Source organism: Eretmochelys imbricata, chromosome 12, assembly GCF_965152235.1.
Source record: "Eretmochelys imbricata isolate rEreImb1 chromosome 12, rEreImb1.hap1, whole genome shotgun sequence".
Classification (NCBI taxonomy): domain Eukaryota; kingdom Metazoa; phylum Chordata; order Testudines; family Cheloniidae; genus Eretmochelys; species Eretmochelys imbricata.
In genome coordinates this window covers 42267995-42412173 of record NC_135583.1, presented here as the reverse complement: position 1 = coordinate 42412173, position 144179 = coordinate 42267995, and positions in this window count along the sequence as shown.

Here is a 144179-nt window from a genome sequence, read left to right as displayed (position 1 = left end):
TATGGAGAAACTGAGGCTCAGAGCAATTAAGTGACTTGTCCAAGGCCACAGAGAAAAAGCCAGAAAAAAAGACGGGGATTGAACACTGGCCTCCTTGTCTCCCTGGGTTCCAACTATGAGGCTGTGCACATGCAGTCAGCAGAGAAAGTCATCTTGTGAATTCCCCTTCTCAACTTCAAACATTGGTACTAAGAATGGTACAAGAATGGCTTTCAGATTCCCAGTACTTATTCCTCTGCAAGGAATTGTGCTGCATAGCCCCAGAGCAGAAGCAAGTTACTCTATCCACTGCGGTTATAACAGAGTTAAAGCTGAGGTTTCTAATTGCTCTCTTGAGGCCTTATTACATGTTGATTAGATCCTTTTGGGAACACATCAAACCTACAACAATAATAAACACTCACTTTGCTGGAAAGTTTGTTACAACCCAAGATGCCCTGCAGGCCTTATGCCGCTATGCACTGGGTTGGCTACATGAAAACTGGAAATGGCAGTGTGTTTATTTTAGGCTTGTTGCCCCCTTTTTGTAGGGAGATTTCAGATTTGCATGTGCAGGATCTGTGGAATATTTAACAAGCTGATTAAGGACGGCTAAAGATTCATTTTTGCCAAAGACGTTTACTCTTCTTTGTTTGTTTTTTTTCCACTTCCCAAAAGTAAAAGTAAAGGCTGTACAGTGGGCTCTGAGGAAGTGTTTTTATTGTTGAGGGTGTGTGAAAGCATGAGAGTGAACTGCACACACGTCTGTTGTGTGCTGTGCTTTCTGTGGAGCCCTCAGAAGACTCTCCAAGAGTTTGATGCACAAACAGCTCTTTCATGTCTGCAATAGCCTGGTTTTCTCTCAAATGCATCACCGGGGCCAAAAAATACTTGTGTAGCACAAAGAACAGCTTCATTTTGGGTGGGCCAGTTGCTAGGGTCAATACCTGTGTCGATCTCATCATGCAGCTCAGGAAAGTTGAAGTATGAATGTTTGCAATTGCTTGACACCCAGCAATGTGGAAGCATTACAGCCTAGCAATGCTTTCATACAAGGACAAGTGAAAGGTTGTCACTGGAACTTTGCTCAGGATTCCCTGAAGAGAGGAAAGAAGCAGATGAAGCTGGTTTTGAATTCCCAATCAACCTTCCATATTCAGAAATGTGTACGCACACACTAGTTAATATCAGGTGTCAGTGTAGCAGCCGTGTTAGTCTGTATTCGCAAAAAGAAAACGAGTACTTGTGGCACCTTAGAGACTAACATCAAATAAATTTGTTAGTCTCTAAGTTGCCACAAGTACTCCTTTTCTTTTTACTAGTTAATATGTTGCTTATTTCAGCTGTAATACGTCTAACCTAGCTAGCTATTAGGTATTTATAATGTGCCAGTCACTATGGTATCTAGACTGTCATCTAAACACTATAATAAAACAAGCGCAGTTACAGCGAGATCTATCAGTGTGTTGTTAAAAGGTCTGGTGGAGGGGGAAAAAAACACACTTGTCAGTCACCATAAGAATGTTGCTCCCTGGAAATGATAAATCGGGCGTACATGGTATATATCTACCCATAACACATCCACATATTATTAAGGTTTACAAAGAGATGGTACGCTATAAACTCTGCACTAGGCATGATTCCTGAAAAACTGAAGATCTGCATCAGCTCCTGAAAACTTTAGAAAGTCCACATGTCAGGAAAGTGAGGAGGAGGAGGAGCAGGAATCAAGATGTGGAGAATACACCCTGAAAGCTCAGAGAAGAGCAGAGTCTCATATTCCCTCCCTCTCTCCTACATGCCTCTTAGTCAGCAGATGGTGAGGGAATTTCTTAGCAGTTCTCCAAAGTTTTCCACTTAGCTATCGCTTTTTGGGCCTGATCTGTTTTTTCCAGCTAATCACTTTTGCTCCCAGGCAGATCTCAAAGCTCTAGGTATGAAGGATGGTCCAGTAGTTAGAGATATAACTTGGGAGACTGGTGTTCAAGTTCCTGTGGGACATTAGACAAGTCAGTTAGTCTTGCTGTACCTCAGTTCCCCATCGGTACAATGGGATATTAGCACTGTCTTGCCTCATAGAGATATTGCAGGGATAAAAATATTAAAAATTTTGAGGTGCTTAGATACTACAGTGATGAGGGCCATATAAGTACCTTGGAGAGATGGTCCTTTCAGCTGGCTACTCACCAGTTTCTGCTAGTCCAGTGCACCAGATTGTCAGCCCTTAGTACCTCTTCCTCCACTAGACTCCATCTTTCTGTCTGCTAGGATTCCTCTACCAAAAGCTTTCACTTACCTCAATACAGATACTTTATAGTTTAATAGCAGGTATGTGAAAAAGACCATTACCACTATATTGCTGTTTAAGCCTTAAAGTGATGCCTCCTATCCATGCTCTCTGATGTCTATCTGCTCAATATCACCTTCCATCCCATGCTGTCTGAGAAACAAAACAGATGTTACTTGTCCATCTGGTCAGAAGGTGCAGTGCTGAAGGATGTGTGCTGTATGCCTTTGTAAATTAAACTGGCTAACTTACATACAATGAGTTGGCAGTCTCAGCATAGTTTCCAAGGTATATTTGTTCACATCACTACAATCTCCATAAAAATTCAAATTTTGCACTTGACAGGAATAGCAGGCCAGAGTTAAGGTGTTTTGACAGAGCAGTGTCAGGGATGTTGTAGTGCAAGAGTTTGGAGCATTTGTAGAGGTGTTTGTATGGGACGGTGGACTGGTATAACAGGAACTGCTACAAGTCAGGAGAAGATTTGGCAGAGATGCTTTGTGGCAGCTAAGAGGATGCCTGGCCATACTATCCCTACTGCTTCAGTTTCATAAGTTCCAAATTCATTTAATTCAAAGTAAAATGTTTTGAAGTGTAATTTTCAGTCTGTGGCTTTTGTAATGATTTGGATGGTATCTTTTCTATAGACATTTCAGACAGGAGAGGGAAGGAAACAAAGGTGTCTTAAAAAGAAAAGGAGGACTTGTGGCACCTTATAGACTAACAAATTTATTTGAGCATAAGCTTTCGTGAGCTACAGCTCACTTCATCGGATGCATTCAGTGAAAAATACAGTGGGGAGATTTATATACATAGAGAACATGAAACAATGGCTGTTACACACACACTGTAATGAGAGTGATCAGGTAAGGTGAGCTATTACCAGCAGGAGAGCGGGTGGTGGGGGGAACCTTTTGTAGTGATAATCAAGGTGGGCCATTTCCAGCAGTTGACAAGAACGTCGGAGGAACAGTGGGGGGGTGAGGGAGGGGATAAACATGGGGAAATAGTTTTACTTTGTGTAATGACCCATTCACTCCCAGTCTCTATTCAAGCCTAAATTAATTGTATCCAGTTTGCAAATTAATTCCAATTCAGCAGTCTCTCGTTGGAGTCCGTTTTTGAAGTTTTTTTGTTGAAGAATTGCAACTTTTAGGTCTGTAATCGAGTGACCAGAGAGATTGAAGTGTTCTCCAACTGGTTTTTGAATGTTATAATTCTTGACATCTGATTTGCGTCCATTTATTCTTTTATGTAGAGACTGTCCAGTTTGACCAATGTACATGGCAGAGGGGCATTGCTGACACATGATGGCATATATCACATTGGTAGATGTGCAGGTGAACGAGCCTCTGATAGTGTGGCTGATGTGATTAGGCCCTATGATGGTGTCCCCTGAATAGATATGTGGACACAGTTGGCAATGGGCTTTGTTGCAAGGGCTTTGCTCTAAGTCAGGCATAAAAATATTGGCATAGTGTGGGGCCATGAGAGTACCCATAGCAGTGCCGCTGATTTGAAGGTATACATTGTCCCCAAATGTGAAATAGTTATGGGTGAGGACAAAGTCACAAAGTTCAGCCACCAGGTTTGCCGTGACATTATCGGGGATACTGTTCCTGATGGCTTGTAGTCCATCTTTGTGTGGAATGTTGGTGTAGAGGGCTTCTACATCCATAGTGGCCAGGATGGTGTTTTCAGGAAGATCACTGATGGATTGTAGTTTCCTCAGGAAGTCAGTGGTGTCTCGAAGGTAGCTGGGAGAGCTGGTAGCGTAGGGCCTGAGGAGGGAGTCTACATAGCCAGACAATCCTGCTGTCAGGGTGCCAATGCCTGAGATGATGGGGCATCCAGGATTTCCAGGTTTATGGATCTTGGGTAGCAGATAGAATACCCCAGGTCGGGGTTCCAGGGGTATGTGTGTGCGGATTTGTTCTTGTGCTTTTTCAGGGAGTTTCTTGAGCAAATGGTGTAGTTTCTTTTGGTAACCCTCAGTGGGATCAGAGGGTAATGGCTTGCAGAAAGTGGTGCCTTTGGAGAGCTGCCTAGCAGCCTCTTGTTCATATTCCAACCTATTCAAAGAATTTCAAAGAACCCCTATTGAGGTTACAGGGACAAACCATCCCGATGTGTCGAAAGAATAGTAAATATGGTAGGCGACCAGCTTGGCTTAACAGTGAAATCCTTGTGGATCTTAAACATAAAAAAGAAGCTTACAAGAAGTGGAAGATTGGACATCCGAGAGTGCTAAAGGAGTTGGCGGCTGTGATTGCAGAGCCATTGGCCATTATCTTTGAAAACTCATGGTGATCGGGGGAGGTCCCGGACGACTGGAAAAAGGCTAATGTAGTGCCCATCTTTAAAAAAGGGAAGAAGGAGGATCCTGGGAAGTACAGGCCAGTCAGCCTCACTTCAGTCCCCGGAAAAATCATGGAGCAGGTCCTCAAGGAATCAATCCTGAAGCACTTAGAGGAGAGGAAAGTGATCAGGAACAGTCAGCATGGATTCACCAAGGGAAGGTCATGCCTGACTAATCTAATCACCTTCTATGATGAGATTACTGGTTCTGTGGATGAAGGGAAAGCAGTGGATGTATTGTTTCTTGGATGTATTGTTTCTTGACTTTAGCAAAGCTTTTGACACGGTCTCCCACAGTATTCTTGTAAGCAAGTTAAAGAAGTATGGGCTGGATGAATGCACTATAAGGTGGGTAGAAAGTTGGCTAGGTTGTTGGGCTCAATGGGTAGTGATCAATGGTTCCATGTCTAGTTGGCAGCCGGTAACAAGTGGAGTGCCCCAAGGGTCGATCCTGGGGCCGGTTTTGTTCAATATCTTCATAAATGATCTGGATGATGGTGTGGATTGCACTCTCCGCAAATTTGCGGATGATACTAAACTAGGAGGAGTGATAGATACGGTGGCAGGTAGGGATAGGATACAGAGGGACCTAGAGAAATTGGAGGATTGGGCCAAAAGAAATCTGATGAGGTTCAACAAGGATAAGTGCAGGGTCCTGCACTTAGGATGGAAGAATCCAATGCACCGCTACAGACTAGAGACCGAATGGCTAGGCAGCAGTTCTGCAGAAAAGGACCTAGGGGTGACAGTGGACGAGAAGCTGGATATGAGTCAACAGTGTGCCCTTGTTGCCAAGAAGGCCAATGGCATTTTGGGATGTATAAGTAGGGGCATAGCCATCAGATCGAGGGACGTGATCGTTCCCCTCTATTCGACATTGGTGAGGCCTCATCTGGAGTACTGTGTCCAGTTTTGGGCCCCACACTACAAGAAGGATGTGGAAAAATTGGAGAGAGTCCAGCGAAGGGCAACAAAAATGATTAGGGGTCTGGAACACATGACTTATGAGGAGAGGCTGAGGGAACTGGGATTGTTTAGTCTGCAGAAGAGAAGAATGAGGGGGGATTTGATAGCTGCTTTCAACTACCTGAGAGGTGGTTCCAAAGAGGATGGTTCTAGACTATTCTCAGTGGTAGAAGATGACAGGACAAGGAGTAATGGTCTCAAGTTGCAGTGGGGGAGGTTTAGGTTGGATATTAGAAAAAACTTTTTCACTAGTAGGGTGGTGAAACACTGGAATGCGTTACCTAGGGAGGTGGTAGAATCTCCTTCCTTAGAAATTTTTAAGGTCAGGCTTGACAAAGCCCTGGCTGGGATGATTTAATTGGGGATTGGTCCTGCTTTGAGCAGGGGGTTGGATTAGATGACCTCCTGAGATCCCTTCCAACCCTGATATTCTATGATTCTATGATTCTATTCATGATGACGACAGCACCTCCTTTGTTAGCCTTTTTGATTATGATGTCAGAGATGTTTCTGAGGCTGTGGATGGCCTTGTGTTCTGCACGGCTGAGGTTATGGGGCAAGTGATGCTGCTTTTCCACAATTTCAGCCCGTGCATGTCGGTGGAAGCACTCTATGTAGAAGTCCAGTCTGTTGTTTCGACCTTCAGGAGGAGTCCAGCCAGAATCCTTCTTTTTGTAGTCTTGGTAGGAAGGTTGGTATGTTGTTCAGAAGTGTGTTGGAAATATATTCCTTGAGTCGGAAATGTCAAAAATAGGATTCTAGGTCACCAGAGAACTGTACCATGTTTGTGGGGATGGAGGGGCAGAAGGAGAGGCCCCGAGATAGGACAGATTCTTCTGCTGGGTTAAGAGTATAATTGGACAGATTAACAATATTGATGGGTGGGAGACAGGCCAGTCCTTGCTTACAGACAGCCCCCCAACCTGAAGCAAATACTCACCAGCAACCACACACCACACAACAGAACCACTAACCCAGGAAGCTATCCTTGCAACAAAGCCCATTGCCAACTGTGTCCACATATCTATTCAGGGGACACCATCATAGGGCCTAATCACATCAGCCAGACTATCAGAGGCTCATTCACCAGCACATCTACCAATGTGATATATGCCATCATGTGCCAGCAATGCCCTTCTGCCATGTACATTGGTCAAACTGGACAGTCTCTACGTAAAAGAATAAATGGACGCAAATCAGATGTCAAGAATTATAACGTTCAAAAACCAGTTGGAGAACACTTCAATCTCTCTGGTCACTCGATTACAGACCTAAAAGTTGCAATTCTTCAACAAAAAAACTTCAAAAACGGACTCCAACGAGAGACTGCTGAATTGGAATTAATTTGCAAACTGGATACAATTAACTTAGGCTTGAATGGAGACTGGGAGTGGATGGGTCATTACACAAAGTGAAACTATTTCCCCATGTTTATCGCCCTCCATCCCTCACTGTTCCTCAGACGTTCTTGTCAACTGCTGGAAATGGCCCACCTTGATTATCACTACAAAAGGTTCCCCCACACACCCGCTCTCCTGCTGGTAATAGCTCACCTTACCTGATCACTCTCATTACAGTGTGTATGGTAACACCCATTGTTTAATGTTTTCTGTGTATATAAATCTCCCCACTGTATTTTCCACTGAATGCATCCGATGAAGTGAGCTGTAGCTCACGAAATCTTATGCTCAAATAAATTGGTTAGTCTCTAAGGTGCCACAGGTACTCCTTTTCTTTTTGTGGATACAGACAAACACGGCTGCTACTCTGAAAGGTGTCTTAGAATCTCAAGCAGAAGAGGAGTTGTTCTTGAATCTCTGATATCTACGAGTCTCTCAGAAATAGGGCACAGGGCCTCCTTGAAATCTCTCCATAATGAATTAGCCTGAAGTAAAAGTAGGTGTTTATCTCAAGTCATTGCCTCAAATAGCTGGCTACCTGTTGGAAGAAGGGTCTGATCGATGCAAACTAAAGCAGCCGTGCGTGAGCTGTTACACAGCGGTTAGTATTGATCAGAGCTAAAGGCTGCCGATAGGAATGTGGAGTGAACTGACAGGCGGAGAAGAGGGAAGGAGGAAACAGCCTTTGCTGGTGGCAGCCGTACAGAGGAAAGCCGATAAAAAGTCAATTCCACTTAACTGAATGGCTGCTAACTAAATATTTTTGGGGCCAGAGCCTTCCCAGATAGCAGCTGGAGTGTCTCTGTTCCGGAACTGAGACATCAAGTGAGCGCCAAGCATCGACAGGTGAGATAACAAAGACACTTGTGATGGCTGGTGGAGCAGGAAAGCCCTTCAGAGTCTGTGCACAGTCCCTGTTCATTCTGCTGAGCTATGTGGAGCACCTCCCATGATTAGGGACAGCTGCTGGCTGCAGGAAAATGGAAGGAGTAAGCAGGAGTCTGAAAACAAGAAGGTATGTAGGATACACATCTTCAGTACTGTGATAGCTACTTCATACAGAGAAAGAAATTATCCCAGTCTCTGCTACTGCCATCTCAGGTCACAAACCACATAGAAACATTTGCTGGCTATGAGGAAGCTGCATGGATTCTCTAGTTCCAGCCTCTGCCAACAGGGAGGCACTTTAGTTAATAGTATAAGAATACTGACCATCAGAAAGTGATCGCTGGCTAGAAATAATTGCAACAAGCTGAATAGGTGCAGCATGAGCTAGTTTCAGTGGAAACACCATTTCAGATGCACACATTATTTTCCATTTGTTGTCTGAAACTTGGGTAATAACACTGTGTGCTATTAAACTGCTCCCAGGTTCCAGGCCACAGGTGACTGTATTTCTGCAAAGGGTAAAGGGATTCATACTGTACATATAATCAGTTTATAAAGAATGTAAGACACTTGGGAAGCCTTCTGGAGGAAAGGTGTTTAAAATGTAAGTTAAATTATTATAATCTAACTGCAGCATTGGCTGGTGTGAGGAGAAAACTGATACATTCTCCTTGTTCTGTTTACTTCATTCCTGAGCAAATCAGGTCAGGTCAGTTACTGGTTGTCTTCCTCTCTGAATTGCTAGGATTAGTTCTGCTTTATGGTCTGTTATGTTGTGTGGCCACATATTGTAGAACACAAAGAAATAAAAGCAGTAGAGACATTTTCCTGGATCCAATATTCAGTATCTATACTCATAGGTGCTGGCTTTCTCTGGGCCCGGGGGGTGCTCAACCCTCCGCCCTGCCCTCTTCCGACTGTTTCCCCAAATCCCACCAATGTCCCGCATCCAGCCCTGGTACACCCATGGAGTCAGTGCCTATGCCTATACTGTATTTCAGACCAACTTTTAGTGGACTGGATCAGTGTTTAAGGCACATAATATAAAATGATTCCGCAAGAGCTTGATTATAAGAGTCAGAGTCACAGTTTTAGTTCAGGTTCTACCTTTTAAAAGTTTTATTATTCTACAAAGTAATAAATCAGGAGTGTAGGAAAGGATGGATATAGGAAAGTGTCTGTCCATCCATCTATTCATACAGACAATTGGTCAGACTTACTGTCAACAGAATACAGACTATGGGCCCCTAGTGGTAGAAATTCTACATGGGGGGTTGGGGGGGTGGCTCATAGCAGTGCAAGCTACTTGCAACCCCTAGTTCAAAGATGAGAGAGGATGCCTGAAGCTACCTAGTGCATCCCTGAGAGTGGGAATCATAGAATCATAGAAATGTAGAGCTAGAATGGACTTTGACAGGTCATCTAATCCAGCCCCCTGAACTGAGGGAGGACCAAGTAAATCTAGACCATCCTTGACAGCTGTTTGTCCAGCCTGTTCTTAAAAAGCTTCAATGATGCGGATTCTACAACCTCCCTTGGAAACCTACTCTATTGGTTAACTACCCATATAGTTAGACAGTTTTTCCTAATATGCAACTTAAATCTCCCTTTCTGTAGAATAAAGTCGTCACTTCTTGTCCTACCTTTAGTGGACATGAAAAACAATTGATCACTGTCCTCTTTATAACAGCCCTTAACATATTTGGAGACTGTTATTAGGTTCCTCTCTCAGTCTTCTTTTCTCAAGAGTAAACCTGCCCACTTTTTTTAACCTTTCCTCACAGGTCAGGTTTTCTAAACCTTTTTTCATTTTTGTTGCTCTACTCTAGACTCTCTCGAATTTATCCAAATCTTTCCTAAAGTGTGAATTGGACACTACTACAGCTGAGGCTTCATCAGTGCCAAGTACAGTGGGACATGATATGTTGGGAAGAGTCAACACAGCTTTTGTAAAGGGAAATCATGGCTCACCAATCTATTAAAATTCTTTGAGGGGGATCAACAAGCATATGGACAAGGGTGATCCAGTCGATATAGCATACTTAGACTTTCAGAAAGCCTTTGGCAAGGTCCCTCACCAACAGCTCTTAAGAACAGTAAGCAGTCATGTGATAAGAGGGAAGGTCCTCTCATGGATCAGTAACTGGATAAAAGATAGGAAACAAAGGGTAGGAATAAACGGTCAGTTTTCACAGTGGAGCGAGGTAAATAGCCAGGTCCCCAAGGATCTATACTTGGATCTATGTTCTTTCAACATATTCATAAGTGATCTGGAAAAAGGGGTGAACAGTAAGGTGGCAAAGTCTGAAGATGATACAAAACTACTCAAGATAATTAAGTACAAAGCTGACTGCAAAGAGTTACAAAGGAATCGCACTAAGCTGTGTGACTGGGGAAGAAAATGGCAGATGAAATTCAATGTTGATAAGTGCAAAATAATGCACATTGGAAAAAGTTATTCCAACTATACATACATAAAAGTGGGGGATCTAACTTAACCGTTACCACTCAGGTAAGAGCTCTTGGAGTTCTCTGTGGATAGTTCTCTGAAAACATCTGCTCAATTTGCAGCAGCAGTCAAAAAAGCTTAGAGAATGTTAGGAATCATTAGGAAAGGGATAGATAAAAAGAAAGAAAATATCATATTGCCACTATATAAATACATGGCACAACCACATTTTAAATACTGTGTGCAGTTCTGGTCACCCCATCTCAAAAAAACATATATTAGAATTGGAAAAGGTACAGAGAAGGGCAACAAGAATGATTAGCTGTATGGAACTCCTTCCATATGAGGAGATACTAAAAAGATTAGGATTGTTTAGCTTTGGAAAGAGACAACTCAGGGGAGATGTAATAGTGGTCTATAAAATCATGAAAGTGAATGGGGAAATGTTATTTACCCCTTCATATAACACAAGAACCAGGGGTCACCCAATGAAATTAATAGGCATCAGGTTTAAAATAAATAAAAGGAAATACTTCTTCACACAACACAGAGTCAACCTGTGAAACTCATTGCCAGGAGATGTGATGGCCAAAAGTCTAACTGGATTCAAAAAAGAATTAGATAAGTTCCTGAAGGATAGGTCAATCCATGGTTAACAGTGGAGATGTTCACGGACACAACTCCATGCTATGGGTGTCCCTAAAACTCCAACTGCCAGAAGCTGCTACTGGATGACAGGAGATGGATCCCTTGATAATTGCCATGTTCTGTTCATTCTCGCTGAAGCATCTTGCACTGGCCATTACCAGAAGACAGGACCATGGGTCTAACCCACTATCCCCATTTTTATGTTCTTATGATCCTATGTTCTTATAAAAATTATCTTCTGTGCCTTACATATGACACATCTGTTAATATGCCCCAGAATGATATTGGCCTTTTTTGCAAATGCATCACACTGTTTACTCATTCAATTTGTGATCCATTATAACCCTCGATCCTTTTCAGCAGTATTACCACCTAGGTACTTATTCTTCATTTTGTAATTGTGTATTTGATTTTTCCTCCCTAAGTGGAATACTTTGTACTTGTCTTCATTGAATTCCATCTTGTTGATTTCAGGGTAATTCTTTAATTTGTCAAGGTCATTTTGAATTCTAATCCTGTCCTCCAAAGTGCTTGCAACCCCTTCCAGATTGGTGTCACCTGCAAATTTTATAGGCATACTCTCTACTTCCTTATCCAAATAATTAATAAACATATTGACTAGTACTGGACCCAGGACCGACCCCTGTGCAAACCCACTAGATCAGTCACCCAGTTTGACAGCGAAACATTGATAACTATTCTTGGAGTACAGTCTTTTAACCAGTTGTACATCTACCTTATAGTAATTTCATTTAGACCACATTTCCCTAGTTTGCTTATGAGAATGTCATGTGGGATCATGTAAAAAATCTTACTACAGCAAAGATATATCGTATCTACTGCTTCCCCCCAACCAGCTTCCAGGTTTTGAAATTTTGGCCCTGTATGCTATGTTAGCTTCTTGACTGATCAAATTGCAAAGTGGAATAAGTTTTATAAAGCTGCCTCATAAAGAGACTTAGAACAGAAGTGACTCTTTATTTTTGACAGATTTTCTTTTGCTTATTAAAATTTAGTTTTAGTTTTTTCTGTTATGGTGCCCAGCAGCCTCAGTGCATGGGCATTTCTAAATTACTTTTTATTATCATTACCTGTTATTAAAACTAAGAGGCTCTTAAAGGGACAAAACTCACAAACCATAGAACTAATCCTTCAAACACTTATCGATGGGACCATTCACACTCATATATGTTTGCATGTTCAGGCCCCATGTATTGATAGTATAACTGTCCTCATTCCCATTACTAATTACAATTTATGTTATTAAGATTGGCAGAATAATTTATTTATACCACTTAATACTGTTTGTTTACTTAGTGCATTTCATTCATCTTGTACAATGAAAATAGATTAGCCATTTTCCCTTTTTTTCCTAGTCAATTTCACTTTCTGAGTCTCATGCATCAGCAAAATGCTGTAATGCATGGGTTGCAAACATGTCTTCCTTGACAAAAAAAGTCATGAAAATATTCCTATTAATAGAAGCTTTTATAATTGATTTAAACAAAACTTGGCCAACTTGCTCAACAGCAGTGAGCAGATCTAATTAACAAAGCAGTTCTCCTTTCCCCCTACCTCTCTCTAGAGAATATTCTGCAGTCCAAAACTGGGCTGAGACCCACTTATTAAGGCTCAGCCTTTTCCTGTCCTGTGTTCCTACTAGTCCGCTTCCGACAACATATTCTTCTGTTTCAATGCTCTGTCTTTTCAGACAGTACAGAAGAAAACAATTACATTTATTAGACCCACAGTACAGAAAAAGGGAGTGATTGCTAAGAAGTATTGAATGAAAAATGCATGGGAATGGGAACAGAAAAGAACAGCAACTGTGTTCTATGAAAAGATAAATACAAAAAGTGCTAGCTCTCCCCTATAAGAGACCATGTTCCTCCATCTGTCATCTGGGCCCATCCACTCCCAACTGTTCTTAAATTAAACGAATGCATCTACTGGGAGATTTTCTCATGAAAGCTAATGAGAATTCATCCAAAGACGAATTAAAACATCGCAATGTAATCTCACAAGTCATCTCACTAACAGGTTGCTTGGCTCCCCAGCACTCCCATTCACCCAGAGAAGAAAAGAACCATACGATCCCAGATGGAGAAAAACAACTAAAGAGCAAATCTACCCTCCCTTCACCCGTTCAGTGGCTGAAGCTGATACAGAAGCAGGTTACTCTGCATCGTTCAGTTTGCTACAATTTTGGTAGCAGAGTACCAGAGGCTGAAGGGCTAAATAAGAAAGGAAACAGTTGCACAGGTCTTGTTTCATTATTCTAATCTTTATAGGAGTTGCAAATTTAAAGTTTTGAAAGGGACTGTCAAGGTCAAAATCATATATTAAAAAACAAATTTCCTTCCTTGTGTAATTAAATATCTTCTCAGGTTATTAAGTCTATAATAGTTTTCAAAATCTAATTTCCTTTTCATCATTAATGATTTTTATTTACTTTTTGCATGTTAACTAGGTTGGATAATAGATTTCTCATTTTTAATTTTTGTTTCTAGTTCATTTCATTTTTGTCTTCTTATGCAGTAGTGTAATTCTGCAGTGTTTGGGCTGCAAATGTTTAGATTTTAATGTTTGTATTTCAGGGACAAATGTCACAAAAATTGTAATGACAACATTTCTATTAAGATGAGGATTTATAGAAAATATTTTTTTAAAGCAAACCTTAAGTTATGGTCATAATCACCTCACAGGGTTTCTTTAACAACAGATCTTAATTTCCTCTATGTTTCACAGTCCTGCTGTTTGACTACTCAGCAGATTGTTTAGAACAAAATGAAAAGTTTTCTTAGAAAACTGACATCATAGATCACAGTTCAGGGGTAGAAGGGAGCATGCCAGAGGATGGAAGAGGCATTGTTCTGGTATTCCTGATCCCCACTTATTCCCTGGCTGTCACAAGACCCAGAGGGGCCATAGCAGCTGTGTTTCAATTTATGGCAGCACTCAGGGATGCCCTAATTTGTATCTAAAGAAAAGGAGTCACAAGCTGCCTTTCTTCAGGCCTTGTACCAGACTCTGGACCAGCATGTGGATGAATCAGCACCTAGATACTCATTGAACTCAGATCCACATTGTGTATGCTGACTGTACTGCTCATTTCCTTCCTGTTTCCCTAGTCTCAACGTCTAACCACAATGCTCACTTTAAGTTACGGGTTTGCCTGAATTTCCTTATCTTTTTGCTGCTGAGTAGAAATAACATGTCATACTGCAACCACCTCTCAATACCTCCTGTTCCTTTCTTGATCTCCCCTTTTCATTACATGTTTCTCCACACCAGAACCTCACTAGAGTTTTCTGAGCTTCCTTTTTGCCTGTGTCCTTCTGTCCCGCAGTCACTCAGAAACCAACTTGCAAGTCCATGCACCAGTATAAGAACCTAGAGAAATACACACATAGGCCTTAAGGTCAGACGGGATCATTATGATCCTCTAGTCTGACCTCCTGCACATCGCAGACCTCAGAATGTCATCCACCCTCTCCTGTAATAGGCCCATAACCTCTGGCCGAGTTACTGAAGTCCTCAAACTTTGATTTAAAGACTTAAAGTTATAGAGAAATCACCATTTAGTCTAGTTCAAAGCAGCAAGTGATAAGGTCCTTCCTGGGTCTTCTGATCTCACCTCCATGCTTTGTGTGCTTCTACCAATTTCTTTTACTAAACACTCTCAGTCTTATGCTTAAACTAATGTGAGTGACAGACATCCAATGCTGACCACTTCATTATCTGATGACCTTGTGTCTCTGGCCTTGTGCCTCTCTATCTCTCCTGGGCAGCGTGCCCTATGTCATAAATCCTTGTTAAAGGTCAGGACCGCCAAGCCATCAGGCCTGGCCACATTGTTTTTACTGTAGCACCAGAGAAATCGCGCCTGTCGGAGCTCATTAAACCCCTATTTATGGGCCACTCCCTGTAGTGAAGATAAGCTGCTACCTTTGAAACACAGTCTTCATCAGTTCAGATCAGTACATCTTGAGGATTATATTCCATCAATCAATCTCCCATAATCTGCCCCCACCCTGATTGGCATGGTTGCTGCCATCCCTGCATGAAGAGGGAAATCCTCTTAAACAACTACTCTCTACAGGAGTTAGACTGTGAAATAGATACATTAGTTCTCTAACATAAGTTAGATGATCAAACCTATCACAGGGTAGGTGATCACACTGATAACAGGAAGATGAGTGATCAATTAATATATTGCACTACGAAATTGTCAATATAACAGCTATCCATAACAATGCTTCAGTACTTTATATATTCAAAGTGATGTACAAATATTCATTAACCCTCTCAACACCCATTTGCGGTGATATTAGCATCTCTGAAGTAGGGAAATGATGTATTTCCTGAGGGTTAGACAGCAAATCAATGGCAGAGGTGGGATTAGAACTCAGGAAGGATGGCCTGATTCGCCAGCCTTGTAATCATTCCTTCAATCTGTGCTGCCTCTCATTAGCTGCCTATCTCAAGCATACATTACAAAGGGGGAGAGATTTTTTTGGCTGTGGTTTTAAGAAATGGCAAATGTAATGCTGAAACTGTGCTGAAGGATTTCCAAAAGTATTTTTGACACAGGAAAAGAAATGGAGGCAGCATATGAACCTCTAGGGGTGTTGCCATTTCACTCACACAGAGTATTTCTATTGGTTGGCTGTTTTGCCATACATGCCCCAAGGTTGTAGTTTATAGGGTCACATCTCATCTTATCATACTGGGCTTGTAACAACCTAGCAGTGTTTGCCTGAAACATCCTACCTTGTTGGCAGGTTTTGATTCTGTTAACTCAGAGAGGGAGATGTTGCTGTCACCCCCAACAAGATAAGTGGGATTGGTTTTCTGGGGAAAGAGGATGTAGGATGTAGACTCAGCAGTCCTGAGGAAGGAATCTTAGGAGCAGCCAATTCAGGGAGGAGAGTCTGAGTGGATTTTTACATTGTCTTATTGTTGTTTTCTTTATGAATAGTTGCTAAATCCTAGGAAAGGGGTGAGTTTAACTTTGTATAGTGTGTGGACTATTTTTGTAATGCAGGTTGGGAAAGGCAGCTTCTTACATGCAGAATCAGTAATGGTATTTATTATTTTTTAAAAGGTTTCAGAGTAACAGCCGTGTTAGTCTGTATTCGCAAAAAGAAAAGGAGTACTTGTGGCACCTTAGAGACTAACCAATTTATTTGAGGATAAGCTTTTGTGAGTTACAGCTCACTTCATCGGATGCATACTGTGGAAAATACAGAAGATGTTTTTATACATACAAACCATGAAAAATGGGTGTTTATCTCTACAAAAGGTTTTCTCTCCCCCCACCCCACTCTCCTGCTGGTAATAGCTTATGTAAAGTGATCACTCTCCTTACAATGTGTATGATAATCAAGGTGGGCCATTTCCAGCACAAATCCAGGTTTTCTCCCACCACCCCACCCCAAAACACACAAACCCACTCTCCTGTTGGTAATAGCTTATCTAAAGTGATCACTCTCCTTACAACGGGTATGATAATCAAGGTGGGCCATTTCCAGCACAAATCCAGGGTTTAACAAGAACGTCTGAGGAACGGGGGGCGCGGGGGGGGGGGGTAGGAAAAAACAAGGGGAAATAGGTTGCCTTGCATAATGACTTAACACATCTACCTGCACATCTACCAATGTGATATATGCCATCATGTGCCAGCAATGCCCCTCTGCCATGTACATTGGTCAAACTGGACAGTCTCTATGTAAAAGAATAAATGGACACAAATCAGATGTCAAGAATTTTAACATTCATAAACCAGTCGGAGAACACTTCAATCTCTCTGGTCACGCTATTACAGACATGAAAGTTGCGATATTACAACAGAAAAACTTCAAAACCAGATTCCAGCGAGAGACTGATGAATTGGAATTCATTTGCAAATTGGATAGAATTAACTTAGGCTTGAATAGAGACTGGGAGTGGCTAAGTCATTATGCAAGGCAACCTATTTCCCCTTGTTTTTTCCTACCCCCTGGCCTCCCTGTTCCTCAGACGTTCTTCTTAAACCCTGGATTTGTGCTGGAAATGGCCCACCTTGATTATCATACACATTGTAAGGAGAGTGATCACTTTAGATAAGCTATTACCAGCAGGAGAGTGGGTTTGTGTGGGGGGGTGGGGAGAAAACCTGGATTTGTGCTGGAAATGGCCCACCTTGATTATCATACACATTGTAAGGAGGGTGATCACTTTACATAAGCTATTACCAGCAGGAGAGTGGGGTGGGGGGAGAGAAAATCTTTTGTAGTGATAAACACCCATTTTTTCATGGTTTGTGTGTATAAAAACATCTTCTGTATTTTCCACAGTATGCATCCGATGAAGTGAAGTGTAGCTCACGAAAGCTTATGCTCAAATAAATTGGTTAGTCTCTAAGGTGCCACAAGTACTCCTATTATTTTTTAAGTCCTTCTGCAAAAGAGGCATAAGAGAAGGAAAACTAAAGAAATCCTGAAATAGACGACATAACAGCAGACAAAAGAGCTGTAGGCCTAAGATACAGCCCACCTAAAAGAGCAGATAGATTCACTGCAATTTATGAAGAAACTTGCAAGTCCATGCAACATCCACAAAGGACCAGCATAGACAGTTCCTGGAGCAGATGTTCCAGGGGCTCAATAACTCAGGGACACTGCCCAGATTTCAAGAGAATACCAGCTCTTCTCAGTCCAAGAGAGGGTCTCTTTTTTCATTCTCATACATGTATACAAGGGACTGGGAGGATCACAATATATGAGAGGTATAATAGTAAAATGGTCCTAACTAAAGGGAATATGTAAGTCTCCATTCCAGGGTCTCAGTCAGATTCTGTATACTGGGAGAACAACTTTAGTACATGCATTCAAAAGGCAGAAGATCTGTTTTCTGGTTAGGTTACTAGTTCTTATATTCTACCATAGCCAATTGGGCCAGCTAAGCCCACTTGGGTTGTAAAATGTGACCCTTACATTTTGCAAGGCTTCTCGTGCACCATTATCCTAAAAGCTTCTCTAACTTGTTCTTGACTAGTAGCGGTGCAGGTATCTCAGCTACCTCCCTCTCTCATAGGTTTATCTAGTTATTTTATTCATGCTTTATAGACATTTTCTGAAAAATGGTTTATCACTAGGAAAGAGACCTTTGAATCAGGATGAAGCAGCCTTTTAAAATACATTTTAGTACAGTTTTTGCCAACTTGATGATAAAGCCTTGTTAATCAGACATTATATAATCTTTCAACTTTTGCTAAAATGCTTATGGCTTTGAGAATTACCTGAGAAAATAATCAATAAATTAATCCTGATGCTGATGGCCAGCATGTTCCGTTTCAAAGTTATAACTCTTCTATCTGTCCATCTAACCAACTAGTGAAAACATTTTAAACAGTTTACTACAGACTTTTGCTGAATAGCTGCAGTGAATTTGCTGCCTATCTGCAGCACTGAAACTATCCATCAAGTCTAAAGGAGAGAGAGTGTTTGAAAGGCAAACATGATCTGTGATCAATATCTTTACAAATCCAAAGGAAACCCCAGCTCCCGAAGGGTTAATCCAGAGAAGCAAAGCCATCAGAATGGTTAGTGAGCTAATGTTTTTATTGATGGGGGAAAGCCTTTAAATCCTCAGTAGAAAAACTGTAGCGAGATTACAATGGGTAAAGACCAGAAAAAACAAAAGTCGAGAGGATCTGGTTTGGAAGAAACGTTCTGTTAAAAGTTTTCTCTGCTATTTTAATTCCAGAAAATTTCAAGTCCCATTATACCCAAAGCACCCTGTATCCTGAGATAAATTGCAACTCAGTCTAACAAGCCCAGTACTGTATAACACATAGCTCAATCTAGCAGTCCTGGTATAAAACTCATTCAAATTTAACAACACTGGACTCGCACATATAAGTTACTGCTTCTAGTATAAAAGTATATCTCATACTAACACTCTTATCAAATGCACATTTCACTTTGTTTACTCTTTGTTTTTTATCTTATAAACTGGATTTTGCAATTTCCTTTCTAAATATCTGGTAACAGCTATCCTCAATTCTGTGCTAAGTGCCCAGAATCCAGCACTGGCTCCTGTTCAGACATTTTGCTATGTATAATTGATTCACTGCTGAATGTTAAGTTCAGCTCCAGTCTGCTTCTGAACTTCATGATTTAAAACTTACTATTAGGAGTGTATCAGTGTATCACAGATTATCAGCACAGTTCAGCACAATTGGTCTTGGCAGACCTCTGTTTTGGTAGCTGTGAGGGCTGTTCTAAGCAACTTCACCAGTCCACCTTAAACTATCAGCGTCCACCCTGCTAGTGGGCTGTCTGCGGTCAATGTCAAGGTCAGGGGTCAGGGTGTAGCTGCCTGCTAATAGAGTGTAACCTAACATTGTTGTCAAATTGCTGGAGTAAAATGACAATGCCCAGCTCCTGCTGATGATCTTACCCTGGGGGAGGGGGATATTGGCTTTATTGGAAAACTGCCAGTCTCAGAGGTGATGGAAGTGGCTGATAGCAGCTAAAGACTGTTTGATTGTTGCTGGAGAACCAGTTCAGTGGTCGGTAACCATCTGAAAGGCAGTTCATTGACTGACCCTGTGGAGCTGCTTATTGATGGCCGGGTTTTCCTCATTTGATGAATCTCTCACAAGCTTTATATGCAGCTGGGATATTGTTCAGTGGTAAAAGCTGTTAGCTACCACAACAACCCACTGGTTCCTGGACAGCTCTGGAATATCCTTCCCTGGTTCATCCAACAATTACCAGTGACTGATTCACCAGCTTCCAGAGTGGAATTCAGCTCCTTATTATTGATGGATGGCTCTGATGAGCTATTGAGAAGACTACAGAGCAGACTGAAGTGAGACCATCTGCAAGAGAATTTCATATTGTGGACTGTACACAAGAATTATTTATACTTTCCTCAATGACATGATCTGAAATTTCTTTTAAAACATGACAAAGTGTGAGAACAGAGGTGAGAGGTATTAATAGACTTTGGAGAACAATCAGTAATCCTAGCTGTTTGCTAGGGTTTTCGTTACATCCTATGCCATATTGTGCATCCCATTTGGATATTTTTGTGCCTTGCAGCATAAGAAGGAAGACTTTGTGGTTTCCTGGCCTGCTCATGGCAAATACCCATGCTAACAGAGCCCAACGGTTCTCTCATAAATGTATATGGATGGTATATGCACCCTGACATTCTGAAAGCTACAGTATATGGAGAGTACTGTAGGTTAATGGGTTATGTCAAATATGGAGAGTACCTGGGAGTCCATAAATATATTGTGGGCCAAGCAGTCTTGTCATTCTTCAAAGAAAGATTTGAGAGTTCACAGCTACTGTGGAATAACACTTTAGATTAATTTTGTACCGGGCTTCAGGAATAGCCTGATAAGTTTATGGAGGAGATGGTATGATGGGATAACATGATTTTGGTAATTAAATATTCTTGGTAAATAGCCTGCGATGGGATGTTAGATGGGGTGGGATCTGAGTTACCCAGGAAAGAATTTTCTGTAGTATCTGGCTGGTGAATCTGGCTCATGTGCTCAGGGTTCAGCTGATCGTGATATTTGGGGTTGGGAAGGAATTCTCCTCCAGGGCAGATTGGAAGAGGCCCTGCAGGTTTTTCGCCTTCCTCTGTAGCATGGGGCATGGGTCACTTGCTGGAGGATTCTCTGCTCCTTGAAGTCTTTAAACCACAATTTGAGGACTTCAATAGCACAGATATAGGTGTGAGGTTTTTCGCAGGAGTGGGTGGGTGAAATTCTGTGGCCTGCATTGTGCAGGAGGTCAGACTAGATGATCATAATGGTCCCTTCTGACCTTAGTATCTATGAATCGAGAATTGTGGTGTTACTTCATTATATTATGCACTGAGAAGTCTTTTTACTGAAAATTCCAGACTCAGGTAATCTGGGCCTGTGTATGGCACAACATGGCACAGTTTGAAGAGCAAGATTTCTAAGACCATAATGTCAGAGTTTGTACCATTTGCGTGACGAATGATGATGAATTGATTTATGACACACAGTAGCTCAAGACCCTGATTCCTCAAACTGTTAAATCAGTCAAAACATTTGATTGACCGGAATACAAAATATAACATGCCATTTTAGGTCTTTCCTGTTGAATTTTTTCTTTTCTTAATTTGCATATCCAAGGTCTCATTTGATGCCTGGCTGTCAGAGATGGTGACAGTTGTGGGTTTTTTTCTAGCTTTATCAAAGGGGATTATTTTTAACCCAAATTATTTTGCATTGTAAATGTTTAAATCCACATTAAATCCAGATTAATGCATGAAATAGCCCGACAGGGTATTTACTGAAAAAAATATAAATCAAATTATTATGGCCAATTCCCATCCAAAGTGTTTTAAATAATGCAAAAGTCTGAGATTTTGGCTAAAAGATAAGATTTAAAAAGGTCACTCTTCTTCTAAACCTCTCTCCCAAACAACCAAACTTTATATACAAACTAGAACCATTAGCACTTTTTTCACAACATGACTGGAATTAATAATACAGATAAATCCTAAATAAATCAGGATTAGTGTTAACTACGTATTGAGACTTATACGCTACAGGAAAATGAAAAGAGGGTGGAAAAAAGCTTTGACTTTAAATATTGCCTGTGAATGAACAGGGCATGGAGGGGGGGGAGGCGAGCACAAAGTGGGGGGGAGAAAGAGCATTATAGAGAACTGAGGACCAGCTGAGTTAGGTAATCAAAGACCTGCACTGCAAATCACTGCAGCTCTGAGGATGTGTTCAAAAGATCTTGTCTGACCACAGGCTGTGCAAGGTCACAAGTGAAATGCAAGTTTCAGAGTAACAGCCGTGTTAGTCCGTATTCGCAAAAAGAAAAGGAGTACATGTGGCACCTTAGAGACTAACCAATTTATTTGAGCATAAGCTTTCGTGAGCTACAGCTCACTTCAAGTGAAACGCAGTTGCAGAGGAGTGGGAGGAGTGTCTTGGATTTTTGGACAGCTTTACTATTTGGATTTGTTTTGAGGAGGTCAGCTGGATTGCAAGATTTTAGCATCTTAGCAAGACGATTCAACTTCTCCTTATGGTTAAAGGGCCATGCCCCACTCTGAAAAGAAAATATAAATAAAACTACAGACCCAATCTCCATAAATAAGAAATCTACTATGATACACTAACACTATAATTACAAAACATGCAAAGACACTTTTTGGTACCCTTGTGCGTTGCAGTTTCATCTGGTTTACAGCGCAGAATAAATTTCAGTGAGGAATTTGGACTGTTTGTTGGTGTAGCATAATGCCACTGACATTTCCCCTCATTCACTCCAGAATTTGTAATATATTCCCCCATTGTGCTCCATACAACATAATTAAAGATGTCAAGTGAAAGCAGGACAGGGTTTAATTGGTATCTTTGTTTATAAAGACACAGTATATTTCTGCCAGCTTCTTACTGTTTGGGTCTCCTAACGTTTTTCTTTTCTTCCTCTGCTCTCAGATATGTACTCAGAGCCCATTTCAGTGTGAATGGAGATCCCACATTAGTTCTCTTATTCTTCCTTGTGCTAAATGAATTCAAAGACTGATGTGATGTCCTATCTATTTGATGCTAATAAAGACTTACTTAATCAACATTTTCCACATAGCACACACGCAGGGAAATATTGGAGTGCATTTTTGTGCTCATTTGTAATTAACCTGGAGTATACTCCTCTTTTCCACATTTCTGCTTTCTTATTTTGTACTGTGCAAAGAGTAATGTTTGTTCTTTTCTACCCTTAAATCCTCAGGTGTGAGACTGGCCTGAAATTTCTGAGAATTGTGGAGTTTTGAGAGATCTCATCTCCCATCTGTTTCCTGTTCCCTTTTCGACACTTCCTCTGCTCTCACACCACTACTCTGAGTCTTATAAAGACAGTGGGCTAGATTCTCCACTGTTTTACACCATATGAAGTTATTTACACCTCTACAAAGTGGGTGTAAATCACTAATATCAGAAGTGTAACATATTACAAATTATTTGCACGGACTTTGCACAGGTGTAAATGACTACTCAAGGGGCAAAGGAGAAAAGAATAAGGCTCCACGTGTAGTCTGGCTTAACAACTTTCATTTATTGTTAAGTATGCCATTCTACAGCAACTTAGAAGTATAAGGTTAGTGTGACATTTCTTGACTTTATACTCACAGAATAATTTCTTTGCATATTTTAATACAAACACACTGTTTACAATTCTGCCTCAATGCAGACATCAAATGTCTGTGCAGCTACTGTTGAGTGTGAGAGATTGTGGTTGTACCAGTTTCTGAGTAAGTATAAATGTACCAGTATCTAAGTAGCAAAACTGTGCTAGAGTAGAAAAGATTAAAAAGAAACAACAACAACAAAAACCAACCACCATGCTATAGATAACCACACTAACAAGTTTGTAAAAACTCCCTCCAAAATGAAACCAATTCACTAACCTTAAGCACCAGGTCATTTTTTTAGACTTTGCATGATGAAGAGGGAAAAAAAGGAAACTCTTATGTTTGATGAAATATTCGTAAATAAGAAATGAGGTTGGGTATTATGTCATTCTTTAGTGTTTAAAAGCCTGAAAACATGATATGTTATGCAGTGGAAAATGATCCAAATAGTTAGCAGTCCTGTTGCTGGTGTTATTTAGTCAGATTTTAAAAAATAACAGAGGTTAAGAAAATGAATAATTATCGGTCTCCTCAAGAAAAAATGGAGCAATGGAGCTGAAGGGATTCTGGGCTAGGCTACTGATCGCTACTGACTGCTATACTTACCTACATGCCTCCAGCTTCCATCCAGGACACATCACACAACCCACTCTCTACGGCCAAGCTCTAAGATACAACCACATTTGCTCCAATCCTACAGACAGAGACAAACACCTACAAGATCTTTATCAAACATTCTTAAAACTACAATACCCACCTTGGGAAGTGAGGAAACAGATTGATAGAGCGAGACAGGTACCCAGAAGTCACCTGCTACAGGACAGGCCCCACAAGGAAAATAACAGAACACCACTGGCCATCACGTACAGCCCCCAGCTAAAACCTCTCCAGCACATCATCAATGATCTACAACCTATCCTGGAAAACGATCCCTCACTCTCACAGACCTTGGGAGACAGGCCAGTCCTCGCTTACAGACAGCCCCCTAAGCAAATACTCACTAGCAACTACACACCACACCACAGAAACACTAACCCAGGAACCAATCCCTGTAGCAAACCCTGTTGCCTACTCTGTCCCCATATCTACTCTAGCAACACCATCAGAGGACCCAAACACATCAGCCACACCATCAGGGGCTCATTCAGCTGCACATCTGCTAATGTAATAGATGCCATCATGTTCCAGCAATGCCCCTCTGCCGAGTACATTGGCCAAACCAGACAGTCTCTACATAAAAGAATAAATGGACACAAATCAGACATCAGGAATGGTAACATACAAAAGCCAGTAGGAGAGCACTTCAATCTCCCTGGACAGTCAACAACAGATTTAAAAGTAGCCATCCTTCAACAAAAAAACTTCAAAAACAGACTTCAAAGAGAAACTGAAGAGCTACAATTCATTTGCAAACTTAACACCATTAATTTGGGCTTGAAGAGGGACTGGGAGTGGCTGGCTCACTACAAAAGCAATTTTCCCTCTCTTGGTATTGACACCTCCTCATCAGTTATTGGGAGTGGACCACATCCACCCAGACTGAATTGGCCTTGTCAACACTGGTTCTCCACTTGTGAGGTAACTCCCTTCTCTTCATGTGCCAGTATATTTATGCCTGTATCTGTAATTTTCACTCCATGCATCTGAAGAAGTGGGTTTTTTTTCTCACGAAAGCTTATGCCCAAATAAATCTGTTAGTCTTTAAGGTGCCACCGGACTCCTCGTTGTTTTTGTGGATACAGACTAACATGGCTACCCCCTGATACTGGGCTAGGCTACTGATGCAACCCAATGAATCCCTTAGTAATGGTCAGCATAGCTGTCTAATTGGTGTTGAGAAAGTTTAAAACAAGGTAAGGCAAATGAATTTAAAAAAACATATTTTTGAAAGGAAAATAAAAAATGAGTCTAGCTATAGAAAGATAAAAATATGTCAATTAAGAAAGGACCAAAGATTTGTAAGAAATCCTGTGGTATTTTTTGTTAAGCTAATTTATACAAAAAGTTAGCACACTTTTTATGAAAAGTAAACAGAAAGCTGCATTTATTTATCCACAAAACCTACGTCCCCAAGTCAAGACACTAAAAGTGATTAAAAGTTCACCACCAATACAAATGGTAACTTCAGATTTGTTCACCTGGAACAACTCTAGAACTCAAAATTCTGTGCTCTTTAGCAACGGAAGAAATCTGACTTACATAAGATTTCAGGCAATGGGAAGAATTTTTACAAGACAAGTAATGACAACTAAACAATTTAGGACATGTAGAAGACTTGTATAAAATGCAAAAATAGATATGTCAAGAAAATAGCTTTTTTATATTATCTTGGATGTTTTCATGTATGAACTATTGGGACAAACCAAATCATTTATACATCTACAATCCCTCATCCAGGCAAACACCCTCTATAGATTAATATCCCTGTATTTTGACATCTTCATCCAGGAACGTAAATCTTTCAGACCAAGGCAGAATGGCCAGCTAATTTATCAGTTCCTAAAAAGATTTCTAATAAATTTCAGGATAAGTCCTCTAAAGGAACTTTGGATGTATTTCAGAAACATGTTTGTCAGCTATCTAGAAATATTTCTGGTAGTTGCAATTCCAGATGTTCAAAATTCATGAGTCAGTCCCTCCCCAAACCATGAGATTGGCTTAAAAACAATGAGGAATCAATTCTGAAGCACTTAGAGGAGAGGAAAGTGATCAGGAACAGTCAGCATGGATTCACCAAGGGCAAGTCATGCCTGACTAACCTAATTGCCTAATTGAGATAACTGGCTCTGTGGATGAGGGCAAAGCAGTGGACATGTTATTCCTTGACTTTAGCAAAGCTTTTGATATGGTCTCCCACAGTATTCTTGCCAGCAAGCTAAAGAAGTATGGGCTGGATGAATGGACTATAAGGTGGATAGAAAGCTGACTAGATCATCGGCTAGTGATCAATGGATCCATGTCTAGTTGGCACAGGTATCAAGCGGTGTGCCCCAAGGGTTGGCCCTGGGGCTGGTTTTGTTCAATATCTTCATTAATGATCTGGAGGATGGCATGGATTCACCCTCAGCAAGTTTGCAGATGACACTAAACTGGGAGGAGTGGTAGATATGCTGGAGGGTAGGGATAGGATACAGAGGGACCAAGACAAATTAGAGGATTGGGCCAAAAGAAATCTGATGAGGTTCAACAAGGACAAGTGCAGTGTCCTGCACTTAGGACGGAAGAATCCCATGCACTGCTACAGACTAGGGACCGAATGGCTAGGTAGCAGTTCTGCAGAAAAGGACCTAGGGGTGACAGTGGACGAGAAGCTGGATATGAGTCAACAGTGTGCCCTTGTTTCCAGAAAGGCTAATGGAATTTTGGGCTGTATAAGTAAGTAGGAGCATTGCCAGGAGATTGAGGGACGTGATCATTCTCCTCTATTCGGCACTGGTGAGGCCTCATCTGGAGTACTGTGTCCAGTTTTGGGCCCCACACTACAAGAAGGATTTGGAAAAATTGGAAAGAGTCCAGCGGAGGGCAACAAAAATGATTAGGGGGCTGGAGCACATGACTTATGAGGAGAGGCTGAAGGAACTGGGATTATTTAGTCTGCAGAAGAGAAGAATGAGGGGGGATTTGATAGCTGCTTTCAACTACCTGACGGGCTTCCAAAGAGGATGGATCTAGACTGTTCTCAGTGGAAGCTGGTGACAGAACAAGGAGTAATGGTCTCAAGTTGCAGTGGGGGAGGTTTAGGTTGGATATTAGGAAAAACTTTTTCACTAGGAGGGTGATGAAGCACTGGAATGGGTTACATAGGGAGGTGGTGGAATCTCCTTCCTTAGAGGTTTTTAAGGTCAGGCTTGACAAAGCCCTGGCTGGGATGATTTAGTTGGGGATTGGTCCTGCTTTGAGCAGGGGGTTGGACTAGATGACCTCCTGAGGTCCCTTCCAACCCTGATATTCTATGAGACTCTATGAGGTGTTACAAATATTTTTTCTGTTGTTTTTTTAATTTGCCTTCTGGTGTTTGAACCTTTAGGGTTTTGCTGTCAAGCTTTTCTCTGCAATTATGAGGGCTAGAAACGTGCTTTTTAAAAATGAAAGCTGAAATTCTCATGGTTTCAAGTAAAGCATCTGATATCATGAGAGAAGAAATAACATTGTGAGAATTTACAATACCATGTTCCAGAATATTCTTTTGCTCTATTAATTTAAGAGATAACTCCATATTGTCTATATTCAGTGTCATTAACTATGCATACTTAGGACCTAAACTGTATACTAGGGATCTTGGATTTATGCAGCAGGATGTTCCCATCCCAGCCCTCTACTATACACTGTCACCTTCCCCTGTCCATTGCCTCTTTAAGTACACAAAGGACTAGTGGGTAGAGAGGGACCAAAGAAAGCCTCGCTCCTGTGCATGTTAGGAGCACTGCACCTGACCAGAACCCCCTGCCAGCCATAGTTTCCATAGCTCTCCTTAATATCATAGAACCAGGGTCTCATATACTGCACGGCAAGATGCACTGACAAACTGCAGGAAGGCTCCTGTTTTCTGCAGGTGAAGCAAAATGGAAACTGTATGGCAGCTTAATGTAAATTCAGAGATAGAGTTGTAATTCCATTAAATATAATAAGTAATATGCAGGACAGTATCGTGTCATTTCTTTTGATATAAAATTACATTTATTTTATGCTGCTCCAAAATTTTTATTCCACTGTAGATTATGAAAACATCTAACTACATGGGGGGAAATTTTAACTGGTGCGTAGGGGACACTGGGACTTTTGGCACCCAGGAAGCCATGGGAAGTGGTTTTAGCATCTGGAAAGCTAAGGATTTTGGTAATGAGAGTTTGCTTAATTATTTGCTTCACTATCTTTCTGGGTACTGAAGTTAAGATGACTGGTCTGTAATTCCCAGGTTGTCCTTATTCTGCTTCTTATGGGTGACTTTAATTTTCCTGATATCTGCTGGGAAAGCAATACTGCGGTGCATAGACAATCCAGGAAGTTTTTGGAAAGCGTAGGGGACAATTTCCTGGTGCAAGTGCTAGAGGAGCCAACTAGGGGGGGCGCTTTTCTTGACCTGCTGCTCACAAACCAGGTAGAATTAGTGGGGGAAGCAAAAGTGGATGGGAATCTGGGAGGCAGTGACCATGAGTTGGTTGAGTTCAGGATCCTGACGCAGGGAAGAAAGGTAAGCAGCAGGATACGGACCCTGGACTTCAGGAAAGCAGACTTCGACTCCCTCAGGGAACGGATGGCCAGGATCCCCTGGGGGACTAACTTGAAGGGGAAAGGAGTCCAGGAGAGCTGGCTGTATTTCAAGGAATCCCTGTTGAGGTTACAGGGACAAACCATCCCAATGAGTCAAAAGAATAGTAAATATGGCAGGCGACCAGCTTGGCTTAACGGTGAAATCCTAGCGGATCTTAAACATAAAAAAGAAGCTTACAAGAAGTGGAAGGTTGGACATATGACCAGGGAAAAGTATAAAAATATTGCTCGGGCATGTAGCAATGAAATCAGGAGGGCCAAATCGCACCTGGAGCTGCAGCTAGCGAGAGATGTCAAGAGTAACAAGAAGGGTTTCTTCAGGTATGTTGGCAACAAGAAGAAAGCCAAGGAAAGTGTGGGCCCCTTACTGAATGAGGGAGGCAACCTAGTGACAGAGGATGTGGAAAAAGCTAATGTACTCAATGCTTTTTTTGCCTCTGTCTTCACTAACAAGGTCAGCTCCCAGACTGCTACGCTGGGCATCACAAAATGGGGAAGAGATGGCCAGCCCTCTGTGGAGATAGAGGTGGTTAGGGACTATTTAGAAAAGCTGGACGTGCACAAGTTCATGGGGCCGGACGAGTTGCATCCGAGAGTGCTGAAGGAATTGGCGGCTGTGATTGCAGAGCCATTGGCCATTATCTTTGAAAACTCGTGGCGAACCGGGGAAGTCCCAGATGACTGGAAAAAGGCTAATGTAGTGCCAATCTTTAAAAAAGGGAAGAAGGAGGATCCTGGGAACTACAGGCCAGTCAGCCTCACCTCAGTCCCTGGAAAAATCATGGAGCAGGTCCTCAAAGAATCAATCCTGAAGCACTTACATGAGAGGAAAGTGATCAGGAACAGCCAGCATGGATTCACCAAGGGAAGGTCATGCCAGACTAATCTAATCGCCTTTTATCATGAGATTACTGGTTCTGTGGATGAAGGGAAAGCAGTGGATGTATTGTTTCTTGACTTTAGCAAAGCTTTTGACACGGTCTCCCACAGTATTCTTGTCAGCAAGTTAAGGAAGTACGGGCTGGATGAATGCACTATAGGGTGGGTAGAAAGCTGGCTAGATTGTCGGGCTCAACGGGTAGTGATCAATGGCTCCATGTCTAGTTGGCAGCCGGTGTCAAGTGGAGTGCCCCAGGGGTCGGTCCTGGGGCCGGTTTTGTTCAATATCTTCATAAATGATCTGGAGGATGGTGTGGATTGCACTCTCAGCAAATTTGCGGACGATACTAAACTGGGAGGAGTGGTAGATACGCTGGAGGGGAGGGATAGGATACAGAAGGACCTAGACAAATTGGAGGATTGGGCCAAAATAAATCTGATGAGGTTCAATAAGGATAAGTGCAGGGTCCTGCACTTAGGACGGAAGAATCCAATGCACCGCTACAGACTAGGGACCGAATGGCTAGGCAGCAGTTCTGCGGAAAAGGACCTAGGGGTGACAGTGGACGAGAAGCTGGATATGAGTCAGCAGTGTGCCCTTGTTGCCAAGAAGGCCAATGGCATTTTGGGATGTATAAGTAGGGGCATAGCGAGCAGATCGAGGGACGTGATCGTCCCCCTCTATTCGACATTGGTGAGGCCTCATCTGGAGTACTGTGTCCAGTTTTGGGCCCCACACTACAAGAAGGATGTGGATAAATTGGAGAGAGTCCAGCGAAGGGCAACAAAAATGATTAGGGGTCTAGAACACATGAGTTATGAGGAGAGGCTGAGGGAGCTGGGATTGTTTAGCCTGCAGAAGAGAAGAATGAGGGGGGATTTGATAGCTGCTTTCAACTACCTGAAAGGGGGTTCCAAAGAGGATGGCTCTAGACTGTTCTCAATGGTAGCAGATGACAGAACGAGGAGTAATGGCCTCAAGTTGCAGTGGGGGAGGTTTAGATTGGATATTAGGAAAAACTTTTTCACTAAGAGGGTGGTGAAACACTGGAATGCGTTGCCTAGGGAGGTGGTGGAATCTCCTTCCTTGGAAGTTTTTAAGGTCAGGCTTGACAAAGCCCTGGCTGGGATGATTTAACTGGGAATTGGTCCTGCTTCGAGCAGGGGGTTGGACTAGATGACCTTCAGGGGTCCCTTCCAACCCTGATATTCTATGATTCTATGATTCTATGAGACTGTATCTACCCTTTTCCTGTCCTCTGGAATCTCACCTGTCTTCCATGACTTTTCGAAGATAATCGCTAATGGCTCAGATATTTCCTTACTCAGCTCCTGTAGTATTCTAGGATGTATTTCTTCAGGCCCTGGTGACTTGAAAACATTTAATTTGTCTAAGTAATTTTTAACTTGTTCTTTCCCTATTTTAGCATCTGATCCCACCTCATTTTCACTGGCATTCATTTAGTTAGATGTCCAATTGCTACTAAACTTTTAGGTGAAAACTGAAACAATACTGTCATACTATTTCCCTACATAATATGTGTGTTCAGCTACTTCCCTTAGCTGTTTACTTTTGTCAAAATACAGTAAATCTTCCATATTCCAAAGTACCACAACTTTCAAACCCAGCAAAATATTTTGAACTGATACATTTGTCCAGATATTAATTATTATTATTAATTTCTTAAGCATCCACAAATTTGAGTGCAGACTCAAAGGCTACATGCCTCGCTAGGTTTGGTGGACATCAGCCTGGCAAACCAAGATACGCTAGTCACATACCCAAGTCATTTACTGTGCACAGAGAATCAATAATTTCTAAAAATATTCACCTCTAACTTTTAATCCTTAAAATTAAATACTCACCTTTTCCTGGTTGTGGAGCATGGAGCATCTCTTAATGAGACTGGCCATGAACCTTCAAGCCACTATTCAATTTACTATAAATTTTAACACAGTTTTTAAAGCCTTCAAAATAAATTGCAATTCAGGACTTGTTTTCTTTGGCAGAGACAATGAAGACTGTAGCGACCCAGCTCACAAATAGATTATTCGCTATGCAAACTAAAAAGGATTATATTTTTCAAGGTATGTATGCTATTGCAAGTAGTTGGAACTGTTATTTTCCCATTATCATATCACAAACAGCTGATCAATCACTGTCATAAATTTAAATGGTAGAAATGACAAAGGGTGATAACAATGTGCTATCTTTCAAACTGTGTCCTACTACCTAAAATCCTTTGGTTCTTTTGTCAAAGGATTTAGAGGGAAATCCCAGTTGCAAGGCTTTGCATGCATCCGACGAAGTGAGCTGTAGCTCACAAAAGGCTTATGCTCAAATAAATTTGTTAGTCTCTAAGGTGCCACAAGTACTCCTGTTCTTTTTGCGGACACAAACTAACACGGCTGCTACTCTGAAACCTGACATTATTATAGTATTTTAAAAGCACTACGCTAAACAGTAAAAACTGAAGCATTATAGCTTGTAGAAAAAAAGCCTATTTTTTAATTAAGTGCATTATGATCTGGGCTCGAATATGGAAGAAAGGGTAACAATTATAAACAAGTGCAATACTATGGACAGAAGAGGGGAAGGTCACTGGGAAGTGAGTGGAAGCTGCATAGTGAAATGGTGATACAATATTACACCCCATTCTGATAGGAAAAGATCAATTGATCACTTAATTAAACATTAGTGGCTGCCTAGTTACAAGTGATCATGAACTGATTACCTTCATTTTGTGCAAACAAATTCAAGTCCCAACTAGTAGCTAGTATATTTATATCCTAGTATATCTAGTTCTTTAAAGGGGCAAATTACCCAAAGGTACAAACAGCTGAGAGCAAAATGGATTAGAATAAAAAATTTAAACAGAAAAATGTGACTGACAATTGGGAATTTTTTAAGAATACTTTACTTGCCGACCAACAAGTTACAATTCCTCATTCACAAAAAAAGTTTAAAAAAATCTTGGTTATCGGAATAAAATATCAAATAGAGATTTCAATATTTCTATATTGAACTTGAACTTCCTCAGTTGTTTGTTGAGAAAGTTGATGTCCAGAACTGCTCTGTTGACACACAATCTCTTGGGAGCCAGAAGCAAGATAGAACAAAGGCCTGTTCATCTCAAATAGGTAACATTTTCAGTACACTAATTTGCAGAAGGCAATTTTTTTGTCTGTATCTCCCATCTTCCTATTTTGGTTGTTGAGAAACAGTAAATCTGTGTCTGGGATGGGTCTGAAACATACTGGTTGGAAGTAATCAGTGGGTCACTCATCTGCCAAAAGGAGTCTGTTCCAAGATAACCAGCTGTGCATTTCCGACAGAGTGGACTGACAGTCATATGCTTTGCTTGCTGCTAAAAGCAATTCTGGTGGAGAATTATTCTGTGAACCTCATCCTCTAGGTTTGTTCCATTTTTCTTCTATGTAGGAGATGTCTCTCCTTGAGCATCCAGATGATAAGTAGCTACAAAAAGGGTGCTTGTTTTTATAATATGTCCTCTAGTCATTCTTGGTTTATTTGGAAGACAGCAGGATTTCTTTGGCTTTTCTGAAATCTTTGCTATCTGTTTACTTGTTCACTACATAGCCATCAGAAAGTTTGATCCACAAACATATATCAGATCATGGCTTCTGAATGGGAAAAGTATCAACTTTTTTACAGCATGCGGAATTTGCAAGAAAGAAGGGGGATGATAGTATTATGAAGCTCAGCACAATCCTTCTGTGTCTTCTTTTCCCTTTACATCTGGTTCATCTGAGAAATAGTCTAAAGAAGCAATCACATGTATGAACACACCGTTAAAAACACTGATAGAAAGGGTCTTTCCTGTGCTTCTTCCAATGGGACTACGGGTCCTGAACTAATAACAATCTCTCTTTTCATTAAGATGACAAAGATTCCTCATGGTTCTTTCTTTCTTTCTTTTCTTCTGGAAAGAAGAAGAATTGCACTAATAGATTTTAAGGCCAGAAGGGACCATTATGATCATCTAGTTTGACCTCCTGCATAACTCAGATATAAAATTTCATCCAGTAATTCCTGCATCAAGCTCATAACTTGTGGGTGAGCTACAGAATACTTTCTAGAAAGACACCTAATTTTGATTTAAAGACTTCAAGTGATAGAGAATCCATGCGTCCCCAGATAAATTATGGCAATGGTGTATTACCCTTACTGTTAAATATTTGCATCTTATCTCCACTCTGAATTTATTGACTTTCAACGTCCAGCCATTGAACCTTGCTATGCCTTTGTTTGCTAGAATAAAGAGCCCGCTATCATCAGTTACCTTCTTCCCATGTAGGCACTTGTAGACCATGATAAAGTCATCTCTTAACCTTCTCTTGGATAGACTAAATAGATTGAGCTTCTTAGTCTTTCCCTTTAAAGTAGCTTTTTCAGTTCTTTAATAATTCTTGTAGCTTTTTTCAACATTCCTTCTGAGATGTGGACACCAGAACCAGACTCACCAATGGGATTCACCATTCTAGTAACAGTCTCACTAGTGGTGTATGCAGACATAATACCACCTCCTTACTCCTACTCAATATACATGCAAGTACAGTGTTAGCTCTCTTGGCCTCAACATTGCACAAGGAGACTCATGTGAGATTGATTATCCATCATAATCTCTAAGTCTTTGTGTGAGTCACTGCTTTCCAGGATACAATGCCCTATCGTCTATGTTCTAAACGGTACTGAGCCCTCTGAAAATCAGGTCCTTTTAAGGTGTCTCAAGCTGTGCATGTAAAATTACTAGTCAGTTTTGCAATTCTTGGCCATTGAATTCAAATCGTGTGGATGGGTGTAACTGAGGGCAGAATTTAGTCCAAGGAACTAACAATGATAGGTAGAGGAGCTACTGAAAATATATAGAATTGGGAAAACAAACAAAATAATACAAAAAAACCCTGACTCTCTGGACAATTTTTCTAGAGATGTTAAGGGAGCATAGAGGGAATTTTAAAGATAATAATTCAAAAATAACTTTAAATTATTTTGAACTATCTTGTTCAAATTCTTTGTCTATATAATTGCATGATCTTATTACTGTTACTCTCATCTTCCCCACCTCTTTTCCTCCCTCTTATTTGTTATTCTTCTTTGTATTTAGTCTGAAATCGGATAGTAATCTCTTCAGGGCCGGCAGCTTGTCTTGTGTGTTTGCACAGCTCCAAGCACAAGGAAACCCTTATCCCAATTTGGGTGTTACTATAATAAAAATAATAAATAATAATAATATAGTGATTAGGTCCGGCTTTCAAAATCACCTTCAGCCTTGAAAAATAGATAGTTTGCTCACAACAAAGCGCAGTGAATGATACAATGCATAACAATGTAATTAATAATACTGTGAAATGAAGAGTGTCCTCACTATGGTTTAGAAATTTAAGACTCCCATTAATCTGGCCAGACTGACAAACAAACTCCATTCCTGATCCGTTATCCATCAATGGATGCTATCTCAAATACTTCTAGCCTTTGATGCATAAACTACATATATGGTAGCTTTCATATATAGAGTGTAATATGGACATTTTCATAATTTTTATTATTAAGTTTTTTAAAAAAAATCAGAGACAAGAAACTGGCCTTGGAAACATAGCAGCCCACAGATTAACCCATGTGGTTTTAATAAAATGGACAATGAGTAAAAACATAGGGAATTTTAAAAAAAAGTATATTATTTTGTTACATTCTCCATATAGAAAAAAGGAAAAAATCCATCTCCCATTTGCCCCACAAACCACATATTTAAATTTATGTCAAACTTAATTACAGCACAGTTGGCATAAAATAACAGTACATATCCTTGGAGAGGGGAACTTAAGTAGTTAATATGTGTGATTGAGTGAAATTGCTTTGCTGAATGTTTATGGGAAACCTAAGAGGAATGAAATGTGGTGATATTTTAACCATTTAGATGCTAAATCTCCTCTCAAATAATGTCTTCAGGGTCAAAAGTCGCTGGTCTGACACCGGCCACAGCATCTGCAAAACCTTTGTCTAAGTGAAATATAACACCACTAGAACTATTTCTTTGCATGGTCTTATCAAAGGTTTTGAAAACCAGACATTTATAGGGAGAGATTCTGGCCCCCACTGCCCCAGTGGCATACATGGCCCAGAATTTTCCCCCAAGGATTGTGAAATAATTCCTCCAGTACAGACACAGCGTAGGGCTGCTTTAAGCATCTGTATTTTAGCTTCTTTGCAAGCTCTAGCATGGGGGCTGTAATGGAAGTGGCAGGGGAAATGTATGTTGTGCACCCTGCTATAGAGATTCTGGGCTGCCATGGTCTGGCACTACCCATAAACCTCATTTATACCAATGGAACCTTCATCACCCAGAGCACCCCAAAATCCTGAGGGTGGCTTATAGTCATATTCAACCTCCTTCTTCCACCGTTCCCGTTCCCTTTCTGAGCCTTGCCTTAAGTGCTGCTCCTCCAGGAGGCACAGCACAGAATCTCAACTTTAGATTTTTCAGGCCAGAAGTGAACATTATGATCATCTAGTCTCACCTCCTTCATAACACAGGCCAGAGAACTTTACCCACTAACTCCTGTATCAAGCCCAACAACCTGAGGTTGAGTTAGAGCTCATCTTTTAGAAAGAGGCCAATCTTAAATTAAAGACTAGAACGTAGGAACATAAGAACGGCCATACTGGGTCAGACAAAAGGTCCATCCAGCCCAGTATCCTGACTACTGACAGTGGCCAATGCCAGGTGCCCCAGAGGGAGTGAACCTAACAGGTAATGATCTAGTGATCTCTCTCCTGCCGTTGATCTCCACCCTCTGACAAACAGAGGTTAGGGACTCCAAGTGATGAAGAATTTATCACATTCCTTTGATTCTCTGTTCCAATAGTTAATTATCCTCATTCTTAAAAATCTGCATCCTATTTTCAGTTCAAATTTTGCAGACATCAACTTCCAGTCAGTGGATCTTGTTATGAAAATCAGCCTGGAACTGCTAGAGTATTAACTCTGGTCATTAAAGTTTGATATCCTTGGGACTGAGAAGGGAACACTACACTATCTGAGGTAGGATTCAACGGCTTTTACCTGCATTAACTGTCAGAGTACAATTTATTGCAGCGCTTACCTGATTGTTCTCTAAAATCTATTCACAAAGGCTGCTCCGAGAGATAGACTCATAGACTCAAAGGTCAGAAGGGACCATCATCTGTGCCTTGTATAAAGGTACTAATACTTCCCTGTCTTTACGAAATACCTTGCTTGATGCATCCTAGGACTGCATTAGCCTTTTCATGGCCGCATTACACTGATGGCTCATAGGCATCCTATAATCCAACAATACACCCAGTTCTTTCTCCTCCTCTGTCACTTCCAACTGATAACTCCTCAGCTTATATAAAAATTCTTGTTGTTAGTCCCTTAATGCATGACCTTGCAGGTCACATTTCTATTACTCCAGTTTATAAATTCATCCAGATATTATATGATATTCCAGTCCTCCTCCGTATTGGCCATACCTCCCAACCTTTTGTCATCTGCGAATTTTATTGGCGCACACTCACTTTTTTTTTCGTGCCAAGATCAGTAATAAAAATATTAAATAAGATTGGTCCCAAGACGGAACCCTGAGGAACTCCACTAGTAACCTCCCTCCAACCTTACAGTTCACCTTTCACTGTGACTCATTGTAGTCTACCCTTTAACCACTTCCTTATCCACCTTTCAGTTCTCATGTTAATCCCCACCTTCTCCAATGTAACTAATAATTTTCCAAGTGGAACTGTATCAAGTGCCTTACTGAGATCCAGGTAGATTAGATCTACTTCATTTCCTTTGTCTAAAAAATCAGTTATCTTCTCAAAAAAGGATATCAGACTGGTCTGGCATGATCTACCTTTCCTAAACCATGTTGTGTTTTATCCCGCTTACCATTCACCTCTATGCTCTTAACTACTTTCTCTTCAAAATTTGTTCCAAGACCTTGCATACAATTGTGGTCAAACTAACAGGCCTGTAGTTTCCTAGATCACCTTTTTCCCTTTCTTAAAAAAATAGGAACTATATTAGCAGTTCTTCAGTCATAGAGAATGACCTGCGAGTTTACAGATTCATTAAAAATCCTTGTTATTGGGCTTGCAATTTCATGTGCCAGTTCCTTTAATATTCTTGAATGGAGATTATCTGGGCTCCCCAATTTAGTCCCATTATGCTGTTTAAGTTTGACTTCCACCTCAGATGTGGTAATATCTACCTCCATATCCTCGTTGCCTTTAGCTATCCTGCCACTATCCCTAATATCTTCATTAGCCTCATTAAAAACTGAGGAAAAGCATTTGTATATGTGTTGGGCCATGGCTAGATAATCTTAAACCTCCACCCCATCCTCAGGGTTTAGAGGTACCTCTTCTTTTCTTTCTTCTTCTTATTTATATGGCTATAGAACTTTTTACTACTGGTTTTAATTCCTTTTGCAAGGTCCAGCTGTGTTTGGCTTTTGGCAGTTCTTACTTTATCCCTACGCTTTCTGACCTACAAGAGGTAGCTTTCCTTGCTGATCCCTTCCATCTTCTCTTCCTTGTAGGCTTTCTGCTTTCTTCTAATTACCTGTTTGAGAGGCTTGCTCATCCAGCTTGGTCTGCAACCTTTCCCAATGATTTTTTCCCCTTGCTTGGGATGCAGGCTTCAAATAGCTCCTACAGCTTTGATGTAAAGTAATTCCAAGCCTCCTCCACATTCATATCCTTGAGTTCTTCAGTCCAGTCCACTTCCTTAATTCCCTTAATTTTTTAAAGTTAGCGCTTTTGAACTCAAGGACCTTTGTTGCAGATCTGTTTTTGTTGGCAACCTCAGGGAAGGCCCTATTCCACATGAGAAGTCTAATGTCTCTGACACATGATTCCTCTCTCTGAGTCTTTTTTGGTTCTTGCCTATCATCAAGGCCTCAGGATGCCTCTGTCTTCCACTAACACTTCCCTGTCTGTAGAAACCATATTCATTATCCTCCCATCCCAACACCTTGAACACAAATCTCCATGGAAAGTTTGCAACTCTGTAGTACCCACAATCTGAATAGGCATATCAAAAAATGAAATGGGGACTGGGAATTAAATCAAAATAATGTACCAATTTATACTGCTCTCTGGGCATGCGTGTTGCTTTATAGGCAGATAAAAATGACAGGCTCTTGCCCAGAGGAGCTCACAGTCTAAAGCAGACATAAGGATAGCAATGGATAATGGCAAAGAAGATTTGGGAAGGGGGATGGAAGCATGAGGGTGAAAGTGGAAGATCATGAGATGTGTTTATTGTCAGGAATATTACATTTGAGGGCAACATCTGGAATGAAGGCTGGGATCTTCAGTGATTGTTGAACAGAAATAATTGAGTTCAGAGCAGGGTTCTGATGGGGAAGAGCATCCAACGCAGAGATTTGGAGGTGAGGAAGACATGGTTGGAATACCAGGTGAGGAAGGTGATTTTGGTGGTAGCATGTTGGGTAGACCTGAGGAATGCAGTCTGAGAACAGGGGCAGCTAGAGATGTAGAGGTTGTAGCAATCAATATGCGAGATAGTCAGAGCATGGAGCAAAATTTCAGCAAAAGGGATGGAGAAGAAAGGATGGCTTCTGGGACTATTATAGGGGAAAAACTGGCAGCATTTAGCAATGACCTGAATACAGGGAGAGGGGTAAGAGGAAAGAGAATGTAGCTGAGTACAACACAAAGTTTCTGAGCCTAGGAAGGACTTGATTCTGTTCTCATACAATTTAATGACAAAACTCCTATTGGCTTCAATGATGCAGGATCAAGCCCTAGAGCAGCCAGTGGCATGGATAACAGTGATTGATTAAGAAGGAAAGAAGGAAAAGTTAAAACATTTCATTTTCACCTTGCTGAGTATGAGCTGGTGATGAAATACTAATGTCCAGTATTTCAGAAGGCAAAATACATAGTTTGCAACTGATACTAGAGGGATGGGGTTGCAGATTATGATCTACAAGTTAGGGCAGGTCTATGTTAGAAAGTTTTGCTGGTGTAGCCATATTGGTTAGAGGCTTGATATTTTGCCAACATAACTATGGCAGCAAAAGCCCTAGCACAGGCACAATTACATTGATATAAACATTCTTATATTAGGATAACCTATGCTAGTCAAGGATTTTTTATGCCACTATAATTTTGGCTTCGCTAAGAGGGTTTTGCTGGTTTAACTCTACTGGTAGTTAAAATGACAAAACCTTCCTTGAGTAGACTAGTCCTTAGATCCATGCTGCTCTTGGGTGGTTAAGAACTGGGACTATGACCATCTCTGCCTCTGTAAACAGGTGAGAGATAAGGTGGGTGAGGTAATATCTTTTCACCCACCTTGTGTCTCTAACATCTGGGAACTGACACAGCTACAAATACACTATATACAACATCGGTAAAAATGTGGCAGGACTCTGCTGTTGCCATAGATTAATTCCTGGTGATTTTGGGGAGGCTGAAAATAGTCTCAGAACTATGGGATGGAGCTGAAAAATTCTATGCAAAACTCTCTAGTATATAACTAAACCTGGGGAGCTTGTGCTAGCGTTTACATGATCTTTGTTAGGGTTATCCCATTAGTAAAGCAAAAAATCAGAAAGAAGGGTTAGTCTGCATAGTAACCTAGAGTTTGTCCTTCTCTTGACATTTATGATCTCACTAGTTTTTGAGCAGAGCTGAATCTTCCTTTTTGGAGAAGATTATTGAGAAGGTTGTGGAAGAACAGCTCTGTCAATATTTGGAGTTCTGGGGACTTCTTGACTCTAGCAATTTTAGTTTTAGATCTTGGAATAGTACAGACACTGTTATATTGGTTTATTTCCTCCTGGGGATGAATGGTGTCCATGCTGATTCTTCTATATTTGTCATCTGTCTTTGGTACCTTTGTTCATGAAGTATTGTTGACTCCCTTTACAGACCAAAGAAAAGGCAGATGGAGTAGCTATTGTATGACTCTGTCCCTTTCTTCTGAGAGAAAGCAGAATAGTACTGGGCAATTCCTTATTTGCCCCTCAGGGTTCTCTCATGCGTGGTTCCACAGGGTCTACTCTGTCATCCCCTCTTTAACATATACAAGAGGCCGTTAGCAGGATTAGTGGGGATACAGTGGTTGTAGAATCTCCAGTATATGGATGAGCCCAAGTTAAGTATCTCCATCTCTTCTGACCCAGCCAGTGCAATTGAGTACTTTGCCCAGTTTCTCAACAAAACTAGAGTGTGGATGAGGGATAACTGGCTAAAGGACAACTCAGATAAAATAGAATTGATGCTGATACAGTGGGGAAAGTAACGAGAAGAAATTACGAAGATTTATCAGCACCCTTTTTGAGGAGGTATGCCTGCCATTTTTTATGCAGTCTTGCAGCCTGGATTTCTTGTTAAAATTCTTGGCACCTGCTGCTTGTTCTGGTAGGAGTGGTACCAAGAGTGTTTTCCATATTTTGTGTTTGGCAACAAAGCTGTTGTCTTTTCTTTCATGTCTGTTACTCACTACAGGCAACCTTGGCTTGGTCACCTCAATCTTAGATTACTTTAGTGTTGGCCAAAAATTACAGCTAGTCCTGAATTCAACCAGTCACCTAGTAAACAGGGATTACACTAGTGCTGCATAAAGAACAGGAGGACTTGTGGCACCTTAGAGACTAACCAATTTATTTGAGCATAAGCTTTCGTGAGCTACAGCTGCATGATCTGAACTGGCTACTAGTTGATTTTAAACTATAAAGCTCTAAATGGTTTGGCCCTTGCCTACTTTTGAGACTGACTCTCTCCCTGTGTATTTCGGAGGCAATGGCAATCAGCTGAGGCATTTGAGATCTAGGAGGACCTTGATTTACCAGAGCACAGCATTTACTAGCACAGCATTATCAGCGAGGGCTCCTCCAGATCCCACATTTGATGATTTTTAGGGCAAGTTGCAGCGCCATCCTCTCTTCTGAAGCTTTCCCTGGGAGATGTGTGTGCGGAGAAAGGGTTAGAGTATGGAAGGCTCTAAATATTGCTGAAAAATTGTTTGGTTAGTACTGAACCAATTTGTAAATGCTTTTGATTGTTTTAAATTTGTATATGTGCTATGAGACTAGTGTTCAGCATATTAAACAATTTAAATAAAAAATACGAAGAGAGTGTAATACTTTCCACATACTGGAAAAGAAAGAGACTTGAGGCCAGATTGTCTGGCCCTCTGTAATGCACAGCAGGCCAGGAGGGCGTAAGAGTCTCCCTTCTCCCTTTCACATCTGCATATGGTCCAGCTGGTATAGATGGGGAGTACAGGCACTGTGTCAGGCAAATGTGCCCTGTGATGCTACCCTCCGAATAGCCAGTAGAGCCATCGCACCAATCTTGCTCTGCCTAGTCAGCAGAGGTAGCTGGATATGGAGGGGAAAACATCCTGCATGCTCCAAAGGTCTGCCAGCTTTCTTCCTAGGGCTTCTGTTACAGCCTCCTCTATCCAAAGGGCTGTGCCATTTGGGCACAATCTGTCTGCTGCAGGGTTTGTTATCACACATTTTTAAATTTTAGTGTATGATTATTTGCATAAGATTTTGTGAGGCTGCAGCTAAAGTTTCCCCTAACACAGGTATGTGTGTTGGTCTATTCAGGCAGGTCTGGCAGCCCTAATGTATGACAAATAACAGAAATCTTATGAAAAAAATGCCATGATTTAATGGGGAGCCCAGGTCTCTCCAACAAGAGGGCAGTAAAACGGATCATTCTGCTCCCTCACCAACAAGAAGCTGAAAGCCAAACATCTATGTATCTAGGTATTTCTATGATCCTCATCACCATAGTATTTGAGTACCTCACAATGCTTAATAGATTTAAGCCTCACAACACACCTGTGAGGTAGGTAAGTATTATCCAACTGAGGCAGAGGATAGATTAAATGACTTGATCAAGGTCATACAGTAAGTCTGTGGTTGAGCTGGGGATTGAGCGGAGGTCTTCGGGCCAGATCAGTATCTTATCCATTAGACCATCCTTCCTACCCTCATGTGCCATTTGATCATTTGACAGCCCATTATTGATTACTCAGGCAAAAAACCAAATATGTTGGCATCTCTCATTCCTATTTTAATCGGTCTTGGCAGCTGCCAAGTTGTTCCCCTCTTCTGTCCTTTTCTGAATGTTGAGTCCCTCTTCCCATGTTTGCTGGAAAGATCTGTCTTCTCTGACATATCCAAGATTCCAGGCAGAACTTTCCCATGCCATCGTCCCTCAAAATAGCTGTGTTCTTCATATTTATAGCAATGCACGATTCCAGTGGGCCAGTTTGTTGAATTTCCAATGTTTTTGTGTTAGCTTACCTCTCCTATATGGGCAGTCTCTTCATGCCTCTATTGATAGGATGTGTTTGGGGGAGGGGGGAAGGGAGGGGGAAATGGAGTATTCAAGATGGTAGCTGTATAGCATGAAAGCTGTTTTGCATATTTACTGTTCTTTAAAGCTGGTTTTCTAAAAGAGAGAAAAAGACAGAGAAAGGGATTTCTGTAAGTAGCTGGGACAATGAGAACAAGGCAGGCAGTATGCCAAGCACGGGATGGCTGCCAAAACACATATCATTAGCTTGGACCAGCTATAAGCAAGGAAATGAGAAACATATGTTGGAGAGCAAGGTTAGGAGTGAGGGACTATGGGTCAGTGACAGTCGTCCGAAAACTTTCCCCTTGTTCTTCAGCTGTGGCCTGATGGTGTCAAATGTCATTCTGATGGGCTTAATTTCTCATGGTGGTCAGGCTTATTTTGGCTTGGTTTTTTTTGGAAGGGGGGGGTTGTTTTCCCCCCCCCCGATGTGAGTTATTGGGAGGAGGAAGAGAACAGACAAGGAAGCCCTTTCTATTTTTTTTCACAGTTATGGGAAAATAACAACCTTGTTTTTTGTGATGCTCTCTAAATTCCTCACCCTTCTATGAAATAACGGTGTCTCTGGGACTGGAATTCTGACTGGCCTATGAGAGCAGAAAGGGGTGGGTTGTGTGTGTTCCTAAGTAGTTCTTGCTGTTCTTTCTTAAATATAATTAGATGCGCCTCATTACCTCGTACTGAAGGTCTTTTGTACTTTTTCAGAACTGTATTTCCTGAGAGTCATGACATGCCACAGCTTGTAGCATCCACTCCTATTTTATCATATTAACAGTTTATTTTTAACATTTTTATCCTTTATGCACACTTTATCCAAGCTGTTTGCAAATTATTTCATTTTTCTCCAAAGGCTGCACCCAGCTGATCTGTTAGTCACTGACACTTAATAAAGTGTTTGAAGTTCCTGCTCCCTTTCCCAACACCCTCATTCCCTCCTCTCTCTTCCCCTTTGATGGAGGCTTCACTGGATAGTTCCTAAATAATTTTGCTCTTTCCCTCCTCAGGGCTGAGATCTGCTGTTCTCTCTAATTCCCATATGTAGAACAGCACAGTCAGAAGCACAGATGATATTCCAGGAGGCTATTGTTTGGCTACTGTTCAGAATCACACTGTAGCCTTAGCTGACAGGACCCTCAAACTCATGAGATGCTGGTTTCAGGTGCTCTAATTGGCTTCAGGTGTTCTAATTAATCTATAGCAACCTCTCTTCCCTCTACAGGGAATAAGGCTCTCATCATCCTGGGGCTTACATATCTCCCCTCTGTCACCCTCCTGCCCTCTGGCCATGCTGTATCACAAACAACATCACAAAAGACACAAGGGTTATAAGAACAGAAAGAGACAATGCTGAATGTCTGAAAACTTTGGACAGTTGAACATGTCTTGAACTGACCCACATGGCATGGAACATGGAGAGAGGTAAATAGTGGTGTCCCCTAGGGGTCTGTACTAGGACCAGTACTGTTCAACATATTCATAAGTGATCTGGAAAAAGGGGTAAACAGTGAGGTGGCAAAATTTGCAGATGATACTAAACTACTCAAGATAGTTAAGTCCAAAGCAGATTGCGAAGAGTTATAAAGGGATCTCACAAAACTGGGTGATTCAGTGTCGATAAATGTGAAGTAATGCACAGTGGAAAACATAATCCCAACTATACATACAAAATGATGGGGGTCTAAATTAGCTGTTACCACTCAAGACAGAGATCTTGGAGTCATTGTGGATAGATCTCTGAAAACATCTGCTCAACGTGCAGCGGCAATCAAAAAAGCAAACAGAATGTTGGGAATCATTAAGAAAGGGATAGATAATAAGACAGAAAATATCATAATGCTTCTATATAAATCCATGGTATGCCTACATCTTGAATATTATGTGCAGATGTGGTCATCCCATCTCAAAAAAGATATATTGGCATTGGAAACAGTACAGAAAAGGGCAACAAAAATTTTTAGGGGTATGGAACTGCTTCCATATGAGGAGAGATTAAAAAGACTGGGACTTTTTAGCTTGAAAAAGAGATGACCAAGGAGGGATACAATAGAGGTCTATAAAATCTTGACTGGTGTGAAGAAAGTAAAATAAGGAAATGTTATTTACTCCTTCATATAACACAAGAAGTAAGGATCACCCAATGAAATTAATAGGCAGTAGGTTCAAAACAAACAAAAGGAAGTACTTCACACAATGCACGGTCAACCTGTGGAACTCCTTGGCAGAGGATATTGTGAAGGCCAAAACTATAACAGGGTTCAAAAAAGAAATAGATAAGTTCCTGGAGAATAGGTCCATCAATAGCTATTAGCAAGGATGGGCAGGGATGGAATGCCATGCTCTGAGTGTCCCTAGCCTCTGTTTGCCAGAAGCTGGGAGTGGATGACAGGGGATGGATCACTTGATGATTACCTGTTCTGTTAATTCCCTATGAAGTACCCAGCATTGGCCACTATTGGAAGACAGGATATTGGGCTAGATCAGGGATTTCTCAAACTGGGGGTCACAAGGTTATTACGAGGGGGGTCACGAGCTGTCCGCCTCCACCCCAAACCCCACTTTGCCAGCATTTATAATGGTGTTAAATATATTAAAAAGTGTTTTTCCATTTATAAGGGGGGTTGCACTCAGAGGCTTGGTATGTGAAAGGAGTCACCAGTACAAAAGTTTGAGAACCACTGGGCTAGATGGACCATTGGTCTGACCCAGTATGGCCATTCTTATGTAACTAACAGCTACTTAAACCTTCTAGGGCTAGGTTACTGGCTAAGACAACGGTCCTTACTGGTGAGCTCCTGGAACTCTTCCAACCACAGTCAATGTCAGTTTTTCATCTCTCATTCTTCCTTGCAATCTGTCTGCCTGTCTTCATTCCCTTTTGTGGAAGTAGAGGGGAGGAGACTATAGTGGATCCAATCAGATCCGCTTCCAGTCCTTTAATTTCTTCTGCAATTACCTTTCAAAATGGACGTAGGTCAGGACACTGGACCACTACTCTGGTGAAGAAGTACCATGGACTCTCAAATGACCCAAAGAGATTAGAATCTCATATTAAGCCTGATGATAACATTGACAATAATATTTTGTACTTTTCAGCTCAAGATTTCCAGGTTTTTAAAAATCAGCTAATTAAGCCTCACCACACTTCTGTGATACAGGTATTATCTTTATTCTGCAATGCATAAATGGGTAAAAAGAAGTGCCTGAGGTCACACAATAAATACACAATAAAACCAGAAGTCCTGACTCCTAGTTGCTTACTCTAGCCACTAAATAACAATCTTTCCTTGCACACATCTGTGGAATTATTTCTTTGAGCAAGACTATCTTATCTCCAATTTCTCCTACTTCAAGTCCCTCCTTAAAACACACTTCTTTCATAGGTACTTAAATACTACAATGATAAATGTTATAGAAAACTCTAAAATAGATAGATGGAAGATTACCTAACACTGAAGCATTAATAACCTTATCATTAGAAACAAATCAACAAAAAATTCATGGTCACAGGGGTGACTAGGAGTAAGGAGTCATCCTTCCAGAGTGCAACAGTCTCCATCCCATCATATCATCTATATCACATAATTTTCATGCCTTTTTTAGAAAGCCCACAAACCAGAGTGGCCCTTCTTGCTGTCCTCCATCTCGGACTGAAATACAAAGGCTGCACAGCTCGGCACTATTGCCCTAAGCATTGCAAGCAAAGAACACATGACAGTCCTGCATTTGCAGAGCTGTAAGAAGAACCAAATTAGCAGGGAACATGATGATTTCTTGGAGGACAGATTGTGTGGGACATAGCAAGAACAAATTCAGGATTGTTGGTGGCATTCATGGAGCTGCTACAGATGGTGGTGCGCGGCTTCTGGGCCCGAGAAATGAGTACTGACTGGTGGAATTGCACTGTTATACGAGCTTGGCATGACAAGCAGTGGCTGCAGAACTTTCAGATGCACAAGGCCATATTCCTGGATCTGTGTGCTGAATTTCCTCCAGCCATCCAGCACAGGGACACCAAAAGGAGAGCTGCACTGACAGTGGAGAAGTGAATGGCAGTCGCACTGTGGAAATTTATAATGCCTGATTGCTACTGGTCAGTGGGAAATCATTTTGGAGTTGGAAGATCCACTGCGGGGGGCTGTTGTCATGCAGCATGCTGTTGTCATGCATGTCATGTCAAGCAGGGCCATTGTTTCCTGTTACACAAGACTGTAACTGTTGGCAATGTGCAGGACATAGTGGATGGATTTGCAGCAATGGAGTTCCTGAACTGCAACGGAACAATATCCCTATTTTGGCACCAGACCATGTTGCCACAGTGTACTGTATATCAACAGAAAGGGATGCTTTTCTATGGTTTTGGAAGAGTTGCTGGATCCTCAGAGATGCTTCACCAACATTAATGTGGGCTGGTCAGGGAAGGTGCATGACACATGCATCTTTAAGAACACAGGACTGTTCAGAAAGCTACAAGCAGGGACTTCCTTTTTTCACTAGCAAATTACCATTGGTGATGTTGAAATGCCAATAATTATCCTGGGTGATCCAGTCTACTACTTGCTCCCCTGGCTCATGAAGCCACACATTGGCCACCTTGACAGCACTAAGGAAAGATTCAACTACTGATTCAGCAGGTGCAGAATGACCATTGAATGTACTTTTAATAGCTTGAAGGGATGCGGACATTTTTCACTCACAAGATTGGATCTCGGTGAAAAAGATATCCCAATGGTTATGGCTGCCTGGTGTGTCCTGCACAATCTCTATGAAGCAAAGTAGGGAAAGTTGCTGCTGGGATGGAGGGTGGAGGTGAAGTGGCTGTCTGCTGAGTCTGAACAGCTGGACACCCGGGCTATTAGAAGAGCTCAATGCAGAGCTGTATGACTTTGAAAGAGCACTATAACAGGGATCCACAGTAATGCACTGTATTGTACTGTGCTCTACCTGGCCCTGCTGTTTTGGGGCCTGTTAGGAATTGTGTGATACTTGGTGTACATCTATGACTATAACACTGTCCATGCACGTATGAATTCCGTGGTGCTTGCTATACATTTATGATTATTACATTTTGTTTGTCACTGATCCTATGAGTTGTGTTACACTCTACAGTAACAAGTAAGTGGGTGCTTTCAGAACTGCTAGGCACTCTGCAACATATGTTGTGAACTAATAAAGATGAATTATGTTCCAAATAATGGAATTTTATTCAGTAACAAAAGCAGTGCAAAGAAAAATCTGTGGAATTTAAAAGCAAATATATTAAACACTTAAATTAATGGAACAGAATTTAACAAGGGGACAGAATATTCACATCCATTTTAACTACACATATAGCTACCATTACTTTCACTGGTCAGTGGATGTGACGTTGAGGTTGTCCTTAATGTGCCACAGGGTGGAGTAGTGTGGGGTAAGGATGCAGCCCCTGATGCCATGTAGAATGTTGAGGGGCAGTATAGGGAGGTGCTGTAATGGAGTTACATGATTGTTGAATCTGTAGGTCCACAAGAGTCTGCAGCATCTGTGTGTGCAGACAGAGAAGCCCTGTTATGTCCTGGTGCATATCCCTCTCCTTTTTCTGCTGGGAATCCTGGGCCTTTCTCTTGTCTGCTCTTTCCTTCTCCAGGCTGTCTTCAATGTTCATGGTCTGTTGCAGCACTTCCTTGCCAAATCTCATTGAACATGTAATCCCAAGTCCTCCTCTTTCTCTCCCTTATGTGGCTCAAGCATTCTACAAGTGTGGAGGGGGTACCTCTCAAGGCCACAATGGCAGCAACTGCAGATAAAACACACAGAGGTATCATTGTCAATATAGTCACAACAGAAAGTAAAAGATAAGATTCAGAAATCCCTTCCCTTGCAACCCTAAAGTTTTATTGACACTTCTGCTTCAGAGTGTTTGTGCACAGTGCCACTCACAGCACCACCCATGGTGAATATGGCCCACCAGGGTGAGTGAAATGAGGAGGGAATTCCTTGGTTGCATGAAACTATGAGTATAGGGCTATGGCATTGAATATCAGCACCATTTTCACAGACAGTGGTGATTTTAGCTGATATTTCACTCTTCAGGGTAATAAAGGCACAGACAACACAGGTGATGCTGGCATCCTGAAGCCACCCAGGCCCATATGCTGCTAGCCTGTGTATTGCTATGGTGCCTGCCAAAGTTATCGCTGACTGGTGTGGGAAAGTGTCCTACCACAGAGGAAGAAATAAGGCTGCCATCCCTAGAAACCTTTGGAAGAGGATTTCAAAGTACCTCCATGAATGCTTCATCAAGATCTCTCAGGAGAATTCAAGGGACATCCCTGTGTGCATAAACAAACTGCTCTTCATGCCCCCGCCCACCTTTGCCTAACTCTATAGGGGAATGAAAACCAGATAACAACTCTAGCTCTTTTTATTGTACTACTATCTCTTCTAATATGAGAAAACTAATGAAAAGTTGATAGCTGTGTCCTGCTAAGTTGGGGGCACCATTGGTACATCACTGTAATGCAAAATACAATTACACACTTACCCGAAGTTCCTTCCCCTGCATTGGGCTCACTTGTGCTTGACTGCCAGGACTGACTGGACTGCGGTGGAGTCTCAGAAAGGTCCTGGCTTCCAGCATAGCTGGAACCCCCGGTCACATGTCCCCCATCCTTTTCTTCCACCTCTACTTCCTGCTTTTCCTCACTCTTCACACCTGGGGCCTGTGGCTCAGGCTCTTCGGAGGAATCCACAGGGGTGTGTACGGTGATGGTGGATTTTCTGCCAAATGTGGGATGCAGTTCTTTGTAAAAGTGGCAAGTCTGTGGCTTGGCACTGGCTTGATGTGGCCCCCTTGGCCTTCTGGTATGCCTGATGCAGTTCCTTCACTTTCCTGCGGCATTGCTGCTGGTCCCTGTTGTATCCCTTCTCCTGCATCCCCCATGCAATCTGCTCGTGGATGTCCACAATTCTAAGGCTCACACAGCCTCTTCCCTCCACAGGCCCAGGAGATCCAATATCTCCTGTCTATCCAAGCTGGAGCATGTCTGGAGGGTGTAGTTGGCATAGTCAGCTGGGCAATTGCACACAAATATCAAGAACTGCTAGGTGTTCACCAAGTGGACAATAAGGAAAAGGCATTCAAAAATTCATGGGGCTTTAAAGCGGAGGGAGGCCTTTCAGTCTCTGTGACCCCCAAGCAATGGAGTTCACAGTTGTGACCAGAAATGACAGTGTAAGGCATTGTGAGACAACTGCAGGAGGACTGTTTGGGTCGACATAAGTAACACAGTGTCTACACTTGTGCTGCGTCAACCTCAATGCGTTGACTATTGGAGGTGGTGTTACTGAGTGTCTGTAATGGGCACTTACATCAATGGAAGACAAATATAGACACATGCACTACTAGGTGGACAAAAGTCAGCTTATGTCGACCCAATTTTGTAATGTAGACCAGGACTAACAGTAGAATCTGGCCTATAATTATTAGATACAGAGGAACACAGTAATTTCCATACCAGATCAGTCCAGTGGCCAATGGCATTGGAACAATTTTTATAACAGGGGTGCTGAAAGCTATTGAACAAAACTGTAAAGCCTGTATATGATGGAAACCACTTCAAGCTAGGAGGTGCTGACACATCCCCAGCACCCATAGTTCCAGCACCCCTTCCAGTGGCATGTCTACTCCGGTATCGAACTCTCTGACAGTGGCTAATACTAGATGCTTCAAAGAAAGGTGTTAAAATCCCCATAATGGATAATTATGGGATGACCTGCTAAGTGTACTTTCCCCCCCAATTTTATTCCTTGATTTTTTTGCCTGTTCCTGAGGCTGAGGGGAAAAACCATTTACTTCATTTATATGGGATTTTCAGAATGTTTAATGAGGTTACAGCTGAAATGACACCTTAACCACGGCCTTTGGGACCAAAATATAACTTTTCATCTGTTATCCTATGCGTTTTTGAGAACATACAGAAATTAAGATAAGCAAAACAGTTTTCCCCATCTCACTTGGGCATTGACAACATCTGCCATCTAGAGGATTTTTTGTTAGATAGACAGGTGATGTAGCAGGTGACCAAAGAATTTAATGAGCAATACATTTACTTAAAGAAAACCCCCGTGGGCACCTCTACATTACAGGTGCTACAGCGTCAGTTACAGCTATGTTATTGTACCACTGCAGAGTAGATGCTTCTTAGACTGATGGAAGGGGTTTTTCTGTTGATATAGGTAATCTATGTCTGTGAGCGAAGGTAGCTAGGTGGACAGAAGAACTCAACACAGCTGTGTCTATACTGGGAGTAAGTTGGCTTAACTGTGGCGCTCAAGGGCTATGCTGACCTAATTTTTATCTATACATCAGGCATAAATCTCTCTTCACGGTACCTTATCCCAACCTGATTGATATAGCCCTGAATAAGCCAGAGTGTTTCTTAGAACTCTTGCTGCCATGGAATGTTTCCAAATACTCCATCAACACAGGCTATGGCTTACAAACCACAACGTAGGTCATATGTGGCATGATGTATTATGACTGCCCTCAAAATAATGAGACGTCCGATTTAATGAGGAAATAGCAATCAAGCTGGTGTTTCAGTTTAAGTTATGGTGAAGATCAAGTACAGTATATGTCTGTCCAGTTCCATCTTCCCCATGAAAGTGAGTTAGGCAACCATTTCCCATTACAACTCCCATGCAGAAGAATAAGAAGCTAATCTAATTGCTCACCAATATTTCTGGACCTAATGAATATATCTCAGAAAGCAACATCTGGCTTGAATGATGGTATTTTCCCACTTGAGTTTTGAGCCAGTTTTCCATTTTTCTTTAAACAGGTGTTTCAAAAGGTGACTGAAGAGACTTTGTACAATTTTCCTTTGCCATGGGCATTAAAGAAATATTTTTAAAAAAGGAAAAATAAATATCTCCATGTGGATGAGACAAGTCAGAAAGGCAGAATCAGTAAAGGTAGGAGAAAATTGTTTATTAAATCCAAGGCATTTAGCTATACCAAAAGTGTGCTAATAATAATATTTATTATTATAATAATAAATTATTATTATTGTAAAATAACATCTTTAGTGACCAACATCTTGACTGGTCAACAGCCACAGAAATATCCTACGCCACTCAGATCTAAGAGAAGCTGTTCTTGATTGCCTTTTGTGAGGAACATTGCTGTGCCATTCCGCTTCCACCATTATCGAGGAAAGGCTTGTGAAAAGAGTAAGGTCTTGTTTAGGACCTCAAATGTTGCAAGAGTTGGGTTCATTGTGATCTCTCTGTCAGAAGCAGAAGACAAAATGGTTACCTACCTCTTGTAACTATTGTTCTTCGAGCTGTGTTGCTCATGTCCATTCCAATAGGTGTGTGCACGCCATGTGCACGATTGTCGGAAGGTTTTTCCCCTAGTGGTACCCGTCAGGTCAGCTGTGGAGCCCACTGGAGTGGGGCCTTCATGGCGGTGTATATAGGTCCCTGCCGACCTGCTACCTGCTCAGTTCCTTCTTGCCGGAATACTCCAACAGAAGGAAGGCAGGTGGGATTTGGAATTGACATGAGCAACACATCTCAAAGAACAACAGTTACTAGAGGTAGGTAACCATTTTTTCTTCTTTGAGTGATTGCTCACGTGCATTACAATAGGTGACTCCCAAGCAGTTTCCCCAGAGGAGGGGTCAGAGTTCACCTGGTTGCTGAGTGCAGGACTGCCCTGCTGAAAGCTGCATCGTCCCTTGCCTGTTGGGTGATGGCATAGTGTGATGTGAAGGTGTGGATGGAAGACCACATTGCTGCCTTGCATATATCCTGGATAGGGACCTGTGCAAGGAGTGCTGTGGACAAAGCCTGTGTTCTTGTGGAGTGCTGGAGGGTCTGGAATTTTACCTAGGTCATAGCATGTTCTGATGCAGGATGTGATCCACAACGAAATGTGCTGGGACAAGATGGGAAGCCCCTTCATTCTCTGCAATTGCAATAAAGATCTGTGGTGACTTATGAAAAGGCTTTGTGTGCTCAATGTAGAATGCTAGGGCATGCCTGACGTCCAGGGAATGGAGCATTTGCTCTCTGTTACCGGCATATGGCTTAGGGAAGTACACAGGTAACATATGTCTGGGTTCACATGAAACTGGAAGACTACCTTTGGTAGAAACGTGAGGTGAGGGCGTTGCTGCACCTTGTCTTTATAAAAGACTGTATAGGGAGGCCCAGAAGTCAGTGCTCTGAACTCGGAGATCCGTCTGGCCGAGGTTATGGCCACCAGAAAGGCCACCTTCCAGGAAAGGTAGGGTAGAGGGCAGGTAGCCATGGACTCGAAAGCGGGGCTCATGAGCATGGACAGGACCAGGTTGAGGTCCCACTGGGGGATGGGCTCCCACACCTGGGGATAAAGCCTGTCCAAGCCCTTGAGAAACCGGCCCACCGTGGGATTGCCGAAGACTGACCTATCCGCTGCCCCCGGGTGGAAGGCCAAAATGGCAGCCAGGTGCACTTTGATAGATGATATTGCCGACCTCTGCTGTGTCAGGTACAGTAGGTAGTCCAAAACAAGGGGAATTGACGCTTGCTTCGGAAGCCCCCACTTCTGCAGAGACCAGATGGAAAACTGCTTCCACTTCGCCAGGTACGTGGCATGAGTGGAAGGCTTCCTACTTCCCAGCAGAACTTCTCTAACTGACTTCGAACACTGGAGCTCTAGCAAGTTCAACCATGGAGTTTCCAAGTCGTGAGGTGAAAGGACTCCAGGTTGGGGTGTTGTAGATGGCTGTGGTCCTGTGTGATGATGGCCGGACAAATGGGAAGGCTAGTGGTCTGTCCACTGAGAGGTTCAACAGTGTGGTGAACCAGTGCTGGTGGGGCCACGCTGGCGCTATGAGGATCAAGAAAGCCCCGTCCCAGCGAGTCTTGAGGAGCACTCTGTGTATGAGGGGGAATGGCGGGAACACGTGTAGCAGGTGACTCATCCATGAAAGGTGAAAGGTGTCCGTGATGGAGCTTGGGGTGTGGTTCAGAAAGGAGCAGAACCACTGGCACTTCCTGTTGCTCCACGTCGTGAACAGGTTATGTGGGGAGAGCCCCACATCTGGAAAATCAAGTGTGTGATGTCCACCCCGAGGGACCATTCGTGACCATGAAATGAGCAGCTGAGGTGATCGGCTAGCTCGTTTTGCGCTCCTGGAAGGTGCGACGCCTCTAGGTGTATCAAGTGGGCAATGCAAAAGTCCCACACCTTGGCACAGGGGAGAGGAGTGAGCACCACCCTGTGTGTTTATATAGAACATCGCTGTGGTGTTGTCCGTCAGCACCGACACACATGTGCCCTGAAGGTGGGCCTGGAACGTTTGGTATGCCAGACGAACCACCCTCTCCTCCCTTACATGATGTGCAGAGATAGTTCTGCCTGGGGCCATGGGCCTTGGGTTCTGATATTGCCTAGGTGCACTCCCCAACCCAGTGCCAAGGTGTCTGTGACCAGCGATAGCGCAGGTTGCGGTTTGGCAAAGGGTACTCCTGCACAGACCACTTGTGGCTGTAGCCACCAGCTGAGAGACTCGAGAATGTGAGGGGGGAGGGTAACTATTTTGTCCAGTGGGTCCCTGTGGGGCCTGTACACCTGTGTCAACCATGCCTGGATGGGCCGAAGACGCAATCTGGTGTGCTGGACCACATATGTGCAGGCTGCCCTATGCCCCAGCAGTTTCATGCAATCTCTGGCCATCGTGGTGGGGAACTGGTGGAGATTCTTGATGATGTCCCTGAGGGCTTAGAAGCATGGCTCGGGCAGGAACGCCCTGGCTTGCATGGAGCCCAAGAGAGCCCCTATGAATTCTATTCGCTGTGTCAGGATTAGTGTGGATTTGGGCACATTCAGTATGAGGCCTAGCCTGAGGAAGGTGGCACAAGCCAGAGACACATGTTTCGCAACCTGTTCTTGCCACTTGGCCTTTATGAGGCAGTCGTCCAGATACAGGAAAACTTGCATCTGATGTTTGCGGAAGAAGGCTGCCATGACAACCATACACTTTGTGAATACCCGGAGGGCCACCAAAAGCCCAAATGGGAGCACCCTGAACTGGTAGTGCTGGCCACTGATCACAAAGTCAAGAAACCGTCTGTGTGCCAGGATAATGGAGATATGAAAATACGCATCTTGCAAGTCGAGGGCAGCATACCAGTCCCGCAAATCCAGGGAAGGAATTGGATAGAATATCCCACGTCCACCGTGCTCAGAACCAAGCAATCTGATGTAATCTGGGACCAAGCACGGTAAAAGTGGGATAGTCAATTCACAAAGCGGGATAAGGATCCGAACTTGGTACTGGTACTCCATCCTTGGGCACACCTTCAAATGTTTGGCTTCAGGCCAGGGGGCTGTTTGGAAGAACCCTGGCGTTAGCCTGAGGAGGACTGCGATGGACACCTCCTATTATTCCTGCCCCGTCTTCTGGATGAGTCCCGCCTTGGGGGCGTGGAGTAGAAGTGGGAAGGGGGCTGAGGCTTGAATGGCTTTCTCTGGGGTCCACGAGTGTGGATCCCCAAAGACTTTAGGGTCGCCCACGAGTCCTTAAGACTGTGCAAGTGAGAGTCTGTATTTTCAGCAAACAAGCCCGCACAGTCAAAGGATAATGTTCTGGACCTCCGGTGGTATACCCGACACCTGAAGCCACATGCTGTGTCTCATTGTAATGGCGGTGGCCATAGTCCGAGCCCCCGAGTCTGCTGAGTCTAATGCAGCCTGGAGGGAGGTTCTTGAGACCACCCTGCCCTCCTCTAGAAGTGCATTAAATTCCTTGTGAGAGTCTGCCGGGAGCAACTCCTGAAACTTTGCCAATGCGCTCCATGAATTTTAAAGCATAGCGGCTGAGTACTGCTTGCAGGTTGGCAACTTGAAGCTGGAGTCCCCCGGTCAAGTAGATCTTTCGGCTGAAAAGGTCCAGCTTCTTAGCGTCCCGTGACTTTGGAGAGGAACCTGGCTGCTCCTGCTACTCCTTATAATTTGCCACATCAACCACTAGAGTCCCTGGTTAGGGGTGGGTGAATATGTTCATACCCTTTCTGTGGCACAAAGTACCTCCTCCTTCACCCCTTTAGCTGTGGGTGGTATCAAGGCCGGGGTCTTCCAGAGCACCTTCGTGGTGTTCTGAATAGTTCTTATCAGGGGCAAGGCCACCTTAGATGGACCCTCTGGGGCAAGGATGTCCACCATTGGGTCCAACTCCTCTGTGACCTCCTCCACCTGGAGGTTTAGGTTTAGGGCCACCCTCCTAAGAAAGTTCTGTTGCCCTCTGGTCTCCATCACCAGGAGGGTGGTGGTGGTGCCCGTCACCACCTCGTCCGGTGAGGAGGAGGCCCATGGGACTGGGTCTTCCTGACCTTCCGGCTCCCTAGAGGCTGGGTCGGGTGCGTCGGTCTGCCCTGTGACAGGAGGTGGCTGCAGTACCACTGGTGGTACTGTCTTGGATGCTGTGCCCGGGGTGAAGGCCCAGAATTCTTGTTCTATGTGGGGGGCGGTCTGTGGGTGTGGCCTGACACCAACATCGCTGAAGCGGGACCACAGGGTGCAGATTCCACTGATGCAGCCCTGGAGCCCTGTCCCTGAGCCTGATGATAGGCTCAAGGAGTCCAAAAGGGCCATTGTACTGGGCCCTGCCGCTGGGGTGGCCAGGATAATGTCTATGCTGACAAGTCCATGACTGTGTTGCCTGGGGACAGAAGACTCAGCTTCCGACTCGGAAGAATACTCTGAGCCTGACCATGGGGGTGCGGAGCCCGACAGTGCTGGGGAGCGGTACCAGGGTGATGGGGAGCGGCACCGTAACATTGTGAGCTTGCCCTGATGGCCAACAGGGGGCAGTGAAGGGTACTGGAGACTATGCCACATGCAGCGCCTCCATAGATGCCACACTTGGGTGCCGTTTTCAGTACTGCTGACGGTGCCTGAACTTGCGCCGATGTCTGGAACAGTGCCGGTGTTTGTGTCTGCAGGGCTGGGGACTGTGCCGTCGTGGCAATAAGGTCCCGTGCTGCCTCAAAGGTATCTGGTGTGGAAGGGAGATCGAGTTCTTCCTCCAATTCCTCCCGAGTCGGGGAGTCCACCGGCACCGGACTCGACGGAACTCCAGTTGGGGCCAGAGTTAATGGTGCCAGGTCTTGAGGGCCAGGCCATGGGTGTCCTGACGTGGGACGCACTCTGCTAGAATCCCCTCGTGGCTTCTTGACTGGGGAACAACCTGTCTGCTGCCTTCTTCTTATGCGGCACTGGGGACTGTGAGCGATGCTGCCTGCTAGAACTGGCTTTAAAAGCCGGGGAGCTGTGCCTATGCTCCTTGGAGGAGTCTCTTCTCGGTGCCGGAGCATCCCACACCGAGGCTGGGGCACTGCGCACCAATGATGCCGACTTCATCAGGAGGAGCTTCAAATGATAGTCCTGCTCCCTCTTAATCCTGGGTCTAAAGCTCCTGCAAATTGAGCACTTGTCTGTCTGATGACCTTCTCCTCGGCACTTAAGACAAGCAGCGTGTGGCTCGCCTCTGGGCATAGGTTTCGCACACCTCTTGTACACCTTAAACCGCTGCGACCGAGGTATGCCCCCCTCTGGGCAAAACTGGGGGGGACCCCCCAAAGTAAGCTTAACTATAAAACTACAGCCTACTGTAACTACAACTCTGTGAAACTATTTACAACTAAGAAAAGGGGAACCACTAGGTAGGCGAATGCAAGAGACTGAGCTGCTCCAAGGACTGTCACTGGCTGTAAGAAGGAACTGAGCAGGCGGTGGGTCGGCAGGGATCTATATACACTGCCATGAAGGCGCCACTCCAGGGGGCTCCACAGTCAACCTGATGGATACTGCTATGGGAAAAACCTTCCACCGATCATGCACACGGCATGTGCACACACCGATTGAAATGCACATGAGCAATCACTTGAAGAAGAATAAATGTACTTGCTTAGAATGAGCTGTGTGGTAGCTTGTAACTTGTCTCACTGCCTCCTGACCCAGGGTTTTAAAGCTGCACTGTTCCCTGATCTACACTGTGATATCCCCAGCAAGCCAGTGGCAATTAACCACGGTCAGAGGACCCACATATGTTGCCACCGTATATGTCACAGTTTAAGGGTTAACTGCACCTTTGACTCTCCCCATTCCATCCCTAGTCTCCCGGCACCCTCTGAAGGTTTCTGGTTCCCACCCATCAGCTCTCCTGGGCAGAGACCATGTCTCACTGCCTCCTGACCCGGGGTTTTAAAGCTGCACTGTTCCCTGATCTACATTGTGATATCCCCAGCAGGCCAGTCTTCCTAAAAGGGCCAGCACCTGTGCTTTGCTTTCTCTCTGAGGGCTATGAACAGTGTAACTGGCAGCAGTTACACACCAAACAGCTCTTTCTAAGCAAGCCCATTTATTCTTCAGGTAAAAGCATACAGAGAAAACACAGTAAAAACAACAAACATTCCCATATGCATACTAACAGTTTAACAGAGGTCATACATCAGTCATGTGGGGCCCTGCTAGGCCAAAGTCTTTTCAACCCTTCTACATGGGTTGTGGCCCCCCCCTTGGACAGCAGGTTCCATTTGCTTGCTGGATCAGAACGGAGACCCTGTGTCAGTTAAAACTCAGGCTATTTATCCAGAAGTCCTTTCTTTGTCTGTTGGTCTCTGGAGAGTCCAGTTAGAACTGGTATATGTGAGCCTCCCAGGAAGTGGTGCATCTTTGGGGGAGGTAGAGGGTGTACAACCTGGCTGATTTGCCTTAATCACTACCCACTGTTTTTAGTTCCTGGAGGAGCTGTGGTAGCCCTCCTGCTTGGAGTAGACCACAATCATACATAAACCATTCATTTAAAACAATGGACCCCCAAAGATACTGCATGGGATTGCAATATCTGTCACAGGAATTCAAGGCCAGGTTTGAAAGGAATGGGAGACTGGAGGCAAAGGCTAGATATGGAGTGACAGAAGCCAAGGTCATTTATGAAATGAAGAGTCCAAGACTGGCTTTGAAAATAGAGACGACAAGAGAAGGAAGAGTAGAATAGGAAGGATAGTTTTATGGTTAAGGCATTAGACTAGGCCTCAGGACACCTGAGGTCAATTCCCAGCTCTGCAATAGACTTAGTCTGATTTTGGACAAGTCATTTTATCTCCTTGTCCCTCAGTTCTGTGACTAAAATGAAGATAATAATACTGTCCTGCCACAAAGAGAAGCTATGAAGATAAATTCATTAATGTGTATAACACACTCAGACATTACAGTGTTGTTGTACATAAATACTGTAGATAGACAGGAAGCTGCAAAGGGATGGAGAACATTAGAAGAGAGTGAGAACCAGTTGATTAAAATGATTCTAGTTAGATTTAAATGTTACTAATTTTTTAAAATTGAGTTTACATCACTTTTCAATGGGATTATTTTTCTTCCTGTAAAAGTGTTGTATTACATTCAAAGTATTCAATACATAGTTCTATTTTCTATTCAACTTATAATATTGTTAAAAATTGTTTAATAATCCCAGTAAGACACATCAGAGTGCATGTTCTACTGGAATATCATCACTCCCCTCGTAACTGCAATGCTTGACCTCATGCCATCTGAGATAGAGCAGTATCCCAACACTACTCATGCCTTCTTGTGTTGATTTAAATATAGTTCAATGCAATGTTCCTCATTTCTTCCCTTTTGAACCAGGACACACAGAAGAAAATGCGGCTGGTATGAGGGCCCAGCCACAATGTAGAACCCTCAAATTGGTGATAAAACATTATCTGGGACACTGTTAATCTAGTTGAGAAGTTGTTTGTCCTTGTGTGGTACTGGAATTTGAGGGCTGAACTTTCCAGGCACAGATTTTAGGCGGGGCACTCTGAAGCACTTGTTTTGCCTAGCCAGTTGGAACTGAACAGAGACTAAAGCAGCTCTCTTGCAAGCACTGTAAGTGCTGAATGATCACTGAACACCACATGGCAGCAGGAGTAAAAGGGAAGTAAGAGATACCCTGTAGGGAGCAGTTAAAAGCCCCACCAGAGCCGAAGCCTTTGGAAATGTGGTAAACAACTGGAGAAGGTTTAAAAAGCACTTCATTCTGTATCCGCAAACAATGGGTGCCAGCAAAAAGGAAGATAGCTAGAAGGTGGCCTTATTTCTGACAATAACTGGTTCTGAAGTACTTGATGTATTTAATAGTTTTTGATTACTCAGACAGAAGATGCTAACTATGAAACTGTATTGCAGAAATTTCAGAAGTACTGCACTACACGTAAAAATGACACGAGAGACATGTTTTTAACTAGTGTACAAAAAGACGGTGAAACCATACAAGAATTTGTGATTGATGTAAGGCTGAAGAGCCAATCTTGCAATTTTGGGTGGAGGTGGGGGGATAACTGAGTCCCTGATAAGAGGCCAGAATATGATTGGGACCTGGAAGAAAACATTCAGAGAGAGATTATTGGATGACCCAGGATTAACTCTTGACAAAGCAATTAGAATTTTCCAAAAAATGGAACTCATACAGTCCAGAATAAATCTTATGGAGTGATTTGACACTGTGGACATGATAGAAAATCCAAACTACGATGAGAAAAGAGATCTGTGGCAGAAAGGTATGCAGAGCTCAAACTCGAAGTCCCTCCAAAACATCACATGGGGCTGCACACAGTGAACAGCACAAGCCAAGGTGATGCCTGGCATATGGGAGAAGATAGAAGAAATGCAATGGATTATTTCGCTTTTCAAGCATTTGCACATACCAGCAGTGTGTGTCAACTTGGTCAAACAGGACGGCAACAGCACTACTAGTTTAGACAAAGTCTTCATAGGAACAATGGACAAGGTTGCAAATGATGATTGGACTATCAACCTGAAGGCAAATGGGACGTTTATTAATTTTAAGTTGGACACTGATGGGAACTAAATCTATCGGTAAATAAGAAATTGGAAAGGATAAAATTTATAATAGTACCAGGGAGAAAAACACCTATTATTGGGTTAAAAGCATTTCAAGTCCTTGGTCTCATCAAGAGGGTGCACTTTTTCAAGGGGCAGGGGACCAAAACAATTGAAGAAGAATTGAAGATGTCTTAACAGGGGATAGGGAAGTTCTTGGAGTACAAAACAGATCTGAAGGAGGCCAACCATCCTACAGTCCATGTGCCTGTGTGACAGTGTATAACAACCCCGCATTGGCAAAGCAAGGGTTAAAGAACAGTTCTTGGCTCAAGAGGTCACAACCTCTCACTCCTGCTGGGCATAATCCCAGTGGAAGCAGCATTCAAAATGGAGCAGTTCAACTCAGTCTGGGCTGACTGAAGAGGAGGGTGGTTGTGTGCAGCAGCCTCCTGCCAGGAAGCTGCCAGGACCCCAAGCCACCGGGATCCAGCCTTCCAGCTGCACCATGAGAAGCCAGCCAATCAAGGGAGCCAAGAGGGACAGCTTACTGTTGGCCAGTAGAGGAGTTTCTGGAGATGACACAGAAAGGACATGAGACACCCCCATGTCTAACCTCAGAGACGACACCAGAGTGACTGGGACAAGGGTAGGAAGCACCTCATGGAACCCATTTGGGGGTATTGGGACCTGAAGCCTGTGTCAGGGTACCTTGTTTAGAAGGGTCTGGGTTGGAACCTGATACAGTAGGGCAGGCACAGGTTCCCCTATCTTCCGCCCTCTTGCTGCTAGGTAAATTGGTCCTTTGAACTCTTGCCAGCAGGCATTACACCTCAGAGCATGGCTATTAGGCAATACTGGCAGCCTGAGACACCCAGAAGGCCCCTGATAGCCTAGTAGGGTTGCCAACTTTCTAATTGCAGGAAACTGAAAACCCTTGCCCCGCCCCTTCCTAAGGCCCCACCCCTTCTCTGAGACCCTGCCCCCACTCACTCCAGCCCCCCTCTCGCCATTGCTTGCTCTCCCCCACCCTCACTCACTTTCACTGGGCTGGGGCAGGGGATAGGGGTATGGGAGGGGGTGAGGGGTGCAGGTTCTGGGAGGGAGATAGGGTGCGGGAGGGGGTTCCAACCTGGGGCAGAGGGTTCGGGGTGTGGGCTCCAGCCAGGTGGTGCTTACCTAAGGCGGCTCCTGGTCGGCAGCTTCCAGGCAATGGAAGCTGCGGAGCTGGTGCTGGGGTAGCACATGAGCTTCCCTGATTGCCCCTGCTGTGCCTAGGGTCGGACATCCCAGCCACTTCAGGGCGCCTGCCTTAGCCCCACTGCACCGCCACCTGGACTTTTAACGGCCCGGTCAGCAGTGCTGACCAGAGCCACCAGGGTCCCTTTTTGACCGGGTGTTCTGGTTGAAAACCAGACGCCTGGCAACTCTAGAGCCTAGGCAAGTTCCCTTTGCCCTAAGGCAGAGGCTAAAAGAGGAGCTCATTGGTCTGGGAGGCATAGATCAAGTAGAAGAATCAATTGCGTGGGTACCCTTGTTGGTCATTGTAGAAAAAATTTCTACCATACATAAGAGAGAAATTTCTGGGGAAATGGCTGATGTCAAATATCTTTCTACACTTGTTACATCAGTTTGGTCTGTCAGGTGCCTTTAGAAAAACAGAGTACATGTTTGTGTACATTCAACACTCCTTTGGGAGAGACACTGTTTCTACAGCTTGCCATTTGGGTTGTGTTCAGTATCCAAGGTGTTTCACCAGAAAATAAAACATTTTGATGGTGTCATAAATATAAGGGGAAGGGTAAACCCCTTTGAAATTCCTCCTGGCCAGGGGAAAGCTCCTCTCACCTGTAAAGGGTTAAGAAGCTAAAGGTAACCTCGCTGGCACCTGACCAAAATGACCAATGAGGAGACAAGATACTTTCAAAAGCTGGGAGGAGGGAGAGAAACAAAGGGTCTGTGTCTGTCTGTATGCTGCTTTTGCCAGGGACAGAACAGGAATGGAGTCTTAGAACTTTTAGTAAGTAATCTAGCTAGGTATGTGTTAGATTATGATTTCTTTAAATGGCTGAGAAAAGAATTGTGCTGAATAGAATAACTATTTCTGTCTGTGTATCTTTTTGTAACTTAAGGTTTTGCCTAGAGGGGTTCTCTATGTTTTTGAATCTAATTACCCTGTAAGATATCTACCATCCTGATTTTACAGGGGGGATTTCTTCATTTCTATTTACTTCTATTTTCTATTAAAAGTCTTCTTGTAAAAAACTGAATGTTTTTTCATTGTTCTCAGATCCAAGGGTTTGGGTCTGTGGTCACCTATGCAAATTGGTGAGGCTTTTTATCCAACATTTCCCAGGAAAGGGGGGGGTGCAAGTGTTGGGAGGATTGTTCATTGTTCTTAAGATCCAAGGGTCTGGGTCTGTAGTCACCTAGGCAAATTGGTGAGGCTTTTTACCAAACCTTGTCCAGGAAGTGGGGTGCAGGGTTTTGGGAAGTATTTTGGGGGGAAAGACGCGTCCAAACAGCTCTTCCCCAGTAACCAGTATTAGTTTGGTGGTGGTAGCGGCCATTCCAAGGACCACGGGTGGAATACTTTGTACCTTGGGGAAGTTTTGACCTAAGCTGGTAAAGATAAGCTTAGGAGGTTTTTCATGCAGGTCCCCACATCTGTACCCTAGAGTTCAGAGTGGGGGAGGAACCTTGACAGATGGTATATAGGGTACTAAGGTTTATATAGATGACAGTTTGATCTTGGGGAAAAAATGTAGAAGAACATGACCAGAGGCTCTGAGCAGATTGGAAAAGAATCACAGCTGCTGGGCTAAAGCTAGACAAACAGAAATATAAATTCCATATAATGGAAATAACATACCTGGGGGAGAAGTTAATATTGCAAAGTGTACAGGTAGATCACCGTAAGGATGAGGCAATCACCAACATGCCTGCTCCAACAGACAAGGAAGGGGTCCAAAGATTTCTTGGAATGGGGAACTATATAGGGAAATTCATGCCTAATTTAGCTGCCCAAACCATCAATCTGAGAGTGCCACTGTGCAAAGATGTCCAATGGACATGGGAAGAGAATCTTAATAAAGAGTTTAAGATACTAAAGGATTTAATTAAAGAGCCCCCAGTCCTGAGGTACTATGATAGTAAGCACAAAACTATGATGTCCACAGGTGCTTCCCCAGGAGGGTATTGGTATGGTCCTCTGATAAAGACTTATAGTCAAAACTGGAGACCAGTGGCTTATGTGTCATGGATGCTAACAAAAACTGAGTGTCAATATGCTAAAATAGAGAAGGAGCCTTTAGCCTTAGTCCATGGATGTAAAAAGTTATGTCTATTTATCGGTGGCCTGTGTTATGTGAAACTGAACAGAAACCACTTACTGGGATTGCTAAAAGGGCTTGGAAAACACCCTCCTAAGAATAAAGAGATTCTTTTTCAGCTACAAATATATGATTAGAAAAAATGCATACAAATCTAGAACAGATTTGGTGGTGTAGACACACTTTCTAGACCATTTGCCAAAAGAGTAGTGGAGCAAAATTCAGAGCTAAATGTCAATGTCAATCTGATAAAAAAAACTTGTCTGGTCTCAGACAACACATGGACTGTTATTGCTACAGCTACTGCTCAGGATGAGACCCTGCAGGGGGTAATTAAGGCTGTTAGCACAAGATGGCCAGGACAGCATATTCCCAGCCCCTATTATAAATTTAAGGAGGAGTTCTCACGACTAAGTGGGATTTTGTTTAAAGACACTGTTAGAAGAGTGTTTTGAGTCTGAGGCCAGCACTACCGCCTAGTGGCAATACTCCAGACTGTACCACCCAGAGGTGAGCGTCAGCGGCCATGTCACCCAATAGTGAAAGTCAGTGGCCGCTCTGCCTAGCAACGAGATTCAGCAGCTGTGGTGCCCAATGGTGAAAATCAATGGCTGCCTTGCCTAACTGTGGGATTCAGTGGCTGTGTTGTCCAGTGCTGAGAGTTGGTGGCTGGGGAGCATGGGTCCTCCCTGCTCCACTGGGTTCCAACCCAGGATCCAAAGAAACAATAATTAAAATTGAACAGCCTAGGAGACAGATGCTCCTACACCTACTCTCTGGGCCATTTCCTATCCCATTTTTAGATCCTCTGCTGGGTGCCACTGGTCTTTCTTGAGGTCCTCCTTGGAGTTTTTTCGGGCCACTCTCCGGAGGGTCTCCTCCTGTCTGTGGCAGTTCAGCATCCTTGGTCCCTGCGGCTGAAGAGTCTGCTGCGGCTTGACCGTAAGGCCTTGTCTTGGCCTTTCGGAGCCTGGGCGGAACTAGGACCCAACTGCTCTCCAGCTCGGTCAGCCCAGACTGAGCAGAGTTTCTCCCTTTGAACCCAACCTCCACTGACAGCATGGCCAGCAGGGGCAAGGGGTTGTGGCTTCCTGTGCCCAGAGCAATTTCTTAACTCTCGCCTCACCAGTGTAGGGTTGGTACACCCCGTCATAAACACCAGGATGGTGATTCTTAAACTGTTACAGAAAAATATGTTAAAAGGGATCATGGAAGGTCATTTAGGATTGAAACACATAAGGAAAGGGCCAGAGATTTTTTTCTGGCCTCAAAAAACACAACAAACACATACTCTGGAAGGGGGGGACCAATCCGTCACAGCCCTTACCTCTGTTTTTCTCAGGAATCCTTGGGAAAGGTGGTAAGGATCTGTAGCTTCCAATCTGTTCTCCATATGGATTTTTAAACTGTTGATCCATTTTAGTTCAAATATCCTGTTGGGTTCTGGACAATGATCCAACAGGAAGCATATTTCAGCTACAATATTCTTTCACATTCAGGAATGCACTTTGCTTCTGGCATTGAGAGTTTTCAAGAAGCTTCATTTTGTGCCCAGAACTTCAATGTCAAATTTAATACATTCATCTCATATTTACTAAAGGTGAAGGGCATGGTAAGATAAGATGATACAGATAAAACTGGGCAAATAGCTAGGGGTTCTAGATTTCCAGCATAGACAGTTTAAATAACTGGCTTCAATACAAAATGTTCTCAAATTCAGATAGAACAACCTCAGTTACAAGAACCCTAGTCTTTGCTCTCCCCGCCCCGGTTACATCCACCAGGTTCCAACAGTCTGTAGTTTATCTACTTTGATTTTAGTAAAATCTAGATAATGCGGTTGGTTTCTATTAGTTTAAACATTCTGTCCTTTTAAAAGTGGAGTCTTGTGACCACAGCTGTGTTATACAGACAGTGTCAGAAGAGCCCAATTACTGAAGTGGGTTGAGAAAAATCAAACAGAAGCCAAACAAGAAAAAAAATCCATGCCACCACACAAAACACTGTCCAGCTTTCAGTTCTACTGCTTGAATTACCACTGTGTTAATAGAAGACAATAAATCAAGATAGATATTTACTGATTAAAATTACAAACACCTGCAGGAAAAGCTTTATAAACTGCACTAGGAACAAGGCCTCAGAGGGCAAAGTGGAGTTGTACACTATTTTTTCCAGCCTTAGCTAGCCACTTCTACATTCAGTCAACTCTGATTCAGAGGGCTGCAAAATATGCAAGTAACTTTAACCAACTTAGATGGACTGCACAAGGATCAACCAATTTATTGGAATTCATTACAAGAACTAGAAGAAAGCTATCTTTCTTCCGCTGAGGAGGGATTGAATTTTCTGAGCTTATGCTGTACAGTTCCCTGTGCAGCGCAAGGTGGTATAATTTTGGGTTTATTCTCCAGAGAGGGTGCGTGTCTGGGGAGTTGGGTATTGCCTTAACTGTAGCTTTCCTATGCAGAGGCTGGTCAGAGAGCCTGCATGTAAGTGCAGCTGGGTGTGTCCCTTCTTGCATGTAGGCTGGTGAAAGTGCAGGCTGGAGGACTTTGGAGCTTGTCACAACAGTATTGTTTGAGAAGGAGCCCAGGCCTGTGGGTCAGGGGGCTCAGTGGTATCCCAGTTCCAGGTGGCACCCCAGGGGAACCCGTCACAGTGATAATATTGGTATTTTACTTGGTGTTTTCCAGGGTAGGTAAAGATTCTTACTATTACTCTACTCTGAACAATTTACATACAGAAGGATGTTAGTTTGCATTTCCCTCCAACAGACCTAGTATGCTCTAATATATAAGGTACATTTTTCAAACAGATATTAAATAATCATTGTAAAATGCCTGTGTGATAAGGTGAAGGGTTCTTCCATTACAGAGCACAGACATTGGGTTCCATCGCCATAAAATTGGCATTCGCACGGCATATGCCAGTATCTACTAACAGAACAAATCAAATAAAGAAGTGTCATTACTGTACTCATTAGGTGTATTTTTCAGGAAATAAACTAGTACAAAACAAGAATTATAAAATGTTAGAGTTATAGTGATTTTCAAAACTGTGTAAACTAAATATAAGCTTCAAGGTTAGGCTCTGTGACCATCTTCTAGAGCTTTGAAGCAGAAGAAGCTAAAGAAAACCCAAAATACACATATTAAAATTTTGCATTTAACTTGAATATGAAGGCAATTAATTCCCCATGTAATTTTTCCTTCCATGTTCCTTCCATGTTCTCTCTCTGGTAAATACAGATTGATGTGAGCATTTCTTTGCCTTTTGTCTCCTTCCATTGAATTCCTTGCAGTGAATTACTGGTTATACTGTGCTTGTGAGCTCATCTCTTTTCATCTTCCTCTGGAGGCTGTACAGGTCAAATGTCATGAACTGTTGCTGTGTTTAGATGTTGCTTGTAGTTATTAGAATTGGGAGCACTGGCTATTGGGAGTCTGAAAGGACAGGAAACAGGAAGGAGGGGGGGAGTTGAGAGGCTGTGAGAAAGCTACAGAGGGTGCAGCAGCAGCTTGGTAAACAGGTTTCCACTTTGAAAATAAAGTCCTGTTGAAGTTTGTTAGTACCTTGCGGTTGATACAACAACTGTCTTTAATTCTGAAAAACACTGAGACTTTTAAAAAGGCAGCTATCTTTAATGGAGCTTAGCGACAGCCCCTAAAGTTTTTGGTGTTAGGATACAGTCTGGTATATCTGGCAGCGATGAGGTTAAATCTTGTCCATTTTTGAGAGTACATGTAGTGAGTAGATTGTTTTCTGCTGTGTAATAGTACTCTTTTTATCTCCTCTGAGGAGGGTGTCTCTAATCCCATGAACTATCGACCAACCACTCTTTGAGACAAATCACTCTGAGGCTAGGGTGAAGGATCTTCCTGTGTTCCTGGGAGAGGAGATGAGGAGTGGCCTGGAGAGTAATCAGAAAGCAAATGACGAGCTGTACCAGGTAAGGAAACCATGTTTGTCTGGGCCAGGTTGTAAGTATTAGGATGAGGTTTTGCCCTCATTTATTTTGAGTAGAACTTTGGCTATTAGAGGAGTTGGTGGGAAAGTGTACAGTAGATCTGATGAACAATGAAAATGAAAGGCATCCCACAGGAATTGGTGACCCATCCTGCCTCTGGAGCAAAATTGGGCATATCTCTTGTTTATTGCTGTGGCAATATGCAGAATATGCGGTGTAATATGCTGGAATCCTTTTCCCACTTGTGATCTTGGAAGAAGTGCCTGCTGAGTGTATCTGCAGTCATATTCTGAACCCCTGGAAGATAGGCTGCTCACGATCAGATTGTGAGGCATCCTTCTTTATGATGACTGTTGGGGAAGAATGTGCAAATGGGACTCCTGTGCAAACATTGTGATGGTCTTTCCACAAACTGAGGGATTCCTTTATGTACGTGGGTATGAATAGTAACATATTTAAAATGTGTTTGTTTGGTGAATAAACAGTCCTGAGCCACCCTTGAAGGCAGTGCATTTGGAGTCTTGCTTGGTCTTTGATGAAGGCACCAGCTGCCATGAGCCCCAACAATTGAAGACAGTTCTTGACGGGAGTTTGGCGGCTGTGCTCGATTGTATTGGCTATGTTGGAAAGGGCCACAAACCTGTGCAGTAGAGGGTAGGCTCTTGCCGTTATTTATGATGAGCTCCTATGAATTCTCAGTTTTGCACAGGAGTCAAAGTGACTTTCTAAATGTTCAGTTGTAGGCCCAATTTGAGGAAGATATCAATAGCTTCAGAAATTGCCCAGGAAGTTAGCTCCAGGGAGCGATTCTTCGGCAGCCAACCATTCAGGTAAGAGAACACTAAAGTACCTTTCCTGAGGAGTTGCGCTGCTACTACTGTCATGACCTTCGAAAAGATCCCTGTGGTGGATGACAGGCTGAAAGGGTGGACCTCGTATTGAACCTGGTCCTGGCTGACAGTAAAACATAGGAATTGTTTGTGAGATTGTGGATTGCAGTATGGAATATGCATCCTGAAGGCTGAGGGCTGAGAACCAATTCCCTTGATTTAGTGATGGAATTATTGCTGCAAGTGTCACCATTTTGAATGTTTGTGCCTTCACACAAGTGTTGAGTAGCCTCAAATCTAGGATGGGTCTCCAATTGCCATTCTTTTTTTGTACCAGGAAGTACCTTGAATAAAATCCCTTTCCTTTGTGCTGCATGGGAACTGGTTCCATAGCACCCTAACAAAGGAGAGAGTCTATTTCTTGACGAAGCAAGCTCTCGTGAGAAGGGTCCCTGAAGAGGGGTGGGAAAGAGGAGTTGGTCGGTGGAAGAATAGTAAAGTGGATGGCGTACCCTGTGGAGATGATCTCAAAACCCACTTGTCTGCAGTGATAGACTCCCAAGCTGCTTGAAGTGATAAAGGTGGTAACCAAAGGGAGGAAGGCAGGTGAATTGGTGCTGATGGTAGGATGACGATAGTAATTCAGTCCCTCAACCAGCCTGTTAAAATTGCTGCTTGGAGGTGTGAAGTTGAAAGCTCAGATATGGATGGTTGCCTCTTTTGATGCAATTCATAGGACTTCTAGGAGGTCGGGAATGGGGCAAGATGGGATCTCTAAGCCAGCTGGGACTTGCTGAACCTTCTCTTGTAGGCTGGTGTATAGATTCCAAGAGAATGCAAAGTAGCCCTGGAGCACTTTACTGTGTGCAGAGATTCGTCCATGCTATCCACAGACAATTTAGGCCCATCAAAAGGGAGGTCTTCCACCATATTCTGGACCTTTTTAGGAAATCCGAAGAGCTGGAGCAGGAAGCCCTTCTCATAACTACCATTATAGAGATCGAACGGGTGGCAGTACCAGCAGCATTGAGGAAGGCTTGTAGTGAAGTTCTGGCAAGCAGCTGGCCTTCCTCAATAATTTCCTGAAATTGATCTCTATGCTCCTCTGATAAGTGGTCAACAAAAGAGTTCAGTTTGGTGTAATTTATATGATTGTATTTTGCCGTTAATGCTTGGTAATTGGCAATTCTAAATTGTAAGGAGGCCTATGAATAAGATTTTCTACCAAATTGGTCTAGACACTTATGAACTTTTTCCTGGGTTATGGATTTAACATGATGCTGTCTTCCACATTTGTTAAATGTGTCAACCACCAAAGAATCAGGAGAGGAATGAGAAAATAAAAACTCTGAGTTGTTTTCTGGAACAAAATATTTCTTATCTGCTCTCTTGCATGTAGGTGGAATAGTAGCTGGCATGTGCCAGACAATCTTTGCAGGGTCCAGAAGGGCCTGGTTGACAGGCAAGGCTATGTGGGCAAATGAGGCTGTATGAAGGATGTCAAGCAGTTTATAATGAAGTTCTTTAACCTTCTTGGGAGGGATCTGCAAGAAGTAAGCAATTCTCTTGACCAGATCCTGAAACCACTTAAAATCATCTGCCAAGTATGGAGGAGGAAGCATAACTGTTTCATCCAGAGACAAACACAAGATGTTGGCTGGAGGAGAGACCTCGTCATAGAATCATAGAATCATAGAATATCAGGGTTGGAAGGGACCCCTGAAGGTCATCTAGTCCAACCCCCTGCTCGAAGCAGGACCAATTCCCAGTTAAATCATCCCAGCCAGGGCTTTGTCAAGCCTGACCTTAAAAACCTCTAAGGAAGGAGATTCTACCACCTCCCTAGGTAACGCATTCCAGTGTTTCACCACCCTCTTAGTGAAAAAGTTTTTCCTAATATCCAATCTAAACCTCCCCCACTGCAACTTGAGACCATTACTCCTCGTTCTGTCATCTGCTACCATTGAGAACAGTCTAGAGCCATCCTCTTTGGAACCCCCTTTCAGGTAGTTGAAAGCAGCTATCAAATCCCTCCTCATTCTTCTCTTCTGCAGGCTAAACAATCCCAGCTCCCTCAGCCTCTCCTCATAAGTCATGTGTTCTAGACCCCTAATCATTTTTGTTGCCCTTCGCTGGACTCTCTCCAATTTATCCACATCCTTCTTGTAGTGTGGGGCCCAAAACTGGACACAGTACTCCAGATGAGGCCTCATCAATGTCGAATAGAGGGGAACGATCACGTCACTCGATCTGCTCGCTATGCCCCTACTTATACATCCCAAAATGCCATTGGCCTTCTTGGCAACAAGGGCACACTGCTGACTCATATCCAGCTTCTCGTCCACTGTCACCCCTAGGTCCTTTTCCGCAGAACTGCTGCCTAGCCATTTGGTCCCTAGTCTGTAGCGGTGCATTGGATTCTTCCATCGTAAGTGCAGGACCTCGCACTTATCCTTATTGAACCTCATCAGATTTCTTTTGGCCCAATCCTCCAATTTGTCTAGGTCCTTCTGTATCCTATCCCTCCCCTCCAGCGTATCTACCACTCCTCCCAGTTTAGTATCATCCGCAAATTTGCTGAGAGTGCAATCCACACCATCCTCCAGATCATTTATGAAGATATTGAACAAAACCGGCCCCAGGACCGACCCTTGGGGCACTCCACTTGATACCGGCTGCCAACTAGACATGGAGCCATTGATCACTACCCGTTGAGCCCGACAATCTAGCCAGCTTTCTACCCACCTTATAGTGCATTCATCCAGCCCATACTTCCTTAACTTGCTGACAAGAATACTGTGGGAGACCATGTCAAAAGCTTTGCTAAAGTCAAGAAACAATACATCCACTGCTTTCCCTTCATCCACAGAACCAGTAATCTCATCATAAAAGGCGATTAGATTAGTCAGGCATGACCTTCCCTTGGTGAATCCATGCTGGCTGTTCCTGATCACTTTCCTCTCATGCAAGTACTTCAGGATTGATTCTTTGAGGATCTGCTCCATGATTTTTCCGGGGACTGAGGTGAGGCTGACTGGCCTGTAGTTCCCAGGATCCTCCTTCTTCCCTTTTTTAAAGATTGGCACTACATTAGCCTTTTTCCAGTCATCCGGGACTTCCCCGGTTCGCCACGAGTTTTCAAAGATAATGGCCAATGGCTCTGCAATCACATCCGCCAATTCCTTCAGCACTCTCGGATGCAACTCGTCCAGCCCCATGGACTTGTGCACATCCAGCTTTTCTAAATAGTCCCTAACCACCTCTATCTCCACAGAGGGCTGGCCATCTCTTCCCCATTTTGTGATGCCCAGCGCAGCAGTCTGGGAGCTGACCTTGTTAGTGAAAACAGAGGCAAAAAAAGCATTGAGTACATTAGCTTTTTCCACATCCTCTGTCACTAGGTTGCCTCCCTCATTCAGTAAGGGGCCCACACTTTCCTTGGCTTTCTTCTTGTTGCCAACATACCTGAAAAAACCCTTCTTGTTACTCTTGACATCTCTCGCTAGCTGCAGCTCCAGGTGCGATTTGGCCCTCCTGATTTCATTCCTACATGCCCGAGCAATATTTTTATACTCTTCCCTGGTCATATGTCCAACCTTCCACTTCTTGTAAGCTTCTTTTTTATGTTTAAGATCCGCTAGGATTTCACCATTAAGCCAAGCTGGTCACCTGCCATATTTACTATTCTTTCGACTCATTGGGATGGTTTGTCCCTGTAACCTCAACAGGGATTCCTTGAAATACAGCCAGCTCTCCTGGACTCCTTTCCCCTTCAAGTTAGTCCCCCAGGGGATCCTGGCCATCCGTTCCCTGAGGGAGTCGAAGTCTGCTTTCCTGAAGTCCAGGGTCCGTATCCTGCTGCTTACCTTTCTTCCCTGCGTCAGGATCCTGAACTCAACCAACTCACGATCACTGCCTCCCAGATTCCCATCCACTTTTGCTTCCCCCACTAATTCTACCCGGTTTGTGAGCAGCAGGTCAAGAAAAGCGCCCCCCCTAGTTGGCTCCTCTAGCACTTGCGCCAGGAAATTGTCCCCTACGCTTTCCAAAAACTTCCTGGATTGTCTATGCACCGCAGTATTGCTCTCCCAGCAGATATCAGGAAAATTAAAGTCACCCATGAGAATCAGGGCATGTGATCTAGTAGCTTCCGTGAGCTGCCGGAAGAAAGCCTCATCTACCTCATCCCCCTGGTCCGGTGGTCTATAGCAGACTCCCACCACTACATCACTCTTGTTGCACACACTTCTAAACTTAATCCAGAGACACTCAGGTTTTTCTACAGTTTCGTACCGGAGCTCTGAGCAGTCATACTGCTCCCTTACATACAGTGCTACTCCCCCACCTTTTCTGCCCTGCCTGTCCTTCCTGAACAGTTTATAACCATCCATGACAGTACTCCAGTCATGTGAGTTATCCCACCAAGTCTCTGTGATTCCAATCACGTCATAGTTCCTTGACATCACCAGGACCTCCAGTTCTCCCTGCTTGTTTCCAAGGCTTTGTGCATTCGTATATAAGCACTTGAGATAACCTGTTGATCGCCCCTCATTCCCAGTATGAGGGAGGAGCCCTCCCCTCACAGACATTTCTGCCTGTGCTTCCTCCCGGTATCCCGCTTTCCGACTTACCTCAGGGCTTTGGTCTCCTTCCCCCGGTGAACCTAGTTGACAGTAGTCATTGGCTCTAGTCATTGGCTCTAGCTTCCTGCTCCTCAAAGGTTTCATCCTGAGGATCAGGTCTCCTAGAGAGGGCAGACAATGAAGGCTGCCTATTTCTGCAATGGGTTTTGTGTGAAGCCCTGGAAAATTCCTGGCAATGGGTCACCCTAAGGTCTCAGTACGGCCAAAGAGGTGGTACATAAGGCATAGTAGGGGGCACCCGTGGGTGTCACACCAGTAAGATGGTGGCTGTGAACTTGTGCCATGAGTGGTCATAGGCTCATCAGAGACTTCTGGAAAGCGGCCTCTATAGAAATGAGGAGGAGAGCCCTGAACTGATATTTGGGAAACCGAGAGAAGGTCTTCATCAGAAAACGCTCTTCCTCCAACTCACTATGTAATGGTGGAGCACCTGGAGAAATTTGAGGTGAAACTGTCAGTACTGGGTGAATTTCTGGTGATCTCGATAACCTCAGTCGTAAAAATATGTTGGAGCCAAGCAGCAGAGAATTGGGCATCTCAGACACAACCAGGTCCTGGGGAAAACGAAACTCCTGCGGTACCAAGTGTGCTATCAGTATGAGTTTGTGATCCGCACTGAGGCAATAATGGCCAAGAGTGTCTTGCCTGTTCTGAGGGAAGTGTAGTCATAGCCTGAGCAGGCTTCTTTGGTACCGAAGAAGCAGAGGAAGAGCTCTTCTTTCCGCCTCAGTCTGCTGACAGTACTGATGATCTCTCTGGGCCAAGGCTTTGCTGTCTTTCGGTCTTGCAGAGGCCTTGGTACCTGAGGAACCAGCAGCCTCCTGGGTATTGGTTTGGAGAGCAGATGGTACTGAAGTAGTTGAAGTCACTGATGACCTTCGCTTTTTTGAGGTAGATTCCCTACCTTGTGAACTTGGGGTCTTTGGAAGATTTATGAGAGGAGTTTTGGGTCTTCCTCTTAGATGCCTTTGAGGAGTGTGGCTCAAAGATAGAGGAGGCAGCAGACTTGTTCGGAGACCAGCGTATGGTGTGGGTGGGGAGCCTTGGCTTGGGTCAGAAGCAGAATGCAGCAGGCTCTCCATCGTGAGGAGACCAAGTTTGATTTCCCTGTTTTTCTGGTATCAAGATTTCAACACCAGACAGAAGTTACACTTCTGGGCAATGTGTGATTCCCCAGGGCAATGGATGCACTGGAAGTGCCCATCACTTACAAGGACTGCCTCCCAGCAAAACAGACAACATTTGAAACCAGGAAGACTGGACATAACCTCCCAGTGAACAAGAACTACCTTATCTATATAAGATATATGATTAAAAAAAACCACAGGAAGCTAAAGCTACTACTACTTACACCAATACTAAGAACTACTATAAACTAAATACTAGAATAAAAACTTGAACACACTTGAGGTAATCTCAGTGGGGACAACTGTCAGACCTCTGTCTCAGGCCAAGGTGGTTTGCTTGCACAATGCTATATAACAATGGTACAGGGCATGAGGCTGACTGTGTGGACACTGCTATGAGAAAACTTCCATCTAAGGGGTAGAGGGCACAAGCACACCTAGAGTGAAGCACTCGAAGAAGAAAAAATGCTTACTGACCTTTTGTAACTGTTCTTCAAGATGTGTTGCACATGTTCATTCCACTCTTGGTGTGCATGTGCCCCATGCACAGTCACCAGAAATTTTTCCCTCAGTGGTACCCGTTGGGGCAGCTTGAGCACCCTCTGCTGCCCTATGCCACTAGCGCCGGTATAAAGCACCCAGCCAACCACCCCTCAGTTCCTTCTTTCTGGAAACTCTGATGTAGAGGGGAAGCAGGATGGGCTGTGGAATGGACATGTGCAATACATCTCAAAGAACAGTTACAAAAGGTCAGTAACCGTTTTTTCTTCTTTGAGTGATTGCACATGTGCATTCCACTCTTGGTGACTCCCAAGCAGTAATATAGATGGAGGGGTGGGAGTTCATGTACACCCAGATTGTAACATAGCCCGACCAAATTTGACATTGTTCCTAGATTAGTTGGCGATGGCGTAATGGGTGGAGAATGTGTGCACTGATGACCAGGTTGCTGCTTTGCAAATGTCCTCAATAGTGATCTGCACCAAGACCACCACTGAGGATGCTTGTGATCTTGTGGAATGAGCAGTCAGGTTACTTGGTGGCGAAACACCTGCCTGATCATAACGAGTGTGAATACACAAAGTTTTCCAGGACAAAATTTTTTGTGAGGAGATTGGAAGACCTTTCATTCTGTCTGCTACAGCCACAAACAATTGGCTGGACTGCCGAAACAGTTTAGTCCTTTCTATATAGAATGCTAGAGCCCATCTTACATCCAATGAGTGAAGTCATTGCTCCTCCTTATTTGCATGAGGTTTTGGGTAAAAGACAGGTAAGTAAATCATGAAACTACTTTGGGAAGGAAACCAGGGTAAGGACTTAAATACACCTTATCTTAAAAGAAGACTGTGTACAGTAGCTCCAATGTGAGGGCTCATAGTACAGAGACTCTTCTGGCAGAAATGATGGCAATTAGAAAAGCCACCATCAGGGAGAGGTATAGTAAGCAGCACATTGCTAGGGCTCAAATAGTGGTCCCATAAGTTTTGACAGGACCAGGTTCAGGTCCCTGGGGGAACAGGCTCCCTCACTTGAGGGTTCCATCTTTCTATACCTTAGAGGAATCTGACTGTTATGTCATTTGAAAAAACAGATTGATTACCCACCCGAGGGTGGAAAGCTAATATTGCTGACAGGTGGACCTTGATAGAGGAAATTGATAAGCCTTGACATTTCAGGTGTAACAAAGAGTCAAGTAAATTTTGAATCGATGAATGCATTGGTGAGACTCCGATTTGCGAAGCTCAGATGGAGAATCGCTTCCATTTTGACAGTTAGGTGGCCATGGTGGAAGGCTTTCTAGTGCTTAGTAAGACCTGATGAACTTGTTCTGAGCAAGCCTGTTCCCTGCGATTTAGCCATGGAGCTTCTAGGCCATTAAATGAAGGAAGCTTAAGATCAGGTGGAGCAGCTGACCATGGTCCTGGGAGATCAGATCCAAACGTAACGGGAAGAGATTAGAGTCACCACTGAGTGGTCTAGCAGAATGGACAACCAATATTGGTGGGGCTATTAATATAATGCAGGTGCAGTCCCACTTGATTTTTAGTAACACTCTGTGAAGAATGGGATTGGGGAAAAGCATAATAAAGCTCTACTGTCCAGGTTAGCAGGAAGGCATCTGTGATGGAACCCAAACAGCGGCCCTTAAGGAAGCAGAATTGGTGACACTTTCTGTTGTACTTGTTCACAAACTGGTCTATTTGGGGAGTCCCCCAGTCCTGGAAAATATCTCTGGCTACATCTGGGCAAAGAGACCACTCATGGTGACTGGAGAAAGACCTGCTTTGGTGATCTGCCAGCTTGTTCTGCATCCCCAGAAGGTAAGAACCTTGAGGTTGCTTGAGTGGGCTATACAAAATTCCCATTGGCTGCTTCCTGACAAAGGAGGGAAGAGGGCACTCCTCCTTGCCTGTTTAGGTAAAACACGGCTGCAGTGTTGTTTATAAGAACAAACAAACTTTTGCTCTTGATGTGAGGCAGGAATGTCTGACAGGCAAGACGAACAACTCTGAGTCCTCTGACATTGATTTGAAGGGAAAGTTCCACCTGAGACCAAAGGCCCTGAGTTCTGAGGGGCCCCAGGTGGGCTCCCCATCCTAGTGCTGACACATCTGAGACCAGAATCATTGAAAGTTGAGGATGAATGCAGGGAATGCCTGCACAAACATTGAGAGGATCCAACCACCAATCCAGCAAGGTGAGGACTTGTGACAGTAGCATGAATACAGTTTCTAAATGAAGATGGCTTGGTAAGTACACTGTGGCCAGCCAGGTCTGGAGTGGTCTGAGGAGCAGTCTCGTGTGTTTTACCACATAAGTGCATTAGGCCATTTGGCCTAGGAGCCTCATACAGTTCCAGGCTGTTGTGATTGGATGACCTTTGACGTGTGTCACCAGGGAATAGATTGATTGGAATCACACCTCTGGGAGGAATGCTCTGGCCTGGATAGAATCCAACACTGCTCCAATAAACTCTATCCTCTGTACTGGACAAAAGGTAGACCTGTCTACATTGATTACAAGGCTTAGGGTCCTGAATGTCAGTTGGGTGACTTGAGTGCTGGACACCACTTGAGCCCTGGACCGACCCTTGACTAGCCAGTCACCCACATAAGGGTAGACCTGCACCCCAATCTTCTCAGGAATGCTGCCACTATAGCTGCCCTGAGCCCCAGCAGGAGCCATGGGGGCAGAAGCCCCAAGCCCAGGCACCCTGAGCCCCAGCAGAAGCTACAGGGGCGGAAGCCCCTAGCCTGGGTGCCACGAGCCCCGGCAGAAGCTGCAAGGGCAGAAGCCCTAAGCCCTGGCAGGAGCCACAGGGGCAGAAGCCGTGAGCCCGGGTGCCCCAAATGCCAGCAGGAGCCACAGGGGGTGCGGGGGGGAGGAGGAGAGGGGAGAAGCTCTGAGCTCTGGCAAAAGCAGCGGGGCTCAAGCCTCAAACCTAAGCACACCAAGTCCTGGCATGAGCCATGGGAGCAGAAGCCCTGAGCTGTGACAGAAGCCCCAATCCTGGCACCTCGATCCCTGGCAGAAGCTCTAGAGCTTCCTGCAACAGGGGGAGGTACCCAGAGTTGGGTCTGATCTCCCCCTGAGAGTGCTGTGCAGGGGAAGAACAAGTCCTGTCCCTCCCCAGACCAGTCTGGACTAGCAGCTAGGAGCCCCTGGCTGGGGCCTCCCAGCAGCATGAGGATTTCATGGGGAACAGCTTATTTCACGGTCCATGACATGTTTTTCATGGCCATGATATCGGTAGGGCTCTACCTATAACCCCTATTTCTCTAGCTCTGCAGGTCCTGACAGGCAGTAAGGGCAGAGTACCAAAGGGGCTGTTGAAGCCTGTAGTGCTTCATTGAAGCAGCTGGGGTGTACTACCCAAGGGACTTAAGGGCCGCTCTCGAATCTTTTAGTCCATGAAGCTTCACATCCATCTGCTCTGAAAAGAGAAAAGCGCCTTTAAAAGGCAGGTCCTGAACAGTCTGTTGGACCTTCTGCAGGAGCCTAGAGGACTGCAACCATGAACTCATACGCAAGGCCAATGCAGAAGACATGGACCTTGCAGCTGAGTCAGCCACACCCAAAGTGGCCCTCGCCACCGATTTTTCCCTTGTCCAGAAGCGAGGAGAACTCCTGTCTAGTATCTTGTGATAGCAAGTCTTTGAACTTTTGCAGGGATTTCCACAAGTTGAAATTGTACTTGCCCAATAGTGCCTGCTTCTTTGCAATTCTGTGTTGCAGCCTCCCAGTAGAATAAACTTTCCTATCAAACAGGTCTAACTTTTTAAAGTCCTTTGATTTCAGGGTTGCACTCTGATGCCCCTGACTTTTTTAAGCTCAGTACCGATGTCTTGAAGCTCAGTACCAATGTGGACACAAGAACAAATGGATATAAACTGGCCATCAGGAAGTTTAGACTTGAAATTAGACGAAGGTTTCTAACCATCAGAGGAGTAAAGTTCTGGAACAGCCTTCCAAGGGAAGCAGTGGGGGCAAAAGACATATCTGGCTTCAAGACAAAGCTTGATAAGTTTATGGAGGAGGTGATATGATGGGATAGCCTAATTTTGGCAATTAATTGACTTCGACTACTAGTGGTAGATATGCCCAATGGCCTGTGATGGGATGTTAGATGGGGTGGGATCTGAGTTACTACAGAGAATTCTTTCCTGGGTGTCTGGCTGGTGAGTCTTGCCCACATGCTCAGGGTTTAGCTGATTGACATACTTGGGGTCGGGAAGGAATTTTCCTCCAGGGCAGATTGGCAGAGGCCCTGGGGGTTTTTCGCCTTCCTCTGCTGTGTGGGGCACAGGTCACTTGCTGGAGGATTTTCTGCACCTTTAAACCATGATTTGAGGACTTCAATAGCTCAGACATAAGTTAAGGGTTTGTTACAGGAGTTGGTGGATGAGATTCCTTGGCCTGTGTTGTGCTTGAGGTCAGACTAGACGATGATAATGGTCCCTTCTGACCTTAAAGTCTATGATTCTGTGATTCTCTCTCATTGGCAATGGACACTACAAGGGACTTGGGGGGAGGGTGTGGTATGTATGGAGGAACTCTCAACCTTGGGCAGGCATATAATACTTTCGTTCAGCCCCTTTTGAAGTGTGGGAAAGGAATGCAGGTGGTCTGCCACAAAATCTTAACTGGGTCGATAACGGTTTCATTGAGAGACAGGGCTACTCTGGAAGGGCTTGCAACAGTCAATATGTCAACCAGGCTGTGGGAAAACTCTTAATACCTCTATCTGTATACCCAGGTTCAAGGCCACCCTCTTTAACAACTCTTGGTGAGCTTTATAGTCATCTGGGGGAGACGACATGCTCCCTCCTGAGGCTGCCTTGTCAGGGGAGGAGGAAGAGGAGGCCAACATAGACTGTGGATACTCTTCCTCCCTTTCTGCATCAGCAGGATCCCGTTGAGCTGGCTCTTGGAGGCCAGCACCAGGCTTGGTACTGGAGTTGGGACCGGATGCCATCTGGGGGAGCGATGCCATATGTCCTTCTGAGGCCACGAAATAGGAGAACCTGGAATATTCCCTGGAAACTGGGGGAAATCCTCATGGGTTCCAAAAGGGCCACTGGAGCAGTTCAGGTCCCCAGAGACCTCCTGGCCAACCACTTGTTGGTACCCTTGTGCCCAGATCCATAGAAGAGTGAAAACATCTGGAAGTGTGGCAAGAATGGCTTTGAGGATGGGACAAGTAAGTCCTGATCTCTGATTCAGAAGAGATTGATTCTCCCTCTGGTGATCACAGGGGTGCCATTTCCAATGGCACTGGCAAACAGTGACGGGGTGGATAGGTCTGCACCAAGGCAAGCATTGTGGGTTTCCCCTTTGATGATACTGAAGGGGGAGCCAATCTGGGTACTTGGGGTTGGCATGGTAACGAGTGTTGTAATGATCCAGCCAATACACCCCTGTCTGCTGGCACTAATATTGTTGACTCTTGTACTGACGGTGATACCAGTACCAACAGCAAGAGGTGATTCCTGGCAACTACAAATACCTCCGGCATGGTCAGTACCAAGACAGTATCAGTACAGCATGGTGCTACCGATATAGAAGCCTCTTCTGGCTCTGGACTCAATGGCACCTGTGTAGGTGCCAGAGTCAATGTTGCTGGGTTCTGTGGTACCATGGTAGAGGAGTGCTTTGGTTTAGACTGCACTCTACTCTGATCCCCATGTCTGGCAGCCTTTGGTGCCAGGGGTTGCCTCCTTTCGGCAGCCTGTTTCCTATGCCTTTTTCTAGGCATGGGATGGTGATCAGTGCCGGGACTCTGGTATGTTAGGAGGAACACTCTTTATCTGCTCCAAGGCACTTGGTGCCGAGTCTGACTGGTCTGGCCCAGAAGGAGTTCTCAATGCATCCTCCATGAACAGGAACTTTAGCTTGGCTTCATGCAAGCTTGGCTTCTTCATGCAAGGCTGAAAGTCCTTACAGATCTGGCAACAGTCCCCAATATCAGCTTCTCCCAGGCATGTCAAGCGGCTTGAGTGTGGGTCACTCAGGGGCATAGCCTTTTTGCAGAAGACACAGGGCTTGAAGCCCAGTGACCAAGGCATCCCTCAGCACCAGGGATTGGATGAAAAAACAATAAACACTGATAACGAACTAATTAACAACTTCACTAAAACTAACTATTTATTATATATAGGAAATGTCCACTGAGAGAACTTGTGAGAGTAGAGGAGCAGTTTCAGCATCTGTCACAGGCAGTAAGAAGAAACTGAGGGGACAGGGGGTCAGCTGAGCACTTTATACTGGTGCTAGCAGCGTGCAGTAGCAGAGGGCACTCAAGTTGCGCCAATGGGTACCAGTGAGGGAAAAATTTCTGGCGACTATGCATGGGGTGTGCGCGGAATTCACATGTGCGATCACTTGAAGTAGTAGTGTTGGTTTGTTCAAGACCAGAGAATAATGTTAATTAGTCTGATACATTCAAATTGACTGTATTTTATTTGTGACTGATGGGGTTGTTGGTTTTTCCATTACCCATAATCCTGGGTATTGCAGCTGAGAGGCTCAGAAATAAAGTTGTAGATTAGGAATTGTAAACTCCCCTTGTATTTTGGGTTGCAAGAAGGTCTGGTGGAATTTTGAGTGATTTTTAAACTTTCCATATATTTTAAAAAGTGTTTGGTGTTTTTGTTTTCTTAATGGTAATACGCTCATTGTTGGGAAAGAAATCCTTCTGAAAGTTTTTGTCATTTGTTGAGATCCACTTTAATGGTCTGAACTAGGCCAAAATACTTCTAATTTATTACCATTCAACTTGTTTCCTCAAAAAGATTACTGAAATGTTGATAACTTCTCGTAAAGGTGAAATTAAATTGAATGTGAGAGTGACTAGGTTGTCTGCATATATAGGGGTTACTTTGTGCTTGATCTTTCTGCCCGAGAGGTAAGTGGGGCATCTGGCTCTATACAGTCTTACTGAAAAATTAGTTTGCCTTGGAAAAATTACCCTCCATGGATGTGGATCTGAAACCCCGCTAACTAAATAAAGATTGCAGGTCTGTTCTCCTGATTAGGCTGTGTCAAGGGACTGATGCTTTGTAAATAGTTAAAATGAGCTGCAGGACATCTCTATATTATAGACACTCCTCTGGCAAGCTGTGGAAGTTGCTTTTAATCTGGGAGGCCGTACCATGAGGACTGCAGGCACTGAGGCAGTTGCAAGATTGTAACAGGTTTGAATGAATAGTCTAATCCAATTAGACAAATCTATGAGGTGAGATTTCCTCTCCTTCAGACTTGTTTCTATAAACTATAATCTAGGGAAACTCTGAAACAGTGGTGACCTAGACCTCTTCTTGAGTAGAATAAGGGATGCTTTTTGTTGCTGAATGTGGCGAATAGGTCCACCTCTGGAAGTTCCCATCTTTGGAATATCCTGCAAAGAATTTGAGAGTCCATCTCCCATTCGGAGTCCTGGAAGAAGTGCCTGCTGAGCATGTCGGCTGTGACATTCTGGACTCCAGAAAGGTAAGAAGCTGAGATTTGCATCTGATAGGCTATATACCAGTTCCACAATTTTATATCTTTGGTGCACAGGGAGGAGGATCTTGCTCCTCCCTGTTCATTGATATAGAACATGCAAGTCACATTGTCCATCATGATCCTGAATGATTTTCCCCAATGAGAGCTGGAACTGAAAGCAGGCTTTTCTGACTACCCTGAGTTCCAACAGGTTGATATGGAGACTGATTTTCTGAGGTGACTATCTGCCTTGAGTTGTGGGGGCACTGAGGTGTGCTCTCCAACCCAACAGTGATGCATCCATTATTACAGTTATTGTTGGAGCTGGGCAAATGAAAGGGATGCCTGGGCTGACACTGTGTTGATTTTTCCAACAGTCTAGGGAGCTTGTCAGCTGTAGGGAACCATGACCAGTTTGTCTAAGTTGTCTCTGGCCAGTGAATAGTCCTTCTGAGCCAGCTCTTGAAGCAGCGGAGGTGTAGTCTTGCATGCTCAGTCACAAAGATGCAAGCTGCCATATGAATCAGGAGATGTAAACAGTTCCTTACTGTAGTTTGGGGACTTCCTTGAACTGCCCCCAACCAGAGTTGACAAAGTTATGAACCTTGCTGTGAGCGATCTATGAATCCAAGTATGCCCCTATGAATTGTATTATCTGTACAAGGGCTAATGTGGATTTTTTTATGTTTAGCTGGAGATTCAGTTCCTGGAAGAGAGAAAGGGCCATCTGGGTGGAAGTCAGTGCTGTTTTGTAAGATCGGCCCTTGAGTAACCAAGTCGTCAAAATATGGGAAGACTAAAATTGCTTCTCAACGAAGGTAAGCAGCGACTACTGTTAGGATCTTTGAGAACACCCTTGGGACTGAAGGGAGGCCAAAAGGAAGTACTCAGTATTGAAAATGATCCTGGCCTATAGTAAAAGGTAGGTATTTCCTATGCACTGTGCATATCACTATATAGATATAAGCGTCCTGTAGGTTGAGGGCTGAAAACTAATCCCTGCCTCTGCAGAAGGAATTATAGCTGCCAGAACCACCATCCTCAACTTTTGAGACTTCACAGATTTGTTCAGTAGTCTTAGATCTAAGATCAGTCTCCACCAGTTGTCCTTGTGAGGAGAGGGGACTGGCTCTATAATGCCAAAATAAAGGCGAATGCCCTTCTTGTCTCAGTATTGTCTCATGAGAGGGGTCCCTGAAGAGGCAGGGGGATGGGCGGTAAGAGGGAGAGTGAGAGATGTAAAGTGGATGCTGTAGTCTGATGTTATTACCTCTATGACTTATTTGTCTGTTGTAATATGCCATCAAGCATGTTGAAAATGGGAAAGGTGGTCACCAGAAGTGGGACTGTGGGCCAATGGTTGAAGCTTGTGAATGAGAGTTGAGGAAAGATTCGAACTCTTGATCTACCTATCAAAATTGTTGTTTGGATGATGACTGAGTACTTGCTGAAGAAGAGTAACTAGCTAGTTCTCTTTGTCTGGAAATTTTGTCTCTTCCTAGAAGGTTCAGTGGGTCTATGAAACCCAGAGAACTGGCAGGATGCAATCTCTGAACATTTTGAGACCTACTATATCTCCTTTTGTTCGTAGCAGTCTACATATCCAGAGGTCTTGGCCCTGAAGACCTTTAGTGTGTGCAGAGACTCATCTGCAGTCTTGGACAAGAGCGTTCAACCATCAAATGGGAGGTCCTCAACAGTGTTCTGAACCTCTCTCAGGAACCCTGAGAGCTGGAACCATGATGCCCTGCACATAACAACCGTTGTGGAGATGGATCTGGTAGCAGTGTCCAAGACATCCAAGGATGCTTGAAGAGAGGTTCTGGCTAATAATTGACCCTCCACAATGATGGCCTGAAATTATTCCCTATGCTCCTGTGGAAGATGCTTAATAAAGGATGCACATTTATTATAGTTTGTGAAGTTATGCTTGGCCATAATTGCCTGATAGTTTGCAATCTGAACCTGGAGGGTCACGGATGACTAAGACTTGTGACCAAAAAAGGACTAACTTCTTTTGGTCTTTATCCTAAGAGGTAGACCTAGAGTAAAGTTGTATACCCTGCTCATTTAGAGTATCCACTGTCAGGGAATTAGGTACGGGGTGGGAAAACAAAAATGCTGAGTTCTTGGGCAGAGCATAATATTTCTTATCTGCTCATTTACAAATTGGTGGGATGGTGGCAGGAGTTTCTGACACAGACTAAGCTGGATCCAAGAGAACCTCATTAATGGGTAGCGCAACATGAGTGGGAGTTGCTGATTGTAAAATGTCCAGCAGCTTGTGTTGCAAGTTCTTGACCTCCTCATGAGGTATCTGAAGGGCATCAGCCACCCTTTTCACAAGGCTTTGGAACTGCCAAAAATCATCAGCCATAGATAGTGGTGGAGGAATGGCTGCTTCTTCTGGAGATGAGGATGAAATAAGAGTTTGAGGGGTGGCCTTCTTATTCACCCTGGTTTTCTGTTCTTCACAGGTCTACTCATGCTGGAGGTTTGATTGTAGGGACTGTGCAACCTAGCCTCTCAATGTGATGAACCCTGAGATATGCAGCCCAGGGATCCCAGTATGCCCATAGTGGGGAAACTATATGGGAGAGGGGTGATAGTCACGGTAGATCCCACCTCCATTTCATGGATAAGGATCTTTGTCAGATTCCTGTATGGCTGGCTGGGTGGGAAGGGCAACCCTGAACTGATATGGAAGAGACTGATTGAAAGTCTCCTTCATCCTCCTTAATATCCTCCAGTGGAGGGACACCAGTGGAAAAGGATGGAGAGTCCTGTGGTACTAGAAAGCAATGGTAATCCAGAGACTGGGGTCTTGGTATTGGGCGTCCTTTGGTACCCATAAGTAAAGGGGACGCATCTAACTCTGATGAGTCCTTGGAATACCAAATTTGCTGTGGTACCGAGTGGGTAGGTACCAATGTGGTAGCTGAAATAGATGGAACTGTCAATTTAGAGTGTGTCGATGCAGGGGCCAAATGTGTCTAGCACTTTGATTTGCCTGATACCAAGTGTGAAAGCACCAATAGTAAGACTGAACTAGATAGTACTGGTATGGAGGAATGCTTGTCCTTGGCTTCCCTGTGTCTTGCAGATGTTCCCGGGGGGCTGTTGGAACCATGCTTCTCTGTAGAGCCATAGACTTCCCAGCCCTGCCAGAGGAGGGAGTCTTTTGCTTCTGTGGTATTGAGCTGAGTGATTGAGGGTTCCAATACTGTGGACTTAGTGGGAGACAAGGGTCTTTTGGGAACTGGCTTCTTGTGGTGAGATACCAACTTCCTCTTCTGTTGAGCTTTCCCTGAGTCCTCCAAAGCCTTCCCCTTCTCAGGGGAGATCTGCGCTGAGGTCAAAGAGGCACTGGATCTGTCCAGATAAAGATGTCTGGAGGAGTAACTGACTTGACTCGGAAGCGTGTTGAAGGGAGTGCTCCATCATCATAAGCCTCAATTTAATCTCCTGGTTCTTTTGTGCTCTGGATTTGAGATGTGGAACTCTCTCAAGAAGTGGACACACTTAAAATGGTTAAGGGGTAGCTTCCTGACAAGAGAGGCAGCATAGGAAGCCTGGAGAGCCAGGCATATCCAGCCAGGAAAGTATGGGCAGGTCTACACCATGGAGCTCAGTCGACCTAAGTTACGCAACTCCAGCTATGTGAATAAAGTATCTGGAGTTGACATAGCTTAGGTCAACCTTTTGCAGTGTCTACACCTCGCTGGGTCGATGGGAGAAACTCTCCTGTCGACTTACCTTATGCTTCTCATTCTCGTGGAGTACCGGAGTTGACAATAAAGCGATCAGCAGTCGATTTAGTGGGTCTTCACTAGACCCGCTAAATCGACCCCTGGTGGATCAATCGCCATGCATTGATCCCCTGGTAAGTGGAGACAAGCCCTAAGGCTTCCCAGAAAAGGCAAGGGAGAGGAAAACAAAGTCAGTCCTCTCAGTACTTATCTGTCTAACTGTATACTAACAACGAAGTAGCACTAACTACTAACACTAAAATAATCCTAAGTAAACTTTACAATAATACGATAATAGTACAAGGCAGACACACTAGGGCTCAATCTCAGGCCAAGGCATTTGAAAATAAACTAAGGGCAGTTCGCCTGTGTAGCCTATATACCCTCAGCATGCACCATGAGGTTATAAGAGTGCATGTATAGGCCAAACGGACCTGTGAAGCAAATGCCTCAGAGCTGAGGTATAAGGAGGGGGAAGGAAGGAAAAAAACTAAACAGAACCCTTTTCAAATTATCAAAGAACTAAATGAGGTAAGCTAAACTAAAACTACAATTATATTTAAAACTTGAGGCTAAGGTAAGCAAAGCTGAAGCAGGCACACTATATGCTCCATTACAGGCTGGCAACTGACTGAAAAGGAACTGAGTCTGATTAGCCCATGCAACTCTATGTATCCTTGGTATAAAGCAGTGGCTCTCAACCGTTCCAGAATACTGTACTCCTTTCAGGAATCTGATTTGTCTTACGTACCCCCATGTTACACCTCACTTAAAAACTACTTGCTTACAAAATCAGACATAAAAATACAAAGCATCACATCACATATTAATAAAAATTGCTTATTTTCTCATTTTTACCATATAATTATAAAATAAATCAACTGGACTATAAATATTACACTTATATTTCAGCGCCTAGTATATAGAGCAGTATAAACATGTCATTGTCTGTATGAAATTTTAGTTTGTACAGACTTTGCTAGTACTTTTAATGTAGCCTGTTGTAAAACTAGGCAAATATCTAGATGAGTTGATGTACTCCCTGGAAGACCTCTCTGTACCCCCAGGGGTATATGTGCCTTTGGTTGAGAATCACTACAAAGCATGGGGATGCCTGGAGCACATGCGTGGGACAAATAGGCACCACTCCCAAAACATCTCTGATCAAAGGTGCATGGGGCACATGTATGCCTGAAGTGGACCACGCATAAGGACACTACTTGAAGAAGGAAGATCTGGTTTATGATGCGTATAAATCTCTGCTGACATCTAGGCAGTTGGTTGGGCAGTGGGCAGAAGCAGCAAATGGATGGCTGGTTGAATTCAATCTTAGTAACCAGGTACCAATTTGAAAAATAACTACATTTCATGCACAGCAGAGGCAAAAAGGAAAACCGGAAACACACAAATGTAAAAGTACAGTGTTGTGGATCCAACACTGCATAGAACTATTGTGAATCAGTTATTCTCACAATTTTCATAGTGTGGACCACCTCCTCTGTCATCTCCAATCATATTAACCACTTGTCCTTACATTTGTGATTCTATAACATCCTCGGGTCAGCAACAGCAATTGCTTATGTGGAAAAGTAATATTAGGAACTATTTAATGTGTTGTTAGCTTCTTTTAATATAAATTTAGCAGTTGCAGACAAGGAGTCAAGCCAACACCATGTGACAAACAAACTCTCCAAACTACCAGTAAGTGTACTGTAGGCCACCAGTGGGCCACAGACCACAATTTTAGAATATCTGATTCATATTTATAAGATGTTATTTGAAAAAAATAAATTAAATTAAGAGAATTTAGCAATGAACTGAATTCACTTATGAGATAACATGAGTTTTTGAAGAATGCCACACAAGTAATAACAATATTCTGGAAAGAGCTGCCCCAACCTATGTTTGCAATCAGGACTTTGGGACAACCGAGTGAAGATTGCCCTCACAGAATTCATTCCAGGTTTTACAGAGGACTCAGAGTTTTATTTGTTATATGTACTTAATCTGAATCTCAATGTACTCTCATCAGGCTCTGAAATTCAACAGCAACTTCAGCAGTAATCCTGGAAAACTGTCTCGCTTGTAAACACCTGTACCACAAGATTGTGTTTCAGAGCACCTGACAATGTTCACAATTAATTTTGTGTTTCCATCCTGAAACATAAGTGTCACCCTGTCTTTGAAAGAAAAGATATCCTTTGTGGATAAGACATCTTATGTGGGTCAGAAATCTTCACGGACTATCTTCAGATATAGAATATATTCATAAGAGACATATCTACATAGAAGGGATATCTTTGTGATATTTTACATTGGTGAAATACTGTATTCTGTGTGAATGATAAACATTATATATTTCCTCTACTATCAAAGTTGCAATATAAATAAAAATAAGGAAACAAAAACAAATCTCATTATTATCTTTAAAGCTTTTTATAAAAGAAGTATTAAATTTATACTGAAAGTTAATCATACTTTGAAAGTATTTCCATTTGAATGGTATGTTTCCATCCTGGGTTTGTTAGATTAAGCCTGAGAATTCAGATAATCTTTGTAACCCCAGATATATGTATAGATACTACTGAAAGTGGAAACTATTTCTGTGCTTATAAGTAATTCTGTGGGAGTGAATTTGTTCACAGTTTCCAGGCCAGGAAAACTGACCCTTCCAGATCTTTAAAAGGCTGTGGAAAAACTGTAAAAATCAAATCAAATAAAAATAGACACATGCTTTCTTACAATAAAGCTGCTTAAAAAAAAAGCCCAGAGACTGAAAAATTGTGTGTAAAAAGCACACATGCACTAGTAAACATATTTTTAAAAAATTAAATTAAAAACGTAAAATGACAGTATTTATTTCTTACTCTCTGTCTCTCATTTCCAGTTTATTCTTATCAGAATTCTGTCAGCCCCCGAACTGACATTTTCCTGTTCTGATCATTCCTGAGATAGTGAAGAAGGAATTTTTTTTATTAGCCTGATGCAAACAGCAGATCTTCTTACAGAGAAACGTCAAGGACAGTTTGGAGTCCTAATCCCTGACCTGCTTGCCCTCTCCTAACTAGCTATTGACATTGAACTTAAAAAGCTGCAATGCCAAGATGAGATAATGAATTCTGTTTGCTTTTAGTGAGAAAAGGGAAGAGGTCTGCAGTGGGGAATAGTGGGGGAGGGCCTTCAGAAGTAAAAGTGCTGTTAAGGGGCAATATAACTTAAAACTTCTAATATGTGAACTTGTTTAGCAAAAAAATAATTCAGGAAAATTAGTCATGGCCTCTTCTGAAATGCATCTTGGTGGAACTAGCAATGCAACATAAAAAAAAGTATCTCTAAATTTTTGGGCACCTTAGCTTAGCAGCATTTCATCCTGAATATCTAATGAAAAACACATGGCATTTACAGATGCCACTTCTAGTCTGAAAAATTCACTAGTCACTGGTATATTTCTGTACTTTGTTTCATTTTCTTTTTGTCATCCTTCCTTTGCCTTTTACTTTCATCTTTCCTCAATAAAAATGTTTTCATGAAATGGACCTCTTATATTTGACAAATGCTAGAAGAACTGATTTTTGTTGATGCAGTAGCTTCAGTTTAGCACTAAGAATGAAGAATAAAACAGTCATAGCATTCAATGGCACAACAGTCTCACAACAGAAGAACAAAGTGACATTCAATAAAACTGAAAGATAGCAAATTAAAAATGGATACAAGACGATTGTTTTTCAATCAACGCGTAAACCATGGAACTCACTGCCACAGGATGTTATTGGTGAATACTTGCTCTTAACAGCTATGTTGGGGATGCTCCTTCCTTCATGTTTCCTACTGATCGAAGGGACACAATTATAAATACTGAACTGACCTTGTCATTTCCATAGACATGGTACTTTTGCTAAGTTACTTGTGCTAATTGTATCCTGTAGTTCTCAGAATGAACTTTCAAGAGCAACATACTATTGCCATAACCTTCTTCTCATTTAAATGCCTTCTAAAACTCAATTCTGCCATATCTCCTTCAAAAAGTATTAAATTAAAAAACAAAAACAACTCCACCCAAACCACCAAGATATGGCTAAACTGAGCAATCCTTGTTATTATAAACCTTGTCCTACCTTATGCCTGCTCTACATTTATGTGCCGTCTCTAAAATCTAAATTGTGAAGTCCTCAGGGCAGGGAACTCTCTTTCACTTATTCTGTGAAGTGCCCAGCACACTCTTGGTCACTGTAAAAATAAACAATCTATGCTGTTATGACCACGAGGATCAATTATTACAATAATGCCCTCATAGAAAGGCTTTGGATTGGACAGCATTGGTTATATTATATCTATCCTGCTTGACACTTCTCTTTTGGGGTCTTTGCATAAGAACATAAGAATGACCACACTGGGTCAGACCAAAGGTTCATCTAGCCCAGTATCCTGTCTTCCAACATTGGCCAATGCCAGGTGCCCCGGAGGGAATGAACAGAACAGGTCATCATCAAGTGATCCATTCTCTGTCTTTAAAACTAAACTAGATGAAGTGCAAGCAAATATCTGTTTGGAACAATTCCACACTGTCCTAGATGATGGATTAGATTATCTAGATTTTAGGGACTAATTACTATGATTTTATAATACATTGACTGCTACTGAAGGGACAATTGTGATAATTTTGTCTGACCTGCTGCACAACACAAGCCATAGATCTTTTTTCAAACCCTTTCTAATTTGTCACATTTTAATTGTGGGCACCAGAACTGGACAAAATAATCCATTAATGATTCCACCAATAGTGTATACACTCTTACTCCATATTCCTTTGCTTATACATCCAAGGATGGTGTTAGCCTACTTACTCACAATATCACTCCTCTTCAGCTGGTTATTCACCATGACCCCATAGCACTTTCAGTGTCTCTGCTTTAGAAGATATAGTACATTTCTAAATCTCACCTACATTCTTTGTTCCCCTGTGCCTATAAAGCAATGGATTGAATTTTAAATAGTCCTGTTTGTTTTTGAAACATTAGGAGACAGAATTCAACACATTTCAAACTTCTCACAGTGCCTGATCATTACAGACACCTCTGCCCTGAAATCACCCACTTTTTAGGAGTCCTATCATCATATTTTAAATTGGAAAATGAATGAGTTTTTGTTATCAAGGCTCCTGAAAGATCCATCTTAACCTATCTTTCCATTAAAAATGTTAAAAATCCAACTCTGAGCAGTAATTATTTGCCCTGATAAAATGCTTTCAATATCTGTGTTTCAAATGATATGTGCCTATCCACTTTTATATTGTATATTTGGTATTTTACATATTGCTTTATTTTTAAAACAGATATTAATTGATGGTGTAGCACCCTGAGACCTTGGGAGGGGAGAAATGAGGCAGTTTATAAATTCACAGCTAATCTGTATTATAGAGAGCCAACCACTAAGTAACTGAACGCAAATAATAAAATTATTGTTACCAATATCATACACCTTAAGAGAGAACAGTGGTTTAGGTCAGTGTTAAAATTCACACTATGCAGTGGGTGTTCCTTCTATGCTATGGAGATATTAGCCATAGAGAGAACTAGAACTAAGAATGCATACATCCTGTGGAAGTAAAACAACTCGAGGATGATTTCAGTGCTCATCCACAGAATGGACTATGAACAGCTGCATCAGACGATATGCTTTTGTGCAGTTAGGTATGACAGTATTCGCCTTTCTTCTGAGGCTGCTAGACTATGTAATAACCATCATTCCTCCTTGGATTTGAAAGTAATTTTGATAAGTAACAGTACAGAGGCCAAAAGGGAAACCAGAGGATAGCAGAGAATTGGAGATATTTACTGATTTCTGGTTGTATATCTAGGGTTATAGTTTATAAAAATGGTTTATCATGTTTTTAAAGTATTTGCTGCTTTGGGAAGATTTACTTTTTTCTGACAATTGCTATCACAGACCATTTGAACTTTGCCTCACGTTACAGTACTTTGATGCAGGCACTCGCTGCATTACAAAATAAGCATGAAATGCCAGCCCCATTGAAGTAAATGAAAGTTAAAATTAGTTTTAATTGTGTTAAAGATATCTAAATACACATGTTAATGAGTTGGGAATCTTGCACTAGATATCAGTTACAGGGGTTATCTAAATATGAAGGCATATGCAGTAGTCTGATGAAAATTCAGGATACAGATCACAAGCTTGAATTCATCTGTCCAGTTCTGCAAAGTTTCATAGGCTGCCCGCCCCTACACAAGAATGAGGCTTCCAAGTCAGCATGACCAGCAACCAATTTCCACAGGTACATTCCCAGTTTGACTTGTTCTAATAGCTACAGAGACTGTGCAGTTGGGATTAAAATAATTTTTGGTAGGGGAGGGGAGAGAGAAATGACTGAGCTTTTTTTCATATATGATCTTTTGGCTTGAAATGGTTATTTGTCAGCTTTCTTCATGCACTGACATGTTAATCCACCCTCTACAAAAGAAAACCTGCCACTGAAATGGAGCTTGCTCTGTCATCTCCCCCAAGAACCCCCTATTAGCATAATTCATGGTGAAGAGGGAGGAAAAAGTGCCTCCTTCTATGGATATTTCATCAGGATTTTGTGAGCTTCATAAGCAGCCCCTCAGAAACCAAAAAATGAAACAAGACATATTTTTAGGGTTGTCAGCAGGTAGATCCACTGGTTTTGTGGTAAGTAATCTCTCTGGGAGGAAGTCTTTGCTGTGATGTCTGTGTTCAATGTTCTGTGGCTCCCCCCAGCCGCACCAGTGCAGGTCTGTTCACTGGGAGACAAGGCAGTGATGATATTACTTCTAACAACCAGAATGAAGTGTAGCCTGAGGCTATTTCCAAAGCCCTCTCCAAAGAGCCTCTAATTAATTTTTATCCTGCCACTCCAATGAGTCCCAAGAGTGCAGCAACCAAAACAACAAAAAACCCTCATCAAGTCATTCAGAAAAGCTTTAGACGGTAACACTTCAAGATTTTAGAGCTCCAACCAGAAAATGGTGCAGAAGCTTTTTAACCTGATTTTCCTCCACTTTCTCTTATTTATTTTATTTCCTGGTGGCTGTAAAGCAACATCTTACCACTGGTGAACAAAACACTACACTTTTCTCTACAGGTGCCCAGGAGTTCATTCCAAAGGACACTTTGATAATTATGCTATAAACCATTGCGACCAAAGATGAAAAACAGTCCCCTCCAGAGGCTGGGTTCAGTACCTCTGCAATGTTCCCCTTTCCATTCATCTACAGGCCTCAATCTCTAAGTAGAAAGACTATCTGGAAGAGTTGGAAACAGAAGCAAGGAAACACACAGAGGAATTCTGACATCAAACACCCAACATTATGACCTCAGTCTTTAGAGCCGTTGCTGGCAATAACACAGGTAAACTGGATGTCAGCAGCAGGAACTCTCTTCAGAGTCCATTAAAAAGGTCTGCTTAGGTTGTCCTAATCTTTATTATGAAGGGAGATCATATTTATTCTCTCTTAGTCTGGTAACAGAGCTGGGTGAATACTGCAAAAAAAAAATCTGGGAATACTTGCTTGAACGTATCAGTGAATGTACTTTGCCATGTTATCACCCTTTCTGTGTTTGCTTTCTGCAAACATTTATGCAGTTGGATTTTACTGGAACACATGTTAATGAGAAACAAATTTTCAAACTGCCAGCAGAAAAATTCACAAAAATTTAATTTTCAATGTACGTATAAGTATTTGTGATGGAAAATATTTGCATCTAGAATTAACATGTGACATAAGGAAGAGTGAAGATGGTCACTGGGGGGAGGATGGGTAAGACAATGCTATTAATTAAGATTATATAGTCACTAGTAGTTTTGTGCATACTCTTAATGAATCAGCCCCACAATTAAGCATTTTTTACAATTTTTTTTTCATAATGTCCATGATATTTTATGGAAGAATTAAAGTTTTAAGAGAGATTTAAATAAGGTAAGTGCGGTAGCTTGGTAAACAGATTTTGGATGAGTGATCCAGGCATACGGGTGGCTGGAATAAGGCTGGGAGATGTTTGTGTGAGAAGGAGACAAAAGAGCCATCAAGACTGACATTGATGGCAGAGCATAAAGGGAAATGTGAAAGGAGATCAGGAGGGGGTTGAGTGATGTAGGGTCTTTAAGGCAAGGACATGAAGTTTGAATTTTTTTGCAAAGAACAAGGGTGAGTATATGGAGAGCTTGAAATAGGGAAATAATATAATAGTAGGAAAGAGAAGTTTGGCAGAGGCAATTTGGACAAACCAGTGGGTAAGGAGGGTGTTAAGAAGACTAGAGAAGAGCTGGCTGGGAGGCTTGATCCTGCAGGTTGGGTAGACATACCTTCAGTGTCCTTTTTCGCCTTTCTTCTCCCTTGTGTCTATCAACTCACCCACTCCCACCATTCTTACTCTGCCGTCTACATAATAACAATGAGTACACACACAAACCGAAAATAAAATAAAAATCCATGTATGGAGCTTAATGTCTCTATGTCTTCTTCCACACTGACCCCCCATGTATGGAGCATCCTTTTTGAGCTGATTTGCAAGGCCTATAACCCAGTACATATTTAAATCTCTCCTGAAAATTATCTATTATATTACTTCTATTATATTACTCCAGCTGACCATTTAACCCAAGACGTGGCCACACAGCATCTTGATTGCTCTGTTTACATATTACACTCAAACCCCCCTACTTTAAAAGAATACTATTAAAACTGAAAAGTCAAGCACTCAAAAGTTACGAAATGCGAGACCTAAGGTTGCAAGTGCATACATATTATGAGATAGTTTTAATTACATGATCACATAATATTTTTTTCCAGTCACCCCACCAACACCAGTTTCCCTCTCTGCTCCAATGGCCAGTGTCCTCACCCACACCAACTCCCAAACCAGTTTCTCTCTCCCGCCCCCACCATCCTCCAGTCCCAGTTTCTTCCACCCCCGCCCCAGGTTCCTTGTTCCAATCTACTACCCTCACTTCTCCTGCAAGTCCGGCTCTTGTCCCCTCCACGTTTGAATCAGGTAACTTCCACATCTAAGCTGCCAGGCCTAGCGGGGGTGGGGTGGGGTGGGAAAGGATCATTAAGAGCACAGGAAAGACAGGCTCCTTACTCTCTGTTGAGGTGCCTGGCCCCAGACCTAATACTATCAACATAAGCACAAAGCTGCAATTGCAGGAAAAGCCCTGCTCATCCCCAGACAGAAGCACACCCAGTGTGGATGGACTCTTCAGGAAATTTAGATGTTAAAATCTAAGAAGTCACTACAGAGCATGTGGGATCTGTGAGTTTTCTAAGGCTTATAACTTGGTGAAATTTGGGCAGAGTTTTACAGGGACAGCAACAGACACATCTGTGATACAAAGGGTGCCTCCTGCCGAATTTCAAGTCTCTGTTCTGAAGCATTGGTGTGTTAGCGCTTAAAGAAAAGGTCACTAGAATTTCTTAACAAGGGCAAAATAACATTATTGGCTCACTTCTAGTCTGTTCAACTGCCAACTCATTCAGGACATTTCCCAACTGTGGTGGTAGCAGTTGTTCATTTTCTGCACACCAATTAGTTCCCTGTGGTTGCCTCTTAATTACAAGGAAGAGCCTGATGACCTATAGCAGCAGGTAGAACCAGGGATGAGAAGCCAGGTCTCCAAAGACTACAACTTGAGAGCCACTGATTTAAGCCAAAATTTATCAGTATATGGGATTCTTTGGCAGGATTTTACTGACCTATACCTGTTTAAACAGAAAACATTAAACCATATAAAATAATCCACCGACATTACAGACAATGTTTTCGCATTTCCTCGAGTTTCAGTGTCTATGGCTGGCAAAGGACTGAAGGACACAAGACCTAACCCTGAAGACAGTAGAGAAGCATTCTATTTTCAATCCAGAGAAGTGAATGCGGAATCATTAAAAAACAAAACAACAAAAACAAAACAAAAGACTGTTGTTTTGTCACTTTTTCCCTGATGTCTTAATAGTTTCTTTCTCTATGACCTGGTCCTACAGAAATAGATAGCAGCTTACCACTTCACACTCACTTCCTTTTATAGGCAGATATCCAAAGAGGGAAACAGATGAAGCATGATAACAAAGGGCAGGGCAGAGCAGGGGATCCTCCCCTAGTATCAGAAAGTAGGCAGGTTTTCCTTGACAAGGATGACTTGGCTTGTTAGGGTTTTAATCATTCATTCTGTTCAAATAAAACATACTTTAATCAACCCTGTAAGTTCAAGAAGAAACTCCTCCTCAGTGTGAAGAACTAATTCTGGAGAAACTTCACAATTTATAGATTTAAATGAAAGAATATCCAAAAGTACTACTCAGCTTTTGGGAGCTTATTTCAGCTCAACCGTTTTCATCTTCACATGTTTTTCTTTTGGAACAAAACTTTCTTTTTTATGTACAATACAATATTTGAGGACTGCATATTCTCTGCTTAATGAGAGCCCTTTCATATCAAAATCTGAAACAAAAGTCACACTCCTCAAAGCTTTTGATGATTTTTCTAACGGAAGAATTGTTCTGAGGTACTGAGCTCCATGGCAGAAGAAGAAATGTCCTCCTGTTGCTGCTTCTACTCCTCCAAAGCTGATATGTCTAAGTATGTTAGGAAGAATGGATTTGGTGAGTCTTGGCCATTCACAGCAGACATGAAACGATACAAGAAGCCAGGAGATGTCTGAGTCCAGAGCACATGAAGACTGACAACCATTTCCATTGCTTCATTAAAGAAAAGCAAAATGACTGGATAATCTGCCTCAGTAGGATTACATGGAGCCCACTGCACTCTTATGGAAGATGTGAGTTAGACAGAGGCACATGCTAAACGCTTGCTACCCCTCTGGTGGGCAGAATTTTATAACATCTTTTTTTATACTTTGACAAAATTAAACTGAATCCTTGGGACTTTTCTATCCATTGCTTTCTTCGCTACTTCACTACAGTACTATTTCATTACTTACTGATTTTTCAACATATCTGCACCACTGTAATTTACACAAGTTCTGATAGTCATTAGCAATTCTTAACACCTCAAGGTGAGATCATAGAGCTCACTTGGGATAGTAAATGTAGGCAACTAGCTCTTCAAAAAAGATGACAAACTGCCAAACTTGATAGTCGAAGAGGAAATGTTAGTAGCTGGAGATGTGTCATGCAGTGAATTATCAAGATGCTTACTGTACTTGGCCATGTTACATTAGAGCAGCTTTGCACCCCAGTATTACTGTGGCATGAAAGTAACAGCAAAGGAATATGGCAAGCAGCCAAAGAATTCATTACATATGTTCCTTTTATAGCAGTTGTCCCCACACTATTTTTATCCTGGTACCTTTGAAATCAACTGGGATGAGCACTAGTGTATGGATACTATGCACTATTCTCCATTCAACAAAGAATCCATCAGTTTGGGACTCAGTGAAGCATTTTCCTCCAACTGGTGTATATGTTAATGGTGATGGGCAAATGCTCATGTGAGGCTCTTGCTGCAGAAGATGTACAACAAGAGGAACACTCTTAAGAAAAATACAGATTCACCATGAAGAGGAACAATTACTTGCTGTACACTAATTGTGGTTCTTTGAGATGTATTCTCCATAACTTTTCCACTCTTAGTGTGCATACACTCTATGGCCAGCAGTGTCTATAGGGTCCAAATCTGTGCCTAGGTGACATCATGACACACACAAGGGCATAAAGGGCAGCACACTACAAGCATCACTTAGTTTTTTCAGCAACACAGAATCCATATAGTAAAGTGAGAAAGAGGACAGTTCATGGAATACACATTGACAGCACATCTCAAAGAACCACAGTTACTGTAAGGGGAGTAACCATTTATTCTTTGACTTCCTCTCCATATTTATTCCACTCTTGGTGACTCACAAGCAAGGAGGTGGGTGCTCAGAGTCTATTTGAACTGTCACTGAAGGGAAGCTCTGCTAAAATGGACATCAGATTTTGATGGCACTATCACCGAGTAATCTTGTGTAAATATATGTCTCAAGTCCCATGTTGCTGCTCTACAGATTTCTGAAATTGGTACACTTCTTAAAGAAACTGCAGTAGATATCTGTGCTCTGGTAGAATGGGCCTTATTGTTACTGGAGTGTCGAATACCACTAATTCATAGCCCACTCTGATGCAACTGGAAATTCCGTTAGATAATCTCTGGATAGATACTGCCTGACCCTTCATCCTATCTGCAGAAGCCACAAAAAACCAAGCCAAATTTCTGAAAGACCTACTCCTATCTAGATAAAATGACAGTGCTCTAAGCACAACCAGAGTGTGCAGTTCAGCCTCTCCTTGGTTGGAGTGTGATCTAGGGGAAAAAACAGGCAGGTGGATTACTTGATTTATATGGAAGTCTGAGACTACTTTCAGTAAAAGTTTAGGGTGAGGCCCAAGAGCCACTTTTCCCTATGGGATATATTGTACAGTGGTCCACCTATAATTGCCTGTATCCCACCTACCTTACATACAGATGTTATTGTCACAAGGAAGACTGTCTTGATGGATAAATGGTAAAGTGAGTAGAGGATCAAAAGGTTGGTTCCATGAATCTCACTAGCACTACCTTATGATCCCAACAAGGGGTGGGTGTCTCCCTAGTTGGGGGAAAACACACAAAGAAGACCCTTAAGAAATCTAGTTACCATAGGGTGAAAGAATACTGCTTAACCCTGAATGGGGGAGATGTTCAGTGGATATTGCTGCCAGGTAGACTCTTAGTGAACTGATTGTTCTTCAGTGATAACAAATAGTCAAAAATAGCAGGGCAACTGAACTGCAATGAAGATAGTTGGTGTTGGGCCCAAATAGCAAATCTCTTCTATTTGGGGGAAGATGCAAGTCTGGTAGAGTCCTTTCTACTATGAACTAGTATGTTCTAAACCTCCTCTCCAAAGTGGTTAGGCAGTTCAGCATCCATGCTACTAGGTGTAACATAGCTGGCTCTAGATGAAGGATCTCCCTCTCTTTTGGGAAGAATATTCCTGAAAGAAGGGGTGAGTGTATTAGAGGAAGAATGGAAAGATTCATCAGGTCCAAGAACTAGAATGGTCTTGACTAAGCCAGTGCCAGCATGAACATCATGGTTTTGTCCTATCTGAATGACCTTAGGACCCTTGGTATCAATGGGTAGACATACATTAATCCTGAGTCCAGGGGATTAATGGGTGATACTTCTTATTCTTATTTGTTGTGACAGCTCCGTCACTGGGTGACCACACTTGTTGAATATGTTCTGTATGATGTCTTTGGCTGATCAATTGTGATCACTTGCGAATTGCCTGTTGAGGTGGTCTGCAAGCCTGGTAAGTGAAGACTTACTGGGATAATTTTGTGACAAATGCACTTGCTCCAAAGATGTGCAGCTTCTTGTCACTGTGTGAGAGACAAGAGAGAGAGTGCATGTGTGAGAGAGAATTTGCTCCTCTCTGCCTATTCATATAAACCATCACTGTGGTGGTGTTGGTGATGATTTGAACAGTCAATCCGATCAGTATGGAAAGGAATGCTGTTCATGTGTGACAAACAGCTCTCAATTTTAGCACATTTATGGGCAGATGAGTTTCCTGAGAAGTTCAGAGGTCTTGGATCTGGAGATGGTCTAAGAGCTCTCTACCTGAGTGCACAAGCACTAGCAACATGGATGGCAATGGTGGAGAAAAGGATACCTCTTTGCATACCTTTAGAGGATCCTTTCCCCAGTTTAATGACTGTAGGACTATGGCACCTTCATATCTATATGATGCCTATTGAACAGATACACAGACTTTAAGCACCGTTGCAAGCAATGAAGGTGAAATCTGGCATGCTGTGTTATGTATGCACAGGAGGCCATGTGCCCTAGAAGTTTGTGTTTATGACTGCCCTTACAGTTGGTTGATGAGATCTGCTATATAGTGTTGAATCTGTTCTGAGGCAGATAAACTTTTGCTGATGCGGAATTTGATTTGCCCCTATCAATTCTATCCTCTCTGTATGTACTAACACCAGCTTCTCTTTGTTGACTCTGAGACCTACGGAAGTGAAGACCTGGAATATCTGATAAATGGAATCTGGCACATATTCTGGTCATTTTGTACAAATGAGCTAGACATTGACATACAGATATATATGGATTTCTTGCTTTCTTATGTGAGTCTCCCCTCCCCCCCGAGATATTTGGTAAAGACTGTTGGTGCTGCTTCTAGATTGTAAGGTTGAATTTTGTACTGATAATGGGAATCCTCCAGCTCACAGCTTGTGACCATAGCTCCTCCCTTGGCTATATGAGGTGGTGCCGCCCCAACCACCCTCAGTTCCTTTGCACCAAATACCCAGAGATTAGACTCCAATGCAGAGGGGACGGAGGGTGGGTCGTGGAATCATGGAATCATAGGTCTGGAAGGGACCTCAAGAGGTTATCTAGTCCAGTCCCCTGCACTCACGGCAGGACTAAGTATTATCTAGACCATCCCTGACAGGTGTTTGACTAACCTGCTCTTAAAAATCTCCAATGATGGAGATTCCACAACCTCCCTAGGCAATTTATTCCAGTGCTTAACCACCCTGATAGTTAGGAAGTTTTTCCTAATGTCCAACCTAAACCTCCCTTGCTGCAATTTAAACCCAGTGCTTCTTGTCCTAGCCTCAGAGGTTAAGAAGAACAATTTTCCTCCCTCCTCCTTTTAACAACCTTTTATGTACTTGAAAACTGTTATCATGTTCCCTCTCAGTCTCCTCTTTTCCAGACTAAACAAACCCAATTTTTATAATATACCCTCATAAGTCATGATATCTAGACATTTAATCATTTTTGTTGCTCAAGTGTCTGCATCACATCTTGAAGAACTAGAGTTACAATAAGTAACAGTTTCTTCAAGTAGAAGCAGCCATGTATTCCACTTAAATGACTCACAAGCAGTACCCAGAGATGGGGCTCGGTGTCTATTTAAACAAGGACGGCAGGACTGCCTTCCCAGAATTTGCAACTGCTCTGGACACAGTGGTAATGGCATAATGGTTTGTAAACGTATGTATCGATGACCATGTGACAATCCTGCAAATGTCCAATATTGAAACATCACCTAAAAATGGCACTGATGTAGCCTGCGCTCTCGTAGAATGGGCTCACACCCATTCAGGGGGAATAACTGAAGCTGTTTCATATGCAGTCTTGATGCAGGAAGTTATCCACCTGGAGATCATTTGTGAAGAGACCTGCCTGTCCGTTCATATGGTCTGCATAAGACACAAAGAGATGAAGTGAAGCCTGAAAGTGTTTAGTCCTGTCCATGTAGATCAGAGGTCTGCCAGAGATCGTCTGAGGTCTAATATGTGAAGACGCTCATGTTCCTTCAGGGATGAATGGAGCTTAGGAAAAAACAGACAAATACACTGCCTAGTTAAAATGAAATTGATAGACCACTTTAGACATAAGTTTTGGTTGTGGCCACAACATCACTTTGTCTTTGGAGAATTATGTATAAGGAGGCTCTGCCATCAAGGCCTGCAATTCACACACACACTCTCCTTGCAGATGTTATAATTATGAGGAATGCAGTTTTTTGACACAAGAGAGGAAAGGGACAGGATGCCAGAGGCTCAAATGGAGATCCCATCAGAGCTGCCAAGACTGTAGGTCCCATGAGGGAACTGGTTTCCACACCAGCTGTTGGAAACGAAGAATTCCTTTAAAGAATCTTGCTATCGTGGCATTGGAAAATACTGATCTTCCATGAATGGGTGGATGAAAGTCTGAGATCATTGCTAGATGCGCCCACAACGACCTAAGCCTAAGGTCCAACAATGGAAGATGCCTCAAATACTCCAAGATGTCCTGGATACAAGCCAGTGTAGGCTGAACTCTGCGGGCCAATGACCACATCAAAAACTGTTTCCATTTTGCCGAATAGGCCATTCTGGTAAAGGATTTTCTACTACTGAATATGATCTCTTGAACAGCAGCTGATCATTGCTCGTCCTCCTCATTCAACCATGGAGTAGCCATACTGTGAGATGCAGGAGCTGAGCGCAGGATGAAAAGTGTAACCAGGATTCTGTGGGAGCAGGTCAAGATGGAGAGGAAGGGATATGGGAAGCTAAATGGACAATGTGAGAAGGTCAGAAACCCAACACTGCCTTGGCCATGCTCAGGCAGTGAGGATGAACTTGGCCTGATCCACTTTCAGCTTGAGGATGACCTGTGAAATGATCTTGATTGGAGGAAAAGCATATAGAAGAGTCAACTGACAGCTGAGGTGAAAGGTGTCGGTCAGGAAGCCAGGACTGAGGCCCCCCCAAAAACAGAACAGACATTTCCTGTTGTCCCTTGTAGTGAACAGCTCAATTGTTGGGATGCCACAAAGATGACTCACAGAACACTGGGCTTCAGGGACCACTTGTGACTCAGGGAAAAATTCCTGCTGAGATGGTCTGTGAGATGATTCTGGACTTCAAGCAAGTGATCAGCTATAGGAGTGATACTCTTTATGGCAGAACTGCCACAGCCTGATTGCCTTGTGGCAGAGCACCCTGGAGTGTGGCCCCCCTTGCCTGTTCACATAATACATCATTGTAGTATTATTGGTAAGTATGTGAATAACTGAACCCTCGATGCGGTCTAGAAAAGAATGACAGACATTTGAGATGGTCCAAAGCTCCAGCATGTTGATATGCAGTAAAGCTTCCTGCTCTGATCACAAACTCTGAACCTTCATTGATATTTCATACAGAGCATGCCATGTAAGGTATCATATGAAAGGTCATGATCTTCTGATCAGGGCAGGATGGTCAAGCTCAGGGGTGCTAGGCTGAGGAGCTGGGGGGAATTGTCTGGAGCCTCCCTATCATTAATTAATGAGTGGCTGGGAGAAGCATTCATGTAACTCACCTGGGTGTACTCCTGCCTGTGGATGTCTGTGTAAGTGCAGTACCTACCAGAGGTTTGCAGCTTGTCACAGCATCACAATGTGAGTGGGAGCCCAAGTTAGAGGGACAGAGGGCTCCGTAGTACCCCAGTTCTAGGTTGCACCCTGGGGACCCCATCACAATGATAAACTGTTCTGAACCACATTTAAAGAAGGCAGAGGCACAAACCTGGCAAACTGAACCACCTGTGTGCAGGCAGACATTTGGCCCCAGAGCCTCAGGCAGATTCGAACTGTCATGGAAGTTTGAGACTGCAAACTAAGACAAAGATGGCAAATTATCTGAAAATGATTGGTGAGCAAAAACACTCTTGAACTTGTAGAGTCTATTAGCATCCCAATTAACTTGATTTTCTGAGTGAGGACCAGTGTTGACTTCCCAGTGTTTAGGATGAGACCCTGATTTTTGAGTAAGTGCAGCATAATGAATATGTGAGAAAGAATTTCTGGGGACCTTCCCCTTGGTAGCCAGTCATCCAGATACCAAAAGACAGGGATTCCCTTCTTCCTGAGGTATGCTTTCACCACAATCATACATTTGGTAAAAATCTGGGCGGCAGAAAACAGACCAAAAGGAAGGATCATGTACTGAAAATGATGGTTTGCCATGACTAACTGGAGAAATTTTCTGTGGCTAGAGAGACTTGCCAAGTGGAAATTAGCTCCTTGAAGGTCTAGAGCAGCAAACCAGTCATTCTGAGTCAACACAGGAAGGACAGTCAATAGAATAACTATTTGGAACTTCATGTATCTGACATATTTGTTCAGTTTGCAGAGATCGAGAATAGATCTTATTCCTTTGGATTTGGGAACCAAAAAAGTAATAGGAATATAAATCTTGATCCTGGTGGTCTGGAGGAACCTCCTCCACCATTCCCAAAGCCAGTAAAGAGTGGACCTGCTTGAGGAGCAGCATCTCATGAGAAGGGTCCCTGAAGAGGGACAGGGAGGAAGGGTGGAGAGGAACTGGATAGCATAGCCCAATCTGACGGTGCTTAGGACCCAGCTGTTGGTGTAATCGAGCCCCAAACACTGTGATATCCCCCACCCCCCCAACAGGTTAATGTAAGTCATGACTGGATCACTGCTCTGGACAAATAAGTCAAAATGGGTGCTTGGGAGGTCCTGGGAGAGGGCATGTTGACTGGCCAAACCCAGAACCTGAAGCCTCCACCTCTGGAACCTATCCCCATTTCTGGAGTAGTCCTGTTGTCTCAGGGGAGTGAAAGATTGCCCAAAGGGGCATTGCAGGCAGTACTGTTACTGTTATTGCTGACCACCATACTAGTGTCTTTGCACTGCCAGTGTGTACACTCCCCAAGAATGTAGGGTGGCCCTAGAATCCTTGAAGAAGTGCAGAGTTTTGTTAGATTTGTTCAAAAAGAGAACCCAACCATAAAGGGCAAGTCCTCTATAGCCTGCTGCATGTCTGGAGCAATGTCCTAACTTTGTAGCCAGGATGCCCTTCTCATGGTCACCGCAGAGGTCATCACTCTGGTTGAAGTGTCTGTCATTTCTAGCATGGACTGAAGCTATCTTCTGGCCACCAAGCCGCCTTCAGCAATAAATCCCCCAAATTCCTCCTTGACGGTTTCAGGCATCTGGGCTGTAAATTTAGACATACTTGTCCAATTTACAAAATCATATTTGGACAACAATGCCTGCTGGTTTGCAGTCTGCATGTGCAGGGAAGACGAGGTGTAGATCATTCTACCCATTAAGTCCATCCTTTTCGCATCCTTGTCCTTAGGCGTGGATTTAAATCTGCCTCTTTGAGCTCTGTCATTCACTGCAGTTCTGAATCAGTGAATCAGGAACCAAGTGGGAGTAAATCTCCTCAAATTCCTGCATTGGGACAAAGTAACATTTTCCCAAACACTTCGCTGTAGGCAGCAACAAACCCGGCATGCTCCAAAGAACCTTTGTAGGCTCCAGGAGTGCATTGCTGATGGGGAGGGTCACTCTCCTGGGGGCAGATCACTGCAGGATATCTAACAATGTATGGGTATTCTTATGCAGAAACTCGGCTTGGACGCCTAGGGAAGCAGCTATGGCCACAAAAGGACCTATTAGTCCTCAAGCACTTGAAGTCCTCAAGCACTGAAGGGAAGGAAAAGCCAGGGAACAGATGAATCATCCAGGGATGATGAAGCAGCAGTTAACTATGCCAGTGATAGGTCCTGCTCCTGGAGAGGTGAACCGAATGGGACAGTTCCAGAGGCTCCACAAAGGGGAGGACAACTGGTGCCTGAAGTTGTGGTAGGTTGACAGTCCCAGTCACCAGTGTGTTTTGGTGATCTCACCTTGGAGTGAGATGTGGAGTACAGCCTTTGCAATCGATGAGTGTGCCATAAGCTCTAGGGGAGCCACTGGGCATAAGGGTAAGGCATTGGTGGCCAGCAGGCAGCAGGCCAGCAGTTCTGACTCCGGTAGAGTGACAATTTCAGTATCCATGATGCTCCACGAACAGTCCCTGGTGTGGGCCAGGTGATGGAGCATGGAAGGGCGATCTCAACCTGGGGATAAATGTGGAGCCAGGCCTGAGGGTGTGAGCAACTGGTCCAACTCACTCTCATCCAAAGCAAGGGAGGAAACCGGCGCCAGCTGGCACTGAGAACCCATCAATTGTCTCCAGTTCCAGGAGCAGTGCTGGTACTGAAGTCAGTGGTAGTACTGAAGCCACCAACGTTGTTGAGGAGGAGGGTGGGGAGTGACACCATGGTAACAACAGCATTGCGCTCATCGGTACCTGACTCAACAGACGCCCCATGGCCAAAATAAAAAATTGATGGTACGGAACCTTTGGCATCTCCATGTGATACTGGGCAGAGGTTGGAAGGACCTGCTCCATCCTGGATGCCAGCAGCATGTACTCTTTCTGGAGGAGGGAGAAGAGTCTTCAAGAGGCCTGGAGTGATCATGACTGGTCTTATGAGAGCTTTTCTTTGGTACACTCAAAGACGAGTGGCTTCTGCACCTCCTCAGAGAGGCAACAGCTGCACAGCATGAAATGGCACCAAACTCTGAGGTTGAGGACGACCTCTGATTCGGTGCAGGCATTGGTTCTGAAGCAGGCCTCAGCTGCTGCTTCAGGCAAAGGTCTCTAGCCACCTGAATCCATTTTGTGAATGATTTACAAATCAAACACCACTCTTTGATGTGAGCCTCACCTAAACAGCAAGCACCCTGTGTGAGGGTCATTGTTGGGCATAGCCCCCCACATAATGGACAATGTTTGAACTAGGGAAAATATTTAACTAAGCAAACTAACACTAATACTAAGGGTACAACAAAATCAAAGGACTTTTGAAGAATTGTGTGGGTAAAAAACACACAGAGCTCTGACCCCAGTCATGGGCAGTAAGAAGGGGAGGTGCTATAGCCACCAGATGCGAATGCTGCCCCCTTAGGTACTGCTAGGCAAAGTTCTCCAGCTCCAGAGTGCTAGGCGAGCACACATCTAAGTGGAATACAGAACCACATCTACTCAAAGAAGAATTCAGACATTTTTGCCAAGTAAAATTTTCGCATAGAAATTTTAATGTTGGTAAAATTGCATTTTCCACAAAATAAAATCATTTGAACAGAAAATCCCCAACCAGCTCTATCCTTCCATATTGAGGGAAGAGGAGAACTCAAATCCATCCTTGACTTTTGAGATCCAGTCTTGGGCTCCGAATTTGGGGCAGCAGCCTGGATTTTCTGCCTAAACTCTCCTTCCTTCCTGATAAATACTTTGTTGCTTTTATTTACATTGAATTGATAGTTCAGTGTTAAATGATGGGCGCCCCATCATTTCAGGCATTGGCACCCTGACAGCAGGATTGTCTGGCTATGTAGACTCCCTCCTCAGGCCCTACGCTACCAGCACTCCCAGCTACCTTCGAGACACCACTGACTTCCTGAGGAAACTTCAATCCATCGGTGATCTTCCTGATAACACCATCCTGGCCACTATGGATGTAGAAGCCCTCTACACCAACATTCCACACAAAGATGGACTACAAGCCGTCAGGAACACTATCCCCGATAATGTCACGGCTAACCTGGTGGCTGAACTTTGTGACTTTGTCCTTACCCATAACTATTTCACATTTGGGGACAATGTATACCTTCAGATCAGCGGCACTGCTATGGGTACCCGCATGGCCCCACAGTATGCCAACATTTTTATGGCTGATTTAGAACAACGCTTCCTCAGCTCTCGTCCCCTAAAGCCCCTACTCTACTTGCGCTATATTGATGACATCTTCATCATCTGGACCCATGGAAAAGAAGCCCTTGAGGAATTCCACCATGATTTCAACAATTTCCATCCCACCATCAACCTCAGCCTGGTCCAGTCCACACAAGAGATCCACTTCCTGGACACTACAGTGCTAATAAACAATGGTCACATAAACACCACCCTATACCGGAAACCTACTGACCGCTATTCCTACCTGCATGCCTCCAGCTTTCACCCTGACCACACCACACGATCCATCGTCTACAGCCAAGCTCTGCGATACAACCGCATTTGCTCCAACCCCTCAGACAGAGACAAACACCTACAAGATCTCTGTCAAGCTTTCTTACAACTACAATACCCACCTGCGGAAGTAAAGAAACAGATTGATAGAGCCAGAAGAGTTCCCAGAAGTTACCTACTACAGGACAGGCCTAACAAAGAAAATAACAGAACGCCACTAGCCGTCACCTTCAGCCCCCAACTAAAACCCCTCCAACGCATTATTAAGGATCTACAACCTATCCTAAAGGATGACCCAACACTCTCACAAATCTTGGGAGACAGGCCAGTCCTTGCCTACAGACAGCCCCGCAACCTGAAGCAAATACTCACCAACAACCACATACCACACAACAGAACCACTAACCCAGGAACTTATCCTTGCAACAAAGCCCGTTGCCAATTGTGCCCACATATCTATTCAGGGGACACCATCACAGGGCCTAATAACATCAGCCACACTATCAGAGGCTCGTTCACCTGCACATCCACCAATGTGATTTATGCCATCATGTGCCAGCAATGCCCCTCTGCCATGTACATTGGTCAAACTGGACAGTCTCTACGTAAAAGAATAAATGGACACAAATCAGATGTCAAGAATTATAACATTCATAAACCAGTCGGAGAACACTTCAATCTCTCTGGTCACGCAATCACAGACATGAAGGTCGCTATCTTAAAACAAAAAAACTTCAAATCCAGACTCCAGCGAGAAACTGCTGAATTGGAATTCATTTGCAAATTGGATACTATTAATTTAGGCTTAAATAGAGACTGGGAGTGGCTAAGTCATTATGCAAGGTAGCCTATTTCCTCTTGTTTTTTCCTCCCCCCCCCCCCCCAGATGTTCTGGTTTAACTTGGATTTAAACTTGGAGAGTGGTCAGTTTGGACGAGCTATTACCAGCAGGAGAGTGAGTCTGTGTGTGTATGGGGGTGGGTTTTTGGAGGGGGGTGAGGGAGTGAGAGAACCTGGATTTGTGCAGGAAATGGCCTAACTTCATTATCATGCACATTGTGTAAAGAGTTGTCACTTTGGATGGGCTATCACCAGCAGGAGAGTGAATTTGTGTGGGGGGGTGGAGGGTGAGAAAACCTGGATTTGTGCTGGAAATGGCCTAACCTGACGATTACTTTAGATAAGCTATTACCAGCAGGACAGTGGGGTGGGAGGAGGTATTGTTTCATGTTCTCTGTGTATATATAAAGTCTGCTGCAGTTTCCACGGTATGTATCTGATGAAGTGAGCTGTAGCTCACGAAAGCTCATGCTCAAATAAATTGGTTAGTCTCTAAGGTGCCACAAGTACTCCTTTTCTTTTTGTTAAACTATAGTGGCCCCAGGGAGTGAATCCAGCTCCTGTGGTGCTACAGTTTTCAGATCAATAGGTTGAAAGACGTCCTTCATGATTCTCTTAGATTGGGAGACTCTTAGGAGCACACAAAGAATGAATACAGTGACCACACACAGTTCCAAGTAAAAAAACCTTGTTTGTATTACATTACTCTCACATACACATATACATACCCTGAGAGAACCCAAGCCAATGTGATATTCATACTCTTTAACTCAAAGATATTACAGAGTCTGGTGGATCTCTCAACTGGTGCTGGGGTCTTCCCTCACAGTCTTGCCACCCTATCCATACCAGAAACCCTTTTTATCCTATTATAACCATGCCCAGAACCGTATGCATATGCATGAGGGCTCCAACCTCTTTTTCCTTATCTGCACTTCCACACCACATAAATTTTGTGGTGCCCTGCTTTCCTCTTATTCTCATTAGCATCTACGGACATGTGTTTGCATGGTAACCTGTTGTAAGAGCAGAACTTTTCATGATGTTACAATCAGGTATCTTGTGGCCTAGACAGGTACATTACAACATATTTCCCTGACATCACTTATTGGCACATTCTTTACAGTAACCTTGTAACTTTACAGGCAGAGTGTTATTCCTGGGTCACCTATTTATGTCAAGCCTCCTTAAGCCGGAGGGCTAGTATGGCTAAACCTATAGGCCTTGCATAACAGCTTTGCTTTACTTGGATATCTAATATACACTCATCACTCCTAAATACTTGTCAGTCTTATACTTCTATGATCCTATTCTACTTATATCTATACCTACAACTTAAATCTATTTATCACACATTGATTACATATGAAATAACATATGAGTTAACCATGACAATAGATAACACAATTACATGATGAAATGAACAAATTGGCTACAATTTCCAGTCAGCTGATGAAACAAAGTTTCTGCCCCTGTCTCTTTCTCAGGGAGAAAGAGAAAATAAAATCTTAAATTGGGCTGAAAACATGCAATCTTTGGATCCCTTTCCTGCTCACAAATCTTTAAGTAGGTTGCAAACAGAACAGGCTAAAAATAAACATAGACTTTAAACCAAAACAGGATTATGATGAAGTTAAAATGTTGCTTCTGTGAGGAGTAAAGCTTCTCCATTGCAGCTGTTAGGCTGCTCAGCTCCTCCCAATACCTTATTGTTAGCTTGCACTTCCTCCATGCACACCAGGCTGATATGCTGGGCGACTAGGGTTCTTTCTAATCGCACAAAACCAAACATCCTTGCCCCAACCCCTGTCCCTGCCTTAGGACTCGCCCGCTCCCTCCATCCCCCTCCTTCTGTTGCTCGCTCTTCCCCACCCTCACTCACTTTCACTGGGCTGGGGTATGTGGTTGGGGTGCAGGAGGGGGTGAGGGCTCGGGGCTCCAGGGTGGGGCCAGAAATTAGGGGTTTGGAGTACAGCAGGAAGCTCTGGGTTGGGGCAGGGGGTTGGGGTGCAGGCTCTGGCTGGGGCCAGGGATAAGGAGTTTGGGGTGCAGGAGGGGGCTCCATGCTGGGGCTGAGGGCTTTGGAGTGTGGGAGGGGGCTCAGGGCTGTGGCAGGGGATTGGGGTATGGGAGGAGGTTCAGGCAGCTCCTGCAAGTGGCCGGCATGTCCAGGTCCTAGACGGAAGGGCCAGAGGGCTCTGCACACTGCCCGTATCTGCAGGCACCACCCCCGCAGCTCCCATTGGCCATGGTTCCTGGCCAATGGGAGCTGTGGAGCTGGCACTTGGGGGCAGGGGCAGCGCATGCAGTCCCCATGGCTGCCCCTGTGCCTAGGAGCCGGACTTGTCAGCCACTTCTGGGAGCTGCATGGAGCCAGGGAGTCTCCCTTAGCCTCGCTGTGCTGCCGACCGGACTTTTAGTGGCCTGATCAGCAGTGTTGACTGGAGCTGCCAGGGTCCCTTTTAGACCAGAAGTTCCCATCAAAAACTGATGCCTGGCAACCCTATGGATGACTGAAAGGGTCTAGCTGTTTCATGGTCTTGCTGATTAACCCTTGCTGCCCCACAGTGAATTCTGTCCACTGAGTTTTCTCAACTGGTCACTCTTCTGCGCCTCTTGCATCCCAGATGATACTATTTGCGCTCACAGAGGTACTTGCCTATGACCATCCTAAATCCAGGAGTCACATGAAGTGGAATACTGATAGTGACTATCCTAAATCTAGAACTGATAAAGTGGAATACAGAGTTTGTTCAAGACCAGAAAGAAGCAGAGCATTCCAACAATAATTATTCAATACCAAGCTGAATCCCAAGTAGACAAAATCAGAATGACCCTGGAATTTGTGGCAATTTGCCAGGAACCCAACATTCCATTTGAAAAGGCTGACCATCCCTCTGCTGGGGTTTCCCTAGTACATTACGTGAGGTATAGTGGCACCATACTTCAGACATGGAGGATATGCCTGCCAGATATGTATGAGAATGTGAAACTACTCCTGAACACACAATTGCTGGCCAAAAGGTGCCTGTAAAAGTGGATGAGACAAATGATATAGAGTGCAGGGCAAATTCTCTGCTCCCTTAATGAACATTGACACTGGACAGTCAACATTCTTTTTAGCATGTCTCATAGTAATTGCAACAAGGTTCCTCATATCTTTGCACCAAAGAATGCAGCATGCATGAAAACAACTTTTACTGAGCTGTTGAATGACCTTTTTTTCAAAATTGCATGTACAAGCTCACAGAATAGACCTAATTCTGGATGCACTTGAAAAGCTATTCACTTACAATGGCTTCCATGAAACTGTTCAGGAAGCTGTGTGTCTTGCCAAGTAGAAGGAAGACAAAATACTTGCAACATATGAGAGAAAATGACCCCATAAGGAGGACAATAATGCTACTTGACCCCTGTAGAAAGGGGTGGCTATTTGAAGGCAGCTGTGTATCATCTAAACCACTTTAAATATCAGCAGTCCCTCCTGCTACTAGAACTACGCATAATCAGGACACTAGGTCCATTTTTTCAGAGTTTTAAGCTGGGTGTGGCTAAGGGAGTTTACATTAAGCTACCCCTTCACAAGTATTGCTCATTTTAGAAATTGTATAACTGAGACATACACATACACTAACACAAATACAATGTATACAAATTATTTTTCTAAAGGACTTTAAAGACTTAGAATGAATGTATCGATAATGTACATTTTATTACAGAAAGGGAAGGAATACATGTTTATCAAAGAAATTATAGCATTATAAAGGTACAAAGGCAATATTTTCAGAAAAATACCAATATTAACATTTTTTTAAGGAAATTCTTTTTGATAATGGATAATATGTCAGACTATGGGTACTGCTGGATTTTCAGATTGATACCAAGCTGTGCACCCTTCTGAACAGATTTCAGTCACCACGATTCTCTACTGCAACTGAAGCTGTAGCTATCCTGAAGGAGCTCCAAATCCATCTTGAGACACACATGAACTTCACTGCTGAACACTGTCGCATTTCCTGAATGTAGAAGAGAAGGAAACCCTTCCACACTCAGCATTGCTATAAATTCTGATGAAGTTCAAAGGAGCAGCAGATAAACTGAAGAAATATATGTCTCTAGATGATCAGCCAGGATACCAATTTTTGAAAGAAGTTTGATTGTTTAATCCAACAAAGATAATCTTTCAGCAACTTAGCAGTAGAACTACTCGTTGGGATTCTATGCCAGTGGAAGCATGTGATCTCTATAAAAGATTCCAGGATCAATTTGTGTACCAGCTATTTATTTATCTTATTTATTTACTTTTTTGGATTGATACCATTGCTAAAAATGGGCATCTATCCATATGCACTAGTTACCACTGTCATAACCTAAAAAAACAACAACCACAAACATATTTAAAGTGCAGCAATACCATTCAATGTAACCTCTCAAAATAAAGCATCCAGTAAAGATCTCAATATGTTCTGGAAAAATGCCCGTGTCTGAGTCCCAAAGCTGGCTGAAGCAGCAGAAATTTGTATTAAGTCACTCTCAACTTCTGTTGATGTAGAACAGCTTCACTACACAACCTTGTATTCTCTGATCAACACAGAGGTCTTTCAAAAAACTGCATGTGTCAAACATTAATCTTCTGCTTCAGTGCAAATAATAACATGTATTGCTTTATAACTTAATTTTTCATTTTGGGTTATTCCTAATATCAGGTTCATAAAAAGTGAAGAGTATAGCATGACAGTGTAGTACATTAATATTACTGCAGAATTCAGGGCGTCCTGCCTCAGTAGTTAGCAGACTTTGCCCTAGAATTTGGGTCTAATGAGCTGCAGAGTAAATGAGGCCTTGATACCAAGGGATAACCCTGCACTGACAAAATTTTCTAATAGGTCTTTTCTGAGTGTATATTCTAGGATGATTAATATTAAACACGTGAAAAAGAGAACAAACCAAGGCAAAGATGTCTTACAGATGTTCCATTATTAGAACAAAATAACAACCTGGTCCTGCATACTCTAACTGGTGTGGCTAGGGCTTACTCAGACAAAAACAAACAAAAAACCAATTGATTTAAATGGACTTATCTTTGTGAGTAAAGATTTGCAGGGTCAGTCTGTTAACTAAAATAGCCCATGAGTATCCCAAAAGTGAGTCCTGGGTGTCAGTGATGATGGAGAGACAAACTGGGATTATTCTGCAAGATCTACATGGTCATATTTTGTCAAGAGTAAAAGTTATGATAAGGTCTTCATTCTACAAGGAATCAGTCTATATTCGGGTTTTATAAAGCACCCATTACAGTTGTGTCTAATTGTTTCCCAGGTTCATTAGATCTATTGGTAAGATCCTTAGTGGATTTCATGGCATTCTCTGCCCTGGTATCTGCAGAACCAGGTGCATGAAGCATTCCCTCTCCCCACATCTGGGAGACCTGGAAATGAAATGGAGAATCTCAGGTTTGATTAAAAAAAGAAAGCAAGTTTTTATACTTTTTCCTTGCAAAGATATCTTTGAAAATGTAAAACAATATGAACTGATTTAAATCAAAGTTTACAGGTAATTTATGTTTCTCCCTATAACAATCCAGGATTCACCTTTGGGATCCAAAAACACCATAGCTATAAATCCCTAGATTTTTCAAAGAAATGCAAATTAATTTGTGGCCAGGAAGAAAGTGGGGCAGTGCCATTCACTCTTCCACCGATGATGCTAGGGTTGTTGAAAGCTCTTTCTTAGCCAGCTGCCAGCAGTTGAGCTGACTCCTGTGCTGAGCAACCAGTGGAAGGGCTGCTCAATAACATGAAAAGTAGCATGGTCTAGTACATTAGCTATAGGACTAAATCTAATCCTACTCTGACACTGATTTCTTCCTCCTCTCCGGCCTTTGTCAAGCTTTCGCAGCTGTAAAATAGAGAGAATGCTCATGTACTTAATGAGAGGGAGTGGTGATTAAGCATTTAAGCCTGGATCCTCAATTGGTGTAAATGTGTGTGGCTCCACTAAACCAAATGGTGCTACACCAGCTGGGAATCTGTCCCTTAATGTATGTAAAGTGCTATATATGTTCAAAAGTTCATCAGAATGCATGCAGTATCCACCAGTGTCTGGGGACTTACCAGTTTCCATGTCTCCAGCTTATCTGGACAATTCTGCCTTACAAAACTTTTAAATTTTTGGCAAACATGGGCAGACCACAGCATACGGAGGTGATTTACACTTCTACATCAGGAGGGATTTAGGATGAGGGAGCCTAATCAGCCCAAAACACATATGCTATTTTATGTACAATCTGACAGTTACCATTGGGGAATATCCCAAAGAAATCATGTAAGCCCTGACTAAAATCTGCGGGTGGTGAGCCTTTTCCTTCTTGGAAGAGGACAAAGTTCTGAGGCCAGTGTCTGGCTCTCTTGCACTTGTTAAATGCAAGTCTGAAGTCTGGTCCTTAGTGGATTTCATGGCAGTACTGGCATAGTACTCACAAATTCTGCACAAGTACCTTTTAAGTACAGACCCCTTAAAAGATTAATGCATTAGTGCACTAAAAAGAGGTAACAGTATGATACTTAAAAATGTATTTATAGAAATATGAACCGAGGAGGTTTATTCATGGGTTTTTTTTCATTTTGGAAGAAAACCCCTTGAAATTAATTGTAAAAAATATTTTTGTCATGGTAAAGTTGCAGAGTTAAGCTAAGAATTTTTAAAAGTCAGAAAAAACAAATATTAAGGTTGGCTGACCTCGGCATTGTTGTACATTTGTAGTATTTTCAGTTTCTGTTTCTCCCGCCCCACCAAATGAATGCCTTAATCTATCACTGTTTAAAATTATTAAATAAATACCATAAAATGTATATGTGCAATGAGGCCAAATATATGATATTATTATTTATTGAGCCGCAATACTGTGCTCAGTGCTGTATAGTATAGAAAGGAAGACATGAATAGTCCTATGAGAACCGTAACTATTGCATTTCCTGACTTTATTTTAGCTGTGTAACTTACACTTTGTATTATGGGTATTTTGCATTATATAATTCTTTACAACTTATGATTGCATTGAATTGCTTATTGAGGTTTTGTGAATAATGCCAGGAAAAGACACTCCTCTAAAAATCAATACGTTAAAAGTGCTGTTTTAGGGTTGCTGTAGTTGTTCGTTGTGTTTCTGTGTTATTCCTATTGACCTGAGTTCAAAAACAAGGTATTGATTTATAAAGTACCTTCAGTAAATAAATGCACATTCTTTCTGCTAACCCTAATAACCTGTAGCATACAGAACAGGGTTTCAACTCAGCTCAGTACAACACAGCTCATAGTGTCAACAGTTTTCTAAAAGCTGCCAGCCTTTTCTGATATAAAGGATAATGGAGATAATATTTAAGAAAGCAGTGCAGTTGGTGGGGCAGTAAGGAGAAATTAAAAGGGGCATGAAGGAGAGCAGGCAGGAGTAAAGAAATTTTCAAGGAAGCCCTGTAAAAGATTAGATTTAGATTTGCTGAGTATTTGAAAGCTATAATGTTATTGGGTGTAGTTCATAAAGCTTTATGTAAATTTATGACCAATAAGGATTTGCTTTTAAACCTTAATGATAAATGTAGAATGTCTCTGATTGTTGGATGAGGCACCTATTAAAAAAAAGGATAAAGTCAGACACTGGTCTTTTGACCATAGTGTAATATCTTTAAACTATAACAAGTTTGCATTCTTCAGAATATTACTGCCATGTGTAAATCTGCAGTTGTTTGTGGGCTTGATCAGCTCCTGCTGAAGTCAATGATAAAGCTCCCACTGACTTCATGGTTGCCACATCAGGCATTATGTGTTTTAGGTGATATTACTGCCATTGTGAAATCCACAAGGTTAAAGATTGAGATCAATAGTACAACTTAAGTGGGAAAGAACATTCAGAGACTAGGGCTATAAATATAAATACAGACTGGCAGTAGATGTATTCAATCTACTGTAGCTATTGCCTTGGGCCTCTGATTTTGTACTATCACCACAAACACATTGGTCCTCAGCACTGGGTCATTTTTTCATGTACCAGGCCTTTAAGAGGAACATGCTCAACTTTTTCTCATTACTTCACAGTGGCACATGGAAAAGCCAACATGGTGAACAATAAAAATAATGACTGTAGAAGGGAAATAGAAAGCAAAGGGAATGTAAAAGGGGCAGTCTTTATGAGTACTTGTGGCACCTTAGAGACTAACCAATTTATCTGAGCATAAGCTTTCGTGAGCTACAGCTCACTTCGTCGGATGCATACAGTGGAAAGTGTAGAAGATCTTTTTATACACACAAAGCATGAAAAAATACCTCCCCGCACCCCACTCTCCTGCTGGTAATAGCTTATCTAAATCAAGTTGGGCCATTGATTATCATACACATTGTAAGGAGAGTGATCACTTTAGATAAGCTATTACCAGCAGGAGAGTGGGGTGGGGGGAGGTATTTTTTCATGCTTTGTGTGTATAAAAAGATCTTCTACACTTTCCACAGTATGCATCCGACGAAGTGAGCTGTAGCTCACGAAAGCTTATGCTCAAATAAATTGGTTAGTCTCTAAGATGCCACAAGTACTCCTTTTCTTTTTGCGAATACAGACTAATACGGCTGTTACTCTGAAACCAGTCTTTATGAGGCTATTGTGTGACCTACTGTGCCATAAGCATATCATGTCACCTAATGCCCACAGTCTCCTTATAAAAATTAGAACACTTTCCTCAGTATAAGACTCTTGCATTTTTTCTATTAGTAAACATTATTCTGTTTTTCAAATCTTGATTTTTGCTGCATTTGTATTTTTTCTGTTCACTTGCATTTATCTAATGAAGTGTTCTGGTTGGTTGCAACTCTCCCTGTAGCATTCTGGGGAACTGGAAAAGGCTGGGAAATCCGAGAGTTGAAGATTTCTTCTTCTACCTGAAGAGATTCTGTTTAACACTTTTTCTGTCATTGTTTTCCTATTTCATTATTCATCATTAGAGCCCCTTTTCCTCCTAGGGGTAAGATAGCAAATGGGCAAGGATGGTGGGCTGCCTCCACAAGACTGTCAATATGGCAATGGTAAAGAATTACAGAAAGAGTTGTATTTTTCTATCAAAGAACTTTATTAGAATAAGAAAAAGAATAATATCCCAAAAGCTCCTCCACCCCCTTGACTGTAGACCTTCTGCCTAAGCCTTCCCCGACCTCTCCTGTCAGGTTTCCAGCTACAGATTTAAAGGAAGAGTGCACATATGCTCAGAGTGACCAGCAAGGCATGCTATAAGAACAAAGCAGAAGACTCTCAGCCCTGGAGGCCAAAGTGTTACCTCTATAATGTCAATGTCCTTTCCAGACTGCTGCTAAGTGGGATGGGACTCCATTTCAGAATTCTGACCTTTTGTAGGTCACTGAAATGTCCTACTCCAACAAGTAAGTTTTACCATTAAGTTTTACCATTAGCAATTAGTCAGAGCAGTGCTGCTTAATTGGAGTCTGTATCTGACCTTTATTCAACAGGAAGGCATCATGGTAGACCAGCATTTTACTGAAGTAGATTGTGCTGTATACTGAAATACATTATTACAATCATCATTATTTAAAGAGAAAGTCAAGCCTAATAATACTTCAGTTACATAGCATCATGTGGCTTAGATAACTGCCTATTATCCATAGTTATTTACAAATCAAGATGTTTAGGAGCTATAATGATGCATTTGGAATTTCATAGGCCCAAAGAGAAGATGATGACCATTTACTGGACTCCTCTTTATTATTATGAAACTGTTTTGTCAATGTCAGTTGTCTTTTTATTATTATTATCCTTTGTTCTAAGCCTCTTAGTTATTAGCAGAGTTCTCAAGTGTACATAGTTTTGTGGATCACTCTACTTTAGAATGGAATCCAGCTGTAGAATAGTTTGGAAATTTTCCAGTCTAATGCTTTTTCATCAGAAACTGCCAATTCATCAAAAGAGAAGTGTTCCACAGGAATGTGTCAATTTCAACAAACATTTTGAAGGACACTAGGGAGGCTTCATGTGGAAACCTGAATAGTTTCCTGTCAACTCACCCACCTCTCTCCCTAGTTCCTGGTGGTGGGCTGCTGAGGAGCTGGGGCTTCCTGGTCTCCCAGGCTCCAGGTTCTTCAGCAGCTCAAGCTCCCTGGCTCTTAGTAGCCAAGTAGTCAAGGAGCATATTTCATTTTGGAAACACTAAAACATTCCCATTGTAGGGAAGTTTTGGTGTTTCTGAAATGAAATATTGAGAATTTAACTTCTGCAAAAAATTTGAGGCTGTGGCTTTTCATCCTGATTTGGGACAATTTTCCCCCTCCCACAATCTCAACATTTTTTATGGTAATTAAATTCACTTTCCCAGCTCATCTTCTCCAGCTGCCTGTTCTACTGCACCAACACATTAAGCAACATTCTGCAAGCACATGTTTGCTCCTCATGAAAATACCCTGTAATCTAGGGGAAGGAGTATTGAGCTGGAAGTAAGGAGATCATATATTCTGCTCTTATCTCTACTGACTGACATTTATATTTCTGTGCATTATGACAAATCCAAGTCTCATCCGTTCAGTCACACTGCCTTTCAGAACAATTGGACCAAATTTACATATGTTGATTATCCTATCACCAACTGTGGCTGTGATCACCTGACAATACTCCTCTCCCAAAGCCAGGGGTAGAACCCAGGATTCCTGTTCTCCAGTATTCTACTGTTATGTAGCAAATAGTGTGTAACAGCCTTGCAGCGTGTATCTCAAGTCTCCTTTTAGTGACATCCCCATAGAGGATAGCAATTATTCTTGCAGCTCAAGTGGTAGATGTCTGTGCTACAAATTTGAAACTCCAGGATTCACCTATGCTAATAATCCATGTAGGGAGTGCTTTGTGGTTGCACATTACTGAATATATTTTCTAGTTTTCTTTTTAAAACAACTTGTTTAATTCACACACTGAGAAAACATCCTTTAAAATTCATTTAACTATAATAATTGTTTTAATCTGTCAGCTATTTTGATTGCCGGTGTCACACAATGGTGGCAACTTCAAAGGTTGAGTTCAGAGCAATACACATAAAGGAGAAGAAAGACGTTGGATCCAAAAATCAACCAAAATCTTTTCAACAAAATACTAAAATAACTATATGTGGATTTAAATGCTTTATGAGCTTGAAATACACTGACAACCCCACCCCCACCATCTAGCAGTTAAAGAGAAGAAATTACATTGGTATCTCCATGCTACTGCTACAGACCTTTGGTTCATTTCATGCTTTTCTGTTGTTATATTTTACAATCCTTTCTGTTCATTTGAGGTAGCATTGTCTAGTGGTCTAGCATGTAGATGGGAGTCAGGAACTTCTGTGTTCCACTCCTGGTTTTGCTACTGATTCTGTGTATGACCATGGACAAGTCAGTTATGGTTTGATTTTCAGAGGTGCAAAACCCCCACAACTCCCATTGATTCTATGGGAGTTGTGAGTGCTCAGCACTCTGAAAACCAGGTCATTAACCTTTCTAGGTGAAATCTGCCACAAGCACTGACGTGGAGGAATTGTACTTTCTTACGTCAGTGATGACTTTCTCCGCTGTAACTTCATTTCCACATTTATAAATTGGGGATAACAATATGTCCCTATTTTAAGGGACTATAGCAGTAGGGATATACTACCGACCACTTGACCAGAACAGTGATGGTGACTGTGAAATGCTAAAGGAGATTAGATAGGCTATAAAAATAGAAAAAATCAATAATAATGGGTGATTTCAACTATCCCCATATTGACTGGATACGGGTCACCTCATGATGGGACGGGGAGATAAAGTTTCTTGACACCATAAATAACTGCTTCTTGGAGCAGTTAGTCCTGGAACCCACAAGAGGAGAGGTAGTTCTTGATTTAGTTCTAAGTGGAGCACAAAATCTGGTCCAAGACGTGAATATAACTGAACCGCTTGATAATAGCAACCATAATAATTAATTTAACATCCCTGTGGGGAGGGGATACCAAAGAAGCCCACTACAGTAGCATTTAAATTCAGTTAGGGGAACTACACAAAAATGAAGAAGCTAGTTAAATGGAAATTAAAAGGCATAGAACCAAAGGTGAAATTTATGCAAGCTGTATGGACATTTTTAAAAACCACCATAATACAGCTCAAATTAAATGTATACCCCAAATTAAAAAACATAGTAAGAGGACCAAAAAAGTGCCACCATGGCTAAACAACAAACTAAAAGAAGAGGTTAGTGGCAAAAAGCCATCCTTTAAAAATTTGAAGTTAAATACTACTGAGGAAAATAGAAAGGAGCATAAACTCTGGCAAGTCAAGTGTAAAAGTATAATTAGGCAGGCTAAAAAAGAATTTGAAGAGCAACTAGACAAAGACTAAAAAACTAACAGCAATTTTTTTTAAAAGTACATCAGAAGCAGGAAGCCTATTAAACAATAATTAGGGCCACTAGACGATCATGGTGCTAAAGGAACACTCAAGGAAGATACGGCCATTGTGGAGAAACTAAATGAATTCTTTGTGTTGGTCTTCACTGCAGAGGACGTGAGAGAGATTCCCTCACCTGAGCCATTTTTTTTAGGTGACAAATCTCTGAAACTATCCCAGATTGAGGTGTCATTAGTGGAGGCTGTTGATCAAATTGATAAATTAAACAGTAATAAGTCACCAGGACCAGATGGTATTCACCCAAGAGTTCTGAAGGAACTTAAATATGAAATTGCAGAGTTACTAACTGTGGCACGTAACCTATCATTTAAATCAGCTTCTGCATCAGATGACTGGAGGAGAGCTAATGTGATGGCCAATTTTTTAGAAAGGCTCTTGAGATGATCCTGGCAATTACAGGCCGGTAAGCCTACATTCAGTCCAAGACAAATTGGTTGACACTATAGTAAAGAACAGAATGATCAGACACACAGATGAACACAATTTGTTGGGGAAGAGTCAACTTGACTTTTGTAAAGGGAAAAATCATGCCTCCCCAATCTATTCAAATTCTTTAGGGAGGGGTGTCAACAAATATGTGGACAAGGGTGATCCAGTGGATATAGTGTACGTAGATTTTCATAAAGCCCTTGACAAGGTCCCTCACCAAAGGCTCTTAAGCAAAGTAAGCAGTCCTGGGAAAAGAAAGGGAGGTCCTCTCATGGATCAGTAACTGGTTAAAAAATAGGAAACAAAGGGTAGGAATAATGGTCAGCTTTCAGAATGGAGAGCGGTAAATAGTAGTGTCCTAAGGGTATGTACTGGTCCCAGTGCTGTTCAACATATTCATAAATGATCTGGAAAAAGGGGTAAACAGTGAGGAGCAAAATTTGCAGACAATACAAAATTACTCAAGATAGTTAAGTCCAAAGCAGATTGCAAAGAATTACAAAGGGATCTCATTAAACTGGGTGACTGGGCAATAAAATGGCAGATGAAATTCAATGTTGATAAATGCAAAGTAATGCCCATTGGAAAACATAATCCCAACTATACATTCAAAATGATGGGATCTAAATTAGATGTTGCCACTCAAGAAAGGGATCTTGGAGCCATTGTGGATAGTTCTCTGAAAACGTCCGCTCAACATACAGCAGCAGTCAAAAAGGCTAACAGAAAGTTACGAACCATTAGGAAAGGCATAGTTAATAAGACTGAAAATATCACAGTGCCTCTATACAAATTCATGGTACACCCACATCTTGAATACTGCATGCAGAGTTGGTTGCCCCATCTGAAAAAAAGATATATTAATATTGGAAAAGGTTCAGAGAAGGGCAACACAAATGATTAGGGATATGGAACAGCTTCTGTAAGAGGAGAGATTAAAAAGCCTGGGACTTTTCAGCTTGGAAAAGAGATGACTAAGAGAGGATATGATATAAAATATCGACTGGTGTTGAGAAAGTGAATAAGAAAATGTTAATTTCTCATTCACATAACACAAGAACTAGGGGGTCACCCCATGAAATTAATAGGCAGTAGGTTTAAAACAAACAGAAACAACTTAGAATAGCCCCAGGGTAGCTTTAAATTGCATCCATCTGCCAATGACCCCACATTCCAGCAATTAGGGTTTACTCGAGCGCTCCAGCTATGCTCTCTTGTCCCTGGCCATGCTCCTTCATCCAGGGGCTAGGAGAGGGTCACGCAAAGCTAGCTATATTGACTAGACACCACTTGGGATTTTCCATTCCAAGGAACGCTCACCTGGCTTGTTGGGTCACAGTTATTGCCCATTTGCATCCACAGGGTGGTGCAAAGGGAATAATTTTTGACCCAAGAATCGGACCCTTTATATTTAGGGCATTTGACCATGATATGTGGGATGAGAAGGTTACTCACCTTGTGCTGTAACTGAGGTTCTTCGAGATGTGTCCTCTGGGTGCTCCACTTCAGGTGTCGGTGAATAGGATATTTTCGGTAGCACTATTGATCAGGGTGTGCCTGCACAGTAGCTGTCTTGCAGCACCACTGGTGAATCATCTGGCACGTGCACGACCTGACCCCTTCAGTTCCTTCTCTACCGTGTAATGTTTATCTTGTACTCTGAAGTAGAGGAGAGAAGGATGGGTAGTGGAGCACTCACAGGGAGACATCTCGAAGAACCTCAGTTACTGTTCAAGGTAAGTAACCTTCTCTTCTTCTTTGACTGCTGCCCCTGTGGGTGTTCCACTTCAAGTGAATGTAGAGCAGTGCCCTCATGAGGATGGAAGGGTCTTCGGAGTTGAGTTTGTTGCTGAGGCTAGTACAGTGAGCCCAAGTCTTATGTCTGAGCTTGAACAAAGAGTAATTGCAGAGTGGTTTGTGAATGCGTGTTCAGAGGCCCAGTTGGCCGCCCTGCAGATGTCTAGAATGGGCACATTGTGTAGGAATGCTATGGAGGTAGATAAAGCTCTCAGTGGGTTATGATGCCCAGAGGGGTTTCAGTGTTATGTAGTGAATAGCACTTATGGATACAGCTGGATATCCATTTAGATACTCTTTGTGTAGATATGGCAGAGCCCTTTGATTGTTCTGTTGTTGACACAAAAAGTCTAGGTGATTTTCAGAAGGGCTTCATTCTGTCCACATAAAAGGCTAAAGGATGGTGAACATCTAATGTGTGGTTTCAGAGTAGCAGCCGTGTTAGTCTGTATTCGCAAAAAGAAAAGGAGTACTTGTGGCACCTTAGAGACTAATGTGTGTAGGACTGCCTCTTGAGCGGTAGTGTGTGGTTTTGGATGAAATGTAGGTAAGTGAATCAATTGGTTGAGGTGGAATGAAGACAATATTCTGGGCATAAATTTAGGATGTGTTCTAAGTGTCACTTTATCCTTGAAGAAAACTGTGTATGGGAGTGAACCATGAGAGCCCCTATCTCGCTGACTCTACGTGGATGTAAAGGTGACCAGGAATGCCACTTTCATAGATAAGTGAAGTAAAGAGCATGTGGCTAAAGGTCTGACTGGAGTTCTGGTTAGACTTCTAAGCACCAGAAGTCCTATGCTGGTGTGGGTTCTCAGATGTCCAGGTACATGTTCTGTATTCCTGTGAGAAATCACTTAGTAATCCGGTGAGCGAATATCCAAGTCCTGTCCACCTGTTGATGGAAGGCTGTGATGGCAGCAAGGTGAACTCTAAGTGAACTCGTAACAAGCCCTGAGTTCTTTAGGGATAATAAATATTCCAGGATTAGTGATAGTGGTGCTTGGCTTGCAGATACATGTTTGTTCAGGTGCCACAGAAAGTATCTTTTCCATTTTTGGAGGTAAGTATTATGCGTGTTGTGTTTCCTGCTGTTTATTAACACCTGTTTTACTTATTCTGAGCAGGTTAGTTTGTCATGGTGGAGCCAAGAAGGAACCACGCTTTCAGGTGAAGTTTCTCCGGGTCCAAATGTAGGACTTGACCATCATCCTGAGAAAGAAGTAAGGCTGTCAAGCGATTAAAAATTTAATCATGATTAATCACACGATTAAAAATATTAATCCGATTAATCACACAGTTAAACAATAACAGAATCCATTTATTTAAATATTTTTGGATGTTTTCTATATTTTCAAATATATTGATTTCAATTACAACACAGAATACAAAGTGTATAGTGCTCACTTTATTTTTGATTACAAACATTTGCACTGTAAAAAAAAGAAACAGTATTTTTCAATTCACATAATACAAGTACTGTAGTGCAATCTCTTTATCATGAAAGTTGAACTTACAAATGTAGAATTATGTACAAAAAAAACTGCATTCAAAAAATGAAACCATGTAAAACTTTAGAGCCTAAAAAGTCTAATCAGTCCTATTTCTTGTTCAGCCAATTGCTCAAACAAATTTGTTTACATTTGCAGGAACAAGACAGAACAAGGAGTAATAGTCTCAAGTTACAGTGGGGGAGGTTTAGGTTGGATATTAGGAAAAACTTTCTCACTTGGAGGGTGGTGAAACACTGGAATGGGTTACCTAGGGAGGTGGTGGAATCTCCTTCCTTTGAGGTTTTTAAGGTCAGGCTTGAAAAAGCCCTGGCTGGGATGATTTAGTTGGGGATTGGTCCTGCTTTGAGCAGGGGGTTGGACTAGATGACCTCCTGAGGTCCCTTCCAACCCTGCTATTCTATGATTCTATAAAATAATGCTGCCCGCTTCTTGTTCACGTCACCTGAAAGTGAGAACAGGTGTTCTCATGACACTGTTGTAGCCGGTGTCACAAGATATTTACATGCCAGATGTGCTGAACATTCATATGTCCCTTCATGCTTCAACCACCATTCCAGAGGACATGCATCCATGCTGATGACGGGTTCTGCTCGATAACCATCCAAAGCAATGAGGACCGACACATGTTCATTTTTATCATCTGAGTCAGATGCCACCAGCAGAAGATTGATTTTCTTCTTTGGTGGTTCGGGTTCTGTAGTTTCCACATCGGAGTGTTGCTTTTTTAAGTGTTCTGAAAGCATGCTCCACACCTCATCCCTCTCAGATTTTGGAAGGTACTTCAGATTCTTAAACCTTGGGTCAAGTGCTGTAGCTATCTTTAGAAATCTCACGTTGGTACTTTCTTTGTGTTTTGTCAAACATACAGCAAAAGTGTTCTTAAAATGAACAACGTACTGAGTCATCATCTGAGATTACTATAACATGAAATATATGTCAGTATGCAGGTAAAATAGAGCTGGAGACATACAAGGAGTTCAGTCACAAATTTAATTAATGCATTATTTTTTTAATGAGCGTCATCAGCATGGAAGCATGTCCTCTGGAATGGTGGCCGAAGCATGAAGGGGCATATGAACGTTTAGCATATCTGGCACGTAAATACCTTGCAATGCCAGCTACAAAAGTCCCATGCGAACGCCTGTTCTTTCTGGTGACATGGTAAATAAGAAGTGGGGCAGCATCATCTCCCATAAATGTAAACAAGCTTGTTTGTCTGAGCGGTTCGCTGAACGAGAAGTAGGACTGAGTGGATTTGTAGGCTCTAAAGTTTTGCATTGTTTTGTTTTTGAGTGCAGTTATGTAACAAAAAAGTCTACATTTGTAAGTTGCACTTTCATGTTAAAGAGATTGTACTACAGTACTTGTATGAAGTGAATTGAAAAATACTGTTTCTTTTGTTTATCATTTTTACAGTGCAAATATTTGTAATAAAAATTATAATATAGACTGAGTACTATACATTTTGTATTCTGTGTTGTAATTGAAATCAATATATTTGAAAACATAGAAAAAAATCAAAAATATTTAATACATCTCAATTGATATTCTATTGTTTAACAATGCGATTAAAACTGCGATTAATCATGATTAATTTTTTTAATCACGATTAATTTTTGAGTTAATCATGTGAGTTAACTGTGATTAATTGACAGCCCTAGAAAGAAGATTCCATTGGTCAGGGAGAGTGTGCAGATCGCCATGCATGTTAGGTAAAGGAACCACGTCTATCTGGGCCATATCGGGACTATGAGTATTATATTGGTCCTGTCAGTTCATATTTTGTGTATTACTTTGGAGATTAAAGTATTGGTGGGAATGCGTATAGGAGAGAAGAGTTCCATCTGATGAGAAAACTGTCCTCTAGGCATCATGCTCTTAGTCCTGCTCATGAGCAAAACTTTGGCCATTTCTTGTTTACTGATGTCGGGAACAGATCTGTGTGTGGGGATCCCCACATGTGGAATAAGTGTAGTGTTATTTCGATGTTCAGTTCCCATTTGTACTCTTGGGAAAACGGTCTGCTTAATGTATCCACCACCATGTTCTGTCGACCTGAGAGATATGCTGCTGTAAGAGTAATGTTGTGTTTTATGCACCAGTTCCATACTATTAAGGCCTCTGTGTATAGGGACTGGGAACATGCTCCACCCTGTCGGTTTATATAGAACATACACACAATGTTGTTCGTCAGGATTTGTTTTGCCTCATATAATAGGGAGGAAATGTAGGCCCACGTTGTGGACCTTGTGTAATTCGAGCAGGTTGATGTGCAAATGTGTTTCCGTGGGGGACCACTTGCCTTGGATTGTATGTTGATTCAAGTGAGCTCCCCATCCGATCAGTGAGGCATCTGTTGTGATTTATATGGATGGTGGAGTCTGTTGAAATGGGATACCTGACCAAACGTTTATTGGATTTGTCCACCATTGTACTGATGGTAGAACTTCTGGGGTCCGTATGAGTCTTTTGTTTAAGTTGTGCTTTCATGGTATATTTACTGAGCTCAGCCATCCTTGTAGGCAGTGCATGTGCAGTCTTGCATGTTTTACAACGAAAGAGGTGGCTGCCATATCTTCTAAGAGTTGTAGGCAGGTGCATGTAGACACCCATGGGCTGTCTAAAATTACCAGTATAAGGGAGGTTGTGATGGGGTCAAGACTCACCACCTCTGTCGCCTCCCGCTAGTTGCTCCGGGAAATAGCTCTGTCCAGTCATGGAGAACCCTCTGCGCATGGTGTCTTGCCCATCGTCTGCTCTGCTGCCTTGGGACCCGCATTGCTCCCCGCTCAGGGGCATCCGCTTCAGGACTCTGCACTGCCCACTACTCCAGACTCACCCCCTTCCAGGTGGTGGAGGGGTTAACAGCAGTCTTTGGGACTTTCACTTGCCTCAGTGGCCAACCACAACCCTTAGCTGTCTGTATTGGCCACCGTCTTCCATGCCCAGGTGCAGTGTAAGGGAGGAAGGGGGGGACCCAGGCCCGCCCGCTACTCTGGGTCAAGACCCAGGGACCATGTAGTGGCAGCCTCTTTCTGCCCTCCTTCTCTCCCCTCTTGTCCACCTATTCTTCCCTGGGCCAGTTCCCCTTTGGCCCTGTGCACCTTCTCGGCCCTTTGTAGCAGGGTCTGCAGCCTGGCAGGTAATGGGGCTGGAGCTCTCTCCTGCTCCCCTGAGCCTGCTCAGCACTGCTCTGTCCAAGGTGCTGGCTCCTTGCTTCAGGAGCTTGTCCTTCTCCCTCGCTAGTCAGGGAGAGACTGCCTTCTTCTCTGCTAGGCTGCCTTTATATAGGGCCTCGCCCGGCCCTGAATGGCTGCCTCTTCCTTCCCTGATTGGCCTCCACAGGCCTTTATTGATTGGCTACTGGATGATCGAGTTCAGTGTGACCATTTTGAATCTGTGGGATGGACAAATTTGTTGAGTTTTCTGAGATCTAGAATGGGTCTCCAACCTCCATTTTTCTTTTGAGTAGGAAATAAAGGGAATAAAATCCCTTCCCTCTGTGTTGTGTTGGAACTTGTTCCACCGTCCCTACTTGTAGAAGGTGATATACGACTTTTCTCAAAAGTTGCTCATGAGAATGGTCCCTAAAGAGGGACAGGGAGGGGTGGGTGAGTCAGTGGGTTGGAGGTAAAGGAGATGGGATAACTCATTTGAATAATTTCTAAAACCCAAGGGTCTGTGGTGATAGAAGTACACATATGATAAAATGGTCAAAGCCGATGACCAAAGGTTTGTGATACTCGTCTTATTGGTGCTGGTGGTGGGGGAAGTCAGTCAAACCCTCGATCAACATTTCAAAATTGTGTCTTGTTTGGTGGTGCGTGGGATGTCGCAGCCTGAGATTGGCTCTGTGGTCTGTGCCTTTGGTTGTCGTATGGTCTCTGATGGCGCTGTGCCGTGTTGTCTCTGCTATGATTGTAAGGTTGGTATATACGTCTCCTATTAGGGTGTGTGTAAATCCCGAGGGTCCTCAGTGTCGATCTAGAGTCCTTCATGGAATGGAGAACTTAATCTGGTCCTTTACTTTGTTCTGAAGTTTCCTTGGGATACCCGATGAGTATAACCAAGATGCTCTGCACATGATGATGGTGGTCGCCATCGTGTATAATGCTGTGTCTGCCACATTGAGGGATGTCTGGAGCACTGTTCTAGCAATGACTTGGTCTTCATTGATGATGCCTCAGAATTGGTCTTTTTTTTCCCTCTGGAATTTCCTGGAAAAAATTGTTCATTTTGGTATAATTGTCATGATCATAGTTAGTGAGTAATGCCATGTAATTGACCATGGGGAATTGAAGAGTCGCTGATGAGTAAACTTTTCGCCCCAAGAGATCTAATGTCTTCCAATCCTTGTCTTTGTGTGTGGATCTGAATTGAGGTTGTTTGCCCTGTTGGTTGACCACAACACCATTAAGGAGTTGGGTTGTGGGTGTGAGAAGAGGAAGTCCATGCCTTTATTTGGCATATAGTATTTCCTGTCTGTATGCTTATTGGTTGAAGGGATGGTAGCAGGTGTTTGCCACACTGTTTCTGCAGGTTCCATCAAAGGGTCATTTATGGGGAATGCTATTTTTGTTGTGGAAGAAGTATGTAAGATCTTGAGGAGTTGGTTTTGCATCTCTGATACCTTCTCAAGAGGAATATTTTGGCTCTGTGCCACCTGCCTGAATAACTCCTGAAAGTGTTTGAAGTCATGTGTAGTAGTGGAGGGTAGGGGCGTTACTGCCTCATCAGGGGAGGAAGAGGAGTTGTGATCAGTGGATGTTTCATGTTCCATGGTCTCATCCCTGTCTTCCCACACCTCTTCTATCGCCTCAGAGGGCTCGGGTACTGCTCTGATTGCAGCGTGTATAGGTTTCCTATGAGAAGTGGGAGGTCTGTGGAATTGAGACCTGTAGGCTGCTCATGGGTCCCATTGTGGCCATTGAATGGGGAATGGCATGGGAGGGCACATCCAAGGGTTAGCGAGCCATGGGGGCATGTCCCTGGTGCTCTGTTCCCTGGATCTATGAGGTTCTGTGCCTGAGGGGGAGCAACGTCCAGATGAGAAAACTGCCTTCTCCATGTCGTCCTCCTCATTACTTGAAAAAGGTGGAGCATTGGGGGATTCTGGTTGGTCTGGTGCTGTTGGTACCGTCAAGCAGGCGGTGCCAAGCAGTGGACATCCGGGAGCAGAGGACACTTCCATATCTGATGTGTGCATAAGGGGGATCAGTGCCATCATACGCAGTACCGTATCCTTCTGCACTGCTCCTTCAGTGGAAGTGTGGCTGGTGGTGACCCTTCGTGTGTAACCTTCTTTGGTGCCAGTCTTAGCCCATGAGCTCGGTGCTAGAAGGGGAGCCATCACAAGTGATTGAGGTTGCAGTACCGTGCTCTTTGTAGGGGTAGTCAATGCCATGGAGGAGCAGGCTGCTTTACGCCTGCTACTTGACTGCTTTCTGCTGCCAGCAGAGGTCCTGAAGTGGACAGTGCCAGAGGTGCCCAGTACATCAAAGGTCCTCGCTCTGGAGGAGGTTGGCACCACAGGCAGCAATCTTGCCAGAGACCACTTCTTTTCCAGTGGCTCTCAGCTTGGTGGAGACATGGCCCTTTTCCTTGATTTTGTAGAGTTGGCACTTCATCCCGGGTTGTCCAGGGTCCGATGTTGGAGTGAGGGATTTCTCCATTAAAATGAGTTTAAGGAGATGATCCCTGTCTCTTCTTGCTCTTGTTTTAAGATTGATGCAGTGAGTGAGCTTCTGCGGTATGTGCGACTCATCTAAGCATCAGATACATAAGGAATGGCCATCAGAGAGTGGCATTGCGTCCTTGCACAAAGTGCATCTTTTAAAGCTGGGCAGCCAGGCATATTTGAGGCATCCCTTTTATGAAAAATGGAGGATGGGGTAAACGAAAGGGTTTTTTTTTTAAACGGTTATCTAACTAGGTTTAACTAACGCTAATTATACAAAGTAACAAACTGTTCATAAAAAAGGGTAAAAACTAAACTATCTAACTTAACCTAATCTTATTTTAAGGTTTTCAGTGACACTGCTAATGGACTCCATCTCAACCCGAGGATGGTTGAGAAGGAACTGAAAGGGTCAGGCCGTGCGTATGCTATATAAGGCACCAGTGGCGCTGTGAGACTGCTATTGCACATGCGCACCCTGACCAGACACTGCGACTGAAAATCTCTGATCGATGGCGCCGGGAGACACTGACACCTGAAATGGAGGACCCGCAGGGACAGCATTTGAAGAACATTCCCTCTCTCATTTCCTCCTTAGAGTAAGACTTGGAGAAATGCTGCTCTCATTAAATGTCAGCAGGATTCTCAGAGAGCTTAGAGAAGTTGTAACAGCTCAAATTTGAGAATTGTTTTCTTTCAAGACAGCCACAAGGTTTAGCTAAACAACTGATTACTAACTGGGAACCTGAAATGCTTTCTATAAGGGACAGAAGGCAATTTAGATCCTCACTATAAACAATGGATTAAGAAGCTTAGTTATAAATTAAAAATGTGAAACAAATTACACTAGCCTCATAAAACAATTAAATCATTACCAAAGTATGTGATATGACAGTATCGATGGGCTGTTATAGCACACACCAGGCAGAGCGAGATCAGGAGTCTGTCAGGAATCCTTCCTAGGCCCAGGACTATCTCCCCATTTCCAGTGCTCTTTTTCCCTTTATTACTTTTCATGATAGTTTCTCCTCTCTGCCGTTCCTCTCCCCGCCCCCAAAGCAAATGCAAAAACAAACATCACAGCTGCACTGCCCACAGATCAGTACATTCAAATCATATGGGCAGCTGGCTTGCAGCTGCTGCTAACACTACTTCTCAACCAGAAGTCCATGATTGTTCCAACCATTCATCTGATGTTTTAAGATTCTTATCCATTCAGCAATTCTTGAGTGATATTGACTTTTTTAGACAATGGACTGGGACTGTTATGTAAACTTCTGTAGCTGCTATGAGCTGTTATCTGCTTGAGTTTTAGAAGGGCCATTGGGTTCCTTCACTTTAAAAGATCTCTCTGTTCCACAGGGACACATGAACATCGTATACCGGGATTCAGATTCTCTCTGACATGCTGCAAGTTGTGCGACTGCAGCAGGAGCAGGAGGTATCCATGTACAATAATAACCCCAGGATCCAGATATGAGACTCTGAAAGATCATATGTACCTCTCTGATCACCAGTGCCAGACTTCACACTCCCAGTGCAATCTCCATTGGGGCAGACAGCACACTTCTCTTTACAGTGGCCTCTCTCAGTCTATAATCTAGGCTGTAAGGCTAACCCAAGGGCTGCCTTCTTCAGTGGGGAAGGAAGAAAAGAACTGAATGTGATTTTTCTGAGTAGATTTTGTACAGTTTTGCAGGTAATAACATTGTTTTCCGTGTGCTGTGAGAGATGCTGCCAGTTGGATGAGTGGGCCCTGCAGCCCTTGGATAGATCGATCCTATCGATCCCAGAGGTTCCATGTCATTTCCAGGGGATTTGCTAAAGAAGCTACTTATGTCCCTTTTTCATTTTCACCAACTCATTACCAGCTGCTGCTGCTGCTTCATGCAATTCAGCAACACCTGCAGGAATGAAACCCTCCCCCGCCCCCTTCTAGCCAATTCTGGTTCAGATAACTTTCTTTATAATTAAAAACAAGACAACATTAAAACAACTGATCAGACCCCAAGACTGAAACCAGGTCACATCAGCACACAAGGTTGGTTTTCTTTTTTCCATTTTTTTAAAAAGGGCAGCCCAGCTCCAGACTAAGCAACTGATCCCTGGCTTAACTTTTAAATTAAGACCATTGTAAATTGGGGAACTTGAGAAGAGATAGAGAGGATACCCATAATCCTTTGCAAATGTCAAGTGGCTCTCAATATTGGTTACTTTTCAAAGGTAGCTAGGTTACAATGTACTGCACTAATGAAAAAGCCCTGTCAGGACCACTCCATAGGGTTTCAGTCAATATGCATAATATTATTGGGCTTTGAAAGGATTAAAGATTGTTTCTCCTGCTTCCTCATAATATGGTGATCTCTTGAGCTCCAGGCACAGAAGGTGCCTCCTTGTTTAAAGAGGTACACAGGGAACTTTAGCATTACACAGGAGGTCAGGATGCCCCTATCAATTGCTCCCCCTGGTGGCGAGCTTGTTTATACAGACAATATTTTTCCATTCAAATATTTGTCTCATTGTTTTAAATAGTTTACATAAACTGCTCTGATTGCTGTTATTGATAGTTTATTTATTCCATTTATTAAGTGATCTTGATATAAAGAAATTCCACCTGAAACCCTTTATCAAGTGCTTTCCAAAGGCTTAAAGGAGAAATGAAATGTTCTTAGAGTAAATTTGAAAAGATGCTTAAGATTCTAAATTATTAACAGAATATGGAGATGGATTTAGAAATTAAAAATACATTCCTGAACAAAACATCTGAAAAATCATTTCCATTTTACATACCTGTCTGAAGTTGAATTCAGGACCGAGTTTCCTCTCCAAGTGTTTATTTCTTAAAAAACACCTGATGCAGAATAAGGAATTATAATACTCAGCACTTACATAGAGATTTATATTTTCAGAGACTGATCTCTTCACCTCCACGGAAGTTTTGTCTGAGGAAGGAGTGTAGGATCAAGCACCCAAAACAATGTAAATATGTATTGTTATGAGCTCTTTGTTTTCTGTGTTAAGTGATTTTGAAGGCATCATCTCTTGCAGAAGACACATGAACTGCTGAATTCAGACCGGAATTCTGTCAGATACAATAACCTTTTGGGAAAAATTTCACTTCCCCCTCAAGTTTGTATTACCTCTATTACCTCGTTCCGGTATTAAATACAATTTCAACTAACCCTGTAACAGTTAGCTCCTCAACCTCCTTCTGAATTTTACAGACTTTGGTTATGTTCCCTCTGAATCTACTTTTTACGAATACATATATAGAAATTGTGGGTAAAATTCTGCTCTTACTTACACTGACATAACTCCACTCAAGTCAATGAAATTATTTCAGATTTTCCCCAGTATAATGAAGAGCAGAAACTGGCCTATTTTGATAACAATTCTTCTTGAATCTCTGAAGCATGCTGGCTGTCACTGCTGTACTTTCTCCAGTTCTAAAATATGCTTTTTATATTGTAATGACAGTGGTTCGTGGTATCTAAATGTGGCCTTCCTAGTACATTGTATTAGAGTTGGAATCATCCCTCATATTGACTTGATAGCTTGAGATTTGCAAAGCACAACTATTTTCTCTGAAGATGATAGTTCTAAAATATCAATGTTTCTCTATTATTAACTTTATTATCTTTACTGTATACAAAGAAAATGAGATAAGAAACCAAAACCTATACATTTATGTAGGTAAAGAAGCAATATCTTTAGCTCAGCCCAGTGAAATATTACAGCCAAAAATGATTATGTGTGTTGCAAAAAGTAATGTAACATCAGTCCTTCACAATACAAATTGAGCAAAGGCCTTGATACAATCAAATATGTAGCAAAATCTCCCAATAGGATGTTTCTGGCGATATTCACACCAGCAAAACTTGTGTCATGGGCCATGACCTGGAGGTACAGAGTAAAAATAACCTGGGAAAGTATAAATTTTCAGTTAATCACAAGATAGTGACAATGGGAAGAGAAAGACTCAGGAAGTATCAAAAGCCTGAATGCTGTTTTAGAATGCAGCCCATCAGGGTAATCTGATTGCGGGCTACTAGACATTTTGCTGATGTTTACCATCTGCAGCTCCTAGTGGCTGCGGTTCACCGTTCCTGGCCAATGGGAGCTGTGGGAAGCGGTGGCCAGCACGTCCCTGTGGTGAAGGTCCCCCAGTAATTGCGGGGGACATGCCTGTGGACGGTCATTGTGGATAATTGTCTGAAAACATCTACTAAATGTGCAGCGGCAGTCAAAAAAGCAAACAGAATGTTGGGAATCATTAAGAAAGGGATAGATAATAAGACAGAAAATATCATATTTCCTCTATATAAATCCATGGTATGCCCCACATCTTGAATACTGTGTGCTGATGTGGTCTTCCCATCTCAAAAAAGATATACTGAAATTGGAAAAGGTTCAGAAAATGGTGACAGAAATTATTAGGGATATGGAACAGCTGCCATATGAGGAGAGATTAATAAAACTGGGACTTTTCAGCTTGGAAAAGAGATGACGGGGGGGGAGGGATATGATAGAGGTCTATAAAATCATGACTGATGTTGAGAAAGTAAATAAGGAAGTGTTATTTACTCTTTCTCATAACACATGAACTAGGGGTCACTAAATGAAATTAGTAGGCAGTAGATTTAAAACAAACAAAAGGAAGTATTTTTTCACACAACGTACAGTCAACCTGTGGAACTCCTTTCCAGAGGATGTTGTGAAGGCCAAGACTATAACAGGGTTCAAAAAAGAACTAGATAAGTTCATGGAGGATAGGTCCATCAATGGCTATTAGCCAGGAAGGGCAGGGATGGTGTCCCTAGCCTCTGTTTGCCAGAAGCTGGGAATGGGTAACAGGGGATGGATCATTTGATTACCTGTTCTGTTCATTCCCTTTGGGGCACCTGGCATTGGCCATTGTAGGAAGACAGGATACTGGGCTAGACAGACCTTTGGTCTGACCCAATATGACCATTCTTATGTTCCTCCACAATACTGCCTCTCAAGAACTCTGCCCATGTGTCACCTTGTAACTGAAGATGAATTTTTATATTTTGAAAAGATAGGGAACCACGTATACCTTGTGCTGGGAATGGGGACAGCAAGGAGGGGTGGGGGCTATCTATTAGCCCTTGTATGACTAAGGCATAGCTTTGCCAATAAAATGTTTCATGTTCCAGACGTCCATGGGACAGTGCAGGATGGTTAAGTCATTCATCACATATATTTAAAGTTGAATTTGCCGATATTTTATGGTATTGGATATTATTTCTATTAACATTTTATGCTGAAATTACAGAATGATTCGTGAGTACTGAATTTTTGATTGCTTTTACACTTGCTGGGACACTATTAAAGTTGATTTACGTTAATAGCACTGTAAGAAGATATTAACAATGAAATTTCCAAAAGCACTTAGCATCCAATAATTGGAGTTAAATGACAAAAAAAAAAAAAAAAAAAAAGAGTGGATAATAAAGTAAAGAGAGAGAGAAATTTTTGACAATTTCCCTCTAAACTGTGTTTTCAGAAAGAATTCATGCAGGACTGTTTTATAAAAGAATAAAATCACTAATCAGGAAAGGGAACACTAGTTTACTGATTGAGCAATATGATAGCAAATTGAGATATGGGTCAAGATGAAGGGTTCAAGATTTGGCTCTCTTGGCTACTGGAGACATAATGGAAAATTAAGAGGGAGATGCTGATTTAAGTTCCTCCTCCATCTGGCAGCTGCCAATCTATTTTAAAATGGGGTGCTTATTGGGTAGAAATTTAGGGTGTAGCCATGACAGACTGATGAAAACCCCTAGAGATACAGAAATTAAAACTAAACAAATATATGAAGAAAAAGCACCAAAAAAGATTTTCTCTTCCATTTTCCTGGGCAAATCGCAGTATAATTGATCTTTGCAGCCCACAATTCAGATGGAGACCAGTACTTCGCTTCATCTAGGGAAGCCAAATTCAAACACCAAAGACAGAAGCACAGAAATTAGAAAGAGAAAAAAAAATATTAGGTTCCATCTAATCCATCCCCCTAAAGAACAATGCAAGATTGTTCTCTACAGTATATGTACAAGTGCAGGACATATAACTTTTATTCTTAGCTTCATTCCTGAGTCTCTGTGAATGATGTTAGGCCTGTGCCTCTTGTCATTGCAACAAAACCACAAACTTAGCTGCACTCTTACTGGAGCAACAGGCTAGTCTTATCTGTGTCAGCTCTGGAGGCTGCTGATTCTAGTCAACAAATGGAAGCAAAAAAAATAAAATAATCATGGTTCCATGTTTTACTAAAACAACAATGGTATAAAGCCCCTCTAAGGATATAGCCATGAGAGAAATTTATCTGCTTGAGCTAGCACACTGAAAATATGGCACAGGCAATGGCATGGGCTAACTGCCCAAGTATAAACCTTGATTCTGTGCTTGCATGGTTAGCTCATGTCACCACCTATGCTGCAACATCCACACTGCTGTTTTTAATGTGCTAACTCAAACGGAGCTAGTGCATGTCTGTCTACCCAGGCTGGGAAGCACACTTCCAGCTGCAGTGTAGACATACCCCGAAAGTCTTCTCCATAGGCCACTTTCTGTACAAAGGTAAAGAGATGAAGCCCCATAGTATATTGGAAAATATTTGCTGTTATTCATTCATCTCCAAGGTCTTTCTTGCCCCTTTCTACTTTATCAATTTATGTTAGAATTTGGATATCATCAGATCTCACCAGGGGTAAATTTTCAACAAGCTTGAAGAATTAGCTCTTGGTGGCTAAAAACACCCTAAGGAAAAGAAACAGGAGAGAGCATGATGGATGTTTTCAATTTCCCTGTATAAAATCTCTGTAAAAATTGAGTAGTTTTCACATTCCTCTTTCAAATATGTTTGCATCTCAGTATATTCTCTCAATTAAATAATTAAAAAAATAGAATTGGCTCAATGGCATCCAGTAGGTTTCAACCTCAGTTGAGGGTGGGTTGCCTGCATGTCAGCCAAGCCTTTTTTAAGGGAGCATCTTCTCAGTAAGGAAGACATGAAGAGAAACAACTGTGAATCAGAATGATGAGAGGAGGATGAGAGTTTTTTTAAAACATCTTTTTGGTTTCTTCCTTCAACTACCAGCAAGGAAGAAAAAAACCCAAAGTTTTGCCAAAAAACCTGCACTGGCATCATCCCATGTTCTACTAAAAAGGGGATAGAAAAGTCATATTGGCAGCTAAACTTCACAGAAATTTAATTAATTGCTCCTGTTAAACCTAGATAAACCTAGCTTACATTAAGTTGGGAGTGTGAAGTAAAAAGAACAAAGCCAAAGGAGTCTGACATTGGGCCAGATACAACCCAGGTGTAAATCCATTAATTAATTTTAACTCTAATCTAAAAGTTTCATGGAGCAATTTCTGCCTCAGGTCCATGTCTTGTGGTTGAGTTGGAACATATTAGTTTAGAAGAACATAAATCTTAATGTGAAGACTTCAAATAATGAAGAATCCACCACATCACTTGGTAAGTTGTTCCAATGGTTACTTACCCTAACTATTAAAATGTGTACTTTATCTTTAGCCTGAATTTATCTAGCTTCAGCTTCCAGACACTGGATCTTTGGAGTTGACAGTAGGAGTGAAGAGTGGCTTCAGCTGATACTAAACAACAAATAATGTTACTTGGAAAATGTAAATTTTGTTCTTATATAAAAAGGAAAATATCTGGTTTGAACGTTTATAAAAAGTGTCATTTTCTTTTGAAAGAGGGAGCTATCTTTCATAAGTAGGGAAGACTTGTGGCTGAACATGTTTCTATAGTTAAAAAATATTTTTATCCAGTTGAGACTGTTTTCTTACACTGGGTGTTTGATAGGACACCACAGTGAATCAAATGGAGCTGATGTACCATGTATATCAAGTAAACAGAAATTTTGATACATATCCTCATTTTGAAATTATTTACCTAATGACCATTTTAATTTTAACAATAGACCTCCATATAAATCAATAGAAACCTAATGACAAATACATTTTCGATTGATGAATGAATGGAGGGATACATGAATGGATAGGCTGATGAACTGATTAAAAACTGAGAGATGGATAATAGAGATGAATAGTTAAATTAATACATGATTGATAAAAAGATAGATCAGACAAATAAAGAAACAAATTAATAGATGATGGATACATACACGGATAAACGGCTAGACAGAGAGATATGAATGGACAAATACATAGATAAATGGATAGTTGAATAAATAGTTGATATACAAACAAATGGATAGATGATAATGCCAATGAGATGAATGGATATATACTGCAGCTTGATGGAGAAATAGAGAGATTTAGAAGTAGATAATGGTAGACAGGATATGGCGATACAAAATATTCTCTATATCCATCTGGATGTTCTCCTATTTCCAACTTGCTGTAGCATCATTTCAGGAAATACCATCTCTAGAGGGACTCACAATACATCTCCAGGAAATCAACATCAGAAATACCATCTCAAGAAAGCAGCATTTCCAGGAATGATACTATGACAAGGTCGGGGAGTTGCACTGTATGTAAGGGAGCAGTATGACTGCTCAGAGCTCAAGTATGAAACTGCAGAAAAACCTGAGTGTCTCTGGATTAAGTTTAGAAGTGTGAGCAACAAGGGTGATGTCGTGGTGGGAGTCTGTTATAGACCACCGGACCAGGGGGATGAGGTGGACGAGGCTTTCTTCCGGCAACTCACGGAAGTGACTAGATCGCAGGTCCTGGTTCTCATGGGAGACTTCAATCACCCTGATATCTGCTGGGAGAGCAATACAGCGGTGCACAGACAATCCAGGAAGTTTTTGGAAAGTGTAGGGGACAATTTCCTGGTGCAAGTGCTGGAGGAACCAACTAGGGGCAGAGCTCTTCTTGACCTGCTGCTCACAAACTGGGAAGAATTAGTAGGGGAAGCAAAAGTGGATGGGAACCTGGGAGGCAGTGACCATGAGATGGTCGAGTTCAGAATCCTGACACAGGGAAGAAAGGAGAGCGGCAGAATACGGATCCTGGACTTCAGAAAAGCAGACTTTGACTCCCTCTGGGAACTGATGAGCAGAATCCCCTGGGAGAATAACATGAGGGGGAAAGGAGTCCAGGTGAGCTGGCTGTATTTTAAAGAATCCTTATTGAGGTTACAGGGACAAACCATCCCGATGTGTCGAAAGAATAGTAAATATGGCAGGCGACCAGCTTGGCTTAACAGTGAAATCCTTGCTGATCTTAAACACAAAAAAGAAGCTTACAAGAAGTGGAAGATTGGACAAATGACCAGGGATGAGTATAAAAATATTGCTCGGGCATGCAGGAGTGAAATCAGGAAGGCCAAATCACACCCGGAGTTGCAGCTAGCAAGAGATGTTAAGAGTAACAAGAAGGGTTTCTTCAGGTATGTTAGCAACAAGAAGAAAGTCAAGGAAAGTGTGGGCCCCTTACTGAATGAGGGAGGCAACCTAGTGACAGAGGATGTGGAAAAAGTTAATGTACTCAATGCTTTTTTTGCCTCTGTCTTCACCAACAAGGTCAGCTCCCAGACTCGTGCACTGGGCAGCACAGCATGGGGAGGAGGTGACCAGCCCTCTGTGGAGAAAGAAGTGGTTCGGGACTATTTAGAAAAGCTGGACGTGCACAAGTCCATGGGGCCGGATGCGTTGCATCCGAGAGTGCTAAAGGAGTTGGCGGATGTGATTGAGGAGCCATTGGCCATTATCTTTGAAAACTCGTGGCGATTGGGGGAAGTCCCGGATGACTGGAAAAAGGCTAATGTAGTGCCCATCTTTAAAAAAGGGAAGAAGGAGGATCCGGGGAACTACAGGCCAGTCAGCCTCACCTCAGTCCCTGGAAAAATCATGGAGCAGGTCCTCAAGGAATCAATTCTAAAGCACTTAGAGGAGGGGAAAGTGATCAGGAACAGTCAGCAAGGATTCACCAAGGGCAAGTCATGCCTGACTAATCTAATTGCCTTCTATGATGAGATAACTGGCTCTGTGGATGAGGGGAAAGTGGTGGACGTGTTGTTCCTTGACTTTAGCAAAGCTTTTGACACGGTCTCCCACAGTATTCTTGCCAGCAAGTTAAAGAAGTATGGGCTGGATGAATGGACTATAAGGTGGATAGAAAGCTGGCTAGATTGTCGGGCTCAACAGGTAGTGATCAATGGCTCCATGTCTAGTTGGCAGCCGGCATCAAGTGAAGTGCCCCAAGTGTTGGTCCTCGGGCCAGTTTTGTTCAATGTCTTCATAAATGATCTGGAGGATGGTGTGGATTGCACCCTCAGCAAGTTTGCAGATGACACTAAACTGGGAGGAGTGGTAGATACGCTGGAGGGTAGGGATAGGATACAGAGGACCCTAGACAAATTGGAGGATTGGGCCAAAAGAAATCTGATGAGGTTCAACAAGGACAAGTGCAGAGTCCTGCACTTAAGATGGAAGAATCCCATGCACCGCTACAGACTAGGGACCGAATGGCTTGGCAGCAGTTTTGCAGAAAAAGACCTAGGGGTTACAGTGGACGAGAAGCTGGATATGAGTCAACAGTGTGCCCTTGTTGCCAAGAAGGCCAATGGCATTTTGGGATGTATACGTAGGGGCATTGCCAGCAGATCGAGGGACGTGATCATTCCCCTCTATTCGACATTGGTGAGGCCTCATCTGGAGTACTGTGTCCAGTTTTGGGCCCCACACTACAAGAAAGATGTGGAAAAGTTGGAAAGAGTCCAGCGGAGGGCAACAAAAATGATTAGGGGACTGGAATGCATGACTTATCACGAGAGGCTGAGGGAACTGGGATTGTTTAGTCTGCAGAAGAGAAGAATGAGAGGGGATTTGATAGCTGCTTTCAACTACCTGAAAGGGGGTTCCAAAGAGGATGGCTCTAGACTGTTCTCAGTGGTAGCAGATGACAGAACAAGGAGTAATGGTCTCAAGTTGCAGTGGGGGAGGTTTAGGTTGGATATTAGGAAAAACTTTTTCACTAGGAGGGTGGTGAAACACTGGAATGCGTTACCTAGGGAGTGGTGGAATCTCCTTCCTTAGAAGTTTTTAAGATCAGACTTGACAAAGCCCTGGCTGGGATGATTTAGTTGGGGATTGGTCCTGCTTTGAGCAGGGGGTTGGACTAGATGACCTCCTGAGGTCCCTTCCAACCCTGATTTTCTATGATTCTATGACACCTGTAAATTGCCATTTCTGGAGCAGAAGTGTCAGTTGCGGGAAAATTATCGTCTAGATGGCAGAGCTTCCACGAAAGACACGAACAAAGAATAAGGAGGGCTCCACTGTAGTCAAACAGTGATTTCAGTAACACTGAATACGTTCTGCCCAAGATCAGTGCCCATCTTAGTGTTGTGAAGTACATCATTGGGTGGGGTATGCAGTATCTCAAGCAGAAAAAAAATTAAGGTTTAATCTAGCATCTCTTTCAGCACCCAAGCATAAGAATAAATTTAAAATTAATATTTTCTTAATAAAGCCACAAGTACAGAATTCATAATATACTCCTAATCCCCCAGCCAGCTTCTATGTATTTCTATTTGTCAAAATAATGTGTACATCTAGTTCACCTGACACCCTGATCCTCTTCTGAACAATCCACAGGTGCCCTAGCACATCAACAGTGAATCCTTCATGCACACAAAACTCATTCGGTTTTTCTCCTCTTTAATTCTGATATTCATGTGCACCTTCGTTTGCAAACCTTCTCTTGAAGGCCCAGAGCTGTAATTAATCCATGTCACTAGGAAGATGTAGTGTCGGCAGAATTTATGACTGGGTCTGAGCTGCTGTGATGAGCAGGGGCACCTCAGCCCCTTCTGATATAAATGCCTCTGCTAATTGGATTGCTGGAACTAATCAGAAGCCAGGGAGAAAATAAAAAATCAGCCTCCCTCCTGCTGGTGCTGGCTGATAAAGCGGACAGCTCCTCTCAGGAAAGGAGACCTTGGAACTGAATCCTCACATGGAGGTCTCACTCAAGATTGCTATCTCAAAGATTACTCATACTTCTGTCATGAAACCAGCACCAGTGTGCATGCATAGGAAAGGAAGCAATGGGAGAGGGTACTGTAATCATACAAAGACAACTCCCAATGAGAGAGAGAGAGTGTGTGTATGTGTGTGAAAGAAAAATGCCATACCAACAAGCTATCTGAAACCAGAGGTTTTTAGATAAATCATGGTGCACCCCACTGGATCACTTTTACAAATGACACCAAACACAACAAGCAAAACTGAGGAAGTGCACACCAGGTCCAATGAAATGGCAGCTTCATTGATCAGACATAGCCACAACAACACAAGGAATTAAGGAGACATTCTTCACTCCCACCCTCAATATTTTTTTCATGAGTTATGTTGCCCACATCAACCCTTTAAAAGACTTTGAATAATCAGTGGCCCTGATAGTCTATCAGTCAGTATTTTAAACTTGGTTGTTCCACTTCCTAGAAAGACAGAAAATGGGAGAGATAAAGGTGGAAAAAAAAAGAGAAGGAGAAAATTTCATACAAATAGTGACACTTTCTCACAAAAAAAGGGGTGGGGTTGTCAGCTTCACTCAGAGAAATTCAAATGTGTGTCACCAACAGCTTGCCCTCAGATACTCTGGGACCATAGAAATATTTTAGTTTAGTGGTATGTCTATGAGAGAATGCTGCCCCAAGAGGGCTTTAGGGTGTTCTCTCAAATCTCACTGACTACAATCTTTGCAGCAAGTTTCTTTCCCTTAATAGTATCATCTCCCAGTTAGAATGGATCAACTCAGCTGAGCTGAAATAGATAGGGGAACAGATATGATTCAAGTAGTTGGGTCTTTTTCATTTTGTATCTCTATCTATCCCCTGAAAAAAGTTCGTAGATTTCCCATTGCAGAATTTGTTTGCAACCTCAGATTCTTCCAGACATTTAATACCCTTCACTTCTCCCTAACTCTTTCTTATTGCCACTTTTCTGTATCCCCTTCACTCAAGTGCACGGATTCAGAAGTAAATCCTCAGCATTGATGATTAGATAGCAAACCCTCTTTCATATAATAATTTTCTGTGTTTTAAAAATCTTTTTGGCAATATGATAAAATATAACCCGGTATTTATGTAAATTTAAGAGTAGCATGTGATGATAGAAACAAAGCAGTGTTGGCCTGCAGCCAAGGCCTGGCACCGATGGGGCCTATGAGCCATTTGCTTCCTGATTCTTCAGAGAAAGCAGCTGTAGAGAAATGAAAATACAGAAGCTCACCCCCACCAGCATACGTGCGCGCGCACACATACATTCCAGTACCCGTCACCTCGGAGCTAGCAAGACTCGGGATCCAAATAAGGTTCTGCCTCCAGCTGCTGCTAGAATCACCCTGTCGTCCCCCACGAGCCTCCCTGTCCCCCATTCCTGATTCCTTTTTAGGAATTTATAAACATTTTCCACAATCAATATCTGTATTGATTATTCATTGTGAGCGAGTTGTGTGTCTTTGGTGATCCAACCTGGCAGAGAGAGCAGCCAAAGGCTGCTGCAGAAAACATAACAGAAGGCGAGAGGGACCCGGCTCTTGCTGGGTTTGCTGCTGCCGGCAACACAGAGACAGAGAGGAAGAAAGAAAGAAAAGGAAAAAGCATAAAAAAGAATGAAGAGAGGAGGGAGCCAGAGAGAGAGAGAGAGCGATAGCAAGAAAGACAAAGTCACGGCTGGAAAACTGGTTCCGGGGTATGTTGGTAGCTTGGGGAAATTTCCAGCCTTGTGTCTGCCATTACTAACACAGATGCAGTGGACTTATTGCTCTGGGAGTGAAAAGTGACTCACAGATTTGGTATCTGCTACGTAAGAGCTTTGGG